Raw genomic sequence first — 144179 nt, 5'->3', positions numbered from 1 at the left:
CAAGCTAGTTTTCATCATGCTCATATGATTCGCGTTCATTACTTTGATAATTTGATATGTGGGTGGACCGGTGCTTGGGTGCTGCCCTTCCTTGGACAAGCCTCCCACTTATGATTAACCCCTCTCGCAAGCATCTGCAACTATGAAACAAGAATTAAGATAAATCTAACCATAGCATAAAACATACGGATCCAAATCAGCCCCTTATGAAGCAACGCATAAACTAGGGTTTAAGCTTATGTCACTCTAGCAACTCATCATCTACTTATTACTTCCCAATGCCTTCCCCTAGGCCCAAATCATGGTGAAGTGTCATGTAGTCGATGTTCACATAACACCGCTAGAGGAAAGACAACATACATCTTATCAAAATATCGAACAAATACCAAATTCACATGATTACTTATAACAAGACTTCTCTCGTGTCCTCAGAAACAAATGTAACTACTCACAAAGCATATTCATGTTCATAATCAAAGGATTATTAATTATCATTAAGGATATGAACATATGATCTTCCATCGAATAAACCAACTAGCATCAACTATAAGGAGTAATCAACACTACCAGCAACCCACATGTACCAATCTGAGGTTTTGAGATAGAGATAGGATACAAGAGATGAACTAGGGTTTGAGAGGAGATGATGCTGGTGAAGATGTTGATGGAGATTGACCCCCTCTCGGTGAGAGTATCGTTGGTGATGACGATGGCTTTGATTTCCCCCTCCCGGAGGGAAGTTTCCCCGGCAGAACAGCTCCGCCGGAGCCCTAGATTGGTTCTGCCAGGTTCCGCCTCGAGACTGCGGAGCTTCATCCCAAAAGCTCCTTTTGATTTTTTTTCCATGTCAAAGCACACCATATAGTAGAAGATGGGCATCGGGGGCCTGCCAGGTGGCCCGGAAAGTAGGGGCGCGCCCTCCACCCTTCTGGATGGCTGGTGGCCCCCCTCTGGTGCTTTCTTTGCCCAATATTTTTTATTAATTCCAAAATGACTCTCTGTGACGTTTCAGGACTTTTGGAATTGTGCAGAATAGGTCTCTAATGTTTGCTCCTTTTTCAGCCCAGAATTCTAGTTGCCGGCATTCTCCCTGTTCATGTAAACCTTGTAAAATAAGAAAGAAAAGGCATAAGTATTGTGCTATAATGTGTAATAACAACCCATAATGCAATAAATATCGATATAAAAGCATGATGCAAAATGGACGTATTAGAGCCCTTCCATCATTGCTTGGATTTCAGTTTCTAAGGCATGTCTACAATGGAAGATCTTCTATATGTTGCGTAGATCATCTTACTGTTAGTATCTCATAAAATCATCCCCGTGCCAGCCTTGCCACCATGTGCGCCGTAAGAACCATCGACCGATAAGGTGAATGAAAGCACAAGTGCTCCCTAGGTGGTTTTGGTAATTAATGTCAACATATCTCTTGTTGGACAAATGTTTTCATCTAGTGTATTTCAGACAAGTTCAACAGATGGAGTGGCATGGACAAGAGGATGTGGAACCCCTTCAAGATGCTAAGGACAAAGGATTGGCTCAAGCTCAAAAGATCAAGACTCTACATCTTAACTTTTAGTGATCCAAGATCACATTGAGTCCATAGGAAAGCCAATACTATTAAAAGGGGATGAGGTGTTGCTTAATGGGTTTCTTGCTCAAAGTGCTTAGTGATATGCTCCAAAACCCTCAACCACTTTCTCATATCCACATATGTCCCAAACCAAAAGTCAAACTCGGCCCCACCGAAACTTTCTATCCAGCGCCATCGAGTTCATTTGACATAGCCACTGCCACAAACCCTAATCAATTCGGTCTCACCGATGGGATCCCGGTATCACCAAGATGGGCTTGCAAACTCCCTGGTGCCTGTTGCATTTATTTCGGTCGCACCGAGATTTGTAATCGGTCTCACCAAGTTTGCTTGACCAACTCTCTGGTTAGCTCTTTACCAAAATCGGTCCCACCGAGTTTGTGTAATCGGTCAAACCAAGATGAGGTTTTACCCTAACCCTAGCACATTGGTCCCGCCGAGTTGATAATATCGGTCCCACCGAAAAGCCTAACGGTCACATTATTAACTGAATCGGTCTGACCGAGTTTTCTGATTCGGTCCCACCGAATTTGGTGATTTGTGTGTAACGGTTAGTTTTTGTGTGGAGGCTATAAATACCCCTCCACCCACTCTTCATTCGGGGGGAGAGCCATCAGAACATGCCTACACTTCCAGCATACATTTTCTGAGAGAGAACCACCTACTCATGTGTTGAGGTCAAGATATTCCATTTCAACCATATGAATCATGATCTCTAGCCTTCTCCAACTTGCTTTCCACTCAAATCATCTTTCCACCAAATCCAAATCTATGAGAGAGAGTTGAGTGTTGGGGAGACTATCATTTGAAGCACAAGAGCAAGGAGTTCATCATCAAAACACACCATCTATTACCTTTTGGAGAGTGGTGTCTCCTAGATTGGTTAGGTGTCACTTGGGAGCCTCCGTCAAGATTGTGAAGTTGAACCAAGGAGTTTGTACGGGCAAGGAGATCGCCTACTTCGTGAAGATCTTCCCTAGTGAGGCAAGTCCTTCGTGGACGATGGCCATGGTGGGATAGACAAGGTTGCTTCTTCGTGGACCCTTCGTGGGTGGAGACCTCCGTGGACTCGCGCAACCGTTACCCTTCGTGGGTTGAAGTCTCCATCAACGTGGATGTACGATAGCACCACCTATCAGAACCATGCCAAAAATCTTCATGTCTCCAATTGCGTTTGCACACTCCAATCACATCCCTTTACATTCTTACAAAGTGCATGCTTTACTTTCTGCTGCTTATATACTCTTGTCATGCTTGTTTGATATGTATTGTGAATGTTTAAACTTGTGCTAAAACTCTACGTCAACTTGAAGAAAATAAAAACTGCAACTTTTTCTTGTTAAGAGTCTATTCACCCCCCCCCCCTCTAGACACCTCTTCTTGATCCTGTCAATTGGTATCCGAGCTTTAGTCTCCATTGCTTTGGTTTAAACACCTTTGGAGGAAGATGGATGTGTCTACATTGGGGAGTCTTAGACGTAGAGTGCCTATACTTGATGGAGAGTTCTTTCATGAGTGGAAAAATGAGATGCTTGAGATTTTCAATGAATATCACTTAAACAAGTACATTACTAGTCCTTGCATTCCCCCTAGTGATCCTTTGCATCCCACTCCCGATGAGGATCTTGACATGATTCGCAATCTTAGAACTATCAATCTTATCATTAGAGGATTGCCCAAAAATTTGATTGCTAGCTTACCTACTCTTGATTGTGCCTACACTATATGGAGATTTCTTGAGGAATGATTTCCAAACCATTCCTTGCAAAACTTAGATGAGATCCTTCATAAGTCTATTTCCTTGAGTAAGATGAATTCCAGTGATCCTAGGTTTGGTGATTGTCTATTTGAACTTACTAATCTCATGCGTGCCAAAGGAGATGTTGGAATCATTAGCAACATCATCTTCGAAGTCATTAGAATTCATAAAGATGATTATTGTGATGATCATTTATCTAATGAATCACTCTCTCTAGGAATTGATCTATCACAAGACGATGTTGAACATGGATACTATGATGAGGATGATGATAGTGACTTTGATCTCGATGAGTCTATGAGACACTTTGGTCTTATGGCAAATCTTCGTGGCTACATGGCTGGAGGAAAGGAATGGGTCCTTGATAGTGGATGTACTGATCATATTTCCAGAGATAAGGATATGTTTCGTGAGCTTGCTGAAAACAACGGCCCTCGGAAGTATGTCACCTTTGGTGATAACTCAAAGGGTAAGGTGGTTGGCCTTGGTAACGTGGCTATCTCACATGATAGCTCCATACAAAATGTTATGCTCGTTGAATCTCTTGGCTACAATTTACTTTCTGTATCTAGACTTGCCGACTTTGGTTTCAATGTCCTATTTACTGAAGTAGATTGCCAAGTGTTTCGTAGAGATAATCATAAAATGGTCACTACAAGAAATATGTCAACTTGTGACCTTCACTATTGGTCACTGAAAGGTCATTGTTTTTCATTTGCGACCTTTTTGTGACCAAAAACAGAAAGTCAAAAGCTGGCGATCGTAAACTGAAATTAACGACCTTCTCTGTGAGAAGGTCGTAGACGTTTACGACCAAAACAGAAGGTCGTTGAACCCATGACCTTTTGTTTTGGTCACTAGCTATCTGCCCAGGCCACATCGGATCTGACGTGGCAATCTGACGTGGCAAAATTGTGACCAATTGAAAAGGTCAAAAATTAGAATCAGCCCGGTCCAATTGGGTGCTTTAGATGGGCGAGCCCAATAATTCAGCCATTTTAATATACCTTTTTTCTGTTAATTTTTGCTAGCTACATGGGCCTGGCCCAACATTTGCTGCCTTTTTTATTTTTATGAAATTAGACATTCAATTTCTTGTTGGGCCACGGCCTTTTATAGTCCAGTATTTTTTTGGCCTTCAGCCTTTTACGGTCCTGTTTTTCTTTTCTTTTTTGCCTCTGCCTTTTACAGTCTAGTTTTTTTGGCACTCAGCCATGACATTTTAATTTAGGACTCATCACTCTTAAGTTCTGTACATGTGTCATTTTCAGTCAATTTCCAGTTCAAATATATGCTATAAATGCAGAATATTTCTCAATACAGCCAAACTTGCTACATTACAATAATACATAGTATCCAGTTTTCTAATACACAAAAAGATCAAAAATCACAAGCTCCAATGAGGTACTCCTTGCTGGGTGCTTCTTCATCATGGGACTTGCTGGGTGCTTCGACACTTGAACAAAGGACATCTACAGCTTATAAACAGAACAATTAGGAACAAAATAAAAACAGAACATTCTGCATTTGGTGCGATAATGGTTAGAGCAAAGAGGAGCTTCAACAATAGAGCAAACATTTGCAGGTGGATATTTTTGTTTGACTCATTTACTGCTACTCCCTTTAATTTTCAGGACTACATATTCTGAATCTACTAGTAGTGGTGGTGCTCAATTGCCACTGTTCAGGTCAATGGTAGATGCAGGCAGGTAATTAAATGTAGAAAATTAGATAGCTTGCTCTCATGGAAGTTTTCAAAAGACCACACTGATCACGCAAGGACTCTTGCTAGCATGAACCACGAAAACTGTTGAAAATAGAACAGTTCATAGGAGAGCAAGAAAATTCTAAAGTAGCACATAGGACCACACCTAGAAAGCCTAATACACACACGTAGGCTACTAGAAGCCTGAGAAGTTGTTCAATTCTCAAATTTTAGGAATAAGAAATGACAATCAAGCTTACATGCTGCCTACATTGTGTCTTATATCACGGTCTAAATGAAACACACGAACATGGTTCCATGTATGAGTAGAGAGGGGAGACGGTTCAGCTGTACCAGAAGTGGCCCAGTGTCGATGCATGCATCGCAAACACAGCAGGGTCCTGTACATGATGATGCAAACAAAGTCATGCCAATTTATGGCGCGATTACACAAGTCAACAACCGAATCCCCAGCTGTATTTACATATACTGCAGCAAACTAGATTGATATTATTTTTTCTTTTTCGTTGAGGTTGTGATTCAGTTAGGCATCCATGGGTGGCAGGAATGCAAAGTGCAGGTAGCAGCAGTGTACAACTAGCTAGAAGAGGACTAGGAGGAGCAAAACCAAACCTTTTTCTGCTGGATTTTGAGGCGTTGGAGGTGCATCTCAGATTCTCCTGCAGAATAGCAGTGAGGAGGTTTCACCGATAGAGCAAAACCAAGGACAGAACCTGCTTCTCCAGATTAACATTGGCCTTCACCACACACTCATACTTGTCCTGCAAATAATGCCATCATGAGTTCAACATCAGCTATCCACCTGCCTTTCAAATTAGTAACCATATACAACAAAATAATAAGTTGTGAGGAGCAAATTAGAAACCATCATCTATTGACTTGTTGATTTGTTTGAAATGAAGCAGATGTCATGATTTGTTTGATACACACAGTTCTGCAATACATGAGAGAAAACATAAGAGTGTATCTTAAATTGCAAGTAAAGCGGTACAAAGCATGTGAATTGCAGCAAATTTTAATTCTTATTCTGCATAACTCATAAATGGTGATGCATAGTAGCATACTATCAACTCTATAGTCGTACTGAGAATCAACTATCAAGAGGGCCCAAGAACTACACACATTGGTGGTGCGTGCAGTTTATGTACCTCAAGTAGTTTACAGATCCTAATGAAATATCTTAGACAATTAGTGAATTTGAGTTCTTAGTTCTTATCATACGTCCATTCACACAGACGACTACTTGAGAGCATATTCATACAAGGGAGGGAGGGAGGTTGGGACATGTACATCTCATCTCAAGTGCCCACCTCACGGACAACTAGGAACAGAAGGGGGGAGTCGGTCGTATCCCACAACAAGGTTGGAAGGGGTTGTCCTTCAAGAGGTGAACGGTGATGAGCTAGTCGACCTACAGCTTCTGTGGCATGGCGATGATACAGATGTGCCACCGTGGGTTGGTGCCCACGAGGAAGCACACGACGAGCGCCACAACGAGGGATCCACCGGCAGACGCCGTAGGCCACAGTATGGAGAGAGGATCTACGGCGGCTGCTGGTCTGCACACCACTGCAGAGAGGAGCATAATCAATGAGAAACATGGCAAAATTGATAAAGAATAGAAAGCTTCAGGCTAAAGACAATAGTTACAAAGGCACAGAATATGAAATCTTCTTCAATAGGACATAGCGGAGACGACAACTTAGTGGACGAGACTATCGAAAAAACAGACCCTGACATATTTTAGGACAAACAACCACAACCTGAAATAAGCCTGCAAAAGATAGCATGTCCACTTGGATTTACGGCTGTACACATGTATGTAGAAATGCAGAACCAGTTAAAACAGTGTAGAATAGTTGATGATCCTAAGATCCTACCTACCCAGCACTGAAATGCAAAACTTTTAGTAGTAACTGCTAAATATACATGTTACGAGGGGTGATAAAAAATTACACAGCAAAAGCATCATCCTCCATGTTGTTGGAAATATGCCCTAGAGCCAATAATAAAAGGATTATTATTATATTTCCTTGTTCATGATAATTGTCTTTTATTCATGCTATAATTGTATTATTCGGAAATCGTAATACACGTGTGAATACTTAGACCAAATACGTCCCTAGTAAGCCTCTAGTTGACTAGCTCGTTGGTCAACAGATAGTCATGGTTTCCTAACTATGGACATTAGATGTCGTTGACAACGGGATCACATCATTAGGAGAATGATGTGATGGACAAGACCCAATCCTAAGCATAGCACAAGATCATGTAGTTCGTTTTGCTAGAGCTTTTCCAATGTCAAGTATCTCTTCCTTAGACGATGAGATCGTGTAACTCCCGGATACGTAGGAGTTCTTTGGGTGTACCAAACGTCACAACGTAACTGGGTGACTATAAATGTGCACTACAGGTATCTCTGAAAGTGTCTGTTGGGTTGACACGGATCGAGACTAGGATTTGTCACTCCGTATGACGGAGAGGTATCTCTGGGCCCACTCGGTAATGCATCATCATAATGAGCTCAAAGTGACCAAGTGTTTGGTCACGGGATCATGCATTATGGTACGAGTAAAGTGACTTGCCGGTAACGACACTGAACGAGGTATTGGGATATCGACGATCGAGTCTCGGGCATGTAACGTACCGATTGACTAAGGGAATTGTATACGGGGTTGATTGAATCCTCGACATCGTGGTTCATCCGATGAGATCATCGAGGAGCATGTGGGAGCCAACATGGGTATCCAGATCCCGCTGTTGGTTATTGACCGGAGATCCATCTCGGTCATGTCTGCATGTCTCCCGAACCCGTAGGGTCTACACACTTAAGGTTCGGTGACGCTAGGGTTATTAGGAAGACTTGTATGTGATTACCGAATGTTGTTCGGAGTCCCGGATGAGATCCCGGACGTCACGACGAGTTCCGGAATGGTCCGGAGGTGAAGATTTATATATGGGAAGTTGTCATACGGACACCGGAAAGTTTCGGGGGCATATCGGTATTGTACCGGGGCCACCGGAGGGGTTCCGGGGGTCCACCGGGAGGGGCCACCCCTCTCGGAGGGCCTCATGGGCCACAAGGGGAAGGGAACCAGCCCCTAGAGGGCTGGGCGCGCCGCCCCTTGGGCCCATACGCCTAGGGTTGGGGGGGGACCCTAGTGGGGGCGCCCCCCTTGCTTGGGGGGCAAGCCCCCCTCCCTGGCCGCCGCCCCCCTCTAGATCTCATCTAGAGGGGGCCGGCCCCCCTTCCCCCTTCCCCTATAAATAGAGGGGCGAGGGGAGGTCTGAACACCTGATCCAAGGCGCAGCCCCTCCCCTCCCCAACACCTCTCCTCCTCCGTTGAGTGCTTGGCGAAGCCCTGTCGAAGTAATGCCTCTCCACCATCATCACATCGTCGTGCTGCTGCTGGAGCCTTCTTCCTCAACCTCTCCTTACCCTTGCTGGATCAAGAAGGAGGAGACGTCGTCCGCTCCGTACGTGTGTTGAATGCAGAGGTGCTGTCCGTTCAGCACTTAGTCATCGGTGATTTGGATCACGGCGAGTACGACTCCATCATCCCCGTTCCCTTGAACGCTTCCGCACGCGATCTACAAGTGGTATGTAGATGCAATCTCTCTCCCATGACTCGTTTCTTAGATGAACTCATAGATGGATCTTGGTGAAACCGTAGGAAATTTTTTAATTTTCTGTAACGTTCCCCAACAGTGGCATCATGAGCTAGGTCTATGCGTAATTCTCTATTGCACGAGTAGAACACAATTTTGTTGTGGGCGTAGATCTTGTCAACTTGCTTGCCGCTACTAGTCTTTTCTTGCTTCAGCGGTATTGTGGGATGAAGCGGCCCGGACCGACCTTACACGTACGCTTACGTGAGACAGGTTCCACCGACTGACATGCACTAGTTGCATAAGGTGGCTAGCGGGTGTCTGTCTCTCCTACTTTAGTTGGAGCAGATTCGACGAAAAGGGTCCTTATGAAGGGTAAATAGAAGTTGACAAAATCACGTTGTGGTTATTCGTAGGTAAGAAAACGTTCTTGCTAGAACCCAATTGCAGCCACGTAAAAGATGCAACAACAATTAGAGGACGTCTAACTTGTTTTTGCAGCAATTGTCATGTGATGTGATATGGCCAGAAGTTGTGATGAATGATGAATGATATATTGTGATGTATGAGATCATGTTCTTGTAATAGGAATCACGACTTGCATGTCGATGAGTATGACAACCGGCAGGAGCCATAGGAGTTGTCTTTATTTTTTGTATGACCTGTGTGTCATTGAAGAACGCCATGTAAATTACTTTACTTTATTGCTAAACGCGTTAGCCATAGAAGTAAAAGTAGTCATTGGCGTGACAACTTCATGAAGACACGATGATGGAGATCATGATGATGGAGATCATGGTGTCATGCCAGTGAGGAAGATGATCATGGAGCCCCGAAGATGGAGATCGAAGGAGCTATATGATATTGGCCATATCATGTCACTACTTTATATAATTGCATGTGATGTTTATTATGTTTATACATCTTGTTTACTTAGAATGACGGTAGTAAATAAGATGATCCCTTATAATAATTTCAAGAAAGTGTTCCCCCTAACTGTGCGCCGTTGCTAAAGTTTGTCGTTTCGAAGCACCACGTGATGATCGGGTGTGATAGATCCTTACGTTCACATACAACGGGTGTAAGACAGTTTTACACATGCAGAAACACTTAGGGTTAACTTGACGAGCCTAGCATGTACAGACATGGCCTCGGAACACAAGAGACCGAAAGGTCGAACATGAGTCGTATGGAAGATACGATCAACATGGAGATGTTCACCGATGATGACTAGTCCGTCTCACGTGATGATCGGACACGGCCTAGTCGACTCGGATCGTGTAACACTTAGATGACTAGAGGGATGTCTAATCTGAGTGGGAGTTCATTAAATAATTTGATTAGATGAACTTAATTATCATGAACTTAGTCTAAAAACCTTTGCAAATACGTCTTGTAGATCAAATGGCCAACGCTCATGTCAACATGAACCTCAACGCGTTCCTAGAAAAATCAAGCTGAAAGATGATGGCAGCAACTATTCGGACTAGGTCCGGAACCTGAGGATCATCCTCATAGCAGCCAAGAAAGATTATGTCATAGAAGCACCGCTAGGTGAAGCACCCATCCCAGAGAACCAAGACATTATGAACACTTGGCAGTCACGTGCTGATGATTACTCCCTCGTTCAGTGCGGCATGCTTTACAACTTAGAACCGGGGCTCCAAAAGCGTTTTGAGCGACACAGAGCATATGAGATGTTCGAGGAGCTGAAAATGGTTTTTCAAGCTCATGCCCGGGTCGAGAGATATGAAGTCTCCGACAAGTTCTATAGTTGTAAGATGGAGGAAAACAGTTCTGTCAGTGAGCACATACTCAAAATGTCTGGGTTGCACAACCGCCTGTCCCAGCTGGAGATCAACCTCCCAGATGAGGCGGTCATTGACAGAATCCTTCAGTTGCTCCCACCGAGCTACAAGAGCTTTGTGTTGAACTACAATATGCAGGGGATGGTGAAGAACATTCCTGAAGTATTTTCAATGCTGAAGTCAGCAGAGGTTGAAATCAAGAAAGAACATCAAGTGTTGATGGTCAATAAGACCACTAAGTTCAAGAAGGGCAAGGGTAAGAAGAACTTCAAGAAGGACGGCAAAGATGTTGCCGCGCCCGGTAAGCCAGTTGCCGGGAAGAAGTCAAAGAATGGACCCAAGCCTGAGACTAAGTGCTTTTATTGCAAAGGGAAGGGTCACTGGAAGCGGAACTGCCCCAAATACTTAGCGGACAAGAAGGCCGGCAACACTAAAGGTATATGTGATATACATGTAATTGATGTGTACCTTACCAGTACTCGTAGTAACTCCTGGGTATTTGATACCGGTGCCGTTGCTCACATTTGTAACTCATAGCAGGAGCTGCGGAATAAGCGGAGACTGGCGAAGGATGAGGTGACAATGCGCGTCGGGAATGGTTCCAAGGTCGATGTGATTGCCGTCGGCACGCTACCTCTACATTTACCTACGGGATTAGTTTTAAACCTCAATAATTGTTATTTAATGCCAAGTTTGAGCATGAACATTGTATCTGGATCTTGTTTGATGCGAGATGGCTACTCATTTAAATCCGAGAATAATGGTTGTTCTATTTATATGAGAGATATGTTTTATGGTCATGCCCCGATGGTCAATGGTTTATTCTTAATGAATCTCGAACGTAATGTTACACATATTCATAGTGTGAATACCAAAAGATGTAAAGTTGATAACGATAGTCCCACATACTTGTGGCACTGCCGCCTTGGTCACATAGGTGTCAAGCGCATGAAGAAGCTCCATACTGATGGACTTTTAGAGTCTCTCGATTATGAATCATTTGACACGTGCGAACCATGCCTCATGGGTAAAATGACCAAGACTCCGTTCTCCGGAACAATGGAGCGAGCAACCAACTTATTGGAAATCATACATACCGATGTGTGCGGTCCAATGAGCGTTGAGGCTCACGGAGGATATCGTTATGTTCTCACTCTCACTGATGACTTGAGTAGATATGGGTATGTCTACTTGATGAAACACAAGTCTGAGACCTTTGAAAAGTTCAAGGAATTTCAGAATGAGGTAGAGAATCAACGTGACCGAAAGATAAAGTTCCTACGATCAGATCATGGAGGAGAATACTTAAATCACGAATTTGGTACACACTTAAGGAAATGTGGAATCGTTTCACAAGTCACGCCGCCTGGAACACCTCAGCGTAACGGTGTGTCTGAATGTCGTAATCGCACTCTATTGGATATGGTGCGATCTATGATGTCTCTTACCGATTTACCGCTATCATTTTGGGGATACGCTCTAGAGACAGCTACATTCACTTTAAATAGGGCACTGTCTAAATCCGTTAAGACGACACCGTATGAATTATGGTTTGGGAAGAAACCTAAGCTGTCGTTTCTAAAAGTTTGGGGATGTGATGCTTATGTCAAGAAACTTCAACCTGAAAAGCTCGAACCCAAGTCGGAAAAATGCGTCTTCATAGGATACCCTAAGGAAACCATTGGGTATACCTTCTACCTTAGATCCGAAGGCAAGATCTTTGTTGCCAAGAACGGATCCTTTCTGGAAAAAGAGTTTCTCTCGAAAGGAGTAAGTGGGAGGAAAGTAGAACTCGATGAAGTACTACCTCTTGAACCGGAAAGTAGTGCAGCTCAGGAAAATGTTCCTGTGGTGCCTACACCGACTAGAGAGGAAATTAATGATGATGATCAAGGTACTTCGGATCAAGTTGCTACTGAACTTCGTAGGTCCACGAGGACACGTTCCACACTAGAGTGGTATGGCAACCCTGTCCTGGAAATCATGTTGTTAGACAACGGTGAACCTTCGAACTATGAAGAAGCGATGGCGGGCCCAGATTCCAACAAATGGCTTGAAGCCATGCAATCCGAGATAGAATCCATGTATGAAAACAAAGTATGGACTTTGACTGACTTGCCCGATGATCGGCGAGCGATAGAAAACAAATGGATCTTTAAGAAGAAGACGGACGCGGATGGTAATGTCACCATCTATAAAGCTCGACTTGTCACTAAGGGTTATCGGCAAGTTCAAGGGATTGACTACGATGAGACTTTCTCTCCCGTAGCGAAGCTTAAATCCGTCCGAATCATGTTAGCAATTGCCGCATACTATGATTATGAGATATGGCAGATGGACGTCGAAAAAGCATTCCTTAATGGTTATCTTAAGGAAGAGCTGTATATGATGCAGCCGGAAGGTTTTGTCGATCCTAAGAATGCTAACAAAGTATGCAAGCTCCAGCGATCCATTTATGGGCTGGTGCAAGCATCTCGGAGTTGGAACATTCGCTTTGATGAGATGATCAAAGCGTTTGGGTTTATGCAGACTTATGGAGAAGCCTGCGTTTACAAGAAAGTGAGTGGGAGCTCTGTAGCATTTCTCATATTATATGTAGATGACATACTTTTGACGGGAAATGATATAGAATTCTTGGACAGCATTAAGGCCTACTTGAATAGTGTTTTTCAATGAAGGACCTTGGAGAAGCTGCTTACATATTAGGCATCACGATCTATAGGGATAGATCAAGATGCCTCGTAGGTCTTTCACAAAGCACATACCTTGATAAGATTTTGAAGAAGTTCAAAATGGATCAGTCCAAGAAAGGGTTCTTGCCTGTACTGCAAGGTGTGAGATTGAGCTCGGCTCAATGCCCGACCACGACAAAAGATAAAGAAGAGATGAGTGTCATCCCCTATGCCTCAGCCATAGGATCTATTATGTATGCCATGCTGTGTACCAGACCAGATGTAAACCTTGCCGTAAGTTTGGTAGGAAGGTACCAAAGTAATCCCGGCAAGGAACACTGGACAGCGGTCAAGAATATCCTGAAGTACCTGAAAAGGACAAAGGACATGTTTCTCGTTTATGGAGGTGACGAAGAGCTCGTCGTAAAGGGTTACGTCGACGCTAGCTTCGACACAGATCTGGATGACTCTAAGTCACAAACCGGATACATGTATATGTTGAATGGTGGAGTAGTAAGCTGGTGCAGCTGCAAGCAGAGCGTCGTGGCGGGATCTACATGTGAAGCGGAATACATGGCAGCCTCAGAGGCAGCGCATGAAGCAATTTGGGTGAAGGAGTTCATCACCGACCTAGGAGTCATACCCAATGCGTCGGGGCCGATCAAACTCTTCTGTGACAACACTGGAGCTATTGCCCTTGCCAAGGAGCCCAGGTTTCACAAGAAGACCAGGCACATTAAGCGTCGTTTCAACTCCATCCGTGAAAATGTTCAAGATGGAGACATAGATATTTGCAAAGTACATACGGATCTGAATGTCGCAGATCCGTTGACTAAACCTCTTTTGCGAGCAAAACATGATCAACACCAGAACTCTATGGGTGTTCGATTCATCACAATGTAACTAGATTATTGACTCTAGTGCAAGTGGGAGACTGTTGGAAATATGCACTAGAGGCAATAATAAAAGGATTATTATTATATTTCCTTGTTCATGATAATTGTCTTTTATTCATGCTATAATTGTATTATCCGGAAATCGTAATACACGTGTGAATACTTAGACCAAATACGTCCCTAGTAAGCCTCTAGTTGACTAGCTCGTTGGTCAACAGATAGTCATGGTTTCCTGACTATGGACATTAGATGTCATTGACAATGGGATCACATCATTAGGAGAATGATGTGATGGACAAGACCCAATCCTAAGCATAGCACAAGATCGTGTAGTTCGTTTTGCTAGAGCTTTTCCAATGTCAAGTATCTCTTCCTTAGACCATGAGATCGCGTAACTCCCGGATACCATAGGAGTGCTTTGGGTGTACCAAACGTCACAACGTAACTGGGTGACTATAAAGGTGCACTACAGATATCTCCGAAAGTGTCTGTTGGGTTGACACGGATCGAGACTGGGATTTGTCACTCCGTATGACGGAGAGGTATCTCTGGGCCCACTCGGTAATGCATCATCATAATGAGCTCAAAGTGACCAAGTGTTTGGTCACGGGATCATGCATTATGGTACGAGTAAAGTGACTTGCCGGTAACGACACTGAACGAGGTATTGGGATATCGACGATCGAGTCTCGGGCATGTAACGTACCGATTGACTAAGGGAATTGTATACGGGGTTGATTGAATCCTCGACATCGTGGTTCATCCGATGAGATCATTGAGGAGCATGTGGGAGCCAACATGGGTATCCAGATCCCGCTGTTGGTTATTGACCGGAGATCCATCTCGGTCATGTCTGCATGTCTCCCGAACCCGTAGGGTCTACACACTTAAGGTTCAGTGACGCTAGGGTTATTAGGAAGACTTGTATGTGACCGAATGTTGTTCGGAGTCCCGGATGAGATCCCAGACGTCACGAGGAGTTCCGGAATGGTCCGAAGGTGAAGATTTATATATGGGAAGTTGTCATACGGACACCGAAAAGTTTCGGGGGCATATCAGTATTGTACCGGGGCCACCGGAGGGGTTCCGGGGGTCCACCGGGAGGGGCCACCCCTCTCGGAGGGCCTCATGGGCTGCAAGGGGCAGGGAACCAGCCCCTGGAGGGCTGGGGGCGCCCCCCTTGGGCCCATGCGCCTAGGGTTGGGGGGGAACCCTAGTGGGGGCGCCCCCCTTGGGCCCATGCGCCTAGGGTTGGGGGGGAACCCTAGTGGGGGGGCCCCCTTGCTTGGGGGGCAAGCCCCCCCCCTCTAGATCTCATCTAGAGGGGGCCGGCCCCCCTTCCCCCTTCCCCTATAAATAGAGGGGCGAGGGGAGGGCTGAACACCTGATCCAAGGCGCAGCCCCTCCCCTCCCCAACACCTCTCCTCCTCCGTTGAGTGCTTGGCGAAGCCCTGTCGGAGTACTGCCTCTCCACCATCATCACGCCGTCGTGCTGCTGCTGGAGCCTTGTTCCTCAACCTCTCCTTCCCCTTGTTGGATCAAGAAGGAGGAGACGTCGTCCGCTCCGTACGTGTGTTGAACGCGGAGGTGCTGTCCGTTCAGCACTTGGTCATCGGTGATTTGGATCACGACGAGTATGACTCCATCATCCCCATTCCCTTGAACGCTTCCGCACGCGATCTACAAGTGGTATGTAGATGCAATCTCTCTCCCATGACTCGTTGCTTAGATGAACTCATAGATGGATCTTGGTGAAACCGTAGGAAAAATTTTAATTTTCTGTAACGTTCCCCAACACATGTTCCCATCAAAAATTCTTCACCACACACTCACACTGGTACTGATCATGCATGCATCACCTTAGGAGTATATATGCAAGTAGAACCTAAAACAACGGGCACTGAAATTAAGAACAATTCTCTCTCTGTATACGCATACGCTCCTCGTCGTGGGTACTATAGCACCGAGGTCATGTGCTAGCAGCGGAGCCTTTGATGTCATAGAACTGTTGTTACTGATGATATGATGATGCAAGTTATACAGAATTATGCTATGTTCACTGCTACAGTACAGATACATGATACTACTAGCCACAAGGCAGTTAGGTAAAACAGCAGTATACAAGAAGTTCAAGCAGTGAAACTTGAATAATGCTGCTTGAGAACAGTAGTAAGAAAATGCAACTTAGATACACTGTCATAAGAATAACCCGATAGATCGCTAAAATGAGAACGATCTACCCCAATTCCTGATTGCACGAAGCAAGCAATCAAGGTAAACAAACACAAACCGCAAGCCTTCAGATCCATGGGAGTCGAGGACATGTAAGCGAGGGAGGGAGGGGAGGGGGAGAGGCGGATACCACAAAGTGGCCGAGGTTGACGAGCGTCCAGTCCATGCCTCCACAGCCATGTCCTACTCCACCTTGACCTTCTCCCAGTTGTTCTTGTTGTACAGCCGGCACAACACCCATTCGTCCAGCTGCAATAGCCACACATCACAAAAATAGAGGGTCAGCATCTATCTATCGATCGATCAGTATTGTTGGTGAGCAAAGTGCAAAATGGAAGATGCTGAGGTTACCTTGAGGGATCCCTTCTTGCCGGGCAAGTTTGCTTCAGCAAGTTTGCTCCTCCTTTGTTAATCCACAAAAAAGAACACATAAGTATGTCAGCCAACAGTACATACATATAGAACAAATAAATGCTGGAGAAAGCTTGGGGTTGGTGTTGGAAAACAATGCCTCCACCCCAAGCATTGAGGATAATGCTGCGAATCCGTTCGGCCCAGGCAGCGAGCCGCGCTCATCCCACCGGCAGCGCCTCCATGCCCACTGCGTACAGCCGTTCATCATAATGAATCTATACATTAGCTTGTACTACCCCTAATGAATCTCAGTAGTACATCAGGTACAATGAATCTCAGTAAGTTTTTATTTATTTGCAAGCATGAATTAGGAATCCTAATACACTAGCTTGGTTTCTGAACAACAATAACAAAGTTTTTCTTAAAATGGAGCCGAAAGAAGAACTCTCAGCATAGCTGGAAATGGAATAAAGGACTTTTCAGTACTTATAATAATAGAAACAACAACTCTTAAACAAAGTAGCAAGCCAGGAAAACCCGCTGTCCATGCCTGGTCCTGATGAATGATGACGACCATGCATAGGCATAGACACAGACCACGGGGCAAAAACCTGGCTCATCATACTATCCTAATTACTACAGACCAAGTACTATCATTCAGGAGTAACAAGCAGTTATGATTTCATACCAAATCTTATGAAAAGTAGTCCTGCAGTTTAACTCATCATTCAGAACAGCAACGCTATCATTCAGGGCTGGGCGGCCTCATTGTCATCCCCTGCTGCCTGATACAAACATCTTGCAAACAGTACATGATCCAAAACTAGGCGACAGTTTGGTACAGTGGGTTGGGGCTAAGCCGAGGAAATCAGCAAGCAGAGCAGGGAGGTGGAGCGTCCAAAGTTGTGTGCGAGCAGGGAGGTTGAAGCTGACAGCAAGTAGTTTTGCTAAACTCGCGCATGCTACAGACATACAATTCTTGTGCTCATCCGTCCATGGAGGGGAGGGGAACCGAGGGATTGAAATCAGTGGAATTGGGGGGGGGGGGTTGGGGTTGCTGCTTACGGGGTCGGAGGCGATGAGGTGAGCCATGCGGTCGGCGACCTCGACGACGTGGCGGGAACTGGCCTAGGCGACCTTCATGTCGTCGACGATGACCTGTGCCGTGGCCCTCTCCCCGCCAGGTAGTCGGGCTCCCCTCCTTCGTTCGCCACAGCCGCCATCTTGGCCAAGCTGCTGTCTGTTTTGCTGCCGGCGCGTGGTCGGTTTGGGAGACAAGGGGAGGCAGCGGCGGGATGGGGAAGGAGGGGGCGGTGGTGGAAGGGAGGAGGTGCCTCCTCGAGGCGGATCTCCTGGCGGCGGCCTCCTCGAGAAGCTCCCCCATGGTGTGGGGGCGCCAGCCGTCCGCGTTCGTCCCCGCGCCCTTGGGATAGAACCCTAGTGCGTGGTCTACTCGATCTGGGGCATAGAGGATGGAGAGATGGTGAGGGGAGGGAGGGACGAGGTCGGCGGCGGTGGCTGAGGAGGTCGGCGGTGGGTGGGAACGGCGAGGAGGGGTGGGAGCGGTTGGAGGCGGCGGCGGATCGAAGTCGGAGAGAGAGGTTGGGGGCGGCGGCTCCACCAGATCGGAGCGAGGCAGAGCAGAGGGGCTCGGGAGGTTGGGGGTGGAGGCGGGGGAGGGAGGGAGAGAAAGAATGGAGGCGGGGGGGTGCGTGGAAAATGTCCATGAGGACTGACCTAGGGTTTCGGCTCGGGTGGGTTTGGGTCGTTGGATCCGGAATCATCCGACGATGGTTGACATGTGATCCGCGTGATATGCTCATGGTCCAATCAGAACGCAGCAAACCATTTGATGACCTTATGACCATATAAATTGGTCGTGATCGATTCAAGATAAAAAAAATTCATTTCATTTTCTAGTGCTCAAAATGAGTTTTCTTGTGAAAGTCCTATCAAATATTTGTTTAAATGATATCATATTTTGCACAAGTTTACATTGTGGATTTGCAAACAATATTGACAAAGGGAGTTTTTATTTCCTTTGCACGAAAAAATAATTTTCCATTTTTCGAGTGCCCAAAATAAGTTTCTTGTGAAGGACCTATAATATATTTGTTGTAAAACTGGACCAAATCATTTTTCTAATATACTAGGACATATTTAATGCACAATTGACCAAATGGTTAAGTGTAAAAAGTTTTGATCCACCTCTGGTGAAAAAGACAAATTCCCGCCGATTCAGCTGGAAGCGGGTCAAATTTGAACTGCAGCTGCCTCATAGTTTGCTCTTTATTTTTTTCAAAAATCATTTCTAGGTACATAAGTATCTATTTAATCATAGAAACATCAAAAAATTTCAAGATTCAACCACCAGCTAGGAACGGTCAAGCCCGTCGTTTTGACCGCATTTTGAAACGGGCATAAAAAATTCAAAAAAATCAATAAATTGGAAAACCTTCGCATTGTGTCATTATATATGACCAAGTTTCCAAGAAAAATAATAAACTTTTAATACAGAAATTATTTTTAAAAAGTGTTCTAAAAAATGAGCTGTCATGCGTGAAGATTCATGGCTTTCAAGCCAAATGATCAATCTTATGGCCACATTCATGGCATAGTTTGTTCAAATGATCTCATATTGTGCACAAGGGTGCATCTTGGAATTCCAAACAATGTTGTCTAAGGGAGTTTTCACTTTCATTGCACAAAAGAGCCATTTTCCATTTTTCAAGTGCCCCAAATGAGGTTTTTTGTGAAGGACCTACCAAATAATTCTTGCAAAATTGGACCAAATCAATTTTCTAAAATACTAGGCCATATTTAATGCACAATTGACCAAATGGTTGGGTGTAAAAATTTGTGATCCACCTCTGGTGAAAAAGACAAATTCCCGCCGATTTAGTTGGAAGCGGGTCAAATTTGAGTTACAGCTGCCTCATAGTTTGCTCTTTATTTTTTCCAAAATCATTTCTAGGTACATAAGTATCTATTTAATCATAGAAACATCAAAAAAATTTCAAGATTCAACCACTAGCTAGGAACGGTCAAGCCCGCCGTTTTGAGCGCATTTTGAAACGGGCATAAAAAGTCAAAAAAAATCAAAAAATTGGAAAAACTTCGCATTGTGTCATTATATGTGACCAAGTTTCCAAGAAAAATAATAAACTTGTAATACGGAAATTATTTTTAAAAAGTGTTCTAAAAAATGAGCTGTCATGCGTGAAGATTCATGGCTTTTAAGCCAAATGACCAATCTTATGGCCACATTCATGGCATAGTTTGTTCAAATGATCTCATATTGTGCACAAGGGTGCATATTGGAATTCCAAACAATGTTGCCTAAGGGAGTTTTCACTTTCATTGCACAAAAGAGCCATTTTCCATTTTTCAAGTGCCCGAAATGAGTTTTTTTTGCAAATAATTCTTGCAAAATTGGACCAAATCATTTTTATAAAATACTAGGCCATATTTAATGCAGAATTGACCAAATGGTTGGGTGTAACAAGTTTTTATCCACCTCTGGTGAAAAAGACAAATTCCCACCGATTTAGTTGGAAGCGGGTCAAATTTGAACTACAGCTGCCTCATAGTTTGCTCTTTATTTTTTCCAGAAATATTTTCTAGGTACATAATTATCTATTTAATAATAGAAACATCAAAAAAATTTCAAGATTAAACCACTAGCTAGGAACGGTCAAGCCCGCCGTTTTGACCGCATTTTGAAACGGGCATAAAAAATTCAAAAAAAATCAAAAAATTGGAAAACCTTCGCATTGTGTGATTATATGTGGCCAAGTTTCCAGGAAAAATAATAAACTTGTAATACGATAATTATTTTAAAAAAGTGTTCTCAGAAATGAGCTATCATGCGTGAAGATTCATAGCTTTCAAGCCAAATGATCAATCTTATGTCCACATTCATGGCATAGTTTGTTCAAATGATCTCATATTGTGCACAAGGGTGCATATAGGAATTCCAAACAATGTTTACTAAGGAAGTTTTCATTTTCTTTGCACGGAAAATTCATTTTTCATTTTCCGAGTGCCCAAAAGGAGGTTTTTTTGTGAAGGACCTACCAAATAATTGTTGCAAAAATGGACAAAATAAATTTTATAAAATACTAGGCCATATATAATGCACAATTGACAAAATGGTTGGGTGAAAAAAGTTTTGATCCACCTCTGGTGAAAAAGACAAATTGTCGTCGATTTAGTTGGAAACGGGTCAAATTTGAACTGTAGCCACCTCATAATTTGCTCTTTATTTTTTCCAAAAATAATTTCTAGGTACATAAGTATCTATTTAATCATAGAAACATCAAAAAAATTCAAGATTCAACCACTAGCTAGGAACGGTCAAGCCCGCTGTTTTGACCGCATTTTGAAACGGGCATAAAAAATTCAAAAAAATCAAAAAATTGGAAAACCTTCGCATTGTGTCATTATATGTGACCAAGTTTCCAGGAAAAATAATAAACTTGTAATACGGTAATTATTTAAAAAAAGTGTTCTCAGAAATGAGCTATCATGCGTGAAGATTCATGGCTTTCAAGCCAAATGATCAATCTTATGGCCACATTCATGGCATAGTTTGTTCAAATGATCTCATATTATGCACAAGGGTGCATCTTGGAATTCCAAACAATGTTGCCTAAGGACGTTTTCATTTTGCATGGAAAATTCATTTTTCATTTTTCGAGTGCCCAAAAGGAGGTTTTTTTGTGAAGGACCTACCAAATAATTGTTGCAAAAATGAACCAATTAAATTTTGTAAAATACTAGGCCATATATAATGCACAATTGAGAAAATGGTTGGGTGAAAAAAGTTTTGATCCACCTCTGGTGAAAAAGACAAATTACCGTCGATTCAGTTGGAAACGGGTCAAATTTGAACTGTAGCTGCCTCATAGTTTGCTCTTTATTTTTTCCAAAAATCATTTCTAGGTACATAAGTATCTATTTAATCATAGAAACAACAAAAAAATTCCAAGATTCAACCACTAGCTAGGAACGGTCAATCCTGCCATTTTGACCGCATTTTGAAACGGGCATAAAAAATTCAAAAAAAATCAAAAAATTGGAAAAACTTCGCATTGTGTCATTATATGTGACCAAGTTTCCAGGAAAAATAATAAACTTGTAATACAGTAATTATTTAAAAAAAAGTGTTGTCAGAAATGAGCTATCATGTGTGAAGATTCATGGCTTTCAAGCCATATGATCAATCTTATGGCCACATTCATGGCATAGTTTGTTCAAATGATCTCATATTGTGCACAAGGGTGCATCTTGGAATTCCAAAGAATGTTGCCTAAGGAAGTTTTCATTTTGCACGGAAAATTCATTTTTCATTTTCCGAGTGCCCAAAAGGAGGTTTTTTTGTGAAGGACCTACCAAATAATTGTTGCAAAAATGGACCAAATCAATTTTATAAAATACTAGGCCATATATAATGCACAATTGACAAAATGGTTGGGTGAAAAAAGTTTTGATCCACCTCTGGTGAAAAAGACAAATTACCGTCGATTCAGTTGGAAACGGGTCAAATTTGAACTGTAGCTGCCTCATAGTTTGCTCTTTATTTTTTCAAAAAATCATTTCTAGGTACATAAGTATCTATTTAATCATAGAAACACCAAAAAATTCCAAGATTCAACCACTAGCTAGGAACGGTCAAGCCCGCCGTTTTGACCGCATTTTGAAACGGGCATAAAAAATTCAAAAAAAATCAAAAAATTGGAAAACCTTTGCATTGTGTCATTATATGTGACCAAGTTTCCAGGAAAAATAATAAACTCGTAATACGGTAATTATTTTAAAAAAGTGTTCTCAGAAATGAGCTATCAAGTGTGAAGATTCATGGCTTTCAAGCCAAATGATCAATCTTATGGCCACATTCATGGCAGAGTTTGTTCAAATGATCTCATATTATGCACAAGGGTGCATATTGGAATGGCAAACAATGTTGCCTAAGGAAGTTTTCATTTTCTTTGGATGAAAAACCATTTTCCATTTTCTGAGTGCCTGAAATGAGTTTTTTTTGTGAAGGACCTACCATATATTTGGTGCAAAATTGGACCTAATAAATTTTATAAAATACTAGGCCATATTTAATGCACAATTTACAAAATGGTTTGGTGTCAAAAATTGTGATCCACCTCTGGTGAAAAAGACAAATTCCCGTCGATTCAGTTGGAAGCGGGTCAAATTTGAACTGCAGTTGCCTCATAGTTTGCTCTTTATTTTTTCCAAAAATCATTTCTAGGTAAATAAGTATCTATTTAATCAGAAATACATGGTTTGATGGCGAGACATCGAGGTTTGGACGGTGGCCGAGGGCCCCAACTCTAGAGCGGTAAGCTCGCATGCTCGCCGCATGGTCACCGCGTGACCGTGGCGTTGCCATGTGTTCTAGGCGGCCTAGGCATGTCTAGTGGGTTGGGAACTCCCCAGGTAGGTGCTAGGAAGAAAGTCACAACATAAGATTCTCACGAGGAGACCGATCGATGCTCAAACATGAATAAGCAGCCAAGTGTTTGATTTGTGGTACGGGAAATGCACATGGCTAATGGGCGTGAGTTTTGGCTGAGGATGATCAGTTACTAAGAAGACCGTCTTCACAAATTTTCACCTCAAAAGGAGGAGCCTAGGTGGTACTTGCTTTACAAAGTACCACACTGGACATAAATACGAATGTTGAAGCTGGGCTCAAAATAATGAATGGATTGAGCTGGCATTTGGTGGAGGATGGTTATTTGGGCATAGGAAAGCACTGTAGAAAATGGATACCATTTGGACATGCCAAAGTGGTACTTCCTTCACAAAGTGCTGCTTTGAACAGAATAGGAAAATGAATATTTTCGAATTATTTTTGAACTAGGAAAGGAATGTTTTTGACATATTTGATGAATATATGATCCAAAACATTTATGCAAATTTTTTGGAAATTTTTGGAATAACAGAAATATAGGTTGCTTCACAACCTAGGGTAAAAACTACCACATGGACATGACACATAGGCAAAACTGATGAGATGGCACCTAGTCATCACAACCCACCACAATCTACAAGGCTATGACCATCTATATTGGTCATTAACAACTAGAAATAAGGCAGCAGAGTAGCACTGTTTGCTTTGTGACCATTTCGTATAAGGAAATTATGACCTTTCTGACCAAAATGGTCGCAATGATTTAGGGTTTGGAGCCCCCCGAACAGCTTTTGACCAATTGGTCTGAAATGGTCATAGATCTATGACCAATTCTTCCAGGGTCACTGACAGAAGGTCACTAGTTGACATATTTCTTGTAGTGGGTCTTTACCGGTATACGTAGAGGTGATCTTTACATTGTTGACTTCACTAAAAAAGCTCAACCTAGAACTTGCTTTATTGCTAAATCTTCAAAAGGTTGGTTGTGGCATAGAAGATTAGGTCATGTGGGCATGCGAAATCTTGATAAGCTTATTAAAGGTGATCATATCCTTGGAGTAAAAGATGTTATATTTGACAAGGATAGATTGTGCAGTGCTTGTCAAGCAGGAAAACAAGTAGGAGGAAGTCACCCCGTGAAGAACATCATGACCACGAGAAGACCGCTCGAGCTACTTCATATGGATCTCTTTGGTCCCAATGCCTACAAAAGTCTTGGTTGTAACTCATTTGGTCTAGTCATAGTCGATGATTTTTCAAGATTTACGTGGGTGTTCTTTCTTGATGATAAATCGCAGGTCCAAAAGATCTTCAAGAGCTTCGCTAGGAAGGCCCAAAATCAATTTGAAGTGAAGATCAAGAAGGTTCGCAGCGACAACGGAATGGAGTTCAAGAACGCAAATGTGCATACCTTTCTTGATGAAGCAGGGATTTCACACGAGTTCTCGGCTACGTACACGCCTCAACAAAATGGAGTTGTTGAGAGGAAGAACTGAACTCTTATCGAGATGGCGAGAATGATGCTTGATGAGTAAAAGACTCCAAAACACTTTTGGGCGGAAGCGGTTGAGACGGCTTGTCATGCAACAAATCGCTTGTATCTTCACAAGCTACTCGGCAAGACGACATACGAGCTCCTCACCAGTAACAAACCCCAAGTTGGATACTTTCGAGTATTTGGCTCAAAGTGTTAAATTCTTAATAAGCATCGTCATTCTAAATTTGCTCCTAAATCTCATGAGGGTTTCCTACTTGGTTATGGCTCAAACTCTCACACTTACCGTGTCTACAACAATTTCACCCGAAAGGTTGAAGAGACGGTAGATGTGAAGTTTGATGAATCTAATGGCTCCGAAAGTAGAGCAATTGTCAATTGATGTAGGAGACAAAGACCATTCGGAAGCAATCCAAGACTTGTCTATTGGTAAGATTCGTCCAATGGAGGTGAAGAAGAGTACCTCGTCCGTCCAAGTGGAAGCTTCTACCTCACGACAAGGTGAACCAAGAGTTGATACGGAAGCATCCACGAGTGGGACACATCAAAATGAAGAAAACGAGGAAGTACACCAAGATGAACCTCATCAACCTCCTTCTCCACCACGACAAGAAAACGACAACGTCAACAATGAAGAAGGCCAAGAAGAAGAACAAAAGGATGAAGAAGAGGTTTATCATCATTGCTGCATAGAAGAATTATGTCCTTGATGCACCGCTAGGTGGCAGACCTATTGCAGGAGAAGATGCAGACGTTATGAACGTTTGGCTAGCTCAATATGATAACTACTTGATAGTTTTGTGCACCATGCTTTATGGCTTAGAACCAGGACTACAAATACATTTTTGAAACGTCACGGAACATATGAGATGTTCCATGAGATGAAATTGATATTTCAGACTTATGCCCGTGTCAAGAGGTATGAGACCTTTGACAAATGCTTCGCCTAAAAGATGGAGGAGAATTGCTCAAGCAGTGAGAAAGTGCTTAGATTGTCTGAGTACTACAATCACTTGAATCAAGTGGGAGTTAATCTTCCAGATAAGATAGTGATTGACAAAGTTCTCTAGTCATCATCACTAAGTTACTAGAACTTCGTGATGAACTATAGTATGCAAGGGATAAAGAAAACGATTCCCGAGCTCTTCGTGATGGTGAAATCAACGAAGGTAGAAATCAAGAAAAAGCATCAAGTGTTGATGATTAAACAAGATCACTAGTTTCAAGAAAAGGGCAAAGGAAACGAAAGGGAACTTCAAGTAGAATGGCAAGCAAGTTGTCACTCCCGTGAAGAAGTCCAAAGCTGGACCAAAGCCTGAAACTAAGTGCTTCTATTGCAAAGGAAATGTTCACTGGAAGCGGGCCCTGAATATTTGGTGGGTAAGAAGGATAGCAAAGTGAACAAGGGTATATTTGATATACAAGTTATTGATGTGTACCTTACTAGTGTTTATAGTAGCCCCTGAGTATTTGATACTTGTTCGGTTGCTAAGATTAGTAACTCGAAACAGGAGTTACAGAATAAACAGAAACTAGTTGAGGGTGAAGTGACGATGTATGTTGGAAGTGGTTCCAAGATTGATATAATCACCATCGTGCACTCCCTATACTTTCGAGATTAGTGCAGAACCTAAATAAATGTTATTTGGTGTTTGCGTTGAGCATAAATATGATTACATCATGTCTGTTGCAATACGGTTATTCATTTAAAATCAAAGAATAATTGTTGTCCTGTTTACATGAATAAAACCTTCGATGGTCATACACCCAATGAAAATAGTTTGTTGGATCTCGATCGTAGTGATACACATATTCATAATATTGATGCCAAAAGATGCAAAGTTGATAATGATAGTGCAACTTATTTGTGGCACTGCCGTTTGGGTCATATCGGTGTAAAGAGCATGAATAAACTCCATAAAGATGGATTTTTGGAATCACTTGGTTATGAATCATTTGATGCTTGCGAACCGTGCCTTTTGGGAAACATGACTAAAACCCTGTTCTCCGGACCAATGGAACGAGCTATTGACTTATTGGAAATAGAACATACCGATGTATGCGATCGAATGAGTGTTGATGCTCGTGGCGAGTGTCGTTATTTTCTGACCTTCACAGATGATTTGAGCAGATCTGGGTATATCTACTTAATGAAAACTAAGTCTGAAACATTTGAAAAGTTCAAAGAATTTCAGAGTGAAGTGGAAAATCATCATAACAAGAAAATAAAATTTTCTGCGATTTGATCGCGGAGACAAATATTTGAGTTACGAGTTTGGTCTTCAATTAAAACAATGTGGAATAGTTTCACAAACTCATGCCACCTGGAACACCACAACTTAATGGTGTGTCCGAACGTCATAACCATACTTTATTGGATATAGTGCAATCTATGATGTCTCTTACTGATTTACCACTATCGTTTTGGGGTTATGCATTAGAGACAACTGCATTGACTTTAAATAGGGCACCATCATAATCCGTTGAGACGACACCTTATGAAATATGGTTTGGCAAGAAACCAAAGTTGTTGTTTCTTAAAGTTTGGGGCTGCGATGCTTATGTGAAAAAGTTTCAACCTGATAAGCTCGAACCCAAATCGGAGAAGTGCGTCTTCATAGAATACCCAAAGGAAACTGTTGGGTACACCTTCTATCACAGATCCGAAGGCAAGATATTCGTTGCTAAGATGGATCCTTTCTAGAGAAGAAGTTTCTCTCGAAAGAAGTGAGTGGGAGGAAAGTAGAGCTTGATAAGGTAATTGTACCTTCTCCCGAATTGGAAAGTAGTTCATCACAGAAATCAGTTCCAGTGATTCCTACACCAATTAGTGAGGAAGCTAATGATATTCATCATGAAACTTCAGATCAAGTTACTACCAAACCTCGTAGGTCAACCATAGTAAGATCCGCACCAGAGTGGTACGGTAATCCTATTCTGGAGGTCATGTTACTTGACCTTGGCGAACCTACGAACTATCAGGAAGCGATGATGAGCCCAGATTCCACAAAATGGCTTGATGCCATGAAATCTGAGATGGGATCCATGTATGAGAACAAAGTACGGACTTTGATGGACTTAACCGATGATTGACAAGCCATATTAAATAAATGGATCTTCAAGAGGAAGATGGGCACTGATAGTAGTGTTACTATCTACAAAGCTCGACCTATCGCAAAGGGTTTTTGACAAGTTCAAGGTGTTGACTACAATGAGATTTTCTCACTCGTAGCGATGCTTAAGTCTGTCCGAATCATATTAGCATTTGCCGCATTTTATGATTATGAAATTTGGCAAAGGGATGTCAAAACTGCATTCCTGAATGGATTTCTGGAAGAAGAGTTGTATATGATGCAACCAGAAGGTTTTGTTGATCCGAAAGGTGCTAACAAAGTGTGCAAGCTCCAATGATCCATTTATGGACTGGTGCAAGCCTTGCAGAGTTGGAATAAACGCTTTGATAGTGTGATCAAAGCATATGGTTTTATACAGACTTTTTGAGAAGCCTGTATTTACAAGAAAGTGAGTGAGAGCTCTGTAGCATTTCTGATATTATATGTGGACGGCATATTGTTGATTGGAAATGATATAGAATTTCTAGATAGCATAAAAGGATACTTGAATAAAAGTTTTTCAATGAAAGACCTCGGTGAAGCTGCTTACACATTGAGCATCAAGATCTATAGAGATAGATCAAGATGCTTGATAAGATTTTTCAATGAGTACATACCTTGATAAGATTTTGAATTAGTTCAAAATGGAACAGTCAAAGAAGGAGTTCTTGCATGTGTTACAAAGGTTTGAAGTTGAGTAAGACTCAAAACCCGACCATGGCAGAAAATAGAAAGAGAATGAAAAGTCATTCCATATGCCTCAGTCATAGGTTCTATAAAGTATGCTATGCTGTGTACCAGACCTATTGTATACCTTGCTCTGAGTTTGGAAAGTGAGTACAATTTTGATCTAGGAGTAGATCATTGGACAACAGTCAAGAATATCCTTAGTAAGGACTAAGGAAATGTTTCTCGATTATGGAGGTGATAAAAGAATTCACCATAAAGAGTTACATCGGTGCAAGCTTTTACACCGATCCAGATGACTCTAAGTCTCAATATAGATACATATTGAAAGTGGGAGCAATTAGCTAGAGTAGCTCTGTGCAGAGCATTGTAGACATAGAATATTTGCAAAATATATACGGCTCTGTATGTGACAGACCCGTTGACTAAACTTCTCTCACGAGCAAAACAGATCACACCTTAGTACTCTTTGGGTGTTAATCACACAGCAATGTGAACTAGATTATTGACTCTAGTAAACCCTTTGGGTGTTGGTCACATGACGATGTGAGCTATGGGTGTTAATCACATACAGATGTGAATATTTGTGTTAAATCACATGGTGATGTGAACTAGATTATTGACTCTAGTGCAAGTGGGAGACTGAAGGAAATATGCCCTAGAGGCAATAATAAAGTTATTATTTATTTCCTTATATCATGATAAATGTTTATTATTCATGCTAGAGTTGTATTAATCGGAAACTTAGTACATGTGTGAATACATAGACAAAACCTATAGTCCCTAGTATGCCTCTACTTGACTAGCTCGTTAATCAAAGATGGTTATGTTTCCCAACCATAGACATGTGTTGTCATTTGATGAACGAGATCACATCATTAGGAGAATGATGTGATGGACATGACCCATTCCATTAGCTTAGCACTTGATCGTTTAGTATGTTGCTATTGCTTTCTTCATGACTTATACATGTTCCCATGACTATGAGATTATGCAACCCCCATTTACCGGAGGAACACTTTGTGTGCTACCAAACGTCACAACGTAACTGGGTGATTATAAAGGTGCTGTACAGGTGTCTCCGAAGGTACTTGTTGAGTTGGCATATTTCGAGATTAGGATTTGTCACTCCGATTGTCGGAGAGGTATCTCTGGGCCCTCTCGGTAATGCACATCACTATAAGCCTTGCAAGCAATGTGATAATGAGTTAGTTGCGGAATGATGCATTACATAACGAGTAAAGAGACTTGCCGGTAACGATATTGAACTAGGTATTGAGAATCGAGATACCGACGATTGAATCTCGGGCAAGTAACATACCGATGACAAAGGGAACAACGTATGTTGTTATGCGGTTATGCGGTTTGACCGATAAAGATCTTCGTAAAATATGTGGGAGCCAATATGGGCATCCAGGTTCCGCTATTGGTTATTGACCGGAGACGTGTCTCGTTCATGTATACATAGTTCTCGAACCCGTAGGGTCCGCACGCTTAAAGTTCGATGACGGTTATATTATGAGTTTATGTGTTTTGATGTACCGAAGGTATTTCGGAGTCCCGTATGAGATCGGGGACATGACGAGGAGTCTCGAAATGGTCGAGACGTAAAGATCGATATATTGGACGACTATATTCGGACATCGGAAAGGTTCCGAGTGATTCGGGTATTTTTCGGAGTACCGGAGAGTTACGGGAATTCACCGGGGAGAAGTATTGGGCCTTATTGGGCCATACGGGAAAGAGAGAGGGGCTGCCTAGGGCAAGTCGTGCGCCCCCCAAGGCCTAGTCCGAATTGGACTAGGGGGAGGGGCTGCGCCCCCTCCTTCCTTCTCTTCTCTTTTCCCTTTCCTTCTCTCCTACTCCTACTACTTGGAAGGGCTCCTAGTTCTACTAGGAAAGGAGGAATCCTACTCCCGGTGGGAGTAGGACTCCCCTAGGATACGCCATAGAGAAGGCCGGCCCTCCCCCTCCTCCACTCCTTTATATATGGGGGAGGGGGGCACCCCATAGAGACAACAATTAATCCCTTGGATCTCTTAGCCGTGTGCGGTGCCCCCCTCCACCATAATCCACCTCGATAATATCGTAGCAGTGCTTAGGCAAAGCCCTGCATCGGTAGAACATCATCATCTCGTCACCACATCGTCGTTCTGACGGAACTCTCCCTCAAAGCTCGGCTGGATCGGAGTTCGAGGGACATCATCGAGCTGAACGTGTGCTGAACTCAGAGGTGCCGTATGTTCGGTACTTGGATCGGTCAGATCGTGAAGACGTACGACTATATCAACCGCGTTGTGCTTCCGCTTCCGCTTTAGGTCTACGAGGGTACGTGGACTCACTCTCCCCGCTCGTTTCTATGCATCACCATGATCTTGCGTGTGCGTAGGAAATTTTTGAAATTACTATGTTCCCCAACAGTATGGACTACGGTGAGACATATGCTCCCGTTGCTAGATTTGAGTCCATCTGCATCTTACTTGCCTATGCTAATCACCATGATATCACCTTGTACCAAATGGACATTAAAAGTGCTTTTCTAAATGGTGAAATCGAGGAGGAAGTATATGTTAAACAACCTCCCGGCTTTGTCAATCCTAAGAAACCCGATCATGTTTACAAACTTCATGAAGATCTTTATGGTCTTAAACAAGCTCCTAGAGCGTGGTATAAATGCTTGACCAAGTTCCTTATTGAGAAAGGATTTGAGATTGAAAAAATAGATTCTACTCTTTTTACTAAAAGGGTTAATGGAGAATTATTTGTGTGCCAAATTTATGTTGATGATATGATATTTGGTTCGACTAACCCTCATTTTAGTGAAAAGTTTGGAAAGCTAATGTCTCAGAAGTTCGAGATGTCTATGATGAGTGAACTCAAGTTCTTTCTTGGTTTGAAAATCAAGCAAACTAAGGGAGGCGCCTTTGTTTCTCAAACAAAGTACACCAAGGACTTATTCAAGAAGTTCAACATGCAAGAAAGCAAAGGTATGAAAACTCCCATGCCTACTAGTGGACATCTTGAGTTGACCAAGGATGGCAAATCGGTTGACCAAAAGGTTTACCGATCTATGATTGGTTCATTGTTATATCTATGTGCCTCCCGTCCCGACATTATGCTAAGTGTGTGCATGTGTGCACGATATCAAGCGGCCCCTAAAGAATGTCATCTTAAGGCTGTGAAAAGGATAGTGAGATACTTAATACATACACCAAATTTTGGCATTTGGTATCCTAAGAGGTCCTCTTTTGATCTTGTTGGCTATTCCGATACGGACTATGCCGGAGACAAGGTTGATAGAAAGTCCACTTCGGATACTTGTCAATTTCTTGGTAGATCTCTTGTGTCTTGGTCCTCGAAGAAACAAAACTCGGCATCCTTATCCACCGCCGAAGCGGAATACATTGCCGCCGGTTCATGTTGTGCTCAATTACTTTGGATGACCCAAACTGTTAAAGATTATGGGATCAATGTGAAACATGTTCCATTGCTTTGTGACAATGAGAGTGCTATTAAGATTGCTCACAATCCTGTGCAACATTCTCGAACTAAGCATATTGAAGTTCTTCATCATTTCATTCGAGATCATGTTGCTAAAGGGGACATTGATCTTAAGCATGTTCGTACCGATAAGAAATTGGCGGATATATTCACCAAACCGCTTGATGAGAAAGTATTTTGCCGTTTGAAAGGTGAATTGAACATCATTGATGCTTCAAACTTGGAGTAGGAACTCCATGAGGATACAAGCAAGGCATGAGCCTTTGACTAATCCTTGATATTTCTCTAATGATGATAATCATATGTCTTTGATATATCTGCACCCTTCCATGCTATCTAACCCTTGTAGGTACTTGGATGAATCTAAATCTATGAGATTGCAACTCACTCACATCTTGAGAAATCTCCACATCACCAAGTCTCTACCCCATGGTGGTTGAAGTCAAGGAAGCATAAAATCCTTCAAACATATCCTTTGACAATTTTTTTATATATCAAATTTCATTTGGTATCAAATTTCATGATTGTCATTTTGGATATACAAGTGCTCTTCCTTGCAAGACTAACCCATGTAGGTAGATGAACTCCAATTACAAGCGGTGCTCCCAATTCTCAATGAGCTACATCAAACTTGAGCAACCCACATAAGTCCAACTACATGATCAAGATCAACACCACCACACAAGGTATGTTATTCCATCTTAGACAAGCTTTACCCCAAATCATGGGTCAAAGCAACTCAACAAGATGAGAATACATCAAGATGCTTAAACGAAAAATGGTAACCCCATTTTGAGCTTAAATAATGAGTTTGACCTATGATCAAGTGCCATCACTTGACTCCTAAGTCAATATACTCTAACATAGGTGATTTGTCACCGACCAATTCTAGATGAAGTTCTCTAGTGTTTCTCCTTGTTCTTGCATTTGTCTCTTGCATATTTGTTTTCCCTTTCAAAAAAAATCTTCATCTAGATTTTCTTTTCTCTGTTTTGTTCTGCATTTCTTGCATCAAATTCATTGTAAATCCTTCAGTTAATTCCTTGCAAATCTTTGTGAGATCTTATTTGCCTAGTGAGCTGAGGTGACTATTGCTCTTTTTCTGTGTTGAACTCGGTCCCACCGGTTTGTCACTTTCGGTCCAACCGAACCTGTTCGGTGCAACCGAAGAACACAACTCGGTGTCACTGATTTCACTACAGAAAAGACAATCAGCCACTTGTTCTTGCACTTTTGTTCCAGCTCCACTCAATGATTCTTGTCCTCTACCAGCATCACATGTTATATGCTGCTTTGCTCTGTGACTCAAGGACCAAACCTATTTTGACTCACACTCCAGAAGATCCCTTCTTGGAGATTGATGTCAAAGGGGGAGAGAGAGTTCACATCAAAGCTTAATGAGAGAATGCTTCAAACAGGGGGAGAGAGGAATCACATGCCCCAGATGCTTGGAGTTCAAGAGGAGAGAAGTCACATGTATTTAAGAGGGGAAAGACATGTCTTTGTTATGTCTCTATGATCTGATCTGTTTTTGTTCTGCTCTGATTCTGTTTCCCTACTTTCTTCCATTATCCAATATAAGATTCAGGGGGAGAAAGACTGCTAGAGAAGGAAGTATTTGGATTTCAGACAAGTTCAACATATGGGGTGGCGTGGAAAAGAGGATGTGGAACCCCTTCAAGATGCTAAGGACAAAGGATTGGCTCAAGCTCAAAAGCTCAAGACTCTACATCTTTACTTTTAATGATCCAAGATCACATTGAATCCATAGGAAAGCCAATACTATTAAAAGGGGATGAGGTGTTGCTTAATGGGTTTCTTGCTCAAAGTGCTTAGTGATATGCTCCAAAACCCTCAACCACTTTCTCATATCCACATATGTCCCAAACCAGAAGTCAAACTCGGCCCCACCAAAACTTTCTATCCGGCGCCACCGAGTTCATTTGACATAGCCACTAGCATAAACCCTAATCAATTATGTCTCACCGATGGGATCCCGGTCTCATGGAGATGGGCTTGCAAACTCTCTGGTGCCTTTGCATTTATTTAGGTCCCACCGAGATTTGTAATCGGTCTCACCAAGTTTGCTTGACCAACTCTCTGGTTAGCTCTTTACCAAAATCGGTCCCACCGAGTTTGTGTAATCGGTCAAACCGAGATGAGGTTTTACCCTAACACTAGCACATCGGTCCCACTGAGTTGATAATATCGGTCCCACCGAAAAGCCTAACGGTCACATTATGAACTGAATCGGTCTGATCGAGTTTTCTGATTCGGCCCTGCCGAGTTTGGTGATTTGTGTGTAACGATTAGTTTTTGTGTGGAGGCTATAAATACCCCTCCACCCACTCTTCATTCGTGGGGAGAGCCATCAGAACATGCCTACACTTCCAACATACATTTTCTGAGAAAGAACCACCTACTCATGTGTTGAGGTCAAGATATTCCATTTCAACCATATGAATCTTGATCTCTAGCCTTCTCCAACTTGCTTTCCACTCAAATCATCTTTCCATCAAATCTAAATCTGTGAGAGAGAGTTGAGTGTTGGGGAGACTATCATTTGAAGCACAAGAGCAAGGAGTTCATCATCAACACACCATCTATTACCTTTTGGAGAGTGGTGTCCCCTAGATTGCTTAGGTGTCACTTGGGAGCCTCTGTCAAGATTGTGGAGTTGAACCTAGGAGTTTGTACGGGCAAGGAGATCGCCTACTTCGTGAAGATCTACCCTAGTAAGGCAAGTCCTTCGTGGGCGATGGCCATGGTGGGATAGACAAGGTTGCTTCTTCATGGACCCTTCGTGGGTGGAGCCCTCCGTGGACTCGTGCAACCGTTACCCTTCGTGGTTTGAAGTCTCCATCAACATGGATGTACGATATCACCACCTATCGGAACCACGCCAAAAATCTCCGTGTCTCCAATTGCATTTGCACACTCCAATCCCATCCCTTTACATTCTTGCAAAGTGCATGATTTACTTTCCGCTGCTCATATACTCTTGTCATGCTTGCTTGATATGTATTATGAATGTTTAAACTTGTGCTAAAACTCTACCTCAACTTGAAGAAAATAAAAACTGCAACTTTTTCTAGTTAAGAGTCTATTCACCCCCCTCTAGACACCTCTTCTCGATCCTTTAAGTGAACCAACCCTAAGTTGGGTTCAGCCATGGTGTGTTTGCAGGAGCAGTAGACTCAGAGGCCAGATTATTCGTCACCACTTCTAGGACCATCAGAGATTTTCCTTTAATAACTTCTTCTACACTCGATGAAATTGGGCAATACGAATTATAGTAGCTACTCAAAAAAGAGCATGACACCTCCACACTTGTTATAGATTTGCCATGTGAAAGTTCATTACGGAGATGCCATGTGCGCCATAGCACCATGAAGATCATATCCCTGATTCGTGGATGAGAATGTGCCAAAAGATGGAGCAACCATTCGCCACTTGTACAAGTGATATCAGTACGGTTGGGGAGAGGCCGTTTCTTTTGCATGGAATCCCAAAAACCGCTTTATTTGGACAACCCATTAGAGCATGAAATGACGAATCGCTTTCCCTCCCACCCAAAGGGCAATTGCCATGAGTACCCAGGTGGCGTCGGTGCTTCTTTAAGTTGACAGCTAGGGACCCGGAAGCTACCTGCCATGCAAACATTCTCATCTTAGGTGGAACCGAAACTTTCCAGACAAGGTTCCAATCGCTCGACCCCCAGTTGGGCTAGAGCTTGATGCACCAAGAGAAAACTTCTTTGTATGTACAACCATAGCTAGGTGGTATGCAGTTTTTACTATGAAGGACCCCGACCTATCCAGTGGCCATGAAATATAGTCTTCCTGTTATCACGGGGACGTACGAATCTTCAAGATGGCATCAATATCGACTTGACAAAAAAATGCTGCAGCAGGTCCACCTTCCATGCGCCATTAGGTTGCAGGAATTTAGCAACCCTATTAAGCCGGCAGTTCCCTTTCGGGATCAGAGGGGTATATGGTACACCACAAGGTATCCATGGATCACGCCAAACCCGAATATCGTCCTCTTTGCCAACTCACCATAACATTCCTCTTTTCACTAATTCCAACCCATGTTCGATGCCTTTCCAAACCGCCGATGAATTACTCGAAAGTACCGTGTGTACCAAGATCCCACTTGGATAATATTTGGCTCGGAGCAATCTCGCGCACAAAGATTCAGGTTCCACTAAAAGTCTCCAGGCCCGCTTAGCAAGCTAGGCTTGGTTATATGCTCTCATATCCCTGAAGCCAATGGCACCTTTGGACTTTGGTAAGAACATCTTATCCCATGTGGTCCAGGGCATTTTCTACTCCCCACCAATACTGCCTTATCATTTTGGTCAACTCATCACAGACCACAAACGGTAATTTGAAGACACTTATGACATAGGTGGGAATTGCTCGAGCCACTGATTTTATCAACACTTACTTACTTGCGAATGAGGAATATCTCTCGCTAGAGTCCACAAATCTCTTACTAAATCTAGACTGCAAAGATTCAAATCTTCCTTTATGCATTCTCCCTTCTAGAACTAGCAATCCTAGATACTTGGAGTCAAAATCAGATTGTAAAACACCCAACATATCCTTCACAGCTTGAGAGATAGGACCAGGACAATTTTCAGCAAATAGGATGGAGCACTTTGAGGGGTTTATGAGTTGACCCATCGCTGTAGCATAAGTGTTCAAAACATCCTTGACTATTGCCACTTGGTCCTGATTAGCTCGAAAAAGAGGAGGGAGTCATCCGCAAACAATAAATGTGAAATAGCGGGTGCCCTCTGACAAATATTCACCGCCTCCAAGCCTTTGTCTTATACATCATTATGTAATAGAGCAGATAAAGCATCAGCTACTAAAAGGAACAAAAGGGGTAATAACGGGTCACCTTGATGAAGCTCTCGGGAAGGAGTATATTGTTCCATAGGATGCCCATTAAATTTTGCCGAGTATTTGACAAAACGAACACACTCCATTACCATGGATATTAAGTGGGGAGATAAACCTCGCCTTACTAAGGCTTGTTCCAAGAAGTCCCAATCAACACGATCATAAGCCTTGGAGAGATCCAACTTATAGGCACAAAAAGGAATTTGCTCCATTATTAGATCTCTGAATATGATGAATGCATTCGAATGCAATGATGGAGTTGTTCGAGATGGGCCTTCCCGGTATAAACGCACTTTGATTCTCCGATATTAACTCTGTGAGAAGTGGCCGCAAATGATTCACCATGCATTTTGATACTATCTTATAGATCACGTTACATAACAAGATAGGGCGGAAATCTTTTAGAGAGCTTAGGTGTTTTAATTTTGGTATCAATACAATGAATGTGTCGTTGACACCAGCATATGTCCCGTTTCAAAAACTGTCGGACGACCGCTATAATTTCCACTTTAAGGCACCCCAATTCTTTTGATAAAACCGAGACAGAAAACCATCTCGCCCTGGTGCTTTCAAAGGGCCAATTTGGAACAAAGCATCAGAAATTTCTTCATCAGTATAGCGAGCCATAAGCCTCTCACTCATCGCCTTAGTTACCTTGGGTAAGATTTGCTTCAACACCACTTCAAGGGACAACGTTGGATCTTTTGTGTATACCTCCTTGAAATATGAGGTGACCATGCACTCCATATCGGAAGGCACACTACACCAAGACCCATCTTCCTTCTTTAGTCTACGAATATTGTTTCTCCTTGCACACCATACTGCTTTGCGATGGAAGTACTGGGTGTCGTGATCTCCTTCTTTTAACCAAGTTTTTCTACTTCTTTGTAGCCACATCATCTCTTCCCTATATAAGAGTTTGTTTGGCTTTTCCATTTTTTGTTTGATCAAAAGACGGTCTCTACTAGAAAGTTGCAGCGTCTCAAGCTCCTTTCTCAGCAAGTTAATATGTTGCTGCACATGTCCAAAGTTTTCCTTGCTCCATTTCCTTAGATCACGCATGATAGCACGAAGTGAGGATGCCACCGTGCCTAAATCGCCTCTGGGACGTGCACGATCCCAAGACCTCGAGATCACATCAGGTAATCTAGGATCACGCTCCCACATTATTTCATACTTTGGGCTTCCCTTACATCGTTTATCCTCAACTTCTTCTACATTCATTGGGCTGCCGTTTCTCGCCGAGGAAGTTGCGGGGTTCCCCGGGGACCCATCACCGAGATCATCTTCGCCGACACCTTCACTGTCACCTCCTCCAGGATCTCCATAGTCTCTGATGCCATGATCGTCTTCATCTTCACACGCCTCTTCTTCCTCCTCGGCAGTGGCGGGGGCTGGAGTGGGTGCGGCGGCTCTGGGATGTGCGGGCGGCGGCGGCGTGTCTGGCGAGGTGAGATCTTATATAACTGGCATCGCTAGGGTTTTGTTCGCGGGGGAGAGGGAATGGGTTGTCTTGGGCTGGAAATGGTCCTAATTTGGCCCACAAATCCTGTCCACACTACCATGTATGTAAATTAGTCTGCTACGGCCCAATAATACCAGTTACCCTTTTTTAGCAAAAGAGATGCCTTATGGTGGCCGCTTGCCCAACCCGCCGGAATTTATACCCGAATAGGTAGATCATAAGTTTCTCGAAAAATATAGATCATACTTCAGCCACCTGGGATCTTGGGAGGTTGGAGGACATAAGCTTACACATTGATATTCCATCCATCAGACAAATCCCGCAATGCACCTCAGATATCACAGATTCATGTGCCTGGAATTTTGAGAAAAATGAAAGCTACTCTGTTCGCTCTGCCTATAGAATAATGGTGGACAACGAGTTGAGGAGAGACGCATGGTTGGATGGTACCACGGGTTCATCTTGATATTACCGAGATGCTGAGTCATGGAAACTTCTCCAGAAGACACAAGCCCCTGGCAAGATCTGAATGTTTCTATGGAGGCTCGTGAAACACCCTCTTCGAACGGAAGATGTTAAAGCGCACAAAAACGTCATGGCTACGAGCGTGTGTGGCCTTTGTGGTGCAACTGATTCATGAAGGCACACTATGCTGGAATGCTCGATGTCTAGGCGTATCTGGGCTATAGTAGATGAGGACTCAGTAGAGCACTTGTGTGAAAATAAAAAAAACTCTTCTTCCTCGACGGCCGCAGGGGCATCAAGGGTGTGGGTTGCAGACTGTGCTGGGTTGTGCGGCGATGACGCATGAGAAAAGGATAGGGATTATATAGGTGGTGTTGCAAGGGTTTTGTTTTGCTGGTCGGAATGGGTGATCATGCCGTGGAAGTGGGCCAGATTCGGCCCAATTCCGCTCTTTCTTTCTCTTTTGAAAATAAACAAATTCATGATTTTGGCAAGATGTTACTAATGTATTAAAAAATATTAGCGAATTTGACAAAAAAATTAATGGTTTCGAAAAATGACCATGTCAATTACAAAAACGTTCACAAAAAAATAAAAAATGGTCCTGAACTTCAATAATTGATCCCAAATTAAAAAAAATCATTGATTCAAAAAAATTTGCTGCTTCAAAAAATATTCAACAATTCAACAATTGTTCATGAATTTTAAAGAATAATTATGAATTTTAATTTTTTTCCCAAATTTAAAAAATGTTCATTGATTCAAAAAATGTTTGCCGATTCAAAAATGATCACGAGTTTTGAAAAAATTCACAATTTCCAAAAGTGTTTGTAAATACTAAAAATGTCCATCAATTTTTTAAAATGTTCAAGTATTTGAAAAAATGTTGGTGATTTCAAAATAAATGCTTGCAATTTGAAAAATAATGTTCATAATTTCAAACAATGTTCAAGAATTTAAAAGTTTGACACAAACTTAAATGGAAAAAATAAAGGAAAAATAAGAAGGAATAAAAAGAAAAGGAAAAAATGAACATGAAAAAAGGAAAGAAAAAAAAGTCAAAGCGGAAAAACCAGAAAAGAAAGAAAAGAAGAGAATGAAAAAAGAAAGGAGACAGGCAAAAATTTAAAAACAGAAAAAAGAAAGAAAAAACACACACACAAAAAGAAAATCCTGGTCTGCAAAGGTTCTAGAACTTCCCCAAACCGGAAAGAAGCTGGTTGGGTTAGCTAGTACGAGGATGATCATATCCCCAACCCACCAAGGATCAAATCTTAGTTTGACACATATGCGTCTCGTAAAGGCAGACTATCGTTTTAGTGGGAGTTGATGTTCACCGACCACGAGGTGCCTGATGTGTCTTCAGCAATCTTAAGATCTCACCGATCACCACAATTCGGGTGAGGACTGCCAAAAATAGCATCTTTTCTCATCACAAGACAACTAAAAGCAACCAGAACAAGAAGATGTGTACAAATGATTTGCCTAATTAGGCCAACGCCGCTCATCATTTTAACCGGGACATGTTACATGCCAGAACCCAAGCTACCTTCTCATACATACACATGCCTATATTTTGATGGATTATTTTCTATGATGATGCAAAGAAAGACCTGCAGCTCGTGGGAGGACTCAGCTTGAGTGACTTGGGGAGGTGAAGTCACTGAGCGCCTTAGCCCCCAACACCTGCCCCTCATTTTACATCCAACACATAAGATTCTCTCAGTGCGTGTTTGGTTCGGGGGAATTAGAGATGGGGAATGGGAGTTGAGGGGTAAGGAGATTAAAAGTGCACTGTTTGATAGAGGGAATGGGATTTTAAGTGTGAAGGGGATTGGGAGTTGAGGAAGCCAATTCCCACCGATTTCTTTCTAGGGGTACTTGTTAATTCGTGAGCAGAGTTTTACCCCCGTCAATTCTCATCATATGTCAACCAAGAGAATGGAAGTAAACATCTACTTCCCACACCTAATCCCATCATAAACACCCTTGTGCAAACTCCCATTCCCTGCCCGAGTGTTTACCAAACAGGCTGTCAAGACATTACATACACAGACTTGGCAGTTTTCCCAGTGAGTTGTATAGCAGCAGTTGTCTATACCTCTTGGTTTGCAAAAACTAATTTACATTACAGAATAGAAAACTGACAGCACAACACTTTAGATCCAAGTATGACAGCACAAAACCGAATACAATAGGCAAACAATAATCCAATTATAATTTGGAAAAGAAAGCACGTGAATTTGTATGTAGCAAAGCATACAATAAGAAAAAATAATCCCATTTTATGCTTGCAGAGCAAACATTTACACTTGCAGGCCAGATATGTTTCAGATAACTCCAGCGGGCTGCATCTTTACATTGGAATCATGGAGAAGATTATGCGTACAGAAAAAATGCAAGTCTGAGCCTTTTTTTACCTTGAGTGAATCATGTACATTGGATGTAAAATGAGAAGCAGATATTGGGGGTAAGGCGCTCGGTGACTTTGTTTCACAAAGTCACTCAAGTTGAGTCCCACGACGAGGAGGAGGATCTGCGTTAAGCGTCAAACTGACATAGAAAGAGTGTGACGGACCTCCCATCCCCTCCCTAGGGTTCCCGCGCCGCCGCCGGCTCCCCCGCTGCCGCCGGAGCCCGCTGTCACCGCTAGCCTCTCCCGCTCTTCCCCGCCCCTTCCCCCTCCTTCCTTCCCCGTACCCCCCGCGTCGCCTTCCCAGGCGAGGCGACCGGGGGCCCCTCCCCCACTCCCCTCCAGGCTCCCTCCTCGCTCCTCCTTCCTCCCGCCGCCGGGCCTCGTCCGCGTGGTGCTGGCGGCGACGGGCTGCCCGCGCGCGGCCCCCCATGCTCGGGCGGTGGTGGCTGGCGGTGGTGCTCCTCGGACGGTGTCGGTGTGGCCCGTCGGTGGTGATGGGACGTGCCACGGTGGTTCTTGACGTGACGGTGCGGCCGTTGGCCGTGGGGCAGCGTGGTGGCGCTGGTGGCTGGCGGCGCCCGCCCAGCCCAGATCTGGGCCCATTTGGGCCCCATCTGGGTTGGGGCGGGCCGGTGGCTCAGTGTTCGGCGGCGTCGTTCTTTGATGGTGGCACGGTGGCGACGGTCTCGGGCGGTGAGGATTTCGTCGGTCGGCGAGTTGCAGCATGGTGACAGGACTGTCCGGGTCCAAGTGGGCCCGGTCGGGCCATCAGGGCCCGGCAAGTCCTCGTCGCCGCGTCCGGTCGGCTCCGCTGCGGTGGTGGAGGTTGTCCCCTCCCCCGGTTCCAGTTGTGGTCGCTCCCGTGGCCGGGGTCTCCTTGCCCGCTCCAGGTCTCGTGTTGGCAGCTTCAGTGAGGCAGCGAGGGTTGTCCGGTAACCGTGGTGGCACAGGCTGGTGGGTGGTTGTTGGGGTGGTGCATGTCGAAGTGCCTGGGGTGGTGGTGGTGGTGGTTGTGGATCGGGACAAATCCTTGTCGGCTTGTCCGGCACCGACGCGGTGACGCTTGTGGGCGTCGTCGGACCTTCTTGAGGGGCGTCGAGTGTATCCCTTCCCCACCATCCCTCGCGTATCGGGGGAAACCCTAGAACTTGTTTGGGCAACATCGGCGGCGGCGGCGCATTCCTTCTTGAAGGTGTTGCTTGGTGCGCGGCGCTTCGGGATGCTGGGAGCGTGGTGGTTCTTCTTCGAAGGGTGCGGCGGTTGCCGGTCTTCCTTTTTTTGTTGATCTGTCGGTGTCGTCTTTTATTTCTTTTTCTTTTTCTTGTGTTTTCTTTTTGGTTTATCGGTGCTACAGCCCCAGCGAGCTGGATGTATTGGATGTTTGCTTTATAATATAAAGCGGGAGAAAACCTTTTATCATCAAACTGACGTAGAAACGCACATGTTTATGAGGCAGCGGACTTAAGTGGGCGGGCCCATTTTAGGTAGCAAAACATACCACACGTTCCGAATTTCCTTTCACTGTTTTCTCGTGTCAGGTTTTTCTAGGGGTTTGAGTCCGGTTTTCTTACTCCACAAGTTCTAATTTCTTTTTTATGTTTTCTTCTTGTTATCTCTTTTCTTTTATTTTAAAAAAATCACAAATCTTTGAAAGATGTTGACAATTTTAAAAAATGTTTGTGTTTTTAAAAAATAATGTCCGCTTTTGAAATAATGTTCAAGGTTTTGAAAATGTTCGCATTTTAAAAAATGTTCATAATATTGAAATTGTTTGTGTTGTTCAAAAATGAAATTATTGAAAATTTGAAAAAATGTTTGGTTTTTTGAAATTGTTTTTATTGTTCAAACAAATCTTTTCATTTTTACAAAGTTGTTCACTTTTTTGAACAATGTTTCTTTTTTCACCAAATGTACTATTTAAAAAAAACGTTAGCTACAATGGCATGATCCTGAGCTACAGTGCCTCAGTCGACTGCTACAGTTCTCGGGGCATCGCCAAAGTGCTAGTTAAGCTGCTGTCTGGTAGCGCCAGTCTCCGGCGGCCGGGCGAGGACCTGTAGCATCAATCGCCGTCGCCGCTTGGCCGGGTCAAACAGTCTAACTGGTCCTGCACGGCCAAGGAATTTGAGCGCTATGTGCAGCCACGATTCTCTCCAGTCCAGTCTCCGGCACCCGATCGTGCCGTGCGTGCATATAAGCTGCGGCTCATCTCCTTCCTACGCGTCTGTGCTCTCAGTGATCTCTCTGTTTCCCCGGCTTCTAACTTCTAAGCTAAGCTGCTATTATGTACATTATTTAATATGATACGGTATCATATATACCATGATACTCAATTATTATTTTCATTTCAGTTTCAGTTTGCCTTTCGGTTGTACATGCGATTTTATTTTCATTTTAGTTTGCCTTTCGGTTGTACAACTATGCGACTCCATTCTAGGAGCATCTACTATCGTGCTCCCCAACTGACCAGACAGACGGCCTGATCAGTATCTGGTCACAAAAATGTGACCCAATCAGGCTCCCCAAACCGGTCACGAATATCCGCTGTTCATTTTGGCGATCCAAACGGACAAAAAACAGATAAAATTTGGGTCTCCCTATTGCAGTCTGTAGCGGATCTAGCCCAATGGGTCAGGGTGGGCCAACAATAGAACTGTTCATAAAAATATTTATTTCTTAATATTTTTTTACCTTTTTTTCCTATGCTATAAAGCTATTCAAAAAATCCCAGGGTGGGCCGTCGCCCACCCTGTCCACCCTCTACCTCCGCCAGTGATTGCAGTTGCCCTCACACACCATAAACACCTCCATGTACGCAGCACTCGCATCACAACCGCCGCCGCCAGGCGCCACATGTAGGTCTCTTTCACATTACACCATAGAGCAGACCAAGAAGTTTCAGTCTCTTTCCAGAATGCTACTATACAACTATTATATTGTTGATACAAAATTCAGTGTTCGGCAACTCGGACATCAGACTTCCAAACATTTCAAACCAGGAAGGCTCTATGAGTGAGAAATGTCGGCGTGAGGTATGGCTGTGGAGGCAACGAGACGTTTTCTTGAGCCCGAGACAACGTGAGGCGGAGCTTGCTGTTAGAATAAATCCAAGGCATACCGTTGATCATCCGAAGACCAAGCAATCACACGAGCACGACACCGAGATTTGTTAACGAGGTTCACCGATATGGTTACATCCCCGGGGCCTGACTATGGGCGCTCCTCCCCATGACACCGCTACAATACCGCACCCGGTCGCTCTGGACATCGGCACATGCCGCCGGCTTCCCCTGCGTTCCGGTGCTATTATGTTGGCATATGTTACATCGTGTGTCTACCCCCGCTATATGTTGGCATAGGACACGACTCCACATCCTATGTAAACATGATACAACTACAAGTCCAACTGTAACCTACCTTGTACACTATATTCGACACAACTCCAACAAACTCCACCTTGGCGAATATTCTCCACCACCTTGTGTTCGTCCATGCGTCAAACTTCCATGTACATTGGACTTGAGTTTATCCCATGAGCACCGCTGCTACTCCAAAGACTCCATGTGACTCCACCTGCAACTTGTAGTCCCTTCTTTTTCTTGACCACAGTCAACACTCGAGCAAAATTAAGTTCCTTGTTACTCTAGTTTGTGCTCCCAACTTTCAGAGTATCCGTCCAACGCCATCATACACTGATCACTGACCTGCGTGAAAATGAACAACTCAAATATTGGGTGTCACACATAAGAGTTACCTGAACTCAACATCACCGCTCCTTTCTTGACCGCCTGTCTGAAACTTGAAAGAATTTTACCGTTGTAGTCATCCCGAGTCAAATTCGCAGTTGTCTCACCACATGTATGACCACCAGAGCCCTGGCCTGTCTCCATGCCCCGTGCGTACCGCACGCCTCGCCACTATTACCGCGTCGAGCCTCCGCTGTCCCGGTCAAGTCTCAAGGGTCGCGAACCCACACCACTCAACCCCCACTGCAGAGTACCACCGATCATCACCGACCGATGACGAGTTTCATGCTTCCATCGGACCATTGGGCTCCAGTCCGAACTGCATGTCACTCGCTTTTTCCCGTCCACTGAATAGGCTTCGATTCTCTGGATCCTTACACCATAGCCCCTCAATCCAGCTCCACCTTCAACATGACTCCATGGTGGTTGTACTTGCCACCCCGCGCCTCGTCGACTCCAAGATCTCATGTGCACCGTCTTGAATCAACCCCGCGCCATAGTCTTGTCGAAGCCACACAAGCCCTCGGGGCCTGCGCCACGTGTTTCCACGCCCAGAAGTCGGTCACTATCAGCATCACGCTCCTATGTCGATGTCGCCGATCCCACCACCGTCTTCTGTACCAACCGACTCACGTCGATCCGTCAGACTGACAAGTCTGACCCAGCCGAACATATCCGACTGCAAGACACACTTGAAACTCCCAAATCGTCTTCCGCGAATCTCCATCCATCACCTGATAATTCCATCTTAGCTGACATGACTTCCTGCAACGCCTTCAAGCATCCATGTTGCGCCAACAAATCTTTCACCCTTGTCTGTCATAACCCAAGGTTTTATGTCCCGTTGAACTTCTCCACCTAAAACATGATACTCGTTGGCGCCATGATTCTTCATAACTGATCCAGTGAAAAATTCATCGAGCTTCCACCACAATGCCCCAAGTACACGAGCAAACCTGAAGAGATACACCCCCGTGCACTAATAGCAAAATCCAATCAACCTTGGTATTTCACGTGATATGCTCCTGGCTCAATATCTGATGCTAGCTTTGCTTTTGTCAAGTCTGTGCTTTCCAATGTAAACTATCAATGGATTTCATCTGCTGATTTGATCCGACTGCCTCGTGTCTTTGTCTCCCGTGTCGACTGCTGCTTTCAAGCGGCTACAGCTGCCCGGCTCGGAGACCAGGAGATCACGTCTCCTCATGGGACTCAGTCCCTTTTTTTTGTCCAAAAACAAATCTCACGATGCCCTTGTGTAGTTTCGTACGCATGCCTCCAGCCTGAACATGCAGCGCCTGAGCCACAGCTTCAACCTAACGGCTGTACAAGGGCCTAGCCCACCAAGCACGCACCAGCCAGCCCCACCGGGGACAGCCTGACACGTTCTAAGCTGCCCACTAGCCGCCTCGGCTTTTGCTCCCTGCGACCCAGCGTCCAAATTGGTCTGCGCCGCTTCGATCGATCCCGTCGGTCTTCTAGACGAAGAACACCAACGGTTTCACCGCCGCCGCTTGTACCAATCCTCTGCTTGACACACATCTGATCTGCAAGACCTGCAGCGTACTTGCTGTTAACAATGATTCTTTTTCTGTAACTCTTAGCGATTGAATCTGGTAATTATGAATGGACATGATTGATTGTGTCAAAATTGAGCCGTGTTTTGTGTATCATGCAGACATGAGTCGTGCACATGGTCAGCTTTGACAAAACATGATCTATTATGTTCAAATTTATTAGGTCATTATTTTATCTTTGACAAAACATGAAATTTAAGTAAAGAAAGAAAAAGAGAAGAACAAGTATAACTAAAGGGGCCAACCTAGCTTGGAAGGCTTCAGTCACCGGTTTGCAAAATGCATAGTAACGGATTCCTCAAGCGCTAAATAGGATATGTCGCCCAGGCGTGGGTGCAAGCACCAGAGCCCGACGACCAGTGCACACTGCATCTGCCGCTTACCCTATAAGCTTTCATCCACCGCTTCCAGGATGGTGCCATTCTCGTACATGTCCCAGATCCACATGAGCAGTGGGATGACTTCGCCAACCCAGTGTTCCAACCCAATCCCTGGACGCTGGACGGACACGACCTACAGCAGAACGATGTCGAAGATGTAGACGTTCGCTTCGGGACTCCGTCGGCGTGAGCGAATAAACTCCGTGTGTATGTACCTTTCAGTGCCCTTGGCTATCTTCGTCGTCTGCGGCCCGACGGCCCAGCTCCACGATCCACGAGCCTCGCCAACCCAAAATCCGCAAGCTTGGTGCCGCCTGATGAGTCGAGGAGTATGTTATTGGGTTTGATGTCATCATGCAGTACACATTAATCGCACTCCGTGTGGAGATAGCGTTATGCAGATCCCAGTCCAAGGATAGTTTTGTATCTGTACGCACCGTGTATGTGTTAATTCTATCGGCTAGACCAGGTTAATTCCCTCGTAATTAAGGATGTGTTTGGTTCCAATCATGAGGTGGAATGGCATGGTCGGACCTGCTCTAGAGCCTCGTTCTTGTGTTTGGTTCGTAGGTGGAACCGGAACCAAGTCATTGCCACCTAGCGAATATTCGCCGAATATCCGAAACAGGCTGAGACCTCCAAATCGGAGGAATCACGCGGAACCGGTTGTCGCTCTTACCTATTACCCTCCTGAAAGCCTATCACGTCTCCCCCTCGTCTCTCCCTCCCCTGATGTGTGCTACCGCTTGATAACCCACAAGTATAGGGGATTATAACAGTCTTCGAGTGTAGTATTTCACCTAAATTTATAGTTTCGATATAAGGAGAGTCAAATAATATTTGTAAGTATTAGCAGTTGAGTTGTCCATTCAACCACACCTGGACAGCTAAATATCTGCAACAAACTGATCAGTAGCACAATAGTATGATAGTGCGATAGCAGTGGCAACAGTAGCATAATAAACCACAATAATGCAAATACTAAATTCTAGTAAGATGTGCAACATAATTACTAGTGAATCAGAAGTACACGACAATATTGAGAAACTATTCAGACGTATGTTTGTGCAATTAAGTTGTAACAACTAGGCTCCGGCAAAGTAGATTTGGTCATCTGCCACTGCTAGCCCAAGACACGTCGCTTCAAGCATTGGCCGATGAGGTTGATGCGGTGTTATACCCATGTGATCCAGTGGTAACGTTGGCTGGGGCTGGCCACGACAGGGCCGGCAGCGTGACGTCCTTTGACTGCAAGACGTTCATGAGCTGCACAATGGACGGTCGCGCCTCTTGGCATGGGTGCGTGCACCAGAGCCCGACGACTAGCGCATGATGCAACTGCCACTTACAGTTGTGGTCGAGCTGCTGGTTGTCCCCATGTAGCCTTTTATCCACAGCTTCAAGGATGGTGCCCTTCTTGTACAGGTTCCAGATCCACATCAGCAACGGGATGTCCTCGTTGACCCGGAGTTTCATCCCCATCCCTGGGTGCTGGCCGGACACGACCTCCAGCAGAACGACACCGAAGCTGTAGATGTCCGCTTCCGGTGTGGGATGGTGTGAGAGAATAAACTCCAGGTCCATGTACCATAGGGTGCCCTTGATGTTCTCCGTCGTCTGTGGCCCGGCTCCATGATCCACGAGCCTCGCTAGCCCGAAATCTGCTAGCTTGGTGCTCCATGATGAGTCGAGGAGTATGTTTTCGGGTTTTATGTCACCATGCAGCACACATTGATCGCACTCTGTGTGGAGATAGCGTAGTGCAGATCCCAGGCCAAGGATGATCTTGTATCTGTATTTGTGTTTGTTCAACAAGGCCAGATTACTAAATTACTACCATGCAAATTTACGCATTGATTTGCTCAATCTAATAGTGCTTAAATTAATATAATAACGGAAATGATGGAAAAGGAGGTAATAATCATTTGGTGATTCCAAGTTAACTGAAGTTCCTGAGTTTTTTTTGTAAGTCAAACCAAGTTTATAGAAAATTGTGTTGAGGTCTAAAACGTCAAACATATATAGTATAGAAATGCAATATAAAGTATCTAATAAGAACTAATATGATGTCGTAGATGTTAGAATTTTTTTCTATAGACTTTGATCAGATTCAAAGAAGTTCGATTTAGAGAAACTTAAATTTTCAATTAATTTATAAGGCGTAGTCACGTACCTTTCTGACCAAGTGAGGAGACAGTTCTCGCTGTAAATGTGTTGGTCGAGACTGCCTTTCGGCATGAACTCATAGACTAGCAGGAGCCCCTTGGCGCTGTCGGACCAGCCTAGCAAGTGCACAAGGTTCCGGTGCCTCAGCCGGCTTATAATCTTCACCTCCGCCTCGAACTCTTTCCTCCCCTGCGCCGACGATTCCATGGAGAGCATCTTGATGGCCACTGGGCTGTCGTGGTCGCTAAGGCCGCCGCCCCGGTAGACGCTGCCGAAGCCCCCTTGCCCAATCTTCCCCTGCTCCGCGAAGTCATTTGTAGCTGCCGCGAGCTCACGGTAGCGGTACCGCCTAGGTCCTACCCCTCTCTCGAACTCCGCTTGCTCGTGTCCTTCGTCATCGGAATCAGCTAGCCTCTTCTGTTTGCGTCGCTGACAAACTATGATGGCGGCGGCACCGCAGAGCAACACAAGAAAAGCTGCTGTTGCTGATGGCACCAGCACACGCACAGGTGGTAGGCGTCGCCGTGGACCGTCATTGGTACGCACCGTGGCATCATCTAGAGTGGAGCTAAACGACCAGGACGTGACCCGGTGCAGCGCGGCGCAGAGACCAGTTGATGCTGCGAAGCCGACCGAGACTTGCTGGGGTAGCTCCCTCTTCATGTCCACCCACGTGCTTACGCTGTACTGTGGTCCGTCACCGTCGATGTCGAGAAGGGCGACCAGAAGACCAGTGCGGTTGTCGTAGCTGATTTGGGCGGTCATGATGGCGTCATTCGAGACTAGCCGCTTGGTCACGTTGGTGTAGGCCGTGGAGTCGAGGGAGTTGACATCTATGCCCATGTGGTTGTCGCTGTGGTCCCACGGGCTGTTGAGGTAGGTGTCGAATTCCACCGCGACTAACTGTGCATCACCGGTGACGTTGAAGCGATTGCTGAAATTGAAAAGAGCAAGGTTTTCGCCCCCGCTGTTGGGAAGGAGCCTCGACGGGTAGTGCGCCAGGAAGAAAGATATACCGTCAGCACTAGAGTCGCTGGTGAGGCTCGAGTTACATAGACCAACATTGTCTTCCGATCTGTTTTGGGGCTTCATCTGGAACGTGAAGTTGGAGGAGAAGCTGGCCACCTCGCCGGTGGCGTCGTCCCACAGCTGCACAGGGCGAGCGTACGACGCCCGGCCAACGCTGAAGACGTTGGCTGCGATGTAGTTCCTCGTTAGGTCGATGGCGCCAGAACCCATCCATGCGTCACGTTCGCAGCTGAGCTCCGTGTCACAGAGGTCGCCGGAGCCGGGGCTGGAGAAGTTGAAGCTGAAGGAGAGCGCGGTAGCTAGAGCCACCGAGTAGCAGAGGCAAGTGATGATGTACACGGAGACAGACAGAAGATGGTGAGGGCTCATGATTGCAGTAGCCATTGTTGCTGCTTGGCGAGTAGGGAGACGTACGTATGGCAAGGGGCGCGAGTGCACTCGATACCTACGTAGACGGATTTGGTACCTACTATATAGAGGGATCGATTTGCCAGCTTTCGCTTTTTAGTGGAAGCTCTGTACAGCCAGCTTGGGCCACCACACGGAGGATCACTGTGATATGTCTCCTGGCTTTGGATTTAGAATTTCTATGCTAGTCTGTTGAATTCATTCTGTGGAAATTATGGGATGGATATTTATTTATTTATTTATTTTGTTGTTATGTTCATTTGATCCTCGTAAATATATACAACATGGAAAGGAGATTAGAGTACAAGGCAAGTCATTGATGGTTTAAACGAAATCTATCTCCATCTATCCTAATATTTAACTAGCACACTTGACGAGGCAGCGGCGACGGTGCGTCGATGGTGATGGTCATGAAAATCACGTTGACGTAGACCTTGCGATGATGTGTCGGAGAAGACGCGGCAGGCGCGAAGTAGTACGTCGCTTGAAGGTGTCCTTCGTTCATGAAGTTTGTTGATGCCTTGCTGCCGGACAAGTTTTCTTTAACGCAACATAGACGCGGACGCTCATACATACACACATATATTCATCTTTATGAACGCAGGCATATGAGTACCTTGAAGTGACTGAGCCGGCATATAGTCGACAGGAATGTCTTCTCACACTAAAACTACATCGTTGAAAGGCCTGAAATAAATTCAAAAAATGCAACCGCCAATGTAAGTTTAAGACTTAAACCCTGATGAGTTAATTTCACCGTAATAAACAACCATCTGAGCTACACAGTGTTCGCTGTTGTCGGAGAAGTTGATGGAGTCGTGTACAGCTTAGATTGATCGATGCAGATCATAGATGCGTATGCGTAAACTCACCTTGAATTTTCTTTTCTTTCTAAGAGCATGTACAACCGGATGTGTAAAATATGGCCCCTCAAATATCTACGTACGTGCCCGGGCGCGTCCGCCGGCAGTGACCGAGTATGCCTCAAATTTCAACGGTTGCATTTGGACATCTTACGGACATCTTACACTAGATTCTTAAATCCATACAAAGACATGCAAACTGAAATAAATCTATGTATTACGTCGATGACCTAGCTACTCATCATTCGACATGTCGACGATCTCCATGCCCGGCTCCGGCAGCATGGGCGGCAGCTGCAGCTCCGGCTCCTCCGGTGCCTCCGGCTGCTCCGCTCTGGCCTCCTCCGCCTATATATACGCGTCGAGTTTGGCGAAGAGCGCGTCGGAGGCCGCCTGCTCCTGGAAGAGTAACGCCCGGTTGGCCTCCACATAGGTCTCATTCTGGATAGACTCTAGGATGGCCTGCTGCTCCGCCATCTCCTCCGACTGGGTGACGGCGAACTCCGCCTCCACCTGCTCCATATTGAAGCCCGACAACTGCTGCTCCGGCAACTCCGACTTCTGCCGCTCCGCCTCCGTCACCTCCATCGGAGCCATCTCCTCCTCTCCCCTGGCTGCTCCTCCTTCTCCTCCGGCTTCAAAGAGTCCGGAGGCAGCCCGGCAACTGTGCGCGGCGCACGCGGCTTGTCTCGCCTGGATCTCCTGCTGGATCTCGTAGCGGCGCTCCGACGCCAGCATTGCATAATAGGTGATCTTGCTCCGCACCATGGTGGATCGCCGGAGCATGGGAGGAGTACCGTACCGTGGGCAGAGCGTCGGAGCGGGAGAGGAAGGAGATGGATAGGTTCAGACTGGCGGCGCGGAGAGGGGGGGGGGGAGGTGGATGGATTAGGGTTGTGGGACATCGCCCGACTTAAATAGCTGGATTTTGTCTCGGGCGGCGAGCCAGAGCGGCGCCACGCGGTGCTCACACCACGGCGACGGACGTGGCGTCCGTCGGATCGCCGGGTTTCCGGGCATTTTCACGTGGGGACCTCCCCATCAGACCGACGTAACAGGCGTGTCCGGGCCTGCCCGTGTGCCCATATCCGCCTCATATTTAAGTTGTAAATGAGGGATGCCGGTCAGCCCGGGTATTTGAGACCCGTTTGAGGGGCCCGTGACCGGTCAGTAACTGGATGGGCCGCTAGGGCGTTTGAGGCATGCACGGCCTAGTGGTTGGGTTGCTTTGTGTCCCACGGTCTGGCATGGTCGATGGCCGTGCGCATGGCCCGCGCTTCGTGGGAGGCCACACTGCCACCTGTATCCGTGGCGTTATTGTCGCACCTGTGTCCGAGGGATCGATCCGCTGCATGTCGTAGGGTGTGCGCTATCTCCGGGTCGATCGTGGCTCGGAGCAGCTGCACGTGCTCTGCACCTAGCCACCAAGCACCGATTTCTATTGAGAAGATTTTAACCGGATAATCGGGTCGATCAAAGGCTAAAGAAAAATCAATCTAAGAAATTTCAAAAACTGGAATTGATCTAATCCAAGTAATCAATATGATTTACATGATCAAATTTTTTATCGATCGGGTGCCGCGCCCATGGGAGAGGAGATTAGTCTCCCCAGCGCCGGCATGCCATGGAAATGGTGGAGAAATTCGCCACCTAGGATTGGCATCATTAGACTAAAGGCTCTAATACGACGTGAAATTATGGGGTGACTAAATATCTCTGTTGCCACTGTTAAATTGATCTGACCCTCGTGAGATTACAGGAGTACAGAGTGATGAGAAGATTGGACTACAAGGCAATTCATTGTTGGTTAGAACCAAATTTATCTCTATCCCTCCTAATATCTAACGAACACATCTATACTTCTAACGAAATCATGCTCCAGCCGTCCAAAAGTCCGAACACCCCCACACTTCAAGGCTCCTTTATATGGTAGAAATAGGATCGATGTAGATGATCGACAATGTCTTGCACTTGAGACCTCTTAACCCCGATACCAAGTTCAATTTATGCTCTAACCTGATCATCCAGAAGTCCGAACTAATGAAAAACGCGGACAATATAATCAATATAGGGCCGGCAAATATTGTTGTCTGTTTTTACATGTCCTGCCCTTTATGTCTTCTAGCGTTGAATTTTCTGTACGATATGGCGGTATATATTGTGTCGTTTTCCAAATGTTCTGATCTATATGTCCCTAGCTTTGAGTTTTCTATAAGCCAGGGCCGGCATATGTTGGCGGCATATATTGCGTCGGTTTCCACATGGTTATTCTATATGTCTTCTACTCTGCATATATTGTGTTGGGTTTTACTCGCTTCTTCCTGGTTTATTTCGCCCTCACGTATTTTTGGTCAATTTTTGATCATTTATTTGTCTAACAAAGCACAAACTATATGCTATATAAAGTATTGTTTAATTTTTATTCGAGAGAGGCTTTCAATAGTATAATTTTTGTGACATGTAGTTTACACTGTAGTAATTAAATTTATGGTCAAATTTTAACCCAAAATAGAAAGGGTCTAATAAACCCAGAAGGTAGGAGTACATGTAGTCTACATGTCTCGTATCTTTGAGTTTTCTATATGCTAGGGTCGACCGCTTTCACATGTCCGGTCTATATGTCTTCTACTCTAGCTAATACTCCAAGCACATACCCTGGACACGATGTTGGAACTAACCAAACTTGTCGGACGAAGCCGTGTGATCATATTAGTCAAGGAGTCACGATTGTATACGTATGGGAATAGATATGATTGAGTCTTGCCTCACAAAAAATATATGATTTGAGTCGAGTGTGTCAGCTATTTCATGTTGATGTGTATACATGAAAAAAAAAGTTGGTACGCCCCGTTAAAAAGTCAAGAGTCTTTCCGGTAGACTATTCGGCAGTCGGGTCATTGGTAAATACCATGAAGTAATCATATATCTTTACCTATATATTATTACTCCCCGCCTCCCCAGCCAGTTAATACCGGATGGAGGTTCCATATTAGGTTGGTCACAATGTAAAATATCATATACTAGTATCGGACATATAATACTAGCTTATGATACTGCCTCCACAATGCGTAGTATCATAGTTCGGTATCATAGCAATCTCATTTATTGTCATACATAATATATACTAGTACATTATTTAATACGATATGATATCATACCACGATACTCAATTATTATTTTTCTCGTTTAATTGTGTGCCATCTCAGCAAAAATGCCTAATTGACACACATGATACTATTTATGATATTTTCACTGCGACCAGCCTTATATTATATCAATATAAAAAGATGCAAATTAGCGGGTTCAGTAGATCTCAGTCCTAAAATCATGTTAATTAGCGGCCTAGCTTGTTTCAGTAGCGAGTGCCCAACATGTTTAGCTCGTAACTAAGGTCATACCAATTATCAATATCAATGCTAATTACATATCAATATGAATTAATCTCAATCAATTGGTGTTACCTATGTGGCTTGGCTTGTATGGCTGCATCCTTGCGTCTGTTTGTCACTGTCTTTTTCGTCACCTATTTATCTTGTTTTGTCCTTATTTTTCTCTTTTGTGCTACTGCTTGGCATGTAAACGGGCTTGATCTTGTACCTAGGTTGGTTTCTCTTTTCTGAGAGCTCCTATATACTTGTCGCTCATTATAGCAAATAGTTGAGCAAACGTACAGCCTTGTGCGTTTTTGGGCTGGCATATTTTGGGTGTTGTAGCGAGCAGGTACATAAGATTCTATTTTTATTTCAGTTTGCTTTTCGGTTGTACAACTATGTGACTCCATTCTAAGAGCATCTAAAATCACGCTCCCCAACTGACCGGACAGGCGGCCTGATCAGTATCTGGTCACAACAGTCAGGCGGGTGCTAACAAAGAGAAATGACCAATTTGAGGTGGAGAGGAGCGTGGCGGGTGCTACCATGGGGGCGAGGTGGCCGACGGAGGCAAGTAGTGTGGCGTGGGATTGGGTGGGTCCGGCCAGGGGGGAGGGGAAAATATTTTACTGCGTGGGTGGGCGGAAGAGTATATTTAAGAGTCAGGGTAGCCGAGGAGGATAACTTTTACTCCTCTAAAAGTTTTAGGAGATCGGTTAGGTGCGGGCGTGCAGTTTAGAGGATGAAAAGTAAAATTATACTCCTCTAAAGCATTATAGGGGATCGGTTAGAGATGCTCTCAAGCCGAAACTTGAGCATCACAAAGGGGAAAGTGTGCACCATTTGGCATACTTGTTTTCAGCCTAGTCGAGTTTGAACTTGGTATCGTTAGAGATGTTGTCATTGTGAATGTTGGGCGGTGAGGAGGACAGACAGTGCAGTGGAGGACTGGAGCGTAGCAGTAGTGGTGGAGATGGTCACATGAGTGGTGGAGATATGCACAGAGGGAGAGGTCAAACAGAAGGTGGCCGAGGAGAAGGATGAGTGGGTTCTCGAAGAGGAGGGTGGGGAACCGAGGATGTCCTTGAAGGCCATGGCGACTGATACCAAGCTAAAATGAATATTGCTAGTAGCAACGTACAAGATCAGAGTACATATAGAGGAGTGTCCAACTAATCCAACAAGAGAAGGCACATAGGGCCTTATGCATGCGTGGTGGATCTAGCCCTAGAGAACAAGAGAGATAGCTACAACAGTACAACAGAATATAAGGTTAGACATGTACACAAGATACAACACATTTAACAGTTCCTTTATTAGCAATCCTTCTTTCATATCACAGTCTCTCTAGTAAAGGAAATTTGGTCGTCTGCCTGTGATGGAAGATGGCCTAAGGCACATTGCTGCAAACACTAATTCATTAGTTGGCCGACGAGGACGCATTGTATCCATGTGATCTAAGGGAAACGTTGGACAGCGACCATGATAGGATCGGCAGCGTGACACTTTGAGACTGTAATACGTTCATGAGTTGCAAAATGGATGGTCACACGTCAAGGCATGGGTGCGTGCACCAGAGCCCGACGACTAGTGCACGATGCATCTGCCACTTACAGTTGTCGTCGAGGTGCTGGTTGTCTGCATGTAGCCTTTTATCCACCGCTTCAAGGATGGTGCCATTATCGTACAGGTCCCATGCCCACATGAGCAGCGGACTGACCTCTTCGACTCGGTGTTTCATCCCCATTCCTGGATCCTTGCCAGAAATGACCTCCAACAGGACGATGCCGAAGCTGTAGATGTCCGCTTCGGGGGTAGGATGGTGTGAGTGAATAAACTCCGGGTCTATGTACCATGGGGTGCCCTTCATGATCTTCGTCGTTTGTGGCCCAGCTCCATGATCCACGAGCCTTGCCAGCCCAAAATCTGCCAGCTTGGTGTTCCATGATGAGTCGAGGAGTATGTTGTCGGGTTTGATGTCACCATGGAGCACACATTGATCGCACTTGTGTGGAGATAGCATAGTGCAGATCCCAGTCCAAGGATAATTTTGTACCTATATGTACCGTATATGTGTTAATTCAATAAGCTAGACCAGGGTTAATTGCCCACAATTATATTACTACACAACTAGTGTTGTATACGTACCTCTCTGACCAAGTGAGCAGACGACTAGTGTTGTATATGTGCTGGTCGAGACTGCCTTCGGGCACGAGCTCATAGACGAGCAGGAGCCCCTTGGCACTGTCGGACCAGCCTAGCAAGTGCACAAGGTTCTGGTGCCTGAGCCGGCTTATAATCTTCACCTCCGCCTCGAACTCTTTTCTCCCCTGCGCAGGCGATTCCATGGAGATCATCTTGATGGCCACTGGGATGTCGTGGCCACCAAGGCCGCTTCCCTGGTAGATGCTGCCGAAGCCCCCTTGCCCAAGCTTGCCCTGCTCCGCGAAGTCATTTGTGGCTGCCGCGAGCTCACGGTAGCGGTACCGCCTAGGTCCTACCCCTCTCTCATACCCAGCTTGCTTACGTTTGCGTCACTGACGAACTATGACGGTGGCGGCACCACAGCGCAGCACAAGAAAAGCTGCTATTACTGATGGCATGAACACACGCACTGGTGGTAGGCGTCGCCGTGGACTGTTATTGGTAGGCACTGGGGCATCATCTAGAGTGGAGCTAAACGACCAAGATGTCACCCGGTGCAGCATGGCGCAGAGACCAGTTGATGCCGCGAAGCCGACTGAGACTTGCCGGGGTAGCTCCCTCTTCATGTCCACCAACGTGCTTATGCTGTACGGCGGCTCGTCGCCATCGATCTGGAGAAGGGCAATCAGAAGGCCCGTGCCGTTGTCGTAGCTGATTGGGGCGGTCATGATGGCGTCATTCGAGACTAGGCGATTGGTCACGTTGGTGTAGGCCGTGGAGTTGAGGGAGTTGACGTCTATGCCCATGTGGTTGTCGCTGTGGTCCCGGGTTGAGGTAGGTGCCGAACTCCACCGCGACTAACCGTGCATCACCGGTGGCGTTGAAGACATTGCTGAAATTGAGAAGAGCGAGGGTTGCGCCCCCGCTGTTGGGGAGGAGCCTCGACGGGTTGTACACCAGGAAGAAAGACATACCGTCAGCACTACCGTCGCTGGTGAACCAGAAATACTCCCTTCGTCCTTTAAAGTGTACTTCCAATTTTGTTGGGAAGTCAAACATTTTTTATGTTTGACCATAATTATACAACAATACATCAAATTTATGCCATCAAATTTGTAACATTAGATTCAGGATAAAATATACTTTCATCATATATCTATTTGGTTTCACAAACATTGATATATTTTTACACAAAATCGGTCAAACTTTGTGATAGTTTAAGACTTCAACAAAGTTGGAAGTACACTCTTTAAAGGACGGAGGATGTATGTTTGTGCAGTTAAGTCGTAACAACTAGTCTCCAGCAAAGTAGATTTGGTCATCTGCCACTGCTAGCCCAAGACACGTCGCTTCAAGAATTGGCCGATGAGGTTGATGTGGTGTTATAACCATGTGATCCAGTGGTAACATTGGCCGGGGATGGCCACGAAAGGGCCGGCAATGTGACATCCTTTGACTGCAAGATGTTCATGAGCTGCACAATGGACGGTCGCGCCTCTTGGCGTGGGTGCGTGCACCAGAGCCCGATGACCAGCGCATGATGCATCTGCCACTAACAGTTGTGGTCGAGCTGCTGGTTGTCCCCATGTAGCCTTTCATCCACCGCTTCAAGGATGCTACCCTTCACGTGCAGGTCCCAGATCCACAGTGGGATGTCATCATTAACCCTTTCTTTCTTCCCCATTCCTGGGTGCTTGCCGGACACTACCTCCAACAGAACGATGCCGAAGCTGTAGATGTCCGCTTTGGGGGTCGGATGGTGTGTGTGAATAAACTCCGGGTCTATGTACCATGGAGTGCCCTTGATGATCTTCGTCGTCTGTGGCCTGGCTCCATGATCCACAAGCCTTGCCAGCCCAAAATCTGCCAGCTTGGTGCTCCATGATGAGTCGAGGAGTATGTTTTCAGGTTTTATGTCACCATGCAGCACACATTGGTCGCACTCTGTGTGGAGATAGCGTAGTGCGGATCCCAGGCCAAGGATGATCTTGTATCTGTATGTGTGTTCGTTTAACAAGGCCGTGTTAATAAAATTACCACCATGCATATTTACAGGTTGATTTGCTCAATCTACTAATGCTTAAATTAATTTATAATAATGGGGATGATCTAAAAGGAGGTAATCATTTCGTGATTCCAAGTTAACTGAAGTTCCAGATTTTTTTTCTAAGTCAAGCCAAGTTTAAAGAAAAATGTGATGAGGTCTAAAACATCAAACATACTATATAGTATAGAAATGCATTTTATAAAAAATCTAATAAAATCTAATTTGATGTTGTAGATGTTGGAATATTCATCTATAGACTTTGATCAGATTCAAAGAAGTTTGACTTAGAACGAATCTAAAATTTCAATTTGTTTACAACAACAGAGGGAGTTGTCACGTACCTTTCTGGCCAAGTGAGCACACGTTTCTTGCTGTAAATGTGTCGGTCGAGGCTGCCTTTCGGCATGAGCTCATAGACGAGCAGGAGCCCCTTGCCGCTGTCGGACCAGCTAGCCTAGCAAGTGCACAAGGTTCCGGTGCCTGAGCCGGCTTATAATCTTCACCTCCGCCTCGAACTCTTTCTTCCCCCACGCAGATGATTCCATGGAGAGCATCTTGATGGCCACCGGGCTGTCGTGGTCGCTAAGGCCGCTGCCCTGGTAGACACAACCGAAGCCCCCTTGCCCAAGCTTTCCCTGCTCCGCGAAGTCATTTGTGGCTGCTGCGAGCTCACAGTAGCGGTACCGTCTATGTCGGGGATATACCCCGTGGTATGACCCGGCAGACAATGTTAAACCGGCTGGGACTTGGTAAACCGGCGGAGAGTTAAGACAGAGAGTCAAGACAGATGGCTAAGACAGACGGTAAACCGGCTGATGGTAAACCGGCAGACAATGTTAAACCGGCCGACAATGTTAAACCGGCGAACAGTGATAACTGGGTTGTCAGGGGTTATGAAGCCCGAGATGTTATGAAGCCCAAGATGTTAAGAAGCCCACGAAGATAAGTTAGAATAGTTAAGTCTTAAGTTCGAGTTGGACTCTACATGTAACCCGCCTCTTCAACATATATAAGGAGGGGTAGGGCCCCCCAAAGAGGGACAAGCTACAAGCAAGAAGAAACAATCTTATGGCTAGACCCAAAGAGGAGAGCCAGTTTACGGCGACTCCCTCGTGATGATAATGAGACCTAGCCTCAAACAACATGTAGGGTTTTTATCGGATGATGTTTTCCGGGGCCCAAAGCTGTCTAAATCCTTGTCTTGTGTTGCGTCTCTCGATTCCGCTCAACCCCTCTCAAGCTACCACATAGATGCGTTGGCCTCGCGACTAAGTCCTGACACTAAGAACATCTGACGTGTTAATTCCACGACAGTTGGCGCATACCGTGGGGCCTGATACACGGTGGTGTTGAGTTCTAGGAGGGATTTTTTCTTAAGGATCGAGAGGTTGCAAGTTTCTGGATGAAGAAGAGCCGGTTTCAAAGGATCGGCATGTGCTTTGAGTTTATCAGTTCAGATTTGTGATCTGTGAGGCAGCAATCGTAAACCGTCGCCTTCGCTTGGCCTCGCCTCGATTGGGCATCATCGACACCTCTACGAGAAGACTCCGGGTCGTTCCCATGGCCTCAGATCGTTTCCGAGTCATCTTTGTTCTGGGTTGTCTCCGAGCTGCTTCCAAACCGCCAGGGCCGTCTGCCATCTGACCGAGCCGCCGAAAAGCAACATCGACTCGGCCATGTCTTCTCAACCATATACAGCTTCAAGTCCCGAGTGGATTAAATATTGTGGTTACATGCTGCTACCACATCAGAGCAGTTCAAAAGAAAAGAGTATTTAACCAAAAACTACCACAATTGACGGAAACGTGACGAAAAACTATCACTCTACGTTTTTGTGCGAAAAACTACCAAATTTGATCTAAACCGTGGCAAAAAACTACCAAGTCGCGAAAGAGCTCGTTTCGCCCGCGCTAACCCCGAATCTGACCGGCCTGGCCCGCGAATCAGTTGCCACGGTGGCGAACTGACGGTCGCCGCGTGTTGACGACCGTTAACGGGCCGTCCGCTGTCGGAATGGCGTTGCGGTCCAGGGCCTCCCTCGTCAGCCTCTCCGCCTCCCTCGCCAGCGCCGGATACTCTTCGCAGCGCTTCTTCTTAGCAGGAGCAGCGGCAGCGCATGGCACCGGCGTGACTGGCATCCTGGTCCCCACCGCCACCGTGGCCGCCGCGCCCACGTCGGGCACCGGGTCGCGCCGGGGCGGGGCGACGACGGCGGGCGTGGCGCCCCAGACCTCGAGCAAGAGCGCGTACATCCGGAGGCCGTGCCCGGGGGCCGGGCAACCGGTGCCTGCGCAGAGCGCGGCGTCGACCTCCCTGAACCGGCGCCGCAGGGCCCGGATCTTGGCCTCGACGTCCCCGAGGCTGTAGTCCGTCCTGCTGAGCCGGCCGAAGAAGGGGGCGACGAGGTCGGCGCCGCGGGGGAGGTCGCCGTGGCTCCAGAGGTGGGCGTGGAGGGACTGGAGGATCACCGCGTCGTCCTGCTCGGACAGATGGCTGCCTTCCACCGGCGCGGCGGTGGGCGCCGCTGGTGGGCGGACGTCGACCGGCCGAACAGCCGCAGGCGTTGGGTGCCCGTTTGCGGCGGGAGCGGTGGCGGCGCCGGTGCGGCGGACGGAGGTGGAGGCGGAGATCGGGGGCGCGCTGGCCATGGCGAGCGGGTGGAGGCAAGCGGGCAGGTTTCGCTGGCGCCGTTCCGACAGCGGACGGCCCGTTAACGGTCGTCAACGCGCGGCGGCCGTCAGTTCGCCACCGTGGCAACTGATTCGCGGGCCAGGCCGGTCAGATTCGGGGTTAGCGCGGGCGAAGCGAGTGCTTTCGCGACTTGGTAGTTTTTGCCACGGTTTAGATCAAATTTGATAGTTTTTCACATAAAAACGTAGAGTGGTAGTTTTTCGTCACGTTTCCGTCAATTGTGGTAGTTTTTGGTTAAATACTCAAAGAAAAAAGGAAACGATATGTCAGGATGGAGTGTTATTTAACAAAATACTACTGGTACTCGATTTGGATAGTATTACCGGAGTACAGTATCACATGGGCAAATCGTGAGATGGTTTTGTCAAGTCTCCATAGTCTCCATGAGGTAGCGGACTTGGACGTGGATTAATCAAATCACCACAACCCGGACTCCTCCGTTCGAAGCCGGTTTGTCTCGCCTCCGCCTGCTCGCGGCCTCTTGTCGCCGCCCGTCCGCCGGAGCACCAGCCACCACGTGGAGCCACTGGCCATCGAGCTGTGGTCCGCCTCAAATCGCCTCACACGTGTCCGGGCTACCCCGTTTTCCATGGCTCCCCTTTTTTTCGAAAGAACTTTCAATCTATTCATCTTCAATCATAGTAGTACAACGAACACTAGAAAAAATAAAAATTACATCCAGATCCGTAGACCACCTAGCGACGACAACAAATACTGAAGCGAGCCGAAGGCGCGCCGCTGTCATCGTCCCTCCCTCACCGGAGCCGGGCAAACCTTATTGTAGTAGACAGTCGGGAAGTCGTCGTGCTAAGGTCCCATAGAACCAACACACCATAACAGCAACCGTCGCAGATGAAGAGTGTAGATCAAAAGGATCCAACCTGAAGACACACGAACGAAGACGAACGAACATATCCGAGCAAATCCACCAAAGATAGATCCGCCGGAGACACACCTCCATACGCCCACCGATGATGCTACACGCATCACCGGAACGGGGACTAGACGGGGAGACCTTTATTCCATCTTCAGGGAGCCGCCGCCGTCTCGCCTTCCTGAGTAGGACACAAACCCTAACAAAACTCGAAAAAAGATATGAAAACGGTGCCCTCCCACCGGCAAGGGCCGAGATCCACTCCGCCTCCATGGCCCTAAGGCCACCGGAGACGAGACGGACCGGTGCCAGCGCCGGTGGGAGACAAAGAACCCTAGTCTCGGGGAGGCGGCGGCTGGCTACGTTGGAGTTTTGGGAAGAGACTCCATGGCTCCCCTTGCCGCGGCCTCTGCTTGGAGCTGCCGCCGTCCAAGAACCGTCGGCGAGTGCCGCCCGCGCCACGGTGGCCTTCGCCTCCTCGCCCCTGCCGTGAGCCGCCCGCCTCTACTACATGTGGTCGTCGCCCCGGGTTAAAGGCCGGCTGGCCTGACGCCTCTCTTCCGTCGTCCGAACCACGCTAAATCGCCTCGTCGTCGCGGGGCCGCTTCGTCTCTTGCGCCTTGTGAATCCGCCGCTTCAAGACGCCGTCATCCGGGCCATGCCCCGCCTCTACATTAACGGCCTTGACTCGCCGGCACTCCACCTGAAATCACCTTCAAGCCGGAGCCGCTTTGAGCAGGATTGTGACCCGCCAGGGGCTGTTGTTTGTTTCAAAAGGAACTGATCGCTTGAAGCTAGAGCTTAACGTTTGCCAAATCAAGTTTCCCGGTTAATGTACAATGAGCCCTAGAAAATTACACAGACGATTCACGGGCTGGCAGATGCATACTTATTCAGAAAAGGTGCAACAGGCCGATCCAACGCTGCTCTTGGCATACTTATTCAGAAAATCAACGCCATGAGGGAGGGCAAAATTGATAAATTTAATCTATGAACAAAATCAAATCGCAAAGTGAACCGCCCGTGAAACTATTTCACGCGGCTGACCTTTTTGTGTGACGCCCGACACGAAAGCGCTACACTACACTGTGCAACGCCTCACAGAAAGGCGCTAGACGCCTGGCCAGCGCCGCACCCGTGTGATCCGAAAATTACTAAGTCAGTGTGCAGCGCCTGAGAGCTAGGCGCCCCACTATACAGTTGTAGCGCCTAGCTTCTAGGCGTTGCACTAGTGGTTGCTTCATTTTGTAGTGCAACCACTAGTGCAGCGCCTGAGAGCTAGGCGCCATACTATACAGTGCAGCGTCTAGCTCTTAGGCTCTGCACATTGACTTAGCAATTTTTAGGCAGTCTGGGGTGCAACGCTGGCCAGACATGTAGCGCCTATCTGTAAAGCGTTGCACAGTGTAGTGTGGCGCCTTCGTGTCGGGCGTCACACAAAAAGGTCAGCCACGTGAAATAGTTTTACGGACAGTTCATTCTGTGATTTGATTTCGTTCACAGGTCAAATTTGTTAAATTTGCCATGAGGGAGAGTCTTCAGAGGTCAGAACAACTGTTCGGGAGTCCGCAACCCGTCTCGCCTCCGTTGTGGCAGTGCGGCTATGGCCGGCGCGCCGTCACTGCTCTGCTGCGTACCCGCGACCCCAGCCCCTCCGCGCGCGCGCAGTCCTCGTCACCACCACCATTCATCGCGCGACTCGGCCGCCCGCTCGTCATCACCGCACCGGCCGGCTCCGGGTCCCCACCAGGGTTGCCTCCGCCGGCGGCCGGGTTGCCTCCGCATCGCCACTCGAAGCATCTCCCTCACCGCGCCCAGCCACCTATCAGCGTGTGCCGGCTCCGGTCTGTTCCGCCCTCGACCACGAGCGGTCCACTCCGCCCTCGACCACCAACGCGCCGGACTGCACCGCCGCGAGTCGCCAATCTCCACTGGCTGCTGACACGGCTCATATGGGATCATCTATAATCCGCCACAGTCACCTCAACCTTCTGTGGATTTACATCGCGTTATTAACACCGATGATATATACCTTCTGCTATGGTAAAGTACGGAGAATCTCAAGACAACTCCTTGAGTCATCTTAAGACTCGGGGGCTACGATGATATGATGCAGCAAGTCTTGCCAGTTTCAGCAAATTCAAGTGCCCCAGGATGTTGAAGGGAAACCCGGTCCCGGAGGCTGCTATTATATTGATGAAAATTTAAAGGCCGACAGAAATATTCGGCTCACAATGACGTTTCCGGTTTATAGTCCGGTTTAAGGGGAATCCCGTCTCCCACACAAAGCTGAAGCCCTTAGTATCTGGTTCAAATCCGGTTTAAAAATGTCCGGTTCAAAAAGGAATTAACTTCTCGCAAGTCCGAGTTTAAAGGCCGTCAGGAAATTTCTGGCTGAAAATGAAGATTCCGGTTTAAAATCCGGTTCAAGGGAAAGAAGTCTCCCACAAAGCTTTGAAGCTCTCAATATCCAGTTTAATGTCCGGTTCAAGAAGGATTTATCTCTTGCAAAAAGTTAAAGGGTGCCAAAGAGGATCTGCTGCCATGATGTGCGGTTCAAACATGGGTATCATGCCTTATTGGCTTATCATATTATTGATCACTTGGGGGCTTGATATCGTCATGAAGTACACATTGATCCCACTCCGTGCAGAGATAGCGTACTGCAGATCCCAAGGCAAGGATGATCTTGTATCTGCACGTGTGTTCATTCAACAAGACCAGGTTAACTATTTATCATACATATTTAATCGATCCATGAGCTACTAATGATTAATTATATTTAAAATAACGGGAATGATCAAAAAGGAAGGAATAATTTCATGATGGTTTTTTCCATTCAAGTTAACTAAAGTTTAGGTTTCTTCTAAGTCAAACTAAATTTATAGAAAAATGTGTTGACATCTACAACATCAAACATATATAGCATGGAAATGCATTTCTTAAAGAGTAATAAAACAAATTTGATGTAGTAGATGTAAAAATATTTTTCTATAGACTTCGTTCAGATTCAAAGAAGTTTGATTTAGAACAAACGTAAAAGAGTGTGGATTTTCTGAGCAATGGTGTAGCTACACCATCTATCTAGGCCATCTAACTTTGCATCAAGATCCTTGTTTTCCTTACATATAATTTTCTTTTGTTTCTTCCAAACAAGAGAACATTTGACCTTAGATCTTTGCATGTCAGCTCCACACAAGTACCACCATGTGAATAAAATGTTTATGTTGTTTCTCGTGCAACTTTTTTTTTCAAATTTCCAATTTTGAATGAGTTTTATCATTTTATATATTTCAATTTCTTCAGACCTGCCAAGTTTCAAGTTCAAATATTTTCTTACTTGAGCGAAACAAAAAAGGGAAGTTTGTATGCACAGATCTTGATGCAGAAACGGATGATCTAGATAGATGGTGTAGCTACAACACTGCTCAGCTACAACTTTCTCAACCTAAAATTTCAGTTAACTAGATGACACCCCACGTGTTGTAGCAGTAATGTTGTTAAGGGAAGTGCATTATTAGGTCCTAAATAAACAACTATATATGGTGTAGCTACACACTGCTCAGATACAACTTTCCCAACCTAAAATTTCAATTAACGATGATACTCTATGCATTGCTGCGGTAATGTTATTAAGAGAAATGCATTATTTGGTGCTACATAAACAACTATTACTAATGGAATTAGAATGTATGGGTATTTTTTTTATATACACTTTAAAAAAATTATGAAATATGAATCATATAGCAAAAGCATTTATAAAAGAGAAAACAAATAGATTGCAATTAAAAGTGTCATTTATAAAAATGTGAAAGATCAACTATATAGGTATACTCCAAGCACCCAACAATAGACCATGTCCATGAGAGCACAAAACTCTGTGCAAAAAAGAATTTAATGTGGCATGGCAACACTGCATGGATATACAAAAGTATAATGTGTAATGCATGGCTTGGTGGTGTGACATGGTTGTATGGCTGGGGAAAACAGGTAGTGAGCTGTAAATATTTAGCAATAGAGAAAAAGAATGTTGTTTCTAAAAAAAGGATAATTATATAGGTATGCTACAAGCACACAACATATATACCATGTCTATGAGAGCACAAAACATTAACCAATGACTTACATGCATTAACTGGTGACCTGGCGGTGTTTCGTTTATATGCTTATGTAAGAAATGTAACTTATAACTTACATGCATGGCATGCTGATGTTGGCATGATTGCATAGCTAGGAAGAATAGGTAATGAGTTGTTTCACAATTAAATTTAATGTGATTTAAAATCCACTTAGAATCCACTGATGCATGTTGCATGATAGAGGATTCTCATGCTTGTATCTGACGAATGCTAGTGGATCTAACTAGTAAATATAACGGCTACAAAAAATTTGCTGATGTGAAAGCGTGCATGTTCCATGGTAGAGGATTCTCATAATTAGAAGTACTGGACTCACTCTCTTATATACATATATAGAGAGAATTTATGACCGAGGGAGTAGTCATGTGGTACCTGTCTGGCCAAGTGAGCAGACGGCTAGTGCTGTAAATGTGTCGGCCGAGGCTGCCTTCAGGCACAAGCTCATAAACAAGCAGGAGCCCTTTGTGGCTGTCGGACCAGCCTGAGTATTTAACCAAAAACTATCACAATTGACGGAAACGTGACGAAAAACTACCACTTTACGTTTTTGTACGAAAAACTACCAAATTTGGACTAAACTGTGGCAAAAAACTACCAACTCGGGAAATCGCTCGCTTCGCCCGCGCTAACCCCGATTCTGACCGGTTGGGCCCGCGAATCAGTCGCCACGCTGGCGAACGGACGGCCACCGCGCGTTGACGGCCGTTAACGGCCCGTCCGTTGTCGGAACGGCGCCTGTCGGTGCGGTGCGGGTCAAGATCTGATCCGTTCCCCTCTCGATTCACTCTCTCCCTCCTGTCCCTCTCTCTGAACTAGGATTCTGCTGCCATGTCCTCGTTGATTCCGGAGGGTGGCGACGCTGGCGGCGGCGACGCTGGCGGAGGCGACGCTGACGGAGGCGACGCTGGCGGCGGTGAGACAAGTTTGGACGCTGCTGCCTCGCCCGCGCCTCCGGTGATGGCCAGCGGCTCAGTCGATAATTGGTTGGGGAGCACCAGTTTCTCGACGCAGGCCGGCTCGCAGCAGCCGGAGGCACCGCTCTCCCAGTCATCGCCAATGGGTCGCAGGTATGCAAGTATCATCGCCAATGTTTCTGTTAGTTGGACATGTGTAGTAAACTGGAGTCAGTAAACTATATAGCTCAGTCAATTTCAATTCAATTCATGAGCACTTATTTGTGCAGTTTGGCTGACCAGAAGTGGGAGATATGGTTTCATTTAGAAGGAAGAAACCCTTTGAAAAGGTGTATATTTGAGTCAGATATTTCTTTGCTTACTCTACAATCACTCATTGCTAGTGAAGGGTATGGGGACAGTGATTAAATGTACTATGTGAAGGAGGAGGAAATTGGATCTGAAAGAGTAAAGTATTTAGGTAATGAAGGTAGTGTTCATGAAATGTTGGACTTTTTTCATCATGTCAAGCTAGTGAACATAAGGGTTGTGAGAAATGTTGAACCTGGAATTAGTACACAGGCTAATGAGAATTACATTAACACTCAAGAGAGTTGCTGTGTGAAAAAGGTTGTGGAGCAATCTGAGCTTCAGAATCAGATAGATGATAGAAAGGCTCAGCTTGAGAGGAGCAGGATTCAAAGAGAGGCAGATTTGAACCACTTTGAAGGAGACACTGAAGTTTCTGAATTTTGTTCTGAGGATTCAGTTTAGTTAGATGGGAGTGCTGAAGCTGTTCAACCAATGGAAATAGTGTGTGCCTCTGAAGAGGATACAACATTGGGAACTACTGCTATTGTCAAACATGTGAAGAATCATGGTCCAACTAGCAGATGTCACAAAGAGCTAGAGAAAAAACGTTTTGAAGATTGGTTTCCTGAAGCAGATGAGTTTTGTTTTGCTGGTGATGCAGGCATAAGTGATGAGGAAGAAGAAGATGATGTTGAACTACCATACCTCATGAAGAAGCCAAACACAAAGAGTAGTAAAAAAAAGATGAAGGAAAGGCTATATTTTGACCCCTCAATTCCCAATTCACATTTACTCTTGTGCAAGAACTTGTGTTTTGATAGTGTTTACCAGTTCAGAGAAGCATTAAGAGATTTTCATATAAGGACTTTGAGGTCTTTTCACTACCACAGGAACACTCCAACAAGAATTATTGTTTGGTGTTCACAAAGAGAGCATGGATGTGAATTTTACATGTGTGCCTCTAGGATAGCTCATGAAAGAACATTTTGCATTAAGAAGTGTAACATGGAGCACAATTTTCCAGCATCAGCAGAGAACACAAAGGTTACTACTAAGTGGCTTTTCAAAGCAGTTGAACCTTCTCTTAGAGCAGATCCTAGAGCACATGTGGATTCACTTACTAAAAACAGCAAAGTCAAGTTTTCAGTTGATGTATCAAAGAGTGTGGCCTATAGGGCAAGGAGGAAGGCCATTAAGGTTGTGCAAGGTGACCAGAAGGAGCAGTACTATAGACTGAGGGACTACCTACAAGCAGTTCTTGACACAAACCCTGGTAGCAGGTGTGTAGTTACAACATTTGAGGACCCAGAAAACCCTGCCCCAACACCTAGATTTAAGTACATGTTCTACTGCTTGCATGCATCAAAGCAAGGATTTCTTAATGGTTGCAGGCCCTTTATAGGTAAATCTATAACTGCAATTTGTTCAAAATATCTTGTTGTAAATATATGGTAGCTAATTCGGGTATGGATGCAGGGCTTGATGGTTGCTTCATCAAGCTAACCACTGGACAGCAAATACTTGCAGCCACAGGAAGAGATGGCAACAACAACATCTACCCCATAGCCTTTGGTGTGGTTGATAAGGAAGATTCAGATAGTTGGACATGGTTCCTAACCCAGCTAAGATGTTGCATTGGAAGTGGTAGCAAATTTGGAACCTACACCATTATTTCTGACAGGCAAAAGGTATGCACCCTATCTTAGCCACTAGTTAAGATATATATTGTTATTAGTAGCTTTATTTCCTTTTGTTCATGACCATGGTTATTAATTTACAATCAGGGTCTTCTTAAGGCTATAAATGAGGTGTTCCCTGATTCCCCTCAGAGATACTGCCTCAGGCACATATATGCAAATTTTCAGTCAGCTGGTTTCAGAGGAGCAGAACTAAAGAAGCTAGTAGATCAGGCTAGCTACTCATTCACCAAACATGGCCATGAATTAGCAATGGCAGAGCTTAAAGCAGAGTGTGAGGATGCCTGGAAGTGGCTTAAAAAAATTCCAAAGGAGACTTGGTGTAGGTCTACAATGGATTACAATTGCAAAACTGATGTTAGGTCCAAACCAATTAGGACTATGTTTGAAGGAATTAGGACTAAGCAGATGATCAAAAGGCAGAAGACTAGGGAAAAAATAGAGAACAACAGGTGGATGATCAAATCCAACTATTCAGAGAAATTAGAGGAGAATAAGAAGTATGCCAAATTTTGTGATGCATATAAGGCAGGTCCTGACATTTGGCAAGTTAATAGTAAGGAAAATCAGTACTGTGTGAACCTAGCTACTCAATCATGTGACTGCAGGAGGTGGGACATGACAGGTGTGACATGCAGTCATGCAATAGCAGCAATGAGCAAGATTCACATGCACCCAGAGGACTATGTGCATGAATTTTTCAAAAAAGCACTATATATTGAAGCATACAAAGACATAGTGTACCCTGTCCCTGGTCCTGAATTTTGGCCTGACACCCATACTCCTGATATTGAGCCCCCAGTGTTTAAAGAAAAAGCAGGCAAGAAACAGACAGCTAGGAGAAAGGGGCAGTTTGAGGTGCCTGCTCCAAAGGACACAAGCAGGATGGGAACAATTACATGCAGCAATTGTGGTCTACAAGGCCACAGATATACTAATTGTGGGAAAGCTCTAAAACCTAGTCTTGAGATGAGAAAGAACTTACACCAGGTCATTCAAAAATGATGCATTCTTTGTTTAATTATTTTAGTTCTGGTATATTTACTAACTGATTTAATTTTGTCATGCAGGAGAATAGAGAAATTTTTAGGGGTTCCTCTAGTGCTACACATCCACCTCCACAACCACCACCTCAACACCAAACTACACAGATGCCAGCATCATCTGCTCCACCTCCTAAAGCAATGAGGAATAGAAAAACAGCAGCAAATAAGAGAGGTTCAACATCAACAGTTTCAGCAGGAGCAGCCAGGTCTTCACCAGCACCTGCAACTGGATCTGCATCAACAAGAGCTGCAAGAACAAGAGGATCAGCATCTACAAGAACATTCAATGCACCAAGAACATCCACTGGAGAACCAGGGATATTGGCAGGCAAGAGGAAGAGGAAACCTCCTAGCAAGTTTGCATCCTATTTCAATGCTAGTGGAAACTATTGAGTGTATGGTACTTATTTGTGTATGGTACTAAGTTTGTGTTCTGCTACTAAATGTGTGTTGTGCTACTAATTTGTGGATAATGTGACATGTGAACTTGTGGACAATGTTGAATGTATGGTACTTATTTGTGCCAAATACAAATGGGCTAAGTGCTACTGATTTGTTTTGATTTGTTTTTTTGTTTTACTTTGCCATTTTGTAGAGCTTAGGTGCATGTTTTAATTGTTTTATTTGCTTTATTTTGCCATTTCTACAGTTCAGAACTTACTGCCAAATTCATTGTACGAAAAACCAAAAAGTCTGGCCTGGGGCTAGAACCCAGGACCAGTTGGTTGTAACTATGCGTTCAATACCAATGGGCTAGTGCTGGTGATTTGTTTGACTAGCATCGGCCAAACTTATTATATGTTGTTAGCCACGTCCTCTTTCAGCGTGCGTAGCATCCGGCAGCGTGGTGAGCGTGCGTTGATTAAAACCAATCGTTTCGGATTCTACAACTTTATTACGTGTCCACCCACCACGCCCTCTGCTCACTCGCCCACTCGCCGCTCGCACTGCCCACTCCACTTCTCCCTCTCTCCTGCCGAAATCACCACCGACAACCACCGCCACCACCGTCGCCATGGAATGGCAGCTCGCCATCGAAGCTCTCGCCGGCAACAACAAGGAGATCCGGGCGCAGTACAGGGAGATCACACGCTGGTTCCCCAGTATCGCGATGCTCAGGAACCACGCCCGTGGCCTCGTGAAGGTGATGACGGCTGCTGAAAAGCAGCGCGCCTTCCCTGCCGGCCACACCATCCTGGCACCGACCATTCTGCTCTGGGCGATGCGCGAGGTGCAACGCTCCCCCGACCCCAGGCAGCGCGCCAGATGGTGGATGTACCGCTCATCCACCACACCGCCGGCCGCTGCGAATGACGTCACCGACGCCGTCCTCGCTGTCCCAGCCCCAATCAACAACGCCTACTGGGAGTGGCACAATCCATGGGTCCTTGGGCCCTCTGACGACTCTGAGGGCGAGTCTTCTGACGACGAGTCCACTGACGACGAGTCCAGTGATGAGCCCTCTGACGACTCTGACGACGAGGTGGATGAGGTAGTCGTCCTCTCCGACGACGAGCCTGAACTGCAGATGCTGGCTCCCGTCCTCGACGCCGTGGAGGGGGATAGGAAATGCCCAATCCACGTGGATGCGCTGCCAGAGGTCGCCGATCTCCCAGACGGCGTCGTCGTGGAGCAAGAACAAGATGGCGGCGAGGATGATGTGCTGGAGCCGGCGCCGGGCAAGAAGAAGAGGGTGGCCGTGACTGCGGTGCGCCGCTCGCACCGCCTGAAGATGCTGAAGAAGGAGGAGTGAACTGCTGCACTAATATTCAGTTTCGTCAGTCCTGAACTTTCTTAAGTGCAGTAAGTTCCTAGGTTCAGTTTCGTCAGGCACTATCTACTAGTAGTTCATCTTTATGTCAGGCACTATCTACTTGTAGTTGCTATCTATGTCAGACTATGAATGGCAGTACTATATATCTATGTCAGACTATCTATATATGTTACTTCCTACTTGCTACATATGTTAAGTTATTTGTCAGACTATCTAAGCTAATTGCTATATATGTTACTTGCTACTTCCAACTATGTCACTACTGTCAGTTATCCACACATGATATAAGCAGAGTAAAACAACCTCATCATAGATAAAACATTCTTACTTACTTAACTTAGCATGAGTACTTAGCATAGTAGGTCTTAACATAATAGTCATTACATCATAGATAAAACCAAATAGTTCTTAAACCATAGCAATACCTCCCTCCCTCATACCATTCTGAAAGCACATGAAACTTTCCCAAAATATACACCTAACATGCATGACATTCCAAGGCCAGCTATATATATAGGCCTACTAATTACTTAACCCACAAACCAACCACTTCACTCATTCACAATTCCCTTGATCCTCTCCAGCTTAGCTTTGCTGGCATGCCCAGCATTGAGCAGATCAACAATCAGATACTCCAGCTTCTTCTTCTCTTGCTTAAGTAGGTCCCTGTCCCCCTCCACTTCCTTCATGGCCTTCCTCATGTTCTGAATGATCTCTGCTTGGCTTTGAAGAATGCACCTTTGCTCCTTGGCAAGCTTCAGCTTTTCCATACTTAACTCAATCTTTGCCAGATCCTCAAGTTGTTTCTTCTTCTCATTTAGTTCATTGATTGCCTGACTGGTATAGTCCATGTCATGAGACATCTTGCCATCTTGATAGTCAAATAGGTTGGATACATCTTCCACCAACTGGCTGTAGTTGTTTGACAGGATATCAATTTCCTTGTGTAGCTTGGCCACCTCTTTCTCATGGGCTTGTTTGTCATTCACCCTCCCCAAGTTCTGCTCATGATACATGTCCCAAATCCTGGTTAGGCACCTTTGTAGAATCTCTGGCCAAGGACCATCCACCCACTCCACAACCCCACAGTTCACACCTTCATCCTACAGAAGCAATTATTTATAATTAAGCACAAAGCACTTAGTAACAAACTTAATACAGAAAACTAAAGTCATAAAGTCATTTCATTTAACTGAAACCCTTTGTTTACATCAATATGCACCTGAGTTAGCATCAGAGATAAATTCAGTTAACAGCTACATTTAGCATCAGAGATAAATTCAGTTAACAACTACATTTAGCAGTAGATATAAATTCATTTAACTCTGTTCTTTTTCAGTTAACACCTACTCCGTTCTTTTTCAGTTAACAGCTATATTCTCAGGTTCACAGTACACTAAAGATATCTGCTTGTAGGTGTTATCAGGTTCAGTCATGTATTGAATTCAGTTAACTAAAGATCTACTTTCATATATAGCTTCCACATGCTGCACCACACATCTCTGCACCACATGCTGCACCACACATCTCACATCTCCAGCAGCAAAACACATCACACATCTCCACCAGCAAAACAAGTTAGCGTTCAAGATTTAATACCTGCTGCATAGGACAACCCAGGAAACGCCTGCCAGTCAAAGAACCTTCAAAAGCCACCATCTTCTTCGGCCTCTGATGATGCATCATGCACGTCGGCTCAGATTCAGTGTAAGAACCACAGAAAGATGGTTCCACCACACTGTCAGGGGTTTCCTGCAAAAGAAACTTCGAATCAAACCAAAAGCAAATTGGAATCTCCAATTTGGATGAACTAACCCTAACCCTAACTCTGTTCCACCATTATGCACTTACAAATAGCTGCTGATCCAATGAAACCATGTTGATGTCCTCGTCCGAGCTGTCCTCGTCATACCAGGATGGCATCCTCACCTTCTACCGGCAGCAATGGCCGCGGCGGTGACGGGGATAGGCTGACCTAGGTCAGAGCACCCGGGAGAGGGAGAGGGAGAGGATGGAGTGAGGACGAGTGAGAGCGAGCGAGGAGGAAGAGAATGAGCGAGTGGCTGAGCTCGCTCTCACTTATTGGCCCACCGACAGGCGCCGTTCCGACAACGGACGGGCCGTTAACGGCCGTCAACGCGCGGCGGCCGTCTGTTCGCTAGCGTGGCGACTGATTCGCGGGCCCAACCGGTCAGAATCGGGGTTAGCGCGGGCGAAGCGAGCGATTTCCCGAGTTGGTAGTTTTTTGCCACGGTTTAGTCTAAATTTGGTAGTTTTTCGCACAAAAACGTAAAGTGGTAGTTTTTCGTCACGTTTCCGTCAATTGTGGTAGTTTTTGGTTAAATACACGACCAGCCTAGCAAGTGCGTGCACCAGAGCCCCACGACTAGTGCGCGGTGCATTTGCCCCTTACTGATGTCGACATCATCGAGCTGCTGCATGTCTTCCCCCTTGAGCCTCTCGTCCACCGCTTCAACTATGGTTCCCTTCTCGTACAGGTCCCAAATCCATCTGAGCAACGGGATGGCTTTGTCGGCCGGTTCTCCTGTTCCCATCTCGGGTCGCCGGCCGGACACGACCTCCAACACAACGATGCCAAAGCTGTAGACGTCGGCTTCGGTGCTTGGCCAGCGTGTGCGGATGAATTCCGGGTCTATATACCCTACGGTGCCCATGACAACCTGCGTCGTTAGTGGCCCGGCTCCATGCTCGACGAGCCTCGCCAGCCCGAAATCCGCCAACTTGGTGTTGCGTGATGAGTCGAGGAGTATGTTGCTGGGCTTGATGTCGCCATGAAGCACACACTCATCCCACTCTGTGTGGAGATAGCGCCGTGCAGATCCCAGTCCAAGGATGATCTTGTATCTGTACGTGTGTCATTCAATAAGATCTGGTTGATTAACTACCATGCTCCATGCATATTTATCAATGTAGTAGTGATTAAATTGATTGAAAATAATGGTAGTAATGACCCAAAAGGAGGAAGTGATTTCATAATGTCTGTGTTTATTCCAATTAATTAAAGTTCTAGGTTTCTTACAAGTCAACCAAAGTTTACATAGAAATATGCTAAGATCTACAACATCAAAAATATATTGTACGGATATACATTTTATACAAAACTTATAGCAAAGGGAGTAGTCACGTACCTCTCTGCCCAAGTAAGCAGGCAACTCATGTTGTATATGTGCCGGTCCAGGCTGCCTTCCGTTACGAGCTCATAGACGAGCAAGAACCCTTCGTGGCTGTCGGACCAGCCTAGCAAGTGCGTAAGGTTCCGGTGCCTCAATCGGCTTATGATCTTCATCTCCGCCTCGAACTCTTTCCTTCCCTGCGCAGACGATTCCGCAGACAACATCTTGATGGCCACCGGGTTGTCTTGGTCACTGAGGCTGCCACCCCGGTAGACGTTGCCGAAGCCCCTCGCCCGAGCTTCCCCTCCTCCGCACAATCCTTGTTGGTGGCCGCGAGCTCACGGTAGCGGACTAGCAGTACCGTCTAGGGCTACCCCTCTCTCAAACTCAGCTTGCTCACGTTTTTTGTCGTTGGAAGCATCTAGCCTCTTCCATTTTCGTCACCAACAGACTATGACAGCAGCGGCGGCACAGACCAACACGAGAAAAGCTACTGCCATGGAAGGCACTAGCACAGTCACTAGTCGTTTCCGGCTCGTATTGGCACTGGTTACCACCATGGCATCATCAAGAGTGGAGCTAAATGACCAAGACAACACCTGGTGTAGCTCGCTGCAGAATCCAGTTGCTGCCACAAAGCCAACAGCGACTTCCTGGGGCAGGTCCTTCTTCATGTTCACCAACGCGTTCACGCTATATGGCGGCTCGTGCTCGTCGCCGTCGATTTGGAGACGGGCGACCAGGACATCCATGCGGTTGTCGTAGCTGATTTCGGCTGTCATGGTGGCGTCGTTGGAGACAAGGCGCTTTGTCACGTTCGTGTAGGCCCCGGAGTCGATGGAGTTGACGTCTATGCCAATATGGTTGTCGCTGTGGTCCCAGGGGCTGAGGTAGGTTCGTAGGTGTCGAACTCCACGGCGACGATGCGGTCATCGCCCGTGGCATTGAGGCGGTTGTTGTCGTTGAAGAGGGCGAGGTTCTCGCGGTAGCCGTTGGGAGGGAGCCTCGATGGGTAATGTGCCAGGAAGAAAGCCATGCAGTCGGCCATGCCGTCGCCGGCAGGAAGGCTTGTGTTACATAGACGGAGACCTTGGTCCATCTCGTCTTTGGGCCTGATCTGGAACGTGAAGTTGGAGGAGAAGCTGGCCACCTCGCCGGTGGTGTCATCCCAGAGCGGCACCGGCCGTGGGTATGACGCCCGGCCGACGCTGAAGAAGTTGGCTTTGATGTCGTTCTTTGTCAGATCGATCACGTTGCCGGAGCCCATGTGCGTGTCGTGCTCGCACCTGAGCTCCGTGTCGCAGAGGTCGCCACAGCTGGAGAAGTTGCAGCTGAAGGAGAGTGCGATAGCCAAAGCCAGCCCCAGAGGTGCGCTACTGCTTGGAAATAATCTTGACTAGTTGTCTTCGGCATCGCGTCATGTAAAAAAAGCAGTCAAGTCTTAGTTTAGTTGGTAGAGTCGTCCATCGTGTGTTAGGTATAGTAGTCAAGTCTTGGTCTAATTGCACTGCTTGCATCATAGTTGAGCTCGAGTCTTTTGCTACCCTTGTGCCGTGTGCAACCAATTATGGTTTAGGTCTGTGCCGTGTGCGTGTGGATGTACATGCACGTACGGCTGTAACTTATATAGTACTCCCTCCATTCCACAATGTAATGCCTATAGATTTTTGTGAAAGTCAAAATTTTCCAACTTTGACCAAGTGTATAGAGAAAACTGTCTACATCTACAATACCAAACATGTATATTCTGAAAATATAACTCATGATGTATCCAATGAGGTGCATTTGGTATTCTAGATGTACCTACTTTTCTCTGTAAATATGGTCAAAGTTTGTAATGTTTGACTTCTGTAAAAATCTATAGGCACTATATTATGGAATGGAGGGAGTAGTTCTTTTTTAAATTGTTACCGAGGAGAAAAGACTCCCCACCTAAATTAGTAGTATATACTATCATACGACTGGGCACGATATGGGTCGTTGGCTAAAGTTTTTTTTGCGCGTGTTCATGCGCTCTTTGATGTGGTCAATACAAGGGCAACATCCAGTGTGTTTATGCGAGGCAGCACAGCAAGTCGTGTCGGTCGCATCGGCAATAGAATGGGAAAAGAGGAAGAGAAGAAGACAGATGAAGAGTGAGAGAGAAAGAGAAGAGGAACACTGTCAGCCGCTGGATCTGGTACAAATGGATGGAGGCGATTACAAACTGCGGGAGGGTCCATCCAACCAATCAGAACGCATTGAGGCCTTTTCGAGCGTTGCAAGCAAACACTCAATACATTTCTTATCTTATATATGTAACCTGTATACCCAATACATTTTTTTATCTTATATACCTCAATACAGTTTTTACATGTAATATGCAACATATAAGTTGTTTTGTAAGAGTTTCCATATTTTTTAATTGATCAGTATTTTGTACAGTATAAATCCCTAGAACTGCATTTAATGGCTTAAATATAGCAAAGGACTGCGTAAAATGCCAAATTTTGGCATGTTACAAGTAATGGTGTGTGTTGAGTGGAGTATAAATAAATTGAAGGTCAACGGATGAATCAACGGCCACTTCACACGCAAACCTCATCTGTTCCTTCTTGAAATCTAGCATCTTCCTTGGAGATGGCCCAATTTATAAGCAACCTGTGTGACAACTTTTGTGAAACATTCTCAAATTTTTACAACAATCGCTAGGGCATATATCATGGCACCATGCCAAGTATCGTGGTTTTCTTGCTTTGTTTGCATTTTCTCAAATGAAAATGTCAATAACCTCCATGTGTGCCATCGAGTCTTGCCCCCCTTGTGTATGTGAGTCCTATTCTTTACTTGCACAAGGCTTAAAAGTAGACTCAAGGAATCCAGTAGTATTTTTCAACCCACTTCTTACTACTATTTCATTTACCAGTGGTTCAAATTGGAACTATATCCATTAAATGCCTATAAACGCACTTAATGACTTAAATATAGCAAAAAAGCTCTAAAAAGGCCACATTTGAACATGAAAGATATAATAGTGTATGTTGAGTGTAGAAAACATTTGAAGGCCAATGGATGAATCAGTGGTCACTTCACATGCAAACCTGGTCCGTTCCTTCTCGAAACCTAGTTCCTTCCTCGGAGATAGTCCAGTTTGTAAGCAGTAGCGTGACTACTTTTACGAAACATTCTAAAAATTTACTGCAACCTATAGGGTCCATGACACCATGCCAAGTCTGACAATTTTATGGCTTCGTTTACATTTTCTCAATTTAAAATGGCAATACCCTGCATGTTTGTGACCGAGTATTGGCCCCTTGTGTATGGGAGTCCTACTCCTTACTTGCACAAGGCCTAAAAATGTATTTAATAGCTTAAATATAGTAAACGGGCCTTGCAAAATGTTAAATTTTAACATGAAACTATATGGTATATATCGAGTGTAGAAAAGTTTGAAGGCTCCTGTTGGGACTCCTCTTCTTTACTTACATGTTCAGAAGAGAAGAAAGCAAAACAAATACAAGAAAATAAATAAAGAAGAGGAAAAGAAAAAAAAGGAAGAAATGAAAAGAAAAGAAAATAGAATAACAAAACAAAGCAATGAAAAGGAAAGAAAGAAAAAAGAAGAAAGAAAGAAACAGAAGAAAAAAAGCTTGAGTATTGGGTGTACTTGACTAGGTTGAGTATTGTTAGAAAGCAATGAAAAATAAAATGAAAAAGTCGGTTAAAAGTATAGTATGTTGGAAAGCTTGACTAGGTTGGTTAAAAGTATAGTTAGCAGTCAAAAGTATGTTGGAAAGGAAATGATCTTGACTAGGTTGTTTTCGGTTGGAAAGGAAATAATCTTGACTAGTTTTTTTTTCTTTTTTGACGTGACACCGGAAACAACCTAGTCAAGATCATTTCCTTTCCAACATATAGTATGTTAATTAGCCAGGGTGTTTTAGTAGTAGGAAACTAGCGTACAAGCCAAAAAAATAAAAATCAAAGCTAGTAGGAGACAATATCACATCGATCCTGTGTGTGTGTGGTGCCAAACTGCCAACTGATCCTGAGGCTCCGTGTACAACATTTGTCTCTTGTACTACTTGCTATCGTTGTTAATCAGCAGCGCACCTCTGGCAGGTTTGGCTACCGCGCTCTCCTTCAACTTCAACCTCACCGACAACTCTACTTTGCAACACAGAGCTCAGCTGCGAACGGGGTACACGTGCGATCAAGCTAGCTCGAGACATGTCATCGCTAGGTTGATTTCGTGTGATTTTTCCTCTCCGTCAGGGGATGGTTGGATTGTTGTAAATTTTATTTCAGGATTCAAATCTAGACAAAATATTTTTTAACCAAACATCCGGATAATTAGGAACCAATTTTCACAATTACGTACATCACGCTGAGTCTTCGAACCAGATCCCATATTAATAAGTTCCAATTATTTGTGCATGTGAAATGAGTTTCCCATGTAGTCTAAGTTGTTCTTTGTGTATTTCGCGTGTTATGTGTGTACTTTTCATTTTAATGTGTGTTTGTTTGTGTTGTGTGCGTATATGTGATGTGTGTGTACTTCCCACATCAGTGTGTGTTTTATGTGTGATATACGCATTGTTGTGTATTTTGTACTTCGCATATGTTGCAAGCACCTTAAAACCAGAGTTAATTCAAAACAACTAGAAAAAACCAGAAGAAGAATGTCAAAACCCAAAAAGAAGATGGCATGAATAGACACTCATGGAAAACTTTAGCAATTTTCATGGTGGTGTCTGCATTTGTATATCTATCTACACGCACACGGCACACACCTAAACCTAGTCGGACATGCACACCACAGTCCAACGCCAACTTGGCTGAACCTGTACGACAACATCCTTTTTGGATTGGACTGCAGTGGACGACTCTACCAAATAAACTGACTTGGACTGCTTCAATCAAGAATCAAGACCAATAATTTCCATTCCACCATTGTCCATAAAATCCATCCCTACTTACTCGGTCTCGAGTCGGACACCAACATTGGTAGGCAGCTACAACAATGAGCCCTCACCACCTTCTCTCCGTCTCTGGCTCCGTGTACATCCTTTGTCTTTGCTACTCGCTCTCCTTGTTAACCAGCAGCGCACCTCCGGCAGGTCTGGCTACCGCTCTCTCCTTCAGCTTCAACTTCTCCGATAGCTCCGGCTCCGGCGACCTCTGCAACACGGAGGTCAGGTGCGAACGCGACACGTGCATGGGCCCCGGTGCGATCGAGCTAACAAAGAACGAGATCAGAGACAACTTGTACAGCCTCGGCCGGGCATCATAGGTGCACCCGGTGACGCTCTGGGACAACACCACGGGCGAGGTGGCCAGCTTCTCCTCCAACTTCACGTTCCAGATTAGGTTAAAAAACGAGACGGACGGACAGCTTCGTGGTCTCTGTGGCTCGAGCAGTACGCCTAATGATGGTGTAGCTGATGGTATGGCTATGGCTTTCTTCCTGGCGCACTACCCATCCAGGCTCCCTCCCAATAGCGTTGGCGGGAACCTCGCTCTCTTCAATGACAACAACAACTTGGATGCCACTGGTGATGACCGCGTCGTCCCCGTGGAATTCGACACCTTCCTCAACTCCTGGGACCATAGCGACAACCATCTCGGCATAGACGTGAACTCCATCAACTCCAAGGCCTACGCAAACATGAGCAAGCGCCTGGTCTCCGACAATGACGTCGTCATGACTGCCGAGATCAGCTACGAGAACCTCACGGGTGTTCTGGTCGCCCTTCTGCAGATTGACGGCGACGGACCGCCATTCATTGTAAATACTTCGGTGGACATGAAGAGGGATCTGCCCCAACAAGTTTCAGTCGGCTTCGCTGCATCAACTGGTGCGTGCATCGAGCGGCATCAGGTGATGTCTTGGTCGTTTAGATCCACTCTAGATGATGCCATGGTGGCTGCCAGTACCATTCCACGACGTCGAGCACCGGTGCATGTGCTAGTGCATTCTGTAGTAGCAGCTTTTCTGGTGTTGCTCTGTGTTGCCGCTGTCCTCGGGCGATGCATATGGAAGAAGCTAGATGATTCTGAAGACAAAGAACGTGAGCAAGCTGAGTTCGAGAGAGGGGTAGGCCCTAGACGTTACCGCTACTGTGAGCTCGCCGCCACCACCAAGAACTTCCCGGAGGAGGGGAAGCTCGGGCGAGGAGGCTTTGGCAACGTCTACCGGGGTGACAGCCTTAGCGACCAAGACCGCCCGGTGGCCATCAAGATGCTCTCTGCAGAATTGTCTGCACAGGGGAGGAAGGAGTACGAGTCTGAGGTGAAGATCATAAGCCGGTTGAGACATCGGAACCTTGTGCACTTGCTAGGCTGGTCCGACAGCCGCAAAGGGCTCCTACTCGTCTATGAGCTCGTACTGGAAGGCAGCCTGTACCGACATATATACAACACTGTTGGAATAAGCCACGTCGTATGTGGTCGGGCTCGTCGGGCGCGTCGGGTGCGTGCGGGTTGGGCGGGACACACTGGTGCCATCGGGCTCATCGGGTTCGTCGGGCGTGTCGATGGCGCGCGGGACGGACGGGACATGCGGGACACAGCGTAAGCGTGGCGTGTGTGTGTATGTGTGTATGGGCAGCGTGTGTGCCCGTGGCGCACGTGTGTGCGTGCGTTGTGTGCGTGTGTGCGCATGGGTTGTAGTAGCTAGGCTGTTGGCAATCTGTTGCGAGTAGCGCGCTGTGCGCGTCGTGCGCATGGCCGAGCGGAGCGCTTGCATGCAGCAGCCAGTCGTACGTACGTGCTTGGCCGAAGCGTAGGCGCTGCGTTGTCGAGGGCTACAAAGCCGGCTGTAATCTCAGTTTGTTTGTGGCGTTGGTTATGTTGACGTATAATGTGCTGCTTAGTCTCTTCAATCAGATCGGCCTTTTGGTTGCATTGGTTAGAGCATGTACTTCTACATGGTATCAGATCCAAGAGGTCTTGAGTTCAAGACCCGGCTGGCGCAATTAAATTGCAGCCCACTTTCGGTCCACGTTTAGGCCTGTGGAGCCACACGTGAGGGGGAGTGTTGACGTATAATGTGCTGCCTAGTCTCTTCCATCAGATCGGTCTTTTGATTGCATTGGCTAGAGCATGCACTTCTACAGGTTAGTCAAGAGGAAAAAGGGGGCGTTTGAGCGCCAGAAAAACTGTCCAGCTTGCCTTTGTCTACCTTCGTCCGTGAGTGAACCAAAGAGTTAGTCTAGTGCGGCAACAACATTTCGTATCAGAGCTTCGGTTCGGCCGATCACCGGCGACCATGGCGCTCGTCCCACACGGCGGCGGTGCGGGCGGATCGGCGATGATGGTGATGCCGATGTTGACCGCGGACAACTACACGGTCTGGGCCATCAAGGCGCACGCGATCCTCGACGTCCACACCGTATGGGAGGCGGTGGCGCCGGACGACGCGGCGGTGAACGGGCGGAAGGACAAGATGGCGCGCGCGTTGCTTCTTGGGGCGTTGCCGGAGGATGTGCTGCTGCAGGTGTCGACAAAGCTCACCGCCAGGGAGGTATGGGACTCCCTGAAGGTGAGGTTCGTCGGCGCCGATCGGGTCCGTGCGGCCAGGCTGGCGACGCTGCGCGGCGAATTTGACCGCCTGAAGATGGCGGGCGGCGAGGAGCTCGACGTGTACGGCGGGAGGCTCGCGGCGATGGCGGCGAGGTACGCCAACCTCGGGGAGATGTGGATACGGTGTCGGATCGGCTCTTCCCGTTGTCGCCAGCATCGAGCAGTTCCACGACGTGACAACGATGGCGTTCAACGAAGCGCTCGGGCGGCTGCGCGCGTTCGACGAGCGAGTTCGGCGTCGGCGGCAGGACAGCGGCGAGCGGGCGGACGGACAACTCCTGTTCACGGCGGCGCAGTGGCGGGCACGGGAGCGACAGCACGGCGGAGCACGGGACGACGACGACGGGCGCAGCGTGGCGTCGGGGAGCAGCGGCAATAGGCGCAGGCGCTGCTACAAGTGCGGGGAGCACATGCACTTCCGGCGCTAGTGCCCGCAGCTGCGGAAAGGACCGGCGGCGGAGCAGGCTCTCTTGGCTGATGCCAACGTCGACGACGACGGACTCCTCTAGGCCGTGGCTTAGGGTGTGTGTGTTGGAATAAGCCACGGCGTGTGTGGTCGGGCTCGTCGGGTGCGCGTGGAATGGGCGGGACACACTGGTGCCGTCGGGCTCGTCGGGTTCGTCGGGCATGTCGGTGGCGCGTGGAACGGACGGGACGTGCGGGACGCAGCGGAAGCGTGGCGTGTGTGTGTATGTGTGTGTGGGCAGCGTGTGTGCCCGTGGCGCGCGTGTGTGCGTGTGTGCGCATGGGTTGTAGTAGCTAGGGGAAAAAAATTCTATGAGAGCAGGTCTCACGGGTTAGCAGGTGAGACCCATCTTGATGGATGGCACGTGGCATTTGCAAATCACAAAGCATCTATCCCACCCCCACCTGAAATCAGGGGGGGAGATTAGATGCTTTGTGATTTGTGAATGCCACATGTCATCCATCAGGGCGGGTCTCATCGGGTTTATATGAGACCTGGTCTTATATAATTTTTTCCGTAGCTAGGCTGTTGGCAATCTGTTGCGAGTAGCGCGCTGTGTGCATCGTGCGCATGGCCGAGCGGAGCGCTTGCATGCAGCAGCCAGTCGTGCGTACGTGCTTGGCCGAAGCGTAGGCGCTGCGTTGTCGAGGGCTATAAAGCCGGCTGTAATCTCAGTTTGTTTCTGGCGTTGGTTAGTCAAGAGAAAAGAAGAGGCGTTTGAGCGCCAGAAAAACTGTTCAGCTTGCCTTCGTCTACCTCCGTCCGTGAGTGAACCAGAGAGTTAGTCTAGTGCGGCAACAACAAACACTAGTTGCCTGCTTACTTGGCCTGAGAGGTACGTGACTACTCCCTTTGCCATAAATTAATTGAATGTTATGTTTGTAGTTTATTAGATTATCTATAAAATGTATATCTGTACAATATATTTTTGATGTTGTAGATCTTAGCATATTTTTCTGTGAACTTTGGTTGACTTGGAAGAAACCTAGAACTTCAATTAATTGGAATGAACACAATCATTATGAAATCACTTCCTCCATTTCGGTCATTCCCAATATTTTCCATTAATTTAATAACTAGTACATCTATAAATATGCATGGTACTTAATCAACCTGATCTTATTGAGTGACACGTACAGATACAAGATCATCCTTGGACTGGGATCTGCATTGCGCTATCTCCACACAGAGTGGGATCAGTGTGTGCTTCATGGCGACATCAAGCCCAGCAACATACTCCTCGACTCATCACGCAACACCAAGTTGGCGGATTTCAGGCTGGCGAGGCTCGTCGAGCATGGAGCCGGGCCACTGATGACGCAGGTTGTCATGGGCACCGTAGGGTATATAGACCCGGAATTCATCCGCACGCGCCGGCCAAGCACCGAAGCCGACGTCTACAGCTTTGGCATCGTTGTGTTGGAGGTCGTGTCCGGCCGGCGACCGGAGATGGGAATAGGAGAACCGGCCGACAAAGCCATCCCGTTGCTCAGATGGATTTGGGACCTGTACGAGAAGGGAACCATAGTTGAAGCGGTGGACGAGAGGCTCAAGGGGGAAGACATGCAGCAGCTCGATGATGTCGACATCAGTAAGGGGCAAATGCACCACGCGCTAGTCGTGGGGCTCTGGTGCACGCACCCGCACCTGGGTGTGCAGCCGTCAGTAGTACAGCTCATGAACGTCTTGCAGTCGGAGGACGTCACGTTGCCGACCCTGTCGCGGCCAGCCCTGGCCAACATTAACACTGGATCACATGCCTCATCGGCCATTGCTTGTAGCGACGTGTCTTGGGCCAGCAGTGGCAGATGACCAAATCTATTTTACTGAAGAGCCTGTTGTATACAACTTACACTAATAAATGAAGCTTCACCACCTCCCGAAACTGCCATCGATTTCCTATGTTGTATTGTCGTTTAGGACTAGTTGATGTTTTTGAAATTCTGCTATTGCGGTTTTCTGGTCACTAGGCATCACATACATATATAATTAACATTTCTCAATATTTCTTTCCATGGTTGATATAGGCTTTGCAGATGTGGCGGCAATTTCTTGTTTTGCGAGGGTTTCCCATCATTTTATAACTTGCGTGTGGTGGAGCTGTGTACCTTGTTCCATCCCATAGCTAAATATTTGCCCCAAACAAGGCCTATGACCCCACGTCTTAGGGAAAGATGTGAAAATGCTAAACCCACGAAGCCGCTACGTATCTGTTACGTAAAATTCCAACCAATCTAAACAATCCCTCCCTGAATTTCAGGCGTGGTGGGCCTCACCCTCCCTTTAATCGAATCAAACATTTCCACATTTCCACGTCAGATCAGCCCGTAAATGTACATAAATCATTATGTGGACGTACCATTTGCTCGGGAAAGCTGAGAGTGGATTTTGCGTTGGGTTAAGTCCGAAAATCCTACACCTACAGGCCTCTTTTTTTTTTAATTTCATTCCCCCTCTATTTATTCATGTAGTGCAGGAATCTCTGCCGAAAACGATGGACAAAATACAATTCGGGGGGCACATGCAGCCACACCTTACATAAATTATTAGAAATCCCTTCTTTAGCTAGTACGTGAGCTGCTCCATTGGCCGAACGCCGAGTCCAGCTTACCTTCCATTCTTGGGGGGTACTGCAGTAGCCTTTTCACTTCCTCTATCGTTGGTCCCAACACAGAGAGATCTCTGTCCTTGCTCTGCAACTTGTAGACGATCTCCTTGCAGTCCATTTCAATGTGCAGCTTCATGGCGTTCACCTCGTCCGACAACTGAGCTGCGCGCCGGCAGGCCAACAGCTCGATGGTTGCAGGGTCTGTACAGCTCGGAAAAAAGTGGCATGCTCCACCCAAGAAGGCTCCATCATAACTTCTAAAGACCACACCGGCTCCTCCTTTATCTCCCAGCATGGACGTGGCTACATCTACGTTGACCTTAGTCCAACCTGGGTCTGGTGGTTCCCATTGCTGCACTTGTGCCTGCTTGGGTACCCTGCTCTTACGACCATGTATACTCCTGCCATTCCTCCACATGTGTAACAACTGATCTTGCAATTTCTGCAGCCTCCTCAATTTTCTTCCCTTCCCGAGCGTTATTTCTTGCTAACCATAATCCATAGACCCCCTGGGCCATGATCGCTTTTTCGTCATCTGAAGCCTCACTGAACCACTCGAGCAACCAGTTTGAGAGATCACTCTGGGAGCTGACAACAGCCGGTGGGATCGCCACCGGCACTCCCAATTCCGAGTGCATTACCTTCCAGAACTTTGCTGAGTGATGATAGCCCCAAAATCGGTGATAGTTTGTCTCTTCTCGTCCACATGCTACGCAAAAAACACCTGCCTTGATGCTTCTTCTCGCAAGCTCTGATCCTACTGCGAGCCCGTTTCTAATCAGCCTCCATACATGGGTTTTGACCTTGCCCGGCGCGACCGTATCCCACAGGCTAAGCCAGGCCTTGTGCTTTGCTACTGAAGAGGAGGGTTCCGGGCATCCGTTCTTGAGCTTCTTTTGTGACATGCGAAGATGGTACGCAGACCTACCCGTAAAAACTCCGTTTTTTGTGAAGTTCCACGCTAGAACGTCCTCCATGCCCGGACCCCCTATTCGTATCTGCATGATTTCTTGCGCTTCGTCCAGGGGAAACATGTCCAGTACCTTGGACACATCGAACGCTGAACCACTCGCATCTAGCAAGTCACTAACTCTGGTGATCCCATGGATATATGTTTGACCCAGTGGCAGCATACTCCCCTTCCTAGGAATCTAGTGGTCGTGGTGGATTCTAACCTTCGTACCATCACCAATTCTCCAAATGAGTCCATCTAGTAGTAAGTTTCTCCCATGTAAAATGCTCTTAAAAGTGAAAGAGCCCCCACCTGAGCATGTAGCATTGAGAATAGAGCCTTCCACAAAATACCTAGCCTTTAGCACCCTTGCACACAGTGATGTTGGGACTTGCAAAATAGGCCAGGCCTGTTTTGCAAGCAACGCTTGGTTAAACGCCTCCGGGTCTCGAAATCCAAGGCCCCCTTCATGTTTCCTAGTACACATTTTGTCCCACGCGATCCAGTGCACCTTCTTCTCACCATTTGTTGCACCCCACCAGAAGTTCGACGAGATCGAAGACAGGTTCCGGCATATTTTCTTTGTGAGTTGAAACAGCTCATGGTGAACGTTGGTGTGGACTGATGGCCAGATTTGACTAGTACTTCCCTTGCTGTTTTTGAGAGCCCTTGTCCCTTCATCCTGCTACCTTTTTTCCCGCACACACTTTCACATACCTGAAAGTTTCATCTTTAGACCTCCCCACCACCGTAGGGAGTCCCAAGTATCTTTTGCTTAATGCCTCAGAAAAAAATCCAATAGTTTGCTTCAAACATGCTTTATCCTCTTCCTTACTTCCTTTCCCAAAGAAGATGGCAGATTTCTGCATGTTCACCTTCTGTCCAAAAGCCACCTCATAGTCATGGAGGATCCTCCAAAGCGTGACAAAATTCTCCTTAGAGCCTTCAAGAAACACCACACTATCATCCGCAAAGAGAAGGTGAGTTACTTTGGGGCCAGTGCTCCCAAAAGAGATTCCCTTGATTTCTTTTGTGTCCTGGGCATGTTTTAACATCGCTGAGAAACCTTCGACACAAAATAGAAAAAGATACGGCGACAAAGGATCACCCTGGCGCAGCCCTCTGGAAGGGGAAAAACTGTGAGAGAGACCACCATTTAGCTTCACTGCGAACCTTGCCGTCGTAACACATTGCATGACCATTCCTATCCAACGCCCCGAGAAGCCAAACCTCGCCAACATTTGTTCGAGGAACACCCATTCGACCCTATCATAGGCTTTCATCATGTCCAGCTTTACCGCACACAGTGGATTTCTCCTTTTCCTTTTCCTGATAGCATCCACACACTCATAGGCGACCAGTACATTGTCAGAGATTAATCTACCAGGGACGAAGGCGCTTTGCTCTTTTGATATTAAGATAGGTAACACCACCTTCAGCCTATTAACCAAAACTTTCGCCGCAATCTTGTACAAGACGTTACACAGACTTATAGGCCGAAACTGAGAGAGCAGTTCAGGTGAGCACACTTTCGGGATCATCACAATAACAGTATTATTAAAACCATTGGGTGCTGCTTTCCCTGACAGAAAATCACGAACCGCAACACAAATATCATTCTTGACGAGCGACCAGTGTCGTTGGTAGAACAACGCAGGCAGCCCGTCTGGACCCGGCGATTTTGTTGGGCCCATCTGAAATAGTGCTCTTTCGATCTCCTCATCATTGACCTCTGCCGTGAGCTTGGAATTCATATCATCAGTTACTACCACGTCAATATGTTGCAGCAGTTTTTCACTCTCCTGGGATCCCTCTGAGGTGAATAAATTGGCATAGTATTTTGCTGCCATCTCTCTCATTCCTTGGTCGTCCATGCACTTTGACCCATCTTCTTTCTGTAGGGCCTTTACCGTATTTTCCCGTTTCCTATGTGATGCCCGATTCTGAAAATATTGTGTATTTTGGTCGCCCTCTGTCCAGTCAACTCAGGATCTCTGCTTCTGATAGACTTCCTCCCTTTCGTACAGCTCATATAGCTGGTCCTCAATATCCTTAATCTCCTGCCTGTAGCCCGTATGCATCGCCCTCTCCTTAGCATCACGCAGTTGTCTTTTCAAGTGCGCAATCTGTTTCTTAATGGATCCAAACACGTCCCTGCTCCACCCTTTAATTTGCTTGGAAACAAACTCCAGTTTATTGCATGCAGCACCAACCCCCGCTTAGCTGCATGGGCATCAAGCCATGCATTGGTAATCATCTCGTCGTACTTCTCATGCCTCGCCCATGCTACCTCAAACTGGAAAGGCCTTTGCCCTGATTTGCTACCTGTGGCCAGTGCCGACAAGGCTTGAATAAGCAGGGCCTGATGATCGGACTCCTCCGTCAGAACATGTAAAACCTTAGTTTGTGGAAAAAGTTGCATGAAGCCAGCGTTGCATGTAGCTCTATCCATCCGCACTTGAATATTCTCTCCATCCTCACGTTTATTAACCCATGTAAATTGATAGCCCGAGAACCCCAAGTCCGCCAAGCCACAGTCCGTCAAACAGTCCCCAAATGCCTCCATCTGCCTTAAGCTCCTTGGTTTTCCTCCCATCTGTTCGCTCTGGACCAAAGCTTCATTGTAGTCACCTGCACAAATCCATGGTAAGTCATCTTGGGCCGTAAGATACCGAATTACTTCCCATGTTTTCTTCCTTTTGTCTACACATGGTTCCCCATAAATTCCAGTGAATCTAAAGGAGACCCCATCAGCATGTATCTACTGGCACCATGGTCGTACGGTGACATTCAAATGGTCTCTCCACCATAACGCAAGTCCACCACTCTTCCCCTCACAATCTACAGCCACTCCCTGTCTGAACTCTGAAGCCAGGTCTCCATTTCAAGCGCTCCATAGCATGTGATCTTTTCTTCGTCTCCAACAAGAAAACCACTGCTGGGTTGTAGGACCGTACCAGGTTTCTAAGCTCGCCCACTGTCAGGTCCAACCCCAATTCCCGACAGTACCAGGCAAGAATATTCGTTGCTCCCGTCGGCCTGCCTAGCAGGGTCCGCCGATGAAACGTGATGCTCCGAGATGCGGTCAAACACCGTAGATGTTTTCTGCCTAGTGTCGCGAATGAACGCATCATTTCCAACTTGCCTGTCCAGGTCTCCCTTTGCCACCCAGTATTGTTTCGATCTCCTCTTCCTCTCCCCTATGGCATTTTTGCGAGGGCTCCTAGGGGAGTGGTGATCTTCATACCCAGGTCTCGGCTTCTTCACATAGTAACCCCTCCTTCGCTCCTCTCTATAGCTTGACTAGAGCTACCTGAACCATCACAATCTTTATAGCCATGTTGCTTGTATTGGGGTCTCAACTCAGCTTGCTTATTCAGCTGTCTCTGCCGTAGTTCATTCCGCATCTCTCTCTCTCTCTCTCTCTCTCTCTCTCTCTCTCTCTCTCTCTCTCTCTCTCTCTCTCTCTCTCTCTCTCTCTTCTGCTCCAACTTGTCCCGAAGGTCCTTTCCCTTCAAGTCAGCCGGCCCGTGCCTCTGCTTGTTTGGACTAGAAACTTCCCCCTGGTCAAATTTTCCTTCCATGCCAGTGCGGGAATCAGCCGGGGTATTGAATTCCTTGTTGAGATTACGCTTTGTGGGAAGATCACGCACATACCCAAATATTCTCCTTCCCATATCCGCATCACTTGACCTAGCACTCCCCTGACTGTTTGTACTACTTGCTGCAGCTCTATGAGCCCCTTCCTTTATTGAAGTCGAGCGTCCCGGCGAGGCCCTTAGCCACTCACCCCATTGCTGGTCAGATTCGACCGGGGGCACACACCCTTCTGCACCATGCATAAGGCGTCCACACTCGAAGCAGAAGTGAGGAATTTTTTTCATATGCAAAATCAAACCAAGTCTATTCTATATCATCATCTGACTTCTTGAGATAGAACCCTCTAACCAATGGCTCAAAAACAGAAAGTTTGGCCCTAAACCGCAGGTTCGTACCTTTAGCGAACCCATCTTTCTCAACATCCACCCGGACTACTCCGCCAAGCCAATTCCCAAGAGCTTCGCCAAATGCCTTTGATCTTTTATCAAGTGGTAAATCTGCAACTCTCACCCACGCCTCCATTGTATCGAAAATCATCTCTGATGGCCTTGTTGCTCCATCATAGTCCTTCAGTACAAGCACCTTGAAGTCAAACTTCCATGGGCCATTGTTCAAAGCATGTTTCCAGTCTCCTTCGCTTCCAAAGTTCACCAGGAAAATATTTGGTCCAACAATCTTGAACTTGGCCTCCCTGTGTAGACCCCAAGCCCTAGGCATCGCCTTCTCCAGAGCACACATGTTTATAGGTCTTGGAGTAAACGCTTTCCCAATTGCAGACCACTTAGCTGCCCTAGGTTGCTCCTGCTCGGATTCCTTGAATATGAAACCTACAGCCTCCTTTTCTGCCAACACTAGGCCACCCATCCTCGCCGTCAGGCCCGCTGCCTTCGCCGACACCTTGCCATCCACAGGGGACCACGAGGAGTTCCTGCTTTGAGCGCCCAGTGGTGTCTTCATTGAAGGTGCCGATGCCGGTTGTGTCGACGATCTAGGTGTTGCCCTCATCTTCGCAGCTGCAGATAGTCCATGCGACACGTCTGCTCCGTTTCTTGCCTTCTTCGCCATGGCACCACCACGGGAGAGAGAACCCTGCCGATCCGCATGCAGGAGGGCGCCGTCGCCCCTCCATGCACTACCGGAGTACCACCCCACCACTGTGGGGAAACCCTAACCCTAGCTGCAGGGACGATCGCCTTGCAATCGCCCGTCGCCGCCTCTTCGTGTTTTCCTCACGAGGTGGACCCGCTTGCTCGATGCACCGCCTTACACCTACACGCCTCTACACATGCAAACGCCCCTCCCCTGAATTTCACCAGGGTGGGCCCTGGCCACCCCTCCCCCAACTCCAATCCTCAAACCCCATGTTGGATAGTAGGTAAACTTCGTAATAGAAACTACGATAGGTGTAGCAAAGACCGGTCAAGTCCCTCCTGATGAAAGTATGTTGGCAGCCCAAATGCAACCCATAAGTCCAACATGCATGAGTATTTTTACTCCACCAAGTTTTGGCCGGACCTAGCACATCCCCTACATATAACAGAGTATTTTTTTTCATTTTCATATCATTTTCGGCTATCGAAACATATTTCATTGAAGGACACTGATACATTGGAGTACATAATTTACCAATTCTTCGCTATGAGAATGAAAGCAAAGAAAGCAAAAACCACAATTAGACACTTTAAAAGATATCCAACGTCCATAACTGCTTCCACTAGTTGGATTAATATTTCGAGATAAATGCATTTTTGCCCTTAGTCGAAACCACCCCATGGGTTTTGCTCTTACTTTTCGGCTCTGCTCAGTTTTGCCCTTAGATTTGCCACTGAGGTCATCCGATTGCCCTTTGACCATTTGATCTATACTTTAAAAATCTTTACCTACTTATAAACCACCAATCGCTTCTGGTCGTCCGTCAAAAAAATTGCCCCCGAAGTTCGCATTAATTACCCACTACGCCACCGGTAAGTGAGAAAAACGGTTCGCTGTGGCTGCATCCGCGTCGCGTCTGGTTCATATAAAGCAACACTCATTGATATATCAAGTATACGTGACTAGCCCGCTGGTTGGAGCCCAGGTCTTGCCTCAGGTAGACCTGGGTTCGAACCGTGCTCTCCTCCGTTTTGTTTTTTCTTTCTTTTCTTTTGGCTGCACCACGTAATATTCAGTTAATAAGAAGAAATCCCCTCGCATAAAAACATATCATACATATGTGCTTCACTGGTTAGAGCCTAACTCTTTCAACTGGGAGACCTAGGTTGATTTTAGAGGAATTCATAAAAGTATTGATCTAGAGCTTGAATGTCTGAGCAACTCAACTTAATTGTTAAAACATATTATTATTTCTGAACATATAATTTCTGCGCTCCCTAATTGTTACAGAAAGGAGAATCAAGATCTTTGTTTATATGTTGGATACGATTGTTGGTATAATTTCGTGTGGTCCTTTTCTTTTGTCAGATTGTATTATATATACAGACTTCCATGATACATATATTGCTGTCGCTTGAAATCAACTACTTTTGAAAGAGGAACAGATGTATGTATTAAAATTACAGCTCACTAATCTGGCCGGATCTTGCATGTCCAATTCCATGCACTCTTCGGAGCAGCTCTCTCTGCCTCCCCAAGCACTTCTCTCTCCCCACCCTAGCTTGAAGACGAGCTGCACCCAGTCGGATGGATATAGCCAGGTACTTACGTGAGACTGGAATTTATTCCTGATAGATAGTTATTGAACTGACAACCATTAAAAGCAGCGCTGCGTACATATGGCATCTATAAAAGGCGTCTTCTCTAAGCTCTCGATCAGTATATCTATCATGTATTCATGTATTCGAACCGTGCTCTCCTCCGTTTTGTTTTTTCTTTCTTTTCTTTTGGCTGCACCACGTAATATTCAGTTAATAAGAAGAAATCCCCTCGCATAAAAACATATCATACATATGTGCTTCACTGGTTAGAGCCTAACTCTTTCAACTGGGAGACCTAGGTTGATTTTAGAGGAATTCATAAAAGTATTGATCTAGAGCTTGAATGTCTGAGCAACTCAACTTAATTGTTAAAACATATTATTATTTCTGAACATATAATTTCTGCGCTCCCTAATTGTTACAGAAAGGAGAATCAAGATCTTTGTTTATATGTTGGATACGATTGTTGGTATAATTTCGTGTGGTCCTTTTCTTTTGTCAGATTGTATTATATATACAGACTTCCATGATACATATATTGCTGTCGCTTGAAATCAACTACTTTTGAAAGAGGAACAGATGTATGTATTAAAATTACAGCTCACTAATCTGGCCGGATCTTGCATGTCCAATTCCATGCACTCTTCGGAGCAGCTCTCTCTGCCTCCCCAAGCACTTCTCTCTCCCCACCCTAGCTTGAAGACGAGCTGCACCCAGTCGGATGGATATAGCCAGGTACTTACGTGAGACTGGAATTTATTCCTGATAGATAGTTATTGAACTGACAACCATTAAAAGCAGCGCTGCGTACATATGGCATCTATAAAAGGCGTCTTCTCTAAGCTCTCGATCAGTATATCTATCATGTATTCATGTATTCGAACCGTGCTCTCCTCCGTTTTGTTTTTTCTTTCTTTTCTTTTGGCTGCACCACGTAATATTCAGTTAATAAGAAGAAATCCCCTCGCATAAAAACATATCATACATATGTGCTTCACTGGTTAGAGCCTAACTCTTTCAACTGGGAGACCTAGGTTGATTTTAGAGGAATTCATAAAAGTATTGATCTAGAGCTTGAATGTCTGAGCAACTCAACTTAATTGTTAAAACATATTATTATTTCTGAACATATAATTTCTGCGCTCCCTAATTGTTACAGAAAGGAGAATCAAGATCTTTGTTTATATGTTGGATACGATTGTTGGTATAATTTCGTGTGGTCCTTTTCTTTTGTCAGATTGTATTATATATACAGACTTCCATGATACATATATTGCTGTCGCTTGAAATCAACTACTTTTGAAAGAGGAACAGATGTATGTATTAAAATTACAGCTCACTAATCTGGCCGGATCTTGCATGTCCAATTCCATGCACTCTTCGGAGCAGCTCTCTCTGCCTCCCCAAGCACTTCTCTCTCCCCACCCTAGCTTGAAGACGAGCTGCACCCAGTCGGATGGATATAGCCAGGTACTTACGTGAGACTGGAATTTATTCCTGATAGATAGTTATTGAACTGACAACCATTAAAAGCAGCGCTGCGTACATATGGCATCTATAAAAGGCGTCTTCTCTAAGCTCTCGATCAGTATATCTATCATGTATTCATGTATTCGAACCGTGCTCTCCTCCGTTTTGTTTTTTCTTTCTTTTCTTTTGGCTGCACCACGTAATATTCAGTTAATAAGAAGAAATCCCCTCGCATAAAAACATATCATACATATGTGCTTCACTGGTTAGAGCCTAACTCTTTCAACTGGGAGACCTAGGTTGATTTTAGAGGAATTCATAAAAGTATTGATCTAGAGCTTGAATGTCTGAGCAACTCAACTTAATTGTTAAAACATATTATTATTTCTGAACATATAATTTCTGCGCTCCCTAATTGTTACAGAAAGGAGAATCAAGATCTTTGTTTATATGTTGGATACGATTGTTGGTATAATTTCGTGTGGTCCTTTTCTTTTGTCAGATTGTATTATATATACAGACTTCCATGATACATATATTGCTGTCGCTTGAAATCAACTACTTTTGAAAGAGGAACAGATGTATGTATTAAAATTACAGCTCACTAATCTGGCCGGATCTTGCATGTCCAATTCCATGCACTCTTCGGAGCAGCTCTCTCTGCCTCCCCAAGCACTTCTCTCTCCCCACCCTAGCTTGAAGACGAGCTGCACCCAGTCGGATGGATATAGCCAGGTACTTACGTGAGACTGGAATTTATTCCTGATAGATAGTTATTGAACTGACAACCATTAAAAGCAGCGCTGCGTACATATGGCATCTATAAAAGGCGTCTTCTCTAAGCTCTCGATCAGTATATCTATCATGTATTCATGTATTCGAACCGTGCTCTCCTCCGTTTTGTTTTTTCTTTCTTTTCTTTTGGCTGCACCACGTAATATTCAGTTAATAAGAAGAAATCCCCTCGCATAAAAACATATCATACATATGTGCTTCACTGGTTAGAGCCTAACTCTTTCAACTGGGAGACCTAGGTTGATTTTAGAGGAATTCATAAAAGTATTGATCTAGAGCTTGAATGTCTGAGCAACTCAACTTAATTGTTAAAACATATTATTATTTCTGAACATATAATTTCTGCGCTCCCTAATTGTTACAGAAAGGAGAATCAAGATCTTTGTTTATATGTTGGATACGATTGTTGGTATAATTTCGTGTGGTCCTTTTCTTTTGTCAGATTGTATTATATATACAGACTTCCATGATACATATATTGCTGTCGCTTGAAATCAACTACTTTTGAAAGAGGAACAGATGTATGTATTAAAATTACAGCTCACTAATCTGGCCGGATCTTGCATGTCCAATTCCATGCACTCTTCGGAGCAGCTCTCTCTGCCTCCCCAAGCACTTCTCTCTCCCCACCCTAGCTTGAAGACGAGCTGCACCCAGTCGGATGGATATAGCCAGGTACTTACGTGAGACTGGAATTTATTCCTGATAGATAGTTATTGAACTGACAACCATTAAAAGCAGCGCTGCGTACATATGGCATCTATAAAAGGCGTCTTCTCTAAGCTCTCGATCAGTATATCTATCATGTATTCATGTATTCGAACCGTGCTCTCCTCCGTTTTGTTTTTTCTTTCTTTTCTTTTGGCTGCACCACGTAATATTCAGTTAATAAGAAGAAATCCCCTCGCATAAAAACATATCATACATATGTGCTTCACTGGTTAGAGCCTAACTCTTTCAACTGGGAGACCTAGGTTGATTTTAGAGGAATTCATAAAAGTATTGATCTAGAGCTTGAATGTCTGAGCAACTCAACTTAATTGTTAAAACATATTATTATTTCTGAACATATAATTTCTGCGCTCCCTAATTGTTACAGAAAGGAGAATCAAGATCTTTGTTTATATGTTGGATACGATTGTTGGTATAATTTCGTGTGGTCCTTTTCTTTTGTCAGATTGTATTATATATACAGACTTCCATGATACATATATTGCTGTCGCTTGAAATCAACTACTTTTGAAAGAGGAACAGATGTATGTATTAAAATTACAGCTCACTAATCTGGCCGGATCTTGCATGTCCAATTCCATGCACTCTTCGGAGCAGCTCTCTCTGCCTCCCCAAGCACTTCTCTCTCCCCACCCTAGCTTGAAGACGAGCTGCACCCAGTCGGATGGATATAGCCAGGTACTTACGTGAGACTGGAATTTATTCCTGATAGATAGTTATTGAACTGACAACCATTAAAAGCAGCGCTGCGTACATATGGCATCTATAAAAGGCGTCTTCTCTAAGCTCTCGATCAGTATATCTATCATGTATTCATTAATCACTACTATATATATTAAATATACGAGTCTCAAATGCCCAACTTGTTGCGTAGATGTCGTCCTCGCCTGTCGCCGTGTCCCAAAAAACCGCACCGCTACTCACTACTACTACTTAGAGGCTTAGATACGAAATGAATATAGTCGAGTAGGGCATTTTGGAGATCGAGCTCCATGGAGCCCTTTATTTTGAAAAATTTAAAATTCATAAATTTCATTTCAAAAAAATCTGGAAAAAAAATACACATGTATGAGAGGATGTAAAGTGTATGTGTGAAAAAATTCAGGATGAAATACCTTGAATTGTGAGCTGCTCCCCAAAAAAAAATCATGGACTTTAAAAATGAACAGTACATATGTTAGAAAGCCTTAGATTTGTCTTTTTTGTGTAGCTCACATTTTAATGTATTTCCACCTGAAAATTTGCACACATGTACATTATGTATCTAGATATATCTGTATTTAATTTCAGAATTTTTTGAAACTAAAAATTTTGAATTTTGAAGTTTTCAAATAAAGGCCTCCATGGAGCTCGGTCTCCGTTTGGCATTTTTGCAACTTGATGAGGTTCTGAATTAACTTAAGGTAGTGTGCTTGCCTTTTTATGATATATGGTGTAATAAATTTGTCTCCTTTAGTATTTTTTGTACTAAATGAATATAGTTCTAGCTGTTCCCTAAGGTTTTTTTTATTTCTGCTTCTTATATTGTGATAGCATAGGTGCGGCATATTCGTATTAAATCTGAAACATATGTGATCTTAAATTATTTTGGCATAATCTAGAATTTATTTCATGGGCTTAGTTTGTACTTTGCCATTCTATGTGAGAATAAGATGTATTTTTAATTATATACTCACATATGGTCATCTGATTAAGATTTGAGTATAAGCAAGCGATTGTCAAAGTTGTCATGAAAAACACTAGGCTTCTCATTACAGTGGATGGTAAAATTTCTTTTACACTGATGTTATGGTGCGTGAAAGCGGTGTGCTAGAGTGTTATTACCAAGTTCATCATCTTATGATTCATCGCATTTGCCGTGACTAGATGGACAACTTGACCACCATCGGCGGCGGTGACCAAGAGGAAAAGCTGCAACGTGGATGTAGCAAAAAGGATGTGCGAAGATTTGTTTCTCCCGTTGCAACGCACAGATTTTTTAGGTATAAGAATTCATCTTCAAATGGTGTAGGAATCCACGAAATACCATTCCCTGGTTTCGTAATTTTGATATTCCTAAAACCTATTAGGATTTATGATCTTTTAGAAAAAGAGAGGATTTAGGATGCATATCCGAAGGAGATGTGCATCTACCGTGTTCTTCAGCGGTTCTGATAGAGTAATTTTTCTAAATTGATTTGAGATGTCGAATATGCTTATACTTGTGGTTCGCTTCATGGTTCCCTGTAGAACTGAATGGAGAAAAAAATAATAATCAAACAGATTTAAGTTGCTAAATTATAATTAGTTGAAAAAGGTATTATTTTGTCTATCCATGCTTATGCTTCTTTTTTATCAGCAAAAGAAGCTGTGTTACAGGAATCTCCTTCCTCACATGGAGTGTGATAAAAGTAGCATGGATCTTATTTTGTAATGTAAAATTTCAGTTTTAGTAGGTTTGCATCTGTTTCAAAGGTATTGCTTTTCAGAGATAATTAATGATACAATTAAGAAAAATGCAAAAAAAATCTCCCGTTGTAACGCACGGGCATTTTTCCTAGTTCATAATAAAATTCATATACACATACAAATTCACAACAAATCAAATAAAAAAATGACTTGTTCCCAGGTCACGACCTGGTCGCCACCCATTCCTCGACCCCATCGACCTGAATTAATTCCTGGCAAGTGGCAACTAGACAGACCTAAACTCGATCTTAGGTATTCCTATACGCATACAAGCACCATTCCTTTAACTAATCTGATCACGCGGCAGTTTTGGTTAATTCCAACATCGTGTCCGAGGTTATATATGCCGGTCGATCCTAGCTGAAGCTTGCCGGGCGGAGCTTACACCAAAACTGAAGCTGGCAAATCCATCTGTCTATGTAGATATCTAGCACTCGCACTCCCATCCCGTACCGTCCATCTCCCAAATCGCCAAGCAGCAACAATGGCTGCCGCAGTCATGAGCCCTCACCACCTTCTCTCCGTCTCGGTGTACATCATCATCTGGCTCTGCTATTCGCCAGGTCTGGCTACCGCGCTCTCCTTCAGCTTCAACTTCTCTAGCTCCGGCTCCGGCGACCTCTGCGACACGGAGCTCAAGTGTGAACGTGACACGCGCATGGGCTCCGGCGTCATCGAGCTAACGAAGAACGAGAATGACGCCAACATCTTCAGCATCGGCCGGGCGTCCTACGCGCGCCCGGTGACGCTCTGGGACAACGCCACCGGCGAGGTGGCCAGCTTCTCCTCCAGCTTCACGTTCCAGATCAGGCCCAAAAACGGGTCGAACGACACTTTTGGCCTATGTAACTCGAACTTCACTACCACTACCGACGGTAGTGCTGACGGTATGTCTTTCTTCCTGGCGCCCTTCCCGTTGAGGCTACCTACCAACAGCTGGGGCGCGAACCTTGCTCTCTTCAATGACAGCAACCAGTTCAATGCCACCGGCGAGGACCGGATAGTCGCGGTGGAGTTTGACACCTACCTCAATCGCTGGGACCACAGCGACAACCACATCGGCATAGATGTCAACTCCATCGACTCCAGGGCCTACGTAAATGTGACCAAGCGCCTTGTCTCCGACAACGCCATCATGACCGCCGAGATCAGCTACGACAACCATACAGGTAATCTGGCTGCCCGTCTCCAGATCCAGGGAGACGGGCCTCCATATGACGTGTCTACGTACGTGGACATGAAGAGAGAACTGCCCCAGCAAGTTGCAGTCGGCTTCGCCGCAGCAACTGGTTTCTGCGCCGAACTACATCAGGTGTTATCTTGGTCGTTTAACTCCACTCTAGATGATGCCACCGTGGCTACCAATACCATTCCACGACGACGTCGACCACAGGTACCTGTCCTGGTGCCTTCAGCAGTAGTAGCTTTTCTCGTGTTGCTATGCGGTGCCGCTGCTGCTGCCCTGTTAGTCCGTCAGCGACGCAAACATGAGCAAGCTGGGTTCAAGAAAGGGGTAGGCCCTAGACAGTACTGCTACCGTGAGCTCGCGGCCGCCACGAAGGATTTCGCGGAGGAGCGGAAGCTCGGGCGAGGGGGCTTCGGCAACGTCTACCGGGGCAGCAGCCTCAGCGACCAAGACAGCCCCGTGGCCATCAAGCTGTTGTCTGCGGAATCGTCTGTGCAAGGAAGGAGAGAGTTCGAGGCAGAGGTGAAGTTCATAAGCCGACTGAGGCATCGGAACCTTGTGCACTTGCTAGGTTGGTCCGACAGCCGAGAGGTCTCCTGCTCGTCTATGAACTTTTGCCGGAAGGCAGCCTCGACCGGCACATATACAACACCAATCGTCTGCTTACTTGGTCCGAGAGGTACGTATAAAATCATCATCAAATTTCACTCCCTTTTTTTACCGTAATTTCACTCCCTTTTTTGGATCATTTCCATTATTATAATTTAATCATGAGGCAATTAACCTACACATATGGTGTACAAATACAAAATTATTCTTGGACTGGGATCTGCAATACACTACCTCCACACAGAGTGTGATCAACGCGTGCTCCATGGTGACATCAAACCCAACAACATACTATTGGACTCGTCACACAACACCAAGCTGGCGGATTTTGGACTAGCGAGGCTCATGGACCATGGAGCCGGCCCGCAGACAACTCAAGTTGTCATGGGCAGTGTGGGGTACATAGACCCGGAGTTCATCCTCACACGCCGGCCGAGCCCAGAAGCGGATATCTAGAGCTTCGGTGTTGTTCTGTTGGAGGTCGTGTCTGGCCGGCGTCCGGTGATGGATATGGATCAACCGGACGACAACGCCATCCCCCTTTTGCGGTTGATCTGGGACCTGTACGAGACGGACACCATTGTTAAAGCGGTGGATGAGAGGCTCCTCGGTGACGATGGCGACTATAAGTCACAGATGCACCGTGCACTGGTTGTTTGGCATTGGTTGTTTGACGATGGCCTCGACCCGGGTGAAAGGATCGATATCGTAGACTAGAGGGGGAGCGAATAGGCAACTACAAATTTTTAGCCTTTCTTAACAAATTAGGTTTAGCAACAAATAAGTTGTCTAGAAATGCAACTAGGAACAACTACGTGTAAATATCTCAATAGAGTATCGTCCCAAGGAAGAGTAGGAGACGAGGGTTAATGTGAGTGTTGAGTTGTCACAGGTCTCATATTAATTGGTTGTTTTGGTATCTGCAAAGATTATGATTTGGACGGAACAAGTAGTTGAGGTGTAAAATAAAGTGGCTATAACTAAGGTTGATACTAAAGAACAAAAGTAAGGAATATAAAAATAAATGACGATTTTCCTGCAATGAGTAGAACTTAGGTGTGGAGAAATTCAGTTCACGATGAATATCAAATGTGCTAGTGCAATGATAACATGTAATTAGCTATTCGTGTGATTCTACCTCTCGTATTCTATGCTTGATAAGCGACTCACCCTTGGATAATCAAACTCCTCCTAACGGAATTGTTGTGACTCTATTATCCTGCCTTTCTATATCATCTCCACTGGTCGGCTTGACAATTAAGGTTGTTAGACTGGATCAATGCTTTAAATACTGTAGCTTCATGTTATCCTCGTATTGTCTTCACTCCTTGTTCATACCAACACATGTCACCTAGGTTTTAAATATCAAGCATATAACAGATTAGTAAAGTGGAATTGTGCGTTCAATTAATTTATGATTGTGAAACCAATATGACATTCAGAGCTAATTAATTATTGCAGTATTATGATTTCTAACATGCTAACTTAGTGCTAAATTTGGTTTACTTGAGCAGGAATTTATCAAACTTGGGGTCGTCCATGGTAACATTAAAAACTATGATGAAATTTGAGGATGATCTCTGGCAACATGAATAATTATTATTGTATTAGCTTCAGGCATGAAGCACCATTGTGTTTGACTGGGTAGTGACCTATATCACTCTATTTTCCTACATATTCAGATGACGTAAGGATTGGGAAAAATATGTGGCATTAGGGTTTATCTTTCACTACAATTATATATAGAAAATGATAGATTGCTAGAGTTTTTTTTAACCCAACACAAATGGCCATGAGCCATTCACATAAACTTAATAATATATATTATTAAAACACATAGTTTAATTGAACTTTAAGAAATGAATTTATTAATTGAGTATAAATATGTATATTCTTACTTCATATTGGAAGCGCAGTCGTGAAATATAATAGGCGAAACTATTATTTGCACATAAGCAAAAAGATATGACACAATTGAAAAAAAGCACAATGTATGAGGTCAAAAGAGCTAAGTTTGGACAGTTAATACTAGGAATCTCCAACCAATAGACTATAGCAAATCCTTTATTTTGACAAATGATATATTTAAGAATCACTCGATGATGAAAACCAGTTAATGTATACATAGGTGTAGTCTAAATTCAAGATCCGTAATGTGGCAATTTTGGTGCATACTTGTAGGACGTTATATGTTATACTCACATTCACAATAAATATTTCAGAATGGGTTGACTTTCTGATTTTTTTTAGTAAGGACGCGACTAATTTCCAGACGTACTGATTTTAAGAACAGATACGGACGACCCGTACTAGCTTTGATCTGGTGCATGCAAAAGGAGGCGCGGGCATCCATGCGACCCAGCATGAGGCGCGGGTGAGCACCTCAATTTTGAACATGCATGCATATACCAACAAATTTGATGATGTCAGCAAATATTCCTTCAAAAAACAAACTTCAAAATGATTTGTAGGTCAAACCGTCGGGCGGATTGGAAAACTGTTTTTACACAAAAAAATCGTTGCGACGAGCGCTTCAAAACTAGATCCCATGTTGGTATGTTTCGACGACTTTTTTTTAGGTCAAAAGTTACCACGCTGGACTACGTAAGTTGTCACGCATGCAGTACGTAACTTATCAACCGTACAGCAGGATTTTAGCGACAGATCCGCATGATCCCCTTCGATGGCTCCCGCTTCCCCCGTTCTTCCCCGATCGATTAGTTTGACAATAATAAAAAACACAAATTGAGAAAAAAAGTGTTCTACATGGGATTCAAACCTACATCAGGTAGCAAGGACACGCCAAATGTCAATACCAACAACCATTACATCAACCTACCCCCCTCCCACCACCACCCCCATCGCCAAAGTTACCGAGGGGATGTTTTATCAACCCCCCCTTCCCACCACCACCACCATCGTCAAAGTTATCAGGACCGGGGTAAGCTATCAGGTTTCCGATGTGTGAGTTACCATGCTATTGACACAAAAGCTATCGAGGGGATATTTCATCAACCCCCCCTCCCCCCCCCCCCCCCCGCCCGTTGCCAAAGTTACCAGGATAGGGTGCATAAGTTATTAGGTCTACGATGTGTGAGTTACCATGCTATTCATACAAAAAGTTTTCGAAGGTATGTTTACACTAGTTTTTTTTTGGGTCAAAAAAGCTACCACAATATGTGTGCATAAGCTACCAGGTCTACGATGTGTGACTTACCATGCTATTCATACAAAAAGTTATCGAAAGTATGTTTACACTAGTTTTTTTTGGTAAAAAAGCTACCACATATTTGTACATAAGCTATCAGGTCTACGATGTGTGAGTTACCATGCTATTGAGCTATCGAGGGGATATTTCATCAACTCCCCCTCCCCCCCCCCCCCCCCCGGCCCCGTGTTGCCAAAGTTACCAGGATAAGGTGCGTAAGTTATCAGGTCTGCGATGTGCGAGTACCATGCTATTCACACAAAAGTTCGTCAACTCCCCCCTCCCCTTCGGTCGCCAAAGTTATCAGGACAGGGGTAAATAAGTTATCGGGTCTGCAAGTGTGTGAGTTATCATGCTATTCACAAAAAAAATACCGGAGGATATTTGATCAACTCCTCGAAGAAAAAAGAAAAAAAGGAATCAACAGGGAATGGTCAAAAAGTATGATGTGCATTCTTTTGCACATCGAATAGTCTAGCTGAGCCGGTTAGTGTGTGTTTCACATTAGTATGAAGTCCAAACAACTCCCTCCCTACATTAGTATCAAAAAGTATGTTTTCAAACAACTCCCTCCCTACGATCAAAGTTATCACGGTGTTTGTACATGAGTTATCAAGTCCACGGTGCGTACGAAGTTATCAGGAGAGCGGGGGGGGGGTATGTTTTCAAACAACTTCCTCCCCTCCCACCACCCCTGGACCAATGGTACCATGGTATTTACGCGCAAGTTATTACATATACGGTGCGTACAGTACCACACTATTTAAACGGAAGTTATCAGTGATGTTTTTAAACAGCTCCTCCCCGGGTCAAAGTTATCACGTTGTTTGCGCATGAGTTATCAGGTTTGTGGTGTGTGAAATATCATGCTATTTACGCAGAAGTTGTAGCCTGTAGGAGGATGTCTTCAACTTTTTCTCCAAGGTCAAAGTTATCACCATGTTTGCGCATGAGTTATCAGGTTTGTGGTGTGTAAAATATCATGCTATTTACGCAGAAGCTGTAGGGCGATGTCTTCAACGTTTTCTCCTGGGTCAGAGTTATCACTGTGTTTCTGCATGAGTTATCAGGTTTATGGTGTGTAAATTATCATGTTATTTGCGCAGAAGTTGTAGGGGATGTCTTCAACTTTTTCTCCTGAGTCAAAGTTATCACCGTGTTTGTGCATGAGTTATCAGGTTTATGGTGTGTAAAATATCATACTATTTACGCAGAAGCTGTAGGGGATGTCTTCAAATTTTTCTCCTAGGTCAAAGTTATCACCATGTTTGTGCATGAGTTATAAGGTTTATGGTGTGTAAATTATCATGCTATTTACGCAGAAGCTGTAGGGGATGTCTTCAACTTTTTCTCCCTGGGTCAAAGTTATCACTATGTTTGTGCATGAGTTATCAGGTTTATGGTATGTAAATTATCATGCTATTTACACGGAAGCTGTAGGGGATGTCTTCAACTTTTTGTCCTGGATCAAAGTTATCAAGTTTATGGTGTGTAAATTATCATGCTATTTATGCACAAGTTATTGAAGGGTGTATTATCCCACATGTAGCTCGATAACTACAAAAATTAACCATGTTGATAATTATATTACATCTAACCCAATAACTGCATAGTAACCATGTTGGTAACTATAATACATCTAGTCCGATAACTACAAAATAACCTTGTTGGTTACTATTACGCATAGTAGCTATGTTGTGAGATGGTGCAGCCACTCTTCAAAATTTTGGTGCGGGAGAGGACGCGCCGTGGACACTCCCAATCTACTCAATTCCTCCCAAATCAAGTATACGCTGAAGCATTGTTTTCATAATTGATTGAACATTCTTTTCCTTGATCTAAGATTAGTTCGTATGAATCCTTCTCATCACCTGATTACAGAAAAATAAAAAATAAAAAAATCTCCTGAGTCAAAGTAACCGCGGTATTTATACTAGTTTGTTATGACTATGTCAACTAAATTACCATGCGTTTTACATCAAAATTACTGAGGGTATGTTTCAACAATTTTGCTTGGATCAACATTTGTGTAGGTACAAAGCCTCGACGATAGCTTTAAATTTCAGAATTGACTAAGGGGGTGTTTGGTTCAGGGACTTTTTAGTCCCAGAGACTAAAAATAGTTCCTAAAAAGTCCCTAGGAACCAAACAGGAGGGATTTTTTCTACAGGGACTAGAAAAAAACTCTACTAGAGAGTCTTTTTTGATTAGTCCCTGGGACTAGAAAATGTCCTAGGACTTCTAAACCAAACACCCCTTAAGGTAGATGCTTCGCTCTGTTTTTAGCAAGATCAAATCTGAAGACATTTGTTGTCTGTATAGCATACTATTGAAATGTGTAGTTTCTATGTGCATCAAATGTTGTGGTAGCGTAGTGGCCAGTGCCTCTTTGTCTCACGTAGTTGACATGGGTTCGAATCCTGTCATTAACATCCTTTTTTTACTGTTAAAACAATACAATGGCAAGAGAGAAAATGGGCTACCTCGCCCAAAAATCACGGCGACCTCCCACTAAACGCTCCCTGCGAAAATCGCGGCCACCTCCCACTAAACGTGAAACCAGGACGGCAGGATTTTAGCTTTGTCGTTTTAGTAATAATAATAAACATGATTATAAGATGTGTATAAACTTACTATATATAAAATTCAATCACAAAATATAATACTATACAATTAGAAGATGCAAAGGTCCATTGCACAAAATCCATATGAAAAAGGATCACAAGACCATGTCCGCGCGCGTCACTTTGCTAGTTGTGTAGAATAGTGATTCGGCGTGCCATCGTTGATTACTAGGAGTCCTACATGAAATAATCGACCGGTTTTTCGGATTCGGACAAGCCGGGCGTAATTGTCGGGCGTAATTAAGTGCCAAGTCCGAACGTCCTAGTAGTATCCGTCCGTACCTGGTAGGAGTATTTTTTTCGACAAAGACCTGGTAGGGGTATCCTCCGTGTTGGCAACTCGTCCGGAAGCTGAATGGGCGGAGCTACCATTAAAAGTAAAACCCCGAAGCCCGCAAATCTCTCTTTAGACATGCAGCTAGCTGTTCAATGCATGCGCAAGCACACACACAACCAGCCGAGCAGTTTCTTGGTTCAGTTCAGATACCACAACAGTTGGGACCCCAGCGACAACCACGTCGGCATAGACGTCAATTCCATCAACTCCACAACCTACACAAACGTGACCAACCTACTCGCGGGTGACGACGCCATCATGATCGCCCAGATCAGCTACGACCATTGTACAGATGTTCTAGCCGCCCGTCTCCAGATCCAGGGCGACGAGACGCTCAACAACATGTTTACGTACGTGAACATGAAAGGGGAACTGCCCCAACAAGTTGCAATAGGTTTCTCCGCCGCAACTGGTACCTGCGCCGAGCTGCATCAGGTGTCATCTTGGTCATTTAGCTCCACTCTAGATGCATGACGCCATGGTGGCTACCAGTATCATTCCACGGCGACGTCGACCACTGGTGCCTGGTGCTTTGTTGTGATCTGCGCCCGTGATCTGCTCCGTTCCCGCCCGTGATCGGAGCAGATACTGGTGGCTTCATTCCCAAGACGGCGAAGTCCCCTCCCCTCCCCTCCCCTCGCGTCGCCTCGCCTGAGGCGACCCGAGGGCGAACCCTAATCCCCTCCGCGCCTTCCCCTCCCTCTCCCCTTCCTCCGCCGCCGCCTGAGGTGCTCGCCGGCCCGGCCGCGCGACACCTATGAAGGTGGCGGCGGGGATCTGGTGGCTTCGCCTTCGCGGAGGGCCACGACGTCCGGGGCGGCAGCTCCGATGGGAGGTGTCCGGCGTGGCTGGTGCGGCGGGCTGCCTCCCTGGCCGTGCGGTCGGCGGGGGGGGGGGGGGGTGGCGGGCGTTGGCGAGGCGGCGCCCCCGCGTGGGTCGTCCTGCGCTCCTGGAGAAGCTCCGTTCCCGCCCGTGATCTGCTCCGATCTGCGCCCTGCTCCAGCCCCTGGTGGCTTCGGTCGCCGTCTTGGGGGTCTGGACGGACGGATCTGGTGGTTGGGCGTGATTCCGGGGGAAACCCCTGGCCGGCGCGGCGGCCTCACCAAAGGCGACGTCTTCGGCGCCGTGGTCCTTCCTGGAGGCTTTGGTGTGGTTCTCCCCTCCCACCTTTCCCTCGAGCACAGGTGAAGACCTGCCCTCCCCTTGCATGGTTGATGGCGGCATCCGGTGCCGTGCTCCTTCTTGAAGGCGTCGTCCGGGGATTGCTCGTGTGGGGTGGAGCTGCTGGTGGCGTGGTGACGGTGTGAGGTAGCCTGTTCTTCTCAGTGGCGGCTGCCGTGGTCTCGGTCCAATCCCTGACCACCGCTTGGCTATGCCCCTTTTGGCCTTCTCCATGGATCTTCGCCTTCGTCCGATGACTTGCGGTTGTGAGCTGTTCCGCTTAGCACTAATATACATGCCGTGGCGGAGCGGTACTTCATCTCACTCATTGATGGCGGCAAGGATCGGCTGCATGGCGTTGTGGAGGTTCGCCGCCCGATGCGCGGAGATGGACTCGCGCAGGAGGAGGTTGCTGTCTGGCGTCATGGTGACGCCGATGGCTGAGTGGCCAGACAAGGTAGAAGCCTCAATATGATCTGAAGACGGACCTGCGGAAGATGGTGGCGACGTCACACGAGTGCGTCTGACCGGATTGTGCCCCAGACCCGGTATGTGGCGACGTCACACGAGTGCGTCTGACCCGGATTGTGCTGGGGATTCCGAATATGTTTCGGTTTCCGGCTTTTGATGTTAGGCTTAGGTGAGTGGTTTGGGTTGTGGCCCAGCTAGCACCCCTTCATCATTTTGGGTAGGAGTAGTGGCATGTGTTGCCAAGATGGTGGATTCAGACTTATTGTTGTAATACTTTGTAAGGTCCTCGAGAATAATCAATAAAATGGCCGTATGCATCTCCCGGATGCAGAGGCCGGGGGTCATCCCTCTTTTCTAAAAAAAAAACAACAAAGCCCAGACACATAAGCATTAGGCATTGGGGCCCTCAACCATGATCAAAGGACCGGAGCGAAGAAGGAGGCTGGTTATATAGCAAGCTCCCCATACAAATAGCATTGCTGTTACTAATAAAGATTTACAGTTGATGGTTGCTGTCTGATTGTCTCTCCCGTTCCTCCCACTTGAACGTACATGTGGCTCCAACGCGCGGCCGTGCGTGACAAGTCAGCTTGACCAGGCAAGGAAGGGACGAGACGACTGCGATTGACAGGTCGTCACCCGCGACCCCGCCGGAGACCTGCGATAGCCAGCATACAATAACTGGAACCGCGTCAATGGTGGCCTTGGCGGGTTCTAGCTACTCCTACGTAGGCCTCCCTGGCCCAACCGCACTGTGATTGAATTTTTCAACAGCTTGCATAAATTGACGGGTGTACATTGTCTTGTACTCTCTTCGTCCAAAAATAAGGGGTGTTTGGGAGCCCTTCGCTCCTCAACTCCGCTACGGGAGCCGGCGGAGCCGCACCGAACGCGTCAACTCCATAGATTTCATAATCCGGAGCGAAGTGGAGCAGCCCGTAGTACAAATCGTTGGAGTTGGGAAAGTGACGCTCCACCCGCTCTGTCTCGATGCCTCGTAAAATTTTTACCAGCCACTTATCGGTTCGAGAGAAAAAACAGAAAACAGAACCCCACAAATCTCTCGTCCTACCCGCTTGCCCCGATTCCCTTTCTCCATAAGCACACGTCGAAGGGCTGGAGTTGGCTGCCGAACGTTTTGCAAAATTCCAAAATATGCAAGTAAAGTTGGGAGTTGAGAAGTAAGTGTTAGACCCCAAATCGCGGGAGCCCTTGCCTTAGGTTTTTCTCGCATCCATGTTGTCGTACGAAACGGACATGGGCGACCCGTTGCCGCCCCAAACGAACGAAAAAACAGCGCCAAAATGGACTTTCGTTTGGGGTCGTACGCTAGAGTTGGCCTAACCGCGTCGATATGGATCATTTGTGACATTTCTCCCATTGGCACCTTCGTTGATGGATGCCTCCCTGGCCCAACCGTGCCGTGATTGAAATTTTCAATAGCTTGCATGACTTGACAGCACACCGGGAAGCAGTCACTCACGTACTTCCATGGCCAGCTGGAGTAGACTGACGGAGTACACTGTCTTGTAGCAGTAGAGTCATGTGCTAGTACTCCCTTTGATACATTCCTTTTTATCCATTTTAATGACAAGTATTTTCGGACGGGGGAGTAATAGTATACCAGTAGCTTGCAGCAGTATCACTGGAATATTCAGGCCTTGATGTTGCCTGGTTTGTGTTAAGAAATAAAATATATGATCAATTGTATGGGATGCCTCCCAGAAGGTATCTGTTGGGGAAGAGGTGTCTCCCCAACACACCCCTTCAGCCTGTATATAAGTGGGTCTCCACATTGCAATGGAATTGGTGGATCATTTGTGTCTCTTCTTTGTCTCTTTTACTTTGATACTACAACACGTTATCAGCACATAGACTCTCCTAAGAGAGCAATAGGGCGACGGTTGCACTGACGGAGCGATTTCATCGACCAGGCAAGACTCACGGGCGGCGCTTGATTCTCGGCGGCCTCTGGCGTGGCTGCCCGTGACGGCGGCCCCTTAGGCACAGCCGTCTTGACGCGTGGCACACGACAGCCACAACAAGCAACGACAGCGGCGGTTAATCCCATTTTGCAATGAAGAAAATTATGGATCTTACGGTTGCTTCTTCGGCGCTGGAGAAATTAATCGGCAACCACGATTCCTGGGAGGAGACGAGCATGCTGCATGCATTGCTATGCATTCATCCCTATAAGAAATCAATCAAGGAGAAAGCCAACTTCCATTGTCTCTTTGTGATTAACATGATCCTTCGACTGATAATTTTTCCTTGAATCAGCGATCGTTTCGAATCACTCGTATAATCCTCGACGACGGGGACGCACGGCATCCTGGTGCGGTTCTTTGCGTACTCCGTCGACTACAGCGCGGCGCAGTGCGGCTTCATCCAGCGCGACAGTGCGCGGAGTGACGGCAGCGAGGCTGGCTGTGGCGGAATGACGACGGCAAAGGCATGCATGCAACGCATGCATGCATCAGGAAATCAATCGAACAAATGCAAATTTGTTGTCTTCTTGTGATTAAGAATTAAGAAGACTCTCTCTGATTCGTTGTGCTTTTCTAGGAGAACTGCTTCATCGAATCAGTCATGAAAGGCCTCGTACGGAGCAATCTGGTACTCATACGTCACAACAACGATGGATTTGTAGTGGCGTCCTCCGGCCACGACCTTCGGTTCCGTCGCAGCGCAACGGCGTCTACATCCCGACACGATTGCGCCAAGACAAGCGACCATGCGAGGTTAGTTGTGCAAGTCGACGCGCTCCGGCGCAGACGCTCGTGGCTGTGGCCTCTTGTGGCGGCGAACGGCCGGTACCCCATCGGATGGCGCCCTTCGGCCAGATGGCCTTCATCTCTAGGCCACCGGCGGCGGTTAGGGGAAAATTCCCCTCAGGAATTTGTAACCGCACGGGGGAAGGATGAGAAATCGTATCTCTTTGGCGATTTTACGGATTAGCTTCTGGATTATTTGATAATTCTGCAGAAGTCCCTGTAATTTTATGTTTAGCCTCAAGCTTATTGAGACTTGTGATTTAGCCCTCTGGCTTATTCAAAATTACAGTAGAGCGGCCGCGCTCGTTGGACTTTATCAAGCCATTGGGCTTGTTATTTTCAGCACTTTAACCATAAGGTTATTTTTATTTGCGTTTTATGCCCTAGGCTTCAGAGCAAATATACATGATAGACCATCAGGTCTTGCTGAATTGCATAATAATTGATTATGCATCATTTTACATCAGGTAAAATGACCGTTTGAGGCCCCAAGTCCTCATATATGTTGCACAAGTATGTTTATACTTCTGCATTTATTTGTATTATATGTGTAATACTGTTGCAAAGCAATATGTTGATTCCATTATTTGCATTAAATATGGAACTCGCTTGCAAATTTGGGAAACATAAGGTAGTGAAGTGGTGTATGAAACTGCCTGACTATGTCAATTTTACATTTCTCACAAGGAAATGGACAAATGCTATCTACTGCATAACTGCAGATTATTCACCATTATTGTGTGGTCTACGTGTCATTCCGACATAATGACTACCTTCAATTTGGCACACAGCTTATGGATTGCATTATGACAACAAATTAATTCATTCACAACTGTGAGGTCTACACCATCATGTGGTGATTACTTTCAATGTGTTTTTAATTGACACAAGGTTGTGAGATGCTTCATAAGAGTGAGGTCTACACTACTTAGTAGTGATTATCTCCATGTGTTCAAAGCAAAAGTGATGGCACAAAACTTATGACATAGCCATTATGAGGCCTACATTGTTGGTGCCTACCTTCATGATGTTTTTCCAAATACTTGTCAATTTCATAGCATTTGTCATTGGTTGTGACTATAGTGTCAACTACTCCATCAGGAGATGAATCCAAGGCAATGGTGACTATGCTGCATATTATGCTATGAAGAGAATTATGCAAAACACTTGCATATTTTGGTGATTACCTTCCATGCATACACAACTTATGGGACGCCATCATAGCTATGAAGTTTCATGCACAGCTGAGAGGTTCACGCCATTTTATGGTGATTACCTACATGTGTTATAAATAACATAAGGTTGTGGAGGCTATGATCAATGAGAATTGTCCATAGGAGTGAGGCACCACTAGGTGGTCGACTACCTCTATGTGTTTTAAGGAAATTAAAGGTTTGTCCCTTTTGAGGTGACTACCTTTACTTGGAAGATTCACACCAAACTGTGGTGTTCTTCTGGAAGGCTTGCCCTATGGGTCACTAAGAATCACCATCGCCATGATTATGCTTAGCCATAGCATTTTCATCCTACTTAATTTACTGAAGGTAAATTAATGCATGCGAATTTCATGCAACATATGGCTGACCTTTTTGGAAAGGAAATGCGATGAGATGACATTTGGTGGGAGTAACTATTTAAGATGGGTCATGGACATTAAAGATTTTGTCGACCTAGAGCCTTGTTGCCACAGAAACTCCACCTGCAGAAAATGTCATATGGCTATTTATAAATAGCTAAGAATATGCATATTTGCATTTATGTGCCATCGCAATGGCTCGGTTCTCAAACTGAGTATGTAATGGATAATGAATATCCATTTTCCCTCTAAGGCTTCATTGAAGCGAGATATATTGTTATAAGCATCACACGAATGATTATTCATTTGTATTAAGGACTTCAAGTCTGTTGAGGCTTATTATTCTGTTGTCTATAAATCAACACTAAGTTGAGATTATGTGATAAGGCGGCTCCAGATACATATCTGACTATAAGTCCTTACTGCACTTTATGTTCTCCTAGGATGGTAAACAGAAATATCATCTTTGTTTCAGATTGCAATGCTTGAAATTCATGCTAGTACTCTTAGTACTAAGCAATAATGGTTAGAGAACCACGAGGAGTTGAATGTAAAGTGAAGAGAAAAAAATGACAAGCAAAAATTGAGCGTATATCTCAAAAGGGAATGGATCATTTAATTTAAATGATCATAATGGCAACTTTCAAGTCTGTCAAAATGGTGGTTTTACGAAATGATGTACTAATGATTACCAATCAGTCAAGTATTGGGTTGAATCATACCACCGACTCACTGAATGCAAATGATTTTAATGGGATAAGTTTGAAGTTCTACTTCAAAAGGAAACAACCAGAGAATATTCTGACATAATAGAAGGAGAATAGACTCATCTATATTGATGGTATGCTTGTGGAATGATATTCCGAAGATATTTTGGAGATCTCGTGTAGTCTCCTAGTTATCCCTAAATATCATTAGCCTATAATTGTACTACTACATATAGTATAAATTGCAACATCTTGTCCCTCGGACATGATAGTTGAGATAATTGAGTGTATGAATCAGTTCATACTCAATCTTATTGCATACTAATAATTTTTCCTCCTTTATCATCAAGGTATTGGATGATTAGAGAAATTATTGACAATTCTGTTGGCCATAACTTGACAAGTTGCAATATTTCCAACAATCATGAGATTGTTTTGTGCATTGCACGTGACATTGTGGAATTAATTTTAAGGCACTCTCACCTTAAAATTTGAAATGAGCCATCCAATATTCTTGATTGCATTCAAGAATATGTTTGGATTATTCAACCATTATCTGGGTTATGTTGCTACTTCATGGTGTTAATAGACGCATCTAAAAGATGGTCTTAGATGTGTATCATCCACACAACACCATGTGTTTACTGAATTAATTGCTCAAATTGACGAATTTAGAGCAAATTATCCTAACATGGGATAATGCCATTGGAATGCAAATGTCGTTGAAGTTGATTCACGAGCATTCAATGGTTATATTCAGTATATAGTACATAACTAGAATGGTTTGGCTTGATCTCTTTGAAAGAGATTCAATATTGCTTTGCCAATGTTGCAGAATTGTGATTTACCAACATTTTGTTGATGGTAACATGCGGTCTCACACTCCGCATATTTGGTCTAAATGAGATCAAATGATACTGCATCCCCTTGCAGTTTGTACGTGGAAATAAGTGAATTATTTCCCATCTGCGGTAATTCGGTTGCATACCGATATCACCACCCCAGCGTACATCATGGGCCTTCACATATGGTTGGGATCTATGTGAGGAATAACTATGGTATGTTCGTTAATCCGCCGAATATACCTTAACCCTAGCAAGGGAGTTATTTGCAGCCCATACGCTATTACTTTTGCAATAAGAACATTTTCTGGCATTAGGGGAGATGAGTACCACAGAAAATGCCAGAAAATGGATAAGAAATGTCATAGACATTTTGTCCACGTACTTAAGAATCTGAACTCCAGGTTCAGGTTATGAGAAATTTGCAGCATATTGCAAATAATCTGCCAAGTATATTTATTGACGACAAAGGTGTTACTTTGGTCAAGTACCAGAGCGAGTGGAGGTACCTAATAAACCACTTGTCTCCCTAGATGAGAGCAAGAGGGGGAGAATTCTGGTCGCATGAGATTAAGTTCTCAAGTGTTTCAGCAGAAACAGAGGAGATTGATCCCTCGATCAGTAAATATGATTCAACCTCGGGTTGAATGACACCCGACAGATGCGCGACATCCAAAGTCCAACACATATGTGCACAGATTTTTAGGTGTTGGGACATCGAAACACCTTGACTCCGTTGTTGTGGGAAATCACAGGGAGTTAAGAGGCGTAATAAGAATTCCACAATGATATTGATTCAGGAGAATCGTATATGAGAAAGTCTACATATGTCGACATAAATTCTTCTCGAGAATTGCTAGAATCCTTTTGGGCCCTGAACCAAATCTATTGAGAGTGTTGTTGCACTTATATTGGTTCAAAGGAAAGGAAGCAATTAAGGAAAAGTGGCACTCGCTCATCAAAGAGAGGTATTTACCATTGTAAAACCTGCTCCTCATAAGTATCTTCCAGAGGGAAGAAAAGTGAATTTTTGTTTGGAAGCAAAAATAAATGAGGTGGTGAGAAAGCGAGGGTTGTAGCACAAGGGTTTTTCGCAGAGACCTGACATTGGTTACGATGTAGCATACCTTCTTGGTATAAGTGGAATTATGTTTCGGTACTGAATATTAATGGCAGAACAGATCCATATAGGTGATGTATGTAATGTCTACATACTCCGATGGGTCAATTAGTTTGGATGTATATATTGAAGTCATTGAATGACTTAATATCCTGAATCCAAAGGTAAATCGCAACATGCATGTGTGGAACTTCTTAAGTCATTCTATCACTTGAAGTAGTCGGAGAATTGTGTGGTGCAACCGACTAAGTGAGTTATTCCTTGACAAGGATTACTCTCTCATACTAATGATTGTTGACGTGTATTCATGAAGTAATCCTTAATCGGATTTTACATCACCTTAATTTATGGTGTTGATGATCTTATAATCAAAGTCTATATAAGACATGAAATACACACAATCATGTTAAGACGGATATTTGGGTTAAACCAAATTATGCTAAGTTTATGACTTGAGCATACCCCCCTAAGATATCAGTCTTCATATATCCAGAAGTATTGGAGAAGTTCAATATGGATATATTATATTAAAGACACATTTGGTCATATTATACCTAATATGGTATACAAATCCTTGAGACATAGGGGAGATGGTGAAGTGATAGTTGGACACAAAGTGCCATATCTAAATACCATCAAAGCACTCATATATTTTGCAAAATATGTCAGGCCTGATACTATAGTTTTTGGCAATTTATTGAGAGTGCAATTCCTCAAAAGGTATAAGGTTTGTGTAAGGAATATCCTCAGATATATTCAGGGCACAAAGGGTCTTGATCAATTTCATCCGGAAAATCAAGATGGGACCATGGTTTGCTATATTGATAGTGGCAAATTATCTGATCCCACAATGCCATATCAAAGACTAGGTTTGCTGGAAGAATATTTTGAGGGAAGTCTTCAGAATAGACTCTAAACGAGTCCTTCCAGTAATCATTCTATTTTATTTGAAGCATCACAAAATGTTGATGACTTCATAGAATGATTGGCCACATGTGAACATGTGGTGATTATCATTATCTACCAAGATAATGTCACTTGTATTGCTTATGGGTTATATTTATCCTTGTGAATTACAGAAATGTAAGAGGATAATACGCAAACAGATTATTGTGATATTCACAATGTCTCTATCAATGTTTATGTTCCAGAACTAGGTTCATGAAATTGGTATGAGATATTCTTGAGGTTTGCAAAGTTCAAGGGGAGTAAAATCCCAAATAATAACCTGTTGGTAATCTTGTGATCACTCATATTGTACTCTTTTTCCCTTTATGAGTTTTCCGTGATGGTTTCTCATATAAGGTTTTTAACGAGACAATATAAATACAAGTGCGGACGTATGTCATATGGTTTCTCCTTATATTTTTCCCACTGGGTTTTTAAAGGAGTTTTCGGTGGCATATCGTTATAATGTTTCTCCTCAAATTTTTCTCGCAGGGTTTTTAGGAGGAGTTTTTGGATTGAAATATACAGATGATGAATTATCAAGGAGCAGTGTTAAGAAATAAAATATATGATCATTTGTATGGGAAGGATGCCTCCCAGGAGGTGTCTGTTGGGGAAGAGGTGTCTTCCCAACACACCCCTTCAGCCTGTATATAAGTGGGTCTCCACATTGCAATGGAACTGGTGGATCATTTGTGTCTCTTCTTTGTCTCTTTTACTTTGATACTACAACAGTTTGAACAACTTTTGTTGGCTACTCCAGTGTAATTGGAATATTCGTTCATGCATGCATGCATTCACACCTTACGTTACGTTTTTCTCGCATCCAAGTCGTCGTCGGTCGTCGGCTGGAATGGGTCATTGCATAATACTACTAGTACTTAAACAACTCAGTACCCAGAGCATGCAGGTCCCAGCGACGCAGCAAGGCAAGCAAAAGCCCCTCAACCCGTCCATGCCGTCCCACAGATCAGCAGCTGCAGCTGCACCTGTACTAGCAGTGCTAGTAGTATGGCTCGGCGGGGTGCTGCTTGGAGTTGGAGCAGCACTGCCCACACAGCCTAGCAGCAGGTGCCAGAGAGAATGCGGCGGCGTACACATCCCTTACCCGTTCGGCATCGTCGGGCCCGGGCCCGAATCGCCCGATCCCGACAACTGCGCCATGCCTGGCTTCGGCCTGACCTGCAACGAGACCGGGGTTAATGGTGGCCGCACGCCATTTTATTACGACCTGGAGGTCGTCGGCGTCTCGCTGCAGCAGGGTCAGGCCCGGATGAAGATGAGCATCTCAACCTACTGCTACAACAACGCCACCCAGGGCATGGACCCCGTCCCGTGGGGGCTCGACCTCACGGGCACGCCCTACAGGTTCGCCCACACCAACAAGTTCACCGTCATCGGCTGCCAGACGCTGGCGTACATCGTGGGCGAGCGCGCCGACGAGTACACCAGCGGCTGCGTGGCCATGTGCCGGAGGGGAGGCGACGGCGACGTCAGGTCGGCCTCACCAACGGCTCCTGCTCCGGGATAGGGTGCTGCCAGACTGCCATCCCCAGGGGGCTGCAGTACTACGACGTGAGGTTCCCCTCCACCTTCAACACCACGGAGATCCACGACGTCAGCCCCTGCAGCTACGCCGTGCTCATGGACGACTCCGACTTCACCTTCCAAGCGAGCTACGCGACCTTGCCGGGGTTCAACAACACCTTCACCGGAGAGGCGCCGCTCGCGGTGGACTGGGTTGTCGGAGAGGAGTCGTGCGACGCGGCGCGCAAGGATCCCTCCCCTACGCTTGCCTCGGCGACCACAGCGAGTGCTTCGACTCGCTCAATGGACCCGGCTACTTCTGCAACTGCTTCAAAGGCTTCCACGGCAATCCTTACCTGCAAGATCCGGAGCTAGGATGCAAAGGTACGTAGAAACTCAAAAACAATACATATGGCTAATACTCATCTATATATTCATATGAGAGTTAATAGAGTATCATCTACTTCTCTGTCATTTGAATTTACGGCGTAGATTTCAGTGGATTTATTTTTCCATTTGATTGATTCTGTTTTTTATTTTCGGTTTCCGGTTTCATTCTTTTCACACACCACACGGCTATATTTACACGTCCGTCTAGAGCGCACAACTGCTTGCCCATCGGCCATGCCTAATTGCCATTAAACATCCACCAATTTATTTATTTATTTGATATTTTTTTGCCTTTTTCTATTGGCGCACGCAACCACACTTGCACGTCCGTCAGACCACGTGCAACTTCAGTTGCACCCGATGCATCTGCGTGCAACTATAGCTGCACAACTGTGTGCAACGGTGTGCAACTGCTCATCTGATGTGTGCAACTGCATGTCCATTGGCCGCGTGCAATCGCGGTGGGCGTTCACCGAATGTGTGCAACTATATTTACCTTTTTTTAAGAAATACAGTAATAATATCAAGACATAAAGAATAAGTGAAAAAAGAAGAGAAAAGGGAACAACAACAAAATCCCGTGTTGATGTCACCTAGATGAGATTTAGTTAATTCTCGTCTAAATGAGAGTTAGCCACACACCTTGCAAATTCTCATCTAGATAAAAATTAACAGTCTTATCTTATCAATCAGATCTAGCAATCTAATATTAATTACACATGTAAGTGAAAGATCCTTAGTCAATCTTGTAGGAGTATACCGTTGATAGGGAAATTAAAAATATTTCTTTACAGAAAATAACAGAGCTTTGCGTTGTTTCCTATCACTTTTTTTTACCTATACTAACTGATGATAGTCAATAAAATTAATTAATTTGATCTTTGGTGGCAGATATTAACGAGTGCATGGACCTGGTGAAATACCCTTGCAATGTGCCTGGAACTTGCCAAAATTTTCTTGGCGGATTCGAGTGTCGTTGCCCCAAGCATACCAAAGGCGACGCCCAAAATGGGACGTGCGACGGAAACCACACATTTGGTATTGGAGAAAATCTCGGCATTGGTACGTCCACATCTCTGATATATGTCTACTACAATCTATGTACACAATATATCAACATCATACCAAAGCAGTGTCTTTAATTTCATCTTAGTGCAAATTAATTCAATCTTTTAGTCAAATAAAAAAAGCATGTTATCTTTCACCCCAAATAAGAAATGACGACTAACCGTGGCATCTACTCTTCAGGAGCCTTTGGCGTTGTTTTGGTTGGCCTGGTTTGTATCCTCGCAGTAGAAATCATCCGTCACAAAAGGAGTATCAAAAGACAAGATCTGATTAGACAGAGTGACGAATACTTTCAACAGCACAGAGGCCAGATACTGTCAGAAATGATGGGGGTAGAGCGTAACATCGGGTTCACCGTCTATGCCCGAGGAGCGATCGAGGTAGCAACAAACGTGTTCGACAAGGAGAGCATCATCGGGGAAGGAGGGCAGGGGACCGTGTACAAGGCGGTCCTCGACGTCGAAGGCAAGGCCACACTTGTGGCAGTAAAAAGATGCAAGGAGGTGGACGAGAGCAAGAGGAAGGACTTCGTGCAGGAGTTGGTGATACTCGGCCGCGTCGACCATCCCAACATCGTCAAGCTCCTCGGTTGCTGCCTGCAGTTCGAGGTGCCCATCCTGGTGTACGAGTACGTGAAGAACAAAACCCTGCAGGAGCTATTGTATAGCCAGCCGACCTCGTGTCGCGCCACCCTGGGGGCCCGTCTGAGGATCGCCGTGCAGGCCGCCGGAGCACTGGCGTACCTGCACTCGCTGGCGCACCCGATACTCCACGGCGACGTGAAGCCCGCCAACATCCTTCTCAGCGACGGATGGGGCGCCAAGGTGTCTGACTTCGGATGCTCCACCATCGATGAGAAGACCCAGGTGGTGGCCAGAGGCACAGCGGGCTACGTTGACCCAGAGTACCTGCTTAAGTACCAGGTCACCCACAAGAACGACGTCTGCAGCTTTGGGGTCCTCCTTCTGGAGCTCCTAACCGGGAAGAAGCCGATGTCAAAGCAACGGAAGAGCCTCATGGTGATGGTTCAGGAGTCTATGGAGGATGGCACGCTCCATGAACTCCTTGAAAGTGAAATAGTCGGTGATGCTAGCATGGGAGTGGCCCTTCAGGCTGTGGAGCTGGCGAATCGATGCTTAGGTATGCCGGGGAACAGGAGGCCTGCGATGAGGCGCGTTGCAGAGGAGCTCAAGCAGCTTGCTGACCAAGTGCAGCAGCCGTTGGTTTTGGAGTGTCACAGCCTCACTGTCACAGATATGGGGAGCTCCATGTCATCTGAGAATGACACCACCGGGGTTTTTAGCCTTGAGAAGAAAGCTGCATTGAGCATAGAATCCGCTAGATGAGATCGTCAGAAACATATTAGAAACTGTTTGCTAGCTATACGATCCATGGTTGTATCACGTTTCTAGGTCGTTGTTATGAAATCCACCTTAAGCTTACCACCAAATAATTTACGTGTTTATAAGCACTCACTTGACCTCCTACGTATGCAAAGCGGGATTGCAACAATTTTATTTTGTTATTGTTTAAATATATTGCCCTCTCTTCATCAGCTCGTATGTTTGGATGACCTGACTAGAGCATGAATTCAATATCCAATTAGAGCCAATAGGTCTCCAGTTCAAGACCATGTTAACATCGTATTAAAGAAAATAATTATGCGGCCTACATCGATCTCATGTACAAAGACTAAAAGAAAGCCTAGATATGAGGGCGGTGCTGAAACATATATTGTCTTTGTCTCTCCATTAATTCGGAGATTTGGATGAGCTAGCTAGAGCGTGAATTCAATACTTGCACTATTTGGTGGTACATTAGCCAGAATTTTGTCAACTACAATAAGTACTCCTTCCGGACAGATTTACAAGGGACGATTCAAAATTTCCTTTGAACGAAGGTTTGTCTCATATCCCCATAACTTGACTCTAATAATGAGGTGGTGGGTGCAACCCATGAAATCTTATCTATATATCTACTATATATACAATTAAAATCATAGTTCAGATTAAGTATACACGCATCATATGAAAAGTGTGGCTCAGATTTATGGGAAGGATAATAGCAAAGATGATGTAAGCAAGAATTTCACAAAATCATTCCCTATATGTACAAAAAGGTTCACCGTAGTTTTGGCACAAATTGCCTACATGTTAATTCAAGTGAACAGGGTTGGTCTCAGCACTCTCATGTAAATAGCTTAAAGTATCGTCCCATCGAAGAGTAGGAGACGATGGTTAATGCGAATGTTGAGTTGTCACAGGTGTCATATGAATTGGTTGTTTTGGTGTCTGCGAAGATTATAATGTGGACCGAAAACAAGTAGTGAGCGGTAAAATGAAGTGGCTATAACTAAGGTTGCTACTAAAGAACAAAAGTATAGAATGTAAAAATAAACAACGGTTTTCCTGCAATGAGAAAGTTTTTTTTAGAAAAGGAGGAATCACCCCCAACCTCTGCATCTGGGAGATGCATGCGGCCATATTATTTATTATTCACAAAGATCTTACAAAGAAATACAACAATAAGCCTGAGGACACCATCTTGACGACACCTGTTGCTACTCCTATTCTCTTGATGAAGGTGCGCTGAATGTCCGGGCCAAATACCAAACAGACATCGCACAAAAGCCTAGCATCTAACGCCGGATGCCCCATCCAAAGCAACATAGGCGGGACTGGGTAACACTACGGTCCGGCGTACTCTCAGTGAGTACCACACGCACACGCTGCAAAGGGCCGTCACCTCCGTCTTCCCTCGATCCATCATCAAAGCATGTACTGACATATCGACCTTGTCAAGGCTCTCTGCCATCGACGCCAGACAACGTCGACCTCCTGCGCGTGTCCATCGCCACACATCTGACGCCACAGCCTCCACTGCTCCATGCCGCCGAGAACCGCCGCCATGAATATATAGAAATAAACACCGCTCCACCGAAGAAGCCATCCGCTAGTCCCTCGAGCCCAAGTGCAACTCCAAGAATGCCGCCCCCAAGGGGGTAACGACACATGAATGCCGCCGTCATCCGATCAGCTGATCTAGGATTTCCCCCGGAGGTATTGGGTGGGGTTGGGAGCTTCACCTCGATGATGCCTTCATGAAGGAAACGATGATAAGGGCATCGTCATCACCGGCTCCGGCCAACGACCGAAGACCAAGTTTTCACCCAGATCCATCCCAAGAAATCCACCCGACAACCTGTGCACTGTCTCGACCGCCTTCAAAGCCCCAGATCTAGCCGCCTAGATCCGGCGACCAACCGCAACAACAGTGTCACCGTAGGAGTCCTGGCGCACCAGCCACTGCCTGAATGTGCCACCACTGGAGCCTGGGAGGAGGTCTCCCACCCCACCTCGCCAAACCGCGAGAGCCGCCAAGATGGATCCCGCACGCTCATCACTGTCTCTGATCTAAACCAATCCGCGGCAAAACCACGAGATCAGCGATGCAGATCCGCCTTGGATAGGGACAGCACCACGCCATGCCGCCGCGGGAGGCCAAAGCTTCACCCGCCGCCACCTTCCAGGGCCGCCGCCCCGGGATCCAGCCGCCGCCGATAGGTCGAGCCGCTGGCCACCGCGACCAAGGCCGCCATGACCCCGCTAGCCCATCGGACGGCCGGCGCCACCAGATCTTCCTCGGAGTCTAGCAGCTTCGTCGCCCCCGCCCAACACCATGCCGCCTTGCGTTGTCGCCTAAGACGCCGCGCCGCCGTGACGCAGATCGGGGGAAAGCGCCCCAGCGCCATGGGTGACCCGCCTCACCGATCTGGCGCGGGAGGGAAGAGAAGAGAGCCTCCGCCGCCGCCATCAGCCGCCTGGGGCTTCGCCCGGCGACCTCCTCGAGCGGCTGCCGAGGGGAAGGGGAGGATAGACGTGCCTGGCGGCGGGGGCTAGGGTTTCCACCCGAGCCACCCTAGCGGGAGGGCGACGCGGGGGCGTTGTGAAAGAGCAGGGAGAGATTAGGTGAAGGGAACAGATTAGAGCTTAGGTCTGCAATGAGAAAGTTAGATGTGGAGAAAGTCCGTTCATGGTAAATATCAAATGTGCTAGTGCAATGATAACGTGTAATTACCTATTCATGTGATTCTACCTCTCGTATTCCACGCTTGATAAGCGACTCACCCTTGGTAGAAATCAAAGCAGACTTATAAATAAATCCTAATCCTAAGAAAAAAATAGAATATCAGGAAAATAATTTAAAATTATGTGTTACAAATTTAATATTTGAAATATAAAGAAAATTAAATTGTTGTTTTTTTTTGCGGAGAAAAGCAAATTGTTGTTGACAGATGTTGCTAACTAATTAACTTCCTTTTGATTTTTTTTTTCCTTTTGCTTTATGGGAATTGCCATTGGACGACAGACCATTTTTAAAAGCGCAAGTCTACCAATAGTTTATGTTGGTTGTATAGACAAAACAAAATAAAAGAAGTGTGGCAGGAAACTCACTGATCTCATTGCCGTTTGGTTCTCTACTGAAGAGAGTAACCTTTTCCCAAGGGTGAACGACATCAGCTTGCGTTGTTGAAGTCACTACTCAGCAGCCTCATGCAGGCATAAACATTAGTAACACATGATATTTTGTTAAAAGAAAAAAAAGTAAATTCAAGCAGATATGCATGCAATGAAATGTGATGGTTCGGTAAAGATCTTAATTCACAGCATCGATGGCACCGTGCGGACCTCGATGCCATCACTGGGGACGTACTGAACCGAGAAACTGCACGACGTTTCTTCGCCTACCATTGAAGAACATCTACAATATCAAATAAATATCATATGCAAATATATTTCAGGATGAATCTGATAATATTGATTTTGTATTGGGATCATTAATATATTTTTATAAACATGGTCAAAGTTTGGAGAGTTTGACTTCAAACAAATCTAATACGCGGAGCAAAAAAAAAACAGTGGGAATACATATGCACAGTCTGCGTACGACGGCCAAAAACTACTCAACCCGCCTGCTTGGTGACTGTGCGTAAGTGCACTTGTCGGAAAGTAAGTAAACTTCTAGTGAGTATGTGCAGACCTGCACCAAGAAACCTCACCCTCTTCAACGACAGCAATCGCATCAACCCCAACCGCGTTGGAGATCGACATCTGCCTCAGCCCAATGCCCACATCTACAATCAGGTCGGCCGAGGCGCTGAATTCACAAAGACCGTCTTTTCATTTGAGGGGGCAACGAAGAATATATATTAGTTGCCCTGTGCAATGACAGGGTCATACTTTTGCAATTTTTCATTTTGATAGTATAAATCTGAAATCTCATTAAAAGAAGTACTCCCTCCAATTCAGATTAATTGTTGTTGATTTAGTATAAATAACTTTGTACTAAATCAGCGACAATTAATATGGATCTAATATTTCTAAAAAAATCATATGAGCAAGTGTTTGGTCTCCGATCACACCACTGTGACTTGGACTGCTTGTTTACTTGATAGCTCGATGACAAAAAGTCAAACACAACCCAGACATGTTCTTTTTATCGACCTAGTCAAGATTAACTCCAACATAGTATTATTAGTTAGAGTGTTTTGATCAATAAAAAAGTTCGAGTGTTTTGGCTAGCAATCACGTCAATGCCAACTGGGTTGGAGTTCGGCACCTACCTCAGCCCCGTGCCCATGGCGACAACCAGGTCGACATAGACGCCGAACTTGAGAAGACAATCTTTTAATTCAAGAGGGCAACGAAGAATACCTTTTAGTTGCCATGCGTAGCAACAATGCCATAGTTTTGCAGTTTTTTAGTTTGATAGTATCGATCTGAAATTTCATAAAAAGTGATGACTTTAAAAATAATCACGTGAGCAAGCATCTAATCTCTGATCAGGCCACCGTGTCTTGGACTGCTTGTACGTTTACTTGACAGCTGGATGCCAAAAACAACCTAGTCAATATTTTTGAAATGGGCCTAGTCACGATTATCTCCAATATAGCATTATTAGTTACAGTGTTTTCACTAGCAATCGCATCAGTGCCAACCGGGTTGGAGTTCGGCACCTACCTCTGCCCCTATGCCCACAACGACAACCAGGCTGGCATAGACGTGGAACTCACGAAGACGGTCTTTTCGTCCTAGAGGGCAACCAAGAGACCTGGTAGTTGCCCTGCGCAACCACGAGGTCGTCTATTTGCAATTTTTCAGTTGATAGTATAGATCTGAAAATGTGTTAGAAAAGTAATACTCCCTTTGTTTCTATATATAAGTCATTTCAAAAATTTCAATATAAACTACATACAAAGCAAAATGGTGAATCTACGCTCTAAAATATATCTATGTATATTTATATGTAGTCCGTATTAAAATATCTAAAAAGAGTTATGTTTAAAAACGAAGGACATACGTTTTAAAAAAAAGGACGCCGATAATGCCCACACGTGTGGGCGTTAAGGATCTGGCCACACGTTTTGTATGGTGTCTAAGAGCATCTCCATCTGCGCCCCCAACAGGCCCTCCAGGCGACTTTTTCGGCGCCGGCGCCAAAAAAACGGCCCAGTCGCGCCCCCAGGACGACGAAAAGCGCCGGTTCGGCCCTTTTTTCCACCCGACAGCCGCAGGCCGAACCTGGCACGCTGGGGGGCGCTTGGGGGCTCCGGCACAAGGGAAAAGCGCGGCTGGCCCCTCCCGTCAGGTGAAAAGTCAAGATTTTCTTCCCCGGCCACCTACCACCCCCCGTGCTCTCGGCCGCACCTAGGTATATCCCGGCGCCGCCCCGCCGCCCTTCGCTAGTAGATAGCCATTCCCCGCCGAAAAAATAGCATAGGTTTGCCGTGACAGCCCCTCCGACACCAGCTGCGCGTTTCGGGCTGCCGTTTCCGGCCGCGGAGGGGCAGTTTATTAGCGGCGGGTGCGCGCCCACCGCGCGCAAGGTGTTCGGCGATTTGCCTACCTCGGCGATGGACTCGGATGACGAGGAAGTGCTCGCCGCGCTGCTGGGGGAGGAAACCGAGGCCGACGTCCAGGAAGAAGAGCATCTCATGGTGCTCGCCGCCCTCGCCCAGCTGCTGGCAAGCAATGAAAAGTCGCAGCGAGGTGGCTCGGCGCTGGGGCGGGTGAAAGCAAAGAACCGGCATCATCTCGAAGGCTACTGCATGCTCTACTCCGACTACTTCACCGATGCTCCACTTCACGGCGACAGAACATTTCGGCGCCGTTATCGGATGAGCCGAAAGCTTTTCCTTCGGATTGTGAATTCCATCTGCGAGTTCGACAGCTACTTCAAGTGCAAGATGGATTGCACCGGTTCACTTGGATTCGCCTCCATCCAGAAATGCATGACAACAATGAGGATGCTTGCATACGGAGCTCCCGGTGACTCACTCGATGACTATGGTCGCATGGCCGAGTCGACCAGCCTAGAGTGTTTCTACAAGTTCTGTCGGGCAGTGGTGGCAGTGTTTGGACCGCAATACTTGAGAACACCCAATGCGGAAGACACTGCTCGGATCCTAGCACAGAATGCAGCAAGAGTATTTCCTGGGATGCTTGGAAGCATCGACTGCATGCATTGGAAATGGAAGAATTACCCATTTGCTTGGCAGGGGATGTACAAAGGCGCCAAAGGCGGTTGCAGTGTGGTACTTGAGGCGGTGGCCAGACAGGACCTCTGAATTTGGCACTCCTTCTTTGGTATGCCAAGAACTCACAATGACATCAACGTGATGCAGTGCTCTCGTGTCTTTGCCAAGCTTGTTGAAGGTCATTCTCCTCCGGTGAACTTTGAGATCAATGGGCGGCAGTACAACAAGGGGTACTATCTAGCTGATGGCATCTATCCGAGATGGTCGACATTTGTCAAGACCATCAAAAACCCTGTGCCTGAAGGCAAGAACGCCTGGTTTGCGAAGATTCGGGAGGCTTGCAGGAAGGATGTCGAGCGGGCATTTGGTGTGCACCAATCTCGATTTGCTGTTGTCCGGTACCCCGCTCAGATCTGGTCGAAAGATCAAATGTGGGAGATCATGACCTGCTGTGTCATCTTGCACAACATGATCGTTGAGAGCGAGCAGGAAGAGCCAGTGTTTGACACTGAACCATACCACCGGCAGGGTCCTCTTGCCCAAGTTGATCACCAGCTACCGGTAACCTGGACTGCCTACCTCAGTATGCGTCAGGAGATCCGAGACCCACAGGTGCATCATCAACTGCAGCAAGATCTGATAGAGCACCTATGGAGGCTGAAGGGCGACACCGGGCGCGACGTGTGATGAAATATGAGTTTTTATTTGTTGAACTATATAATTTGTATTGAACTATTTATTGTTGTACTATTTTGCTGAAGTATTTGAAATTTCTGTGATGAAATATGTGATAAAAAAATATTTATGTTGATAATTGAGCGTCGAGGCACGGCGAGCCACGCCGAATATGGGCCTATTTCTCGCCCATATGGGCCTTTTTCGCTGAATTGGGGCTTCAAAAGTGGGCCAAAATCGGCGACTGGGGGCGAGCTGGGGGCGACGGCCGGGCGCAAAATCGCCCCAGCGCCGAAATAATCGCCGCTCGCCCCCAGGGGGCGATTTTTATGCGTCCTGGGGGCCGAACGGTTGGAGATGCTCTAAGAGGACCAGCCCACACGTCTACGTGTGGGCGAAACAACTAGCGCCCACACGCCTCTTTTTTTCCTCGCGGTCCCTCTCACACACGTGTGTGCAAAATGGATAAGGCCCACACGACCTCTCTTAGCAACCTACCTCACGGTCCCGCACGCCCCGCGTGACAATCACCACGCGTCCCCGCAGTTGCCATGGTCCGGACCCTCTTCAATGTCCATTTAACTGCAGTTACCATGTCGATGAACTACGGTTGCCATGTCGGACACAGTTGCCATGGTTGCTCAACTGCAGTTTCCATCTCAGGTCAAGTGCCAGATGTCATTTTGGACAATTGCAGTTGTTGCCATGTATGGTCTGGTTTACTACAGTTGCCATGATTTGAAAACTTTAGGGGTTGTCACCTACTAACACTAGGCAGTTGCCATGTATGGTCCGGTTTACTACAGTTGGCATGATTTGAACACCTTAGGAGTTGTCACCTGCTAACACTAGGTAGTTGCCGTGTAGAGCTACAAAAAGATATGGCAAAATAACATGTTCGGGTAAAGAGAGAGTTGGCATCTGCTTACAGGCACACTAGAGCAGTTGCCGTGTACCCTGCAAAACACATGGCAACTGACATGTTCGGGTAAAAAAAGAGAGAGTTGCCATCTGCTTACAAGCACACTAGGGCAGTTGCCATGTACACTGCAAAACAAATGACAACTGGCAGCTTTGGGTGTGGGAGGGGAGACGGGTGTGTGGGCGAGATGGCAAATGCCCACACACCAGCCCTTGTGCGTGAGTGAAAACAGATGTGTGGGCGAACTGCTAAACGCCCACACACCAACCCCCCGTGTAGTGAAACGGGCGTGTGGGCGACCGGATGAATGCCCACACACCAGCCCAGTCCTACGTGGCACCACAAACATGCCAAGATTCGTGCAACCACAAACGGACGTGGATCCACGCATGTGGGCGAGATGCAAACGCCCACACGTTAGTATTTCCGGAAAAAAAATCGTGTGAGCAAGCGTCTGGTCTCCCATCACGCCACCTATGATTTGGTCTGCTTGTTTACTTACAGCTGGATGCCAAAAATAGCCTAGTCAAGATTATCTCCAACATAGTATTATTATAGTTAGAGTGTTTTGACTAGCAATCGCACCAACGCCAACAGCGTTGAAATTCGGCATCTGCCTCAACTCCATTGGCTCCAGGGCCTACACGAACATAAGCAAATGCCTGGCGCCATGCCACCACGACTTAGACTGCTTGTTTACTTGAGGCGGTGAAAAAACAAACTAGTCGACAGTTTTTTTCTTCTTAAATCGACCAAATCAAAAGGTTATTTGAACATAGTATATTATATCTAGGCTGCTAGGGTGTTGTAGTTGGAGACACTGCCGGCCATATCACATCGATCTTGCATGGTGCCAAGTGGCAACTGAGCAAATCAAAGGTTATTTGAACATAGTATTATAGCTAGGCTGCTAGGGTTGTACTAAGAACATTTGGTTCGCTAGTTCGTCTATATAACATCGGAGAGGGACCTCTCTTTTGCAAAAAACAGCAACAATGGCTTCTGTAATAACGAGCCTTCGTCACCACCTTCTCTCCTTCTGCTACTCATTGTCGTTGTTAGTCAGTGCACCTCTGGGCCTAGCTACCGCGCTCTCCTTCAGCTTCAACTTCTCCAGTTCTGGCTCTGGCGACCTCTGCAACACGGGGCTCAGGTGCGAGCGTGATACACGCATGGGCTCCGGCGCCATCGAGCTAACGAAGAACGAGATCAAAGCCAACTTCTTCAGCGTCGGCCGGGCGTCATACTCACGTCCGGTGCCGCTCTGGAACAATGCCACGGGCGAGGTAGCCAGCTTCTCCTCCAACTTCACTTTCCAGATGAGGCTAAAAAATGAGACGGACGACCGGCTTCGCCTCTGTAACTTAAGCTTCACACCCAATGACGGTGTGGCTGACGGTATGTCTTTCTTCCTGGCGCACTACCCGTCCAGGCTCCCTCCCAACAGCCACGGCGGGAACCTCGCTCTCTTCAATGACAGCAATAACTTGAACGCCATTGGCGACGATCGCGTCGTCGCCGTGGAGTTTGACACCTTCCTCAGCTCTTGGGACCACAGCAACAACCACATCGGCATAGATGTGAACTCCATCAACTCCAGGGCCTACACGAACGTGACGGAGCGCCTGGTCTCCGACGACACCATCATGACTGCCGAGATCAGCTACGACAATCGCACCGGTGTCCTCGTCGCCCGTCTCTACATAGACGGCAAGGAGCCGCTTTACAACGTAAACACGTTGCTGGACATGAAAAAGGAATTGCCCCAGGAAGTTGCAGTCGGCTTCGCTGCATCAACTGGCATGTGCACCGAGCTGCATCAAGTGTTGTCTTGGTCGTTTAGCTCTACTCTAGATGATGCCATGGTGGCTACTAGTCCGCGGCGGGGGCGACTAGTGCTCGTGCTAGTGCCTTCCATGGTAGTAGCATTTTTCGTGTTGCTCTGCGTTGTCGCCTTCGTAGTCCATCGGCGACGCATATGGGAGAGAGTAGATGATTCCGACGACGAAGCACATGAGCAAGCTGAGTTCGAGAGAGGGGTAGGCCCTAGAAGGTACCGCTACTGTGAGCTGGCCGCCGCCACCAAGGACTTTGCGGAGGAGGGGAAGCTTGGGCGAGGGGGTTTCGGTAATGTCTACCGAGGCGACAACCTTAGCGATCATGACCGCCCGGTGGCCATCAAGATGTTGTCTGCGGAATCATCTTCGCAGGGGAGGAAAGAGTTCGAGTCGGAGGTGAAGATCATAAGTCGGCTGAGGCACCGGAACCTTGTGCACTTGCTAGGCTGGTCCGATAGCCGCAAGGGGCTCCTACTCATCTACGAGCTCGTTCCTGAAGGCAGCCTTGACCGACACATATACAGCACTAGCCGCCTCCTCACGTGGTCAGAGAGGTACAAGATCATCCTTGGTCTAGGATCTGCACTACGCTATCTCCACACAGAGTGGGATCAATGTGTGCTGCATGGCGACATCAAACCCAGCAACATACTACTTGACTCATCATGCAACACCAAGCTCGCGGATTTCGGGCTGGCTAGGCTCGTGGAGCATGGAGCAGGGCCACGGACCACCAAGGTCGTCATGGGCACCGCGGGGTACATAGACCCGGAGTTCATCCGCACTCGTCGACCAAGCACTGAAGCGGACGTCTACAGCTTTGGTATCGTCCTGTTGGAGGTCGTGTCCGGTCGGCGCCCGGACATGGAAATGGAGCAGTCAGGCGACAAATTCATTCCTTTACTCAGGTGGATCTGGGACCTGTATGAGAAGGAAGCAATAGTTGAAGCGGTAGATGAGAAGCTAAAGGGAGGAAACTGGCAACAGCTGCTCAATGATGATGGCGACTATAAGTGGCAGATGCACCGCACGCTTGTCGTGGGGCTCTGGTGCACGCACCCCTGCCCGAGTGCGCGGCCGTCAGTCGTGCAGCTCATGAACGTCTTGCAGTCCAAGGATGTCACGCTGCCAACCTTGTCACATCCGACATCCGACGTCTCCCTTGGAACACATGGAGACAATGTGTTGTCGTCGGCCAATGTTTGCAGCGAGGTGTCTTGGGCAATCAGTGGCAGATGACCAAAATGTGCTTTACTTTAGAGTTTGTGATATAATTATGTGGCGCCATGGTCTTGCTATATGCCTTGTATGGTCCTTTACGCTTGATGTTCTTGTAGTTCTCCTATTCCAGTTTTCCAGTAATGTTGTGAGTGAGACGTGGCAGGGTTGTACATATAATTATACTCGTATCGATGTGTGTACTAGTAGTAGCTACTGTTTGCTGTGTGCACTAGTCGTCACCTGAACTTCGATCGTTTGGGGATTGGGATGATGTATTGCTTCATAGATAAAAGACTTGCCGATACCATGTTACCTATATTGTGTTATACTCAATTTGATCTTGTTGGTGCTTCGAGCTTTCACATAATTACCTTATAGTTTTTTCGGAAACGTTTCCCCACGACACGCCGGCCGAAACTTGGGCCGGTCGCATCTCACGCGGCTGTGGATCACGCGTCCCCCTCGCGTAGACTGCCATTGCCCGCTCACGCCCCCCCCCCCACACCGGCACCGCCGCACGCCCTCGCGCCTTTTCTTATGCCCGACCACCGCCCAATTAGCTCGTGCACCGCCCCTCGGCATGACGTGCCCGTCGCCATGACCTAGGGCCTTCGTCATGGCCGCACGTGACCAGGACCTGGCACTGGAATACCTTCGACCAGCAGCGATGCGACGAGTGACGAGGGGGCAGGGTACCATAGCCGACACTGGGCCGAGCCACGGGAGATGCCATGGCTGCCGCCTGCCATGGATCACTAGTAGAAAAAGGGTCAAATGTGAAGCACAATAGTGCCGGTTTGAATTTCAGCCGGCACTAATGTGTACATTAGTGCCGGTTCGTGGCGGCGATCAATAGCACCGGTTCATGGCGACCCTTTAGTACCGGTTCATGCCACAAAACGGTACTAGAGAAGTTGTGTCAGCCTGCGGTCAGGCTATGGCCCCACCATCACCATTTAGTGCCGGTTCGTACCACGAACCGATACTAATTAATGTTATGGCAAGCTGTTTTTAGTCCCACCTCGCTCCCCTAACAAGCCTTTTACCACCTTAAATATGTTATTTCTCAAACTATCACAAGCACTTGGTCTTCATTGAACTCTATGTGTAGAATTTGTGGCCGCAATATGAGTCTTCATCGGTTTATGAATCGTTGATGACTCATATTGACAATTCAGATTGTATACATAAAGATCATTGATGATCAAAGTATTTTTGATGTTATAAGATTATATTGACAACTTAGACTGCAAAGAAATATAAGATCGTGATCTAAATGCTCTTATATTTTTTGCATGATGGTCGGCATTTCTTTTTTTTAAACTTTCGTTATAACTCTAGACTTTGACCATCAAGTTTTGCAGAAAAGAAAAAATAGCAGAAAAAAAACTATAGCTAAAAAGAAAAAAACTATATAAAATGACCATGAAATTGAAAATCACTACAAAATGAACTCTGAAAATGTTGAATTTTGGCAAACTAGATGGAAAACTGCTCAGAAATAAATAGAAGAAAATAAATATAACAGAAAAGAAAAAACTATACAAAAAACTACGCAAAAATAAATAGAAGAAAATAAAGCAGAAAAGAAAAAAACTACAAAAAAATTGGGGCGCTGTCCTGTGGGCATGCTAGGCCACGGGGCGTGCAATTACAAGCCTTAAAGGCCCAGCAGACTCACAGGGCAGCACGCAGAATTTAGGCCCACAAGCCTGCTATATAGAGGAGTTCAAAGAGGTAGCCGCGGCTGGGTTTATAAACCAGTGCGGCTGCCCTTCGCCCGGCGAGGTGGGACTAAACTTTGGGGTGGCAGCGCGAGTCCTTTAGTACCGGTTGGTGGCACCAACCGGTACTAAAGATCACCCTTTAGTACCGGTTGGAGCCACCAACCGGTACTAAAGGCCTGCTCTTCCCGCCTCTTGGCCTGGCCAAAGTTGGCCTTTAGTACCGGTTGTTGGCTCCAACCGGTACTAAAGGCCCATCTTATATATATAGCACTTACGAAAATTTCAGTTACATCTCCCCACTTCGTCTCCAACCTCTCGACATCGCCGCGCGCCGCTCGATCCCGTCGTCGCCGTCCGTCGCCCGTCGTCCGTCGTCGTCGTCGCTATCCCCGCCGTCGCCCGTCGTCGTCGTCGTCTCGCGCCGCCGCCCCGAACGCTGCCGCCATCCGTCGTCGTCGCCGCGGTCCCGTACGTCTCTCTCACCCGCGCGCCGGCGCCCCCGCCCCGTACGCCGCCGCCCCCGCCCCGTACGCCGGCGCCCCCGCTCGTACGTACGGGGCGGCGGCGTACGGGGCGGCGTACACACACATACACACATACACACACTACACACATATACACACACACACACACACATTTTTTACTTATTTAATTAGATATTAATTAGCTAGGTATGTGAGATTTGAACTAGTTGAATAATTAATATAACTAGTTTATTTTTAGTAAGAAAATTGTCCAACTAGTTTATTTAGGTATATGAGATTTGAACTAGTTGAATAATTAATATAACTAGTTTATTTTTAGTAAGAAAATTGTCGTATCTGAGATTTAATTATCTAATTAAAATATTATTTGTTAATGAGTTTTTCTGTTTATTTAATGTTTTTATATATTTTAAGTTTATATAAATGTTAGATTAATGTCGAATGTTAGATGAATTAGATAGAGAAGTTAAATATATAGTAATGTCAATTGTTAGAGATGAATATAGTTAGATATATATTTGAATTGGCTAGATATTAATTAATGTTAGATAGTAATAAGTGTTTAATGTTTCACCTAAGTGGGATAAGTCTGAGAAAGAGATGGATAGAACTAGTTTATTTTTAGTAAATGCTTAGTTGAATTAATAGAAGTAGTTGAATTAATTGAATTAATAAGTGTTTAATGTTTCGCCTAATATGAACATAGGAAATGTCGTCTGACGACGGAAAAAATTTCGGTATGTGCACATACTGTGAAGACGAGCGCGACCAGTGCGATAGAAATTTTCTTGTTGATGGTAGGCGATTCAACATCAAGCTGGATGAGACTTTCGAATTCGATACAGTAAGTCACAACGACAAGTCTGTTTTCGTAATTAAGCATGACTTATATATGCTTCATTTGCCTGACTTATAATTTTTAGTTTTCACTATTCTACTAGCGCATCCCATTCCATGCAAGAATTTTTGTCTTGGATAAGATAGGTTTCAAAGATATGGAAACTATGGAGGTAAAGATAGCTTATCTGAAAACTGAGCATGATGGTTATACTTTCAACGTCAAAGTATACAATGCACACACGTACACCTATTTTGAATGCAAAACTTGGCAAGCACTATGCAAGGCTTATGCATTTGAGCCTGGTATGGTTATCACCTTTGATATTCGTCCGGAAGATGATATAGAAGGTAATAGAGACATATGGGTCGATGTGCAGACGCCTCCAGTTCTACCATTATGTGAGTTCTTCTCAAATATATTTTTGTCTTTGATATTGCTTATTTCAAAAATAACTGACAACTAATTTCTATTGACAGCTTATCTCCATTCAACCAAACATGTCCGGCGCTTGGTAGACAGGACCTTCTACTGTCCCGGAGCTGAACTAAACTGCGAGGAGATAAGTCATTATGTTTCATGGCTTGAGGATCTTCATACTGTCAAGACAAATTTTTTTCCTGCACTTGGAAATGTTAGTACTCAAAACGTGCGACCAATAGTGATGGTATTGAACTACGGTCACATCTATTTAGGAATGATGGTAAGATATTTACTATTTGTCCTCAGTGCATATTTTGCATACATATTTTTTTGCTAAACTTTCATTGCTAAGTATATTAATTAAGTACTATACGATGTTCTTCAACAGGGACTCCCGATGACAGTTGTGCCTCAGGGGATCGAGACTAAAGGTCAGATGTCAATTGTTAGCTTAAGGCCAAGATATCCTGCATTGCACATGAATGCATTCAGGATTTCTAGAAGCGATGAATGCTTAAAATAGTGAAAGATTGGAGGAAAATTGTTAATGATCGCAGAGAAGTACTAGGGGGCAGCAATGAGAAGCGCAGCCAACGATTAGGAGACAGGTTCATCGGCATGCTCCAGTATGATCAATCAGGAGAGCTATACATGTTCTATGCTATTTTACCAGAGAGAGAGTAGCTAGCAGGAGTGATTTAGCTAGTTCTTCATGCTTCTCTTAATTAGTACTTGTCCTTTCATGTCCGTGTTCTTCGTTCTGAACTTAAGTGATTTGCTTTTGTGGTGTTATATATGAACGCTTATAATATCATGACAATCATGTTGAACTCGATGATTGGTTCTACTAGAAATTCTATTTATATATATATATATATATATATATATATATATATATATATATGCATAACGTTTACAATGTGTAGTATCGTAAAGTACCAGCAAACGAAAAAGAATTAAAATGGAAACACAAAATTAAATGAAAAAGAATTCATAAAACTAAAAAAACCCCAAACCTTATAGTACCGGTTGGTGTTACCAACCGGTACTAAAGGGCTCCAGGCCCCCGGAGCTGGCTCGTGCCACGTGGTTGCCCTTTAGCACCGGTTCGTGCTGAACCGGTACTAAAGGGGGGGCTTTAGTGACCACACTTCAGTGCCGGTTACGGAACCGGCACTAAAGGGCCTTACGAACCGGTGCTATTGCCCGGTTCTGCACTAGTGGACGGACCGCGCGCCTATGCAAGTGTTGCAACTATCACATAAAACAACTCCATTTGTTGTTGAAAAAAACTTCAACCGTAGATAGGAAAAGCTTCAATCAGACTTGCCAACAAGGAAAAGTTGCAACCATTTGACACAAAAACTTCAATCATAGATAGCGAAAGCTTCAACCACGGCACCGCGCAAGTGGAAAAGAATTGCAATCATTTTGACAGGAAAACTTCAACCATAATACGAGTGTTGCAACCATTGACAAAAAAGCTTCAAGCGTATAAAGAAAAGGCTTCAATCATCAACAGTGGAAGCTTCAACTAGGGCAAATCAAAGTGAAAAAGTTGCAATCCTTTGTGAAAAGGCTTCAAGCTTAGGTGAAAAAAGCTTCAATGGTACGGTGGAAAGCTTCAATCTGCGAGAAAAGTTTCAACGGGCATAGAAAAGGCTTCAGCCGTTGAGATAAAAAGCTTCAACCTGACTCACCAATGGCGGCGAGCGGCGACGTTGAGAGCTGCGTCGTCGACACGACAGTGCAGCGACGATGGCGGTTGCTAGGTGCTGCAACGACAGGGGGTCCCGGTGTGCTTCAAGACGGCGCCATTTTTTGCTACGAGGGGTGAAGGCTTTCTGCTAGACCGGGGGGCGAGTACGGATGTTGCGATGGCAACGGCACCCAGCGGCGACGGGGATGGAGAGCGCATCCAGCTGCGTGGGACTAGGGGCAGGAGGTCCAGGTGAGAAGGGTAGTCGCTGGCAGCAGGAGCGGCTGGGGTGGGGGCGCGGTGAAGAAGAAGAAGAAGAAGAAGAAGAAGAAGAAGAAGAAGAAGAAGAAGAAGAAGAAGAAGAAGAAGAAGTAGAAGAAGAAGAAGAAGAAGAAGAAGAAGAAGAAGAAGAAGAAGAAGAAGAAGAAGAGGAGGAAGAGGAAGAAGAAGTCAATGCAGGGGGAAGGGGCACGAGGAATAGATCTGATGGCCCGAGCTCGCGGATCTGATGGTTGGGGCGCGACCGGCCAAACTGTTTCGGCCGGCACACCAGCGCTTATCACTAGTCATGATTTTTTTGGGTCTATTCATGTACTGTCAAGGTAGTACAAAGAATACTAGAAGTAAAAAATTATATTCGGTTCTGTAGACGACCTGTAATGACTACAAGCACTAGAGCGAGCCGAAGGCATGCCACCATCATCATCTCTCCCTTGTCGGAGCCGGGCAAACCTTATGTCGTGCTAAGGTCCCATAGGACTAGCGCATGAGAACAAAAACTGCCATGGATAAAGAGAAGTGTAGATCAGAAGGATCCAACCTCTAGACACATGAACGTAGGCGAACAAAGACCGGATCCAAGAGGATCCACCGAAGACAAACGCTGACCGAATCCTGTGCCACCAGAGACACACATTCACACACTCTCCGAAGACATTAAACGCACCGCTAGGACGAGGGCTAAGCGGGGAGAATCTTATTACATCTTTAGTGAGCCGCCAACCTCACAACTTCCAGAACAGGACACAAACCCAACAAAACTCGAGAAAACACCTAAAACGGAGCCCTCCCGTCGGGATCCACCATGCCCCCATGGCACTAAGGCCATAAGAGACGAGGTAGACTGGCGGGGTCACCGACGGGAGGCGGAGAAAACCCTAACACATATGCTTCTTGCGTCCCAAGCCAAGGGGTCCATGTACATGTGTTATTACCTTCTAGTTTATTGAGATATTATCATGAGAGAACATATTTACTAAACTTATTGTTCATTTGATCACTATCATATGAGATAGTTATAGTATGGTCATAATAGACCACAGATCATCTATCATTTCACTAATGTAGGTCGCCTCCCTTTGGTCTACGCTTGTTCTTCCTATTAAGGACAGTAAAACTAAGCCTAAAGCGAGCCTTCTCGGGATTTGTGGTTCACTAGTGCAGAACCGGGCAATAGCACCGGTTCGTAAGGCCCTTTAGTGCCGGTTCCATAACCGGCACTAAAGTGTGGGCACTAAAGCCCCCCCCCCTTTAGGACCGGTTCAGCACGAACCGGTGCTATAGGGAAACCACGTGGCACGAGCCAGCTCCAGGGGACTGGAGCCCTTTAGTACCGGTTGGTAAGACCAACCGGTACTATAAGGTTAGGGGGGTTTTTAGTTTTATGATTTCTTTTTCATTTAATTTTGTGTTTCCATTTTAATTCTTTTTCGTTTGCTAGTATTTTACGATACTACACATTGTACACGTTATTCATATATATATATATATATATATATATATATATATATATATATATATATATATATATATATATATATATATAGAATTTCTAGTAGAACCAATCATGCATATATATATCATCAATGTCTCACAAACCATCATATTAATTAATTCACACATACACACATGTATAGCTATATACAATTTCTCCTACATATGCATGTTGCCTTTGGAGCCAGTGGCATTAGCCTAATTGGTGCCTTCGGAGCACGATGACAATTGGAAGTGGTTTTCATGGGGGCGGTAGCGGGTAATAGTATTCTCCCTTCGGATTTATGACCTGGTCGAGCAAAAATCCCGCTATTTCCTCTTGAAGTGCTTCTACGCGCTCCATTTCTAGGAGCTTCTCCCGCACCTCTCTGAACTGTTAAGAAGGAGATCAAGATGCATGTGTATTAGTTGTGTGACTAGATATCGATAATGGTGTAAAAATTGTGAATAGTGTTTTGACAAGCGTATCCATTCCTGTCTTTGAGATCTGCTCCTTTTGGATACCATCATGCGAATGTTCTCGCAAAGGCAGAATGCACACAGATCAGTCCCCTGCGCCTGCTTCAGGGCCTTTACGAGAATGGAATTTGATCAGATAATAATTAATTAAGCATGATAATTAAAGAGGTGGCAGCTAGCTAGCTAGCTAGTACTACTTAATTACTTACCTTGGGTCTTCCCCATTTAAGCTTTTCTTTCCATTCGCCTTCCGTGACGCTGATGAACCTTGCCCAAGCCCTGCCCGCCGACAAAGAAAATGAATAAAAGGGTTATTAAATAGTTCATATCATGAAATGATGAACTAAATAGGCCGAGATATATAGTTAATAATGATTGAAATTACCTGTTGACTATCCCAAACAAGATGTTATAGTCAGTTTTTTCTTTGAGTAGTGAGTCCAGTATTTCAACTGTTCCGGCGTCAACTTTAATGATACACAAGACCCAGTGAAATCTGCATGCACACACGTTTGCATGTCTTAATTAAGCGGGCATATGTAAGTAAAAATATGTAGCTAGCTAGTAGGCAAAAACAGAAAATTTGTAGTACAAGACACTCACTGGAAGTTGTAAGGAAGTAGTATATCTTCATTGTATTTGAGGCGCTTCAAGAACTCTAGCATGCTGTCCTCTATGGCCTTTTGATAACGTGGATTTATTTTCCATGTGTATTCATTAACGGTGTGTGGGTCAATGAACCCAATGCCAAAGCGTCCACCTTTTCTCATTTCATACATCTCCATCCTGCATATAATACCACAGAAAAGAATATAGTGAGGATAATTACAAGTAATGATTGATCAAAAGGATCACTACAGCTAGCTTGAGACTTAAATTACAGAAAGAAATCACTTACAGACAATAGCAACTGTCGATAGATTTGTCGAGTGTGTCTTGATTGTATAACTGAAACAGTTCAGAATACTCAACGGACACAGCTTTCTCATGGAAGTAATGCTCCTCCTTGACATTCACCATGAGGGACAATCGATCGGAAATCTTGGTAATGTTCATGTACCATTGATGCAATTCATACATTCTCGTTGGGAGGTTCTTGACCTTGTCTGGCTCGACCAAAGGTTGGCCCCGGACATATTTCCATTTTATTTCATCCTCTCTAAGCACAGGCATGGGCTCGATCTCGAGGAGTTGTCCAACAGTGATTTTGAGAACTTCAGCCTGCATTATATGGTCCTCCGTTATTACCACATTGCCCACCTCAGGAACGTAAACTGTTTGCCCACAATAATATTGGGCGCGCGTACTGTCACGTGTTGTTGGCACAACAAGCGAGGGGATCGATTGCGCCGCCTGTCTCCCAGCTGGGGAATGGTTTTCCCGCATTTTTTGACAGCTGCTTCTTGTTTGCTCGATCACGAGCTTGCCTCCTTACGTAGACGTGCTCGATTTAACCTCCTGATGTGGTGCTCATAGTCTGTGTCAACAGGCTTGGGAGCTGGTGGTTGAGCCATACGAATGAAGTGGTCAATCGTTTCCTCAGGCACTTTCTCCCTTGGCGGCGGTGGCGGTTTCGGTGCAAAATGGGCTTCCACCTCGGACTTCGATATGGCTGCGATTTCCTCCTCGGACCTGTCATAAGCCCTCTGCGGAAGAGGCGTGAGGCTTGGACCATATTTATATCGCTTGCCTCTGCATGTACTTCCTGTACTACCTCGACTCGTACCGCTACGCACCATAGCTGCGGGGTGTCTCTTCTGCGATTGCTGAGGCAGCGGAGACGGCTGACGGGGCTGAGTTGGACGAGGAGGAGTGGCCGCCTGAAGCTGTGCCGGACTTGGAGGAGGAGTGGCCTGAGGTTGTGCCGGACTTGGAGGAGGAGTGGACGTCTGACGCTGTGGCGGACTTGGAGGAGAAGGAGTGGCCTGACACTTTGCCGGACTTGGAGGAGGAGTGGCCTGACACTTTGCCGGACTTGGTGGACTTGTAGGAGCCGGAGACTGCTGACTCGATGGCGGACTTCGACGAGGAGTCGGCTGACGTGGTGTCGGTGGCCTTCGAAAGATGATGCAATCCTTTTTCCATAGGATGATACGATGGTTGGCGTCTCCGAGAAAGCGCTCGTCGTCACCTCCAGGAATGTCAAGCTCTAGCTCCGAATATGAGTCCACCACCTCATCAACCAAGACACGAGCATAGCCCGCTGGAATCGGGTTGCAATGGAAGGTTGCCTCGGGGGGATTTGTAAAAGCAACGGCGTCCGCCACCTTCATGGATATGTTCTTCATTTTGACGTGTAGCTCGCAGCTAGTGTTCTCCGTGATGTCATCCACGGGGTATCTACCCAGCATTGTGTCGTCCGGGGCGGAACCCACGCTGCTTCTCGGCATGGATGGGGCGGTGCTATCCAATGCTGGATCATTCGCTAGCTGCTGCAGCTGCTGAGACCCCCTTTGCTGGGTAAGTGAGTCGATCTGCTCCTGCTGCTGCTGGAATTTGACTACCAATTCCGCTTGACTTGCTTCTAGGCCTTGAAGGCGTTCATAGTCCCGCTTCCTCTGCTCCTCCTCCATCTTCCTCTTCTTCTCCTCCGCAATCTTCTTTCTCGCACGGGTTCTGTAGTCGGTGTTCCAGTCAGAAAACCCCTCATACCACGGAATATCGCCCTTGCCTCGTGTTCTTCCCGGGTGTTCAGGATTTCCCAGGGCATGCGTAAGCTCGTCGTTCTCTCTGTTGGGCTGGAACACCCCCGATCGTGCCTCTTCTATTGCAACAAGTATCGCATCGTCGGCTCCCTTCAGACTTGCCCTCGTCGAAACATTGCCTGTCTTCGGGTCCAACTCCCCCCCATGCGCATAGAACCAAGTCCTGACCCTGGGGGGGGGGCAGCTCTTAGTAACCGGAGTGGCACCTGCATCCTCCATCTCTTTCTCAGACTTATCCCACTTAGGCATTGCCACCGCATAGCCACCTGGCCCCAGCTTATGGAACTTATCCTTTTTTCGGCATTCTTCTTGTTTATTCTCGACCGTTCCTTAGCTAATTCCGAATCCTTGAATTTCACGAAATCGTCCCAATGAGCACGTTGGTTCTCTAGTGTTCCCTCGAATACTGGAGTTTTCCTTCCTCCCTTGACGTACTTGTCCCATTCACGATTCTTGTGGTTCTTGAATGCAACCGCCATCTTCCTAAGAGCAGCGTCCTTGACTTTCTGCACATCTGCTTCTGTGAAATGATCTGGTAGGGTGAAATGTTCCATGAGAGTATCCCAAAGCAGATCTTTTTGATTCTTGTCGACAAAAGTAACATCTGGACGTGGAGCAGCGTCCTCTTTGCCTTTTTGTCTTTTGTCTTTTGCTGGCTCTCTCCATTCTTGAAGGGAGATCGGGAGTTGGTTCTTCACAAGAACTCCGCACTGACGAACGAACTTGTCCGCAATCTTCTTAGGCGCTAATGGTTCGCCATTAGGTCTGACTGCCTCGATATTGTACTTTACGCCCTCCTTCAACTTTTTGTTCGGGCCTCGTTTCGTCCTTTTGCCTGAAGATTTGCTCAATCTGGATGGCGGAAAGAACAAAGATCGATTCGTTAATATATCTTCAAGTCATTTAAAACATGTGATGATCACCAGATACCTGCTTATATAAATATATATACCTCGCCGGTCTTTGTAGTTTCAGGATCAACATGTTCTTCGTCATCGTCATAATCGTAGTTCATGACTTCATCAATTCGGTCGTCGCGATCGAATATCATATCACCCTCTCCGGTGTTGTTTAGAAATTCGGAGCCGTCATAATCTTCTTCATTGTGATCATCATCTGGCCCGCGTATCATATCGAACATGGTCTGTTCTCCCTCTCTGTCGGTATTGTCTGCCATAGCTTTTATTTAACTAATTCAAAAGAAATATAAAACAATTTAGTATTCAAATTACATCATCTCGAATAATAGATATAATCTCGAATACTTCGTCTAGAATAATAGATATAATCTCGAATACATAGTCTCGAATAATATATAATATTGAATAGTACATCACTGGCTAGCTAATTAAAGATCGAATACTACAGAAGAATCTAGGACACTTGCGGTTCCTGCGGCGCGGGCGGTGGACACCCAAAGAGAAGGAACCCTCACAGGATCATAGCTGAAGTGAGATCCACGAAGATACTGCCAGGTATTGGAGAACCTGCCGCCCTCTAACGCAACCATGTAGCGACGGACGTGCTCGTCCTCCTCCCTGACACGGCGACGTACCACCTCCGGCGGGGCCGGGTCCCTCCGCACCGAAACTGGCCCACGCGAACGCCACCAAATGAGATCAGGATCGACGACGGGACCCGGGGCCGGGTTCCTCATCAAGCGGCGCGCCCCTCCAGGCAGCACCTCCCAGTGCCAGCCCGGTGGAGCCCAGTCCCGGACATGGGTCCGCTGGACGTCGTCGCGGACGGGTCGACGGCGAGGATGCAGGCCGGGCATCGTCGAGAACAAATACTAGCTATATGCCCGCAAAAAGTAATATTTTTTTAATGATTGGATTTTGATAACTAAAATTTCTAACATTTCTACTATTTCAAAAATCTATATAATATTTCATGCTAATTAAGCATCTAACACTAAAAACAGAAAACACAACTTTTATACATCCATTAAAAAACTGAAAAACAACATTATATAAAAAATTTCCATACTAATTAAACACTAATTATATCCATCTAACATGCATTCATACATATATAATAGTGAAAAATAATAATCTAAATAATCTAAACTAATTAAACATACAAAATACGTATATACTAATATATACATGCATTAATTCATACATATGTGTGTGTGTGTGTTCATCATGCTTGTGTGTGTGTGTGTATGGGCTCGGGGAGGGGCGGCGCCCATGGTGGCCGCCGGGGGCGAGGGAGAGGGGTTAGAGGGGGAGATCTCACAGCGGGGCGACGGCGACGGCGAGGCGACGGCCGGGGGCGGTGACGGGCCGGGGCGGCGACGCGGGGACGGCGCGACGGGGACGGGCCCGGGGCGGCGACAGAGACGAGGGCGGCGACGGGGACGGGGGCGGCGACGGCGATGGAGACGACGGAAACAGAGGAAGAAACAGAGGGGGAATGAAATTTTCGAAGTGTTGTATATATAGAAGGCACCTTTAGTACCGGTTGGAGCCACCAACCGGTACTAAAGGCTAGTTTTGGCCAGCCCAAGCGGCGGGAAGTGTCGTGGTTCTAAGCCTGACAGTAGAGTGGGGGTAGGTATGGAGAGGCAAGG

At 45.7% G+C, this 144179-nt stretch overlaps 7 pseudogenes; 4 read left to right on the top strand and 3 right to left on the bottom strand.

Moving 5' to 3' along the window:
* Positions 1–47948: 47948 nt before the first annotated feature.
* Positions 47949–50417, bottom strand: LOC123064246 (L-type lectin-domain containing receptor kinase IX.1-like; annotated as a pseudogene).
* Positions 50418–56095: 5678 nt separating this feature from the next.
* Positions 56096–57879, bottom strand: LOC123064187 (L-type lectin-domain containing receptor kinase IX.1-like; annotated as a pseudogene).
* Positions 57880–58171: 292 nt separating this feature from the next.
* Positions 58172–80626, bottom strand: LOC123064186 (L-type lectin-domain containing receptor kinase IX.1-like; annotated as a pseudogene).
* Positions 80445–85268, top strand: LOC123064245 (L-type lectin-domain containing receptor kinase IX.1-like; annotated as a pseudogene).
* A 13985-nt stretch (positions 85269–99253) lies between these two features.
* LOC123064185 (L-type lectin-domain containing receptor kinase IX.1-like) lies at positions 99254–101266 on the top strand (annotated as a pseudogene).
* A 16006-nt stretch (positions 101267–117272) lies between these two features.
* On the top strand, positions 117273–120648 carry LOC123064244 (wall-associated receptor kinase 2-like; annotated as a pseudogene).
* Positions 120649–129608: 8960 nt separating this feature from the next.
* LOC123064243 (L-type lectin-domain containing receptor kinase IX.1-like) lies at positions 129609–131513 on the top strand (annotated as a pseudogene).
* Positions 131514–144179: the final 12666 nt, after the last annotated feature.

This window comes from Triticum aestivum, chromosome 3B, assembly GCF_018294505.1.
Source record: "Triticum aestivum cultivar Chinese Spring chromosome 3B, IWGSC CS RefSeq v2.1, whole genome shotgun sequence".
Lineage (NCBI taxonomy): Eukaryota > Viridiplantae > Streptophyta > Magnoliopsida > Poales > Poaceae > Triticum > Triticum aestivum.
The sequence above is the reverse complement of the archived record's forward strand: the minus strand, read 5'-3'. Positions and strand labels throughout refer to the sequence as shown.